General features: G+C 47.6%; 1 protein-coding gene and 1 pseudogene across 1 annotated transcript; one reads left to right on the top strand and one right to left on the bottom strand.

The window, feature by feature from the left end:
- Positions 1 to 35756: 35756 nt before the first annotated feature.
- Positions 35757 to 48670, bottom strand: LOC142245445 (uncharacterized; annotated as a pseudogene).
- A 12765-nt stretch (positions 48671 to 61435) lies between these two features.
- Positions 61436 to 107512, top strand: LOC142245454 (uncharacterized). Its single transcript, XM_075318170.1, has 3 exons — positions 61436 to 61523; positions 74148 to 74256; positions 105750 to 107512. The coding sequence occupies exons 2-3, from the start codon at positions 74196 to 74198 to the stop codon at positions 107510 to 107512; spliced, it is 1824 nt and encodes a 607-aa protein (XP_075174285.1). The 5' UTR covers positions 61436 to 61523; positions 74148 to 74195.
- The last annotated feature ends 36667 nt before the right edge of the window (positions 107513 to 144179 follow it).

Below are 144179 nucleotides of genomic sequence, written 5' to 3'. Positions count from 1 at the left end.
CACGGTCGCTGATGCGTACCCAATGCCACGCATCGATGACCTGCTCGATCAGTTGGCCGGGGCTCAGTACCTGACCATCATGGATCTGAGCCGGGGATATTGGCAGATCCCCCTGACTCGCAAGGCCAGGGAACGCTCTGCCTTTATTACCCCATTTGGACTGTACGAGTCCACGGTGATGCCATTCGGGATGAGGAATGCCCCTGCCACTTTCCAGCGGATGGTCAACACCCTGCTCACGGGACTTGAAGGGTACGCAGCCGCGTACCTGGATGACATTGCCATCTTCAGTCCCACCTGGGAGGACCACCTAGAGCATCTAGCACAGGTGCTCAGGCGGATCCACCAGGCAGGTTTGACCATCAAGCCGGGAAAGTGTCAGCTGGCCATGAGCGAGGTCCAGTACCTCGGTCACCGGGTAGGCGTGAGAACACTGAAGCCCGAGCCTGAGAAAGTGGAGGCCATCGCATCCTGGCCCACCCCCAGGACCAAGAAGCAGGTGATGTCCTTCTTGGGGACCGCCGGGTACTATAGGAGGTTTGTTCCACGCTATACTAGCCTGACAAAGCCCTTGACGGACCTCACCAAGAAGAAGCTGCCCTCTGCAGTCGATTGGACAATGGACTGCGAGACAGCCTTCCGGGCCCTAAAGGACGCCCTTTCCAGCCCGCCCGTGCTACAGGCAGCCGACTTCACGCGGCCGTTTGTAGTACAGACTGACGCCAGTGACTTCGGCCTCGGTGCGGTGCTCAGCCAGGTGGACTCTGTGAGCCAAGAGCACCCAGTCTTGTACCTGAGCAGGAAGCTGTTACCGAGGGAGGTGGCCTATTCCACGATGGAAAAGGAATGCCTGGCCATAGTGTAGGCCCTGCAGCGTCTGCAACCCTATCTATACGGGCGCCACTTCATCGTGGAGACGGACCACAATCCCCTCAGCTGGTTGCACACCGTCTCTGGGACGAATGGGCGGTTGTTGCGATGGAGCCTTGCGCTCCAGCAATACAACTTCACCATTCGCCACAAAAGGGGCCGGGACCACGGTAACGCAGACGGGCTGTCCCGACAAGGAGAGGTCGCGGACGGGCGCACGGGGGAACACCGGAGTGTGCTGCCCCCTAGCGCCCTCAAAAGGGGGGAGGTGTGAGGAAAATCCTGGGATATGAAGAGGAATTATGATTTCCAGTCATAATCGCTCTCATCACTCCATGGCAGTGCCCCCCTCCCTTCTTGTTCTCAGATGTCCAACATCTGGGAAGGTGTCACATCCCAGCAACACATCCCATGGCCATCTCCTGTGATATGGAGATTAGATGATCTGGGAACAGTGGACACAGGATGACTCCCTGCCGTCACCCTGTAGCAGGGGCTGCTATCTAATTAGCAAGCTTGGAAGTATCCAGACAGAACGACTCCAGTAAAATATGGTTCATATCTCGCAAGCCATATTTCCGATAAAAATGGCAGGCATAAAAATGGTGTCTCCGCATGCGGACGATGCTGGCGCACCCTTTTTATGGGAGTAAGACCTGGGGAAATACCCCAGGCGTGATATCAGCCAATGGGGAACTAGTAGACAAGTCATGAGTCCTCTCGTTCTGTAGCTAAATTCATAACTGTCACAATGAGAGCATTGGCGTCTGCCTACGATGTTCCCAGGCCAAGTTATGGCCCATATCCCCTGTTGTGGATATTATCCATAACTCCAGCCAGGGGTGGAGCAGTGCTCCCTCTGAGGTCACAAAGGTAGGAGGGGACCTGGATTTGCCCAGGTTGATTACCCCAATTTGGCCATTTTCCAGGGTTCTTTTGCTCGGGGGTCTGGTCAGGGAAGACCTGTGAGGGAGATCCTGGAAACCTGGTCCATGGCGCCCCCCTGTGGCCAGACGCCCAAGGTAACTGCTCGAACTGTGTATGCCTGTTTGTAAACCATGCTTTAATTGTAACTGTACTCTGACCTATGTAAATTCTGTAGATCCCCTATTGTATATATTGTAGTTTCTAGTGTGGCTTAGGCCGACTAAATTATATAATTAATCTTGGGCTGTTCTGTTATCTCGATCTTGAATCCCACGTCTGTGTATTCGGCTAATAGTTACCGTGAAGCGGTTGGTGGCAGCGAGTTGTGCCAAGGATTATTGTGGGGAGGCCAGTGAGATTCGGGGAGATTTTATATATTCCGCCCGCGGAGGTCGGGGGAATATATACCCTACTCTCACCGGGGACCCTTCAATAATCGGCATAAGTAGTATAGCGGCCTCCTTGCTTATTGTCGGGCAATTCCATAATTGGCCTGACTATAAGAGGGGCGCTAGAGAGCGCGTCACGTGCTCTGTCTGTCGGTCGGGAGGTATAAAGGAGGGGTGACCCCCACTTGTTACCCCCCGATCGTGACATTGGTGGCCAGCACGGGGGATTTCTGAGTGACCCCCCCGGTGGTTCGTGACACTGTCCATGTCACATGTCCCTGCATTATAAAAACGGGTATCTGCCCGTCTGGACGCCATTTTCGGCCTTCTGCGTCTGGGTGTCAGTCACCGCTGGCACAGCTCCTGTCGCTGATCCTGTTGTGTACGCTCTAGACACAGCGCTATACAGAATAGGGATAGAAGTTTCTTTCAGCCCTTGTAAGGGCTAATTACAGCAGGCTCAGAGCCATAGGTGACAGTCAGGTGCGTGGAAACAGTTTTTAACAGCTACAGATAACAGTGTCTGTGTAGCTAAGCTCAGGGACTTCCTTGCTGCATTTCACCATTAGGAGGGATAGAAAGTGAGGCTTCCTTTCCTCTACACTGACCCACAACCCGGCCACTGTACCCCCCTGCCCTTTTTAGCAAAGCCATTTTAATTGCAGAGTGCTGCCAGTTAGTGCCATCCTAAAAATGGCTGTTGGACTTCATTAGTGTCCCACTGGTGCCAAGCTATTTCCAGCACCTCTGCATTGCACCGTCAAACTCATTTTTACTAAGCCATTATAATAGCAAACACTGAGGAAACTTAGTGGCATCCAAAAAGTGGCTGTTGGACTTCATTAGTGTCCCACAGTTGCAAAGCAATTTGCAGCACCTCTGCATTGCACCCTCAAGCTCATTGTTACTAAGCCATTATAATAGCAAACACTGAGGAAACTTAGTGGCATCCAAAAAGTGGCTGTTGAACTTCATTAGTGTCCCACTGGTGCCAAGCTATTTGCAGCACCTCTGTATTGCACCGTCAAACTCATTTTCACTAAGCTATTAGAATAGCAAACTGTGCTGCCAGTTTAAGGGCCATAGTTGCATTGTCAGGGATAGTTATTGTTGTTTATTCTGCTGTCAATAAAGGTAGACCACCGCTGCAATCTACACCACCTCTCAATTTTTACTCCCACATTTTAAGTGTACAATCTTGTCACAAGCAAAATGAGTGGCAAAATGACAGATGCTGGTGGAAAGGGGAACAGGCGTGTTGGAAAAGGAAAAAAAGTGTTTGTCCATGGGGAAGGTGGCAAAGCTCCATTAACATCTGCTGAAGATAGGCCATCTTCCAGCAAAAGTAAGATGTCTACTACTTACCGTGGACAATCCGATGTGCTCCCTTTTTTACGGACACAAACAACTGGAACAAAGGTAGATAATGGCCAAAAAAAGAAAATGCTTGAATGGATCTCAAGTGGTCCAACAAGTACCCTTTCCGCCACCTCAACTACCGCATCCAAAAAACACCAGTCCTCTGAGTTGTCATCCAAATCTTGCTTTCTCCCAGCTCTCAAGTCTCCATCCGCCCTGCACAGTATGGTGGAACAGAGATGGCTGAGTCTGCAGAGCTGTTCAGTCACACTATAGCCTGGGAATCAGAGGTCTGCTCCCAAGCTACAGTGAGTACAGACCAGGAAATGGTCTGCAGTGATGCCCAGAACCTTTGTGACTCAGATTCAGGCCGTGATGACCAAGTTTCTGATCATAATGTTGACCCTTATTCACAAACTGTAACACCTGTTGTAATAGACAATGAGGAACATACTGATGACGATGAGACGCAGATACCAGATTGGGATGACAACTTAAATATTCGTTCAGGGTAGGAAGAGGCTCGGTCTGAGGGTGAGGGGAGTGCAAACACAACGCTTGATGAGGAAGTTCTAGATCCCACCTACTGTCAACCCACAATCAGGCACTCGAGGAGGTCAACAGAGGCGGTGGAGGAGGATGCAACTGACGACGAAGTTACCTTGCGCCTTCCTGGACATAGGAGGAGTACTGGTAGCACGTCTACAACTGCATCCTCAGCCACCACTCTGCCTCTGAGCACTAGTCGGGGGGGATCAGCAGGTAGCATGCCCTCTAAGCCTTGCCTAGCCTGGTCCTTTTTTGACCTTGCAAAGGATCGCCCAAATCATGTGATCTGTAAAATTTGTCGGGAATCTGTTAGTAGAGGCAAAAACCTCAGCAGTTTGACAACTTCTTCCATGAGTCGTCACATGAATAAATATCATATGTCCCAGTGGGAAGCTGACCGTCATGCAATGCGGCCTAGCGGAGCGGACCATCCACCGCCTGCCCCTTCCAGTGCATCCGCACGCTCTTCATCTTCTAGGACTGTGGGGACAGCTGTCACACCTGGTTTTCCACGCACAACTTCCACCACTGTAACCGCAACAGGCAGTTTGCTTGGTAGGTCGTCAGTTGGTTTGGAAGTGGAAACAAGTGCGTGTGTACAGCTCTCTCAGACATCGATAGCATCAACGTTGGATGAAGGCAACATCATGTCTATGCCTGCACTTTCCTCACAAACCTGCATTTTTTCAGGGACACCCTACTCACCACCATCTACACACAGCAGCCAGATCTCTGTCCCTCAGATATGGACAAATAAAAGGCCATTTCCTGCGACCCATGACAAAGCTAAGAGGTTGACTTTATCCCTCTGTAAGCTCTTGGCTACCGAAATGCTGCCTTTCTGCCTGGTGGACACACAGGATTTTAGAGACCTTATGTCTGTCGCTGTGCCCCAGTACCAGATGCCCAGTCGCCACTACTTCTCTAAGAAAGGTGTGCCTGCGCTACACCAGCATGTCGCACACAACATCACCGCTTCCTTGAGAAACTCTGTGTGTGAACGGGTGCATTTTACCACCGATACTTGGACCAGTAAGCATGGACAGGGACGTTACATGTCGCTGACTGGGCACTGGGTAACTATGGTGATAGATAGTGAAGGGTCTGCTGCACAAGTCTTGCCGTCCCCACGACTTGTGCGTCAATCCTCTGTCTGTCCAAGTTCCTCCACTGCTTCTGCCTCCGCAACCTCGTCTGGGTCCTCCACCTCCACACCAGCATTGTAACTGCGCAGAAGGAATCACGCACCCCTCATTACTATGCTGGCAGCAGAGCGCAACGGCATCAGGCGGTCTTTATCTTGAAATGTCTTGGAAATAAGAGTCACACAGCGGCTGAGTTGTGGGCAGCTCTGGAGACTGAGTTTGGTAAATGGTTGTCTCCACTCAACCTGCAGCCTGGTAAGGCCGTGTGCGAAAATGCTGCAAACCTGGGTGCGGCCCTTCGCCTGGGCAAGGTGACACACGTGCCTTGTATGGCTCACGTGTTGAACCTTGTTGTCCAGCAATTTTTAACACACTATCCTAGATGGCCGTCTGAACAGGGCACGAAAACTGTCTGCTCAATTCCGCCATTCAACCGCCGCAGCTGAGCGACTTGCATCGCTCCAGAAGTCTTTCGGCCTACCGGTTCATCGCCTGAAATGCGATGTGCCGACACGCTGGAATTCGACTCTCCACATGTTACAGCGACTGTGGCAGCACCGCCGAGCCCTGGTGCAATACGTCATGACGTATAGCCTGGGCCAACGAGATGCAGAGGTGGGGCAGATTACCCTGATGCAGTGGTCTCAGATAAAGGACCTATGCACCCTTCTGCACAGTTTCAACATGGCGACGAATATGTTTAGCGCTGACAATGCCATTATCAGCATGACAATTCCAGTCATTTACATGCTGGAGCACACGCTAAACATTATTCGTAGTCAGGTGGTGGGACAACAGGAAGGGGAGGAACTACAGGAGGATTCATATGCGCAAGGGACAACAACATCACCAAGGTCCAGACGTTCATCATCACCAAGGCGGCAGGCATGGGACCATGGGGGACAGGGATCAACAAGGGTGCATGGTAGCAGGCGAAATGTTGAGGAAGGTGCAGGAGAACATGAATAAATGGAGGACGAACTGTCCATGGACATGGAAGACTCAGCGGATGAGGGAGACCTTGGTCAAATTTCAGTTGAAAGAGGTTGGGGGGAGATGTCAGAGGAAGAAAGAACGGTTAGCACCTCTATGCCACAAACACAGCGTGGACTTGGTCCGCATGGCTGCGCAAGACACATGAGCGCCTTCTTGCTGCACTACCTCCAACATGACCCTCGTATTGTCAAAATTAGAAGTGATGATTAGTACTGGCTTGCCACACTATTAGATCCCCGGTACAAGTCCAAATTTTGTGACATAATTCCAGCCATAGAAAGGGACGCACGTATGCAGGAGTATCAGCAAAAGCTGTTACTCTATCTTAACTCGGCTTTTCCACCAAACACCCGTGGTGCACGGAGTGAATCTCCCAGTTGTAACTTGACAAACATGGGACGGTCTCGCACCATGTGTCCTCTCAGCACTCAGGGCAGGACTGACAGGGGTGGATGGGGGGATGCCGAGCAGTGCTGCAGCCGCCGTGCTCACAGGCTCTCCCCCCTTGCCATTTACCCAGGATGGGGACCCACAGAGGGGAAGGGGAGCAGAGGGGGGGTTGCTATTCCCCAACACCCCATGTTCACAGGCCCCCACACAAAGCCAGCAACAGGCCAGGGCGGATCCGGGGACCCCAGAAGCAACCCCACAAGATCACATTATACACAAGATGTGGACTGACCCCCCGCTCTTGCACTCCTCTGATTCACCTACTCGGTGGTCGACGGGATCGTCCTGGCCCTCGACACCCCCCAGAGACGGCGAAAGATCAGAAACCAAGATCTGTGCTCTCCCCCCCCGAGAAGGGACACAGACAACAATACACTCCCCTGTTTGCGAGGTGGTCCCCGCGGGAGGATCAGATGGGGGCCCCATCCCTCAGTAGATTCAAACAACGTCCGCAGGAGAATAGGGAGCTGCTGAAACATACATCCCCAGAGGAGAGCAGACCCGCTACCCTGGCAGACCTGCGTACATTACTGGAAGCCATGCCTACCAAGCAAGATATAGCTAACTTGACCTCCAAGATTGTTGCTGAATGTAAACAGGAGTTTGCCAAAGTCCGCTCGGAGATGACAAACCTGTCAGCACAAGTGGACTCCCTAACTCAATCTCGTGACTCCACGACGAAAACCATACAAGAACTGACAGATACTGTTAAACAGCACTCCTCCCAACTACAAAACCTCCAAGCTACCTTGGATGATTTAGACAATAGAAATAGGAGGAATAATTTACGAATCCGTGGCCTCCCAGAATCCATACTCACTGCGGACATCCCATCCACACTGACCTCCATTTTTAATGGGTTACTACAATGTCCGCCGGACACTTTTATTGAACTAGACAGGGCCCATAGAGCCCTACGACCCCCAGATCCCAATAATCCACATCCAAGGGATATAATTTGCCGGATTCACTTTTTCCACCTCAAAGAACTAATTCTACAGGCTGCTCGCCAGAAACAAACACTCTCATACCAGGGCAAGACTATCCGTATCATGCCAGATCTATCCAGATACAAACTGGCCCAAAGAGCAGCCCTTAAACCCCTGCTCACGCTTCTACAAAATAAGGGGATTCCCTTCAGATGGGGGTTCCCCTTCTCTCTATCAGTAAAGAAAGGCCCTCAGATATTCACGATTAGAGCGCCTGGAGACTTACGTGGATTCCTGATGAATCTGAACCTTCCTAACATTACTCTCCCTGAATGGGAGATGCTCACAGAGAATGGAATGTCTCAAGTTAGAAAGCCTACAAGACCCTCGGCACGTCCTCCTCCAGGACCCCCCCCCCAGAGACAGAACAAAGGGAGGAAATAAAAAATAAGGGTCCAACTGCAGACCGTTGTATTGCGATCTGAAGACAGGACTTTGAGAGGAATCCCCAACGTTATTTTAGTTCAATATAAAACCTTTGTTCACCACCTTTGCGTAGGTCAGGTTGACACATGAGTACATGGGGACTGGAGAGAATGTTATAAACCCCGCTGTACTTGGTATTAGCTGTAGAGGGAGTTCTGTTGCTGGGAGCTACCCCAGAACTCCTTCAAGGACCCAGTAGCAACAAAACTGTTATACATGACATAGTTGTGTTGAGGTTCCCCTCCCCGTTTCCCTCCCTCCCCCCCCCCTCCTTGTCCAGTTTCATGGTAGTAGTGGACACGCTTATAGATTTATCTCTTCTTAAGCGCCCAACTGTATTTTGCTTAATTACCTAGCCGGTGAAAATAATCAGTTATATCAAGTTGAATGTTAACCTTACTGTGGTATCATGCAGGCTCCTGTGCCACCTTGTTAGCTGCTGGACCGGTCTTCGCCCCACATAGGGAAGGAGCCTCTGTCCTGCCTTTCAGGGTCGTACAAGCTCCTGTAATACGTTAGTACCCCTCTAGTTGGATTCTCCCGTACAGAGGCTATACCTCTGTCTTTTGTTGTCTCCTGTAATCCTTTCTTTTGCCTTTTCTTTCGATCCTAACCTTACTGTTTCTTTTCCTCTCTTGGCATTGCACTAAGTTCTGTAACCAGCAGGATCGCCACACTGCATATTCGGAGCGATGGAATTGAAAATTGCTTCCTTCAACGCCAAGGGATTGAACACGCCGGAAAAACGGACACAAATCTTGTAACACTTTCACCGACAGAAGGTACAGATTATATGCTTTCAAGAAACACACTTCAAGGAAAATCATACACCTAAGGCTAGTTTCACACTTGCGTTGAACGGTATCCGTTGCATTGCGTTGTGTAACGGATGCAACGGATGTGTTGCATATAGTGGCACAACGGATGCAACGGATGCTGCAAAACAACGCAATTCGTTTTGATTTTTTTTTTTTTTTTTTAGACTATTGTGAACGATCAGCTGATCGCTCCCTGCAGCCGGCCGCTGGGTGATCAGCTGATCGCTCCCTGCAGCCGGCCGCTGGGTGATCAGCTGATCGCTCCCTGCAGCCGGCCGCCGGGTGATCAGCTGATCGCTCCCTGCAGCCGTCCGCCGGGTGATCAGCTGATCGCTCCCAGTAGCCGGCCGCCGGGTGATCCGCTGACCGCTCCCTGCAGCCGGCCGCCGGGTGATCAGCTGATCGCTCCCTGCAGCCGGCCGCCGGGTGATCAGCTGATCGCTCCCAGTAGCCGGCCGCCGGGTGATCAGCTGATCGCTCCCTGCAGCCGGCCGCCGGGTGATCAGCTGATCGCTGCCAGTAGCCGGCCGCCGGGTGATCAGCTGATCGCTCCCTGCAGCCGGCCGCCGGGTGATCAGCTGATCGCTCCCTGCAGCCGGCCGCCGGGTGATCAGATGAGCGCTGTCACTTGCCGGCGGCCGGGCATGCCAGCGGCCGGGCATGCCAGCGGGCGGGCGCTCAGCTGAGCGCTGTGACTTGCCGGCGGCCGGGCATGCTGGTGGCCGGTCGCTCAGCTGAGCGCTGTCTTTTGCCGATGGCCGGGTGCTCAGCTGAACGTTCGGCCACCGCGAGCCAAAATAAAGTTTGATTAAAAAAAAAAAAAAAAGAGCATGCGCAGTGAAATCCAGAGGATTCCGCTGCTCAAAATAACGTTACATGCTGCGTTCCTCCCGCTGGGCGGAAGCAACAGAGCGTCGCCCAGCGGAAGCAACGCAGGTCCTTTTGGTACAATCCGTCACCCATACAAGTGTATGGGAAACAGCGGAATCCGTTAGACTCCCCCTGATGAAATAATCTTATAGCTGAGATTGTGAAACGTATACGTCGGGGCTCTCTCCGGGGGGGTCTTCTCTGCTGCTTATCAGGCCGGCTTTGTGCACTTATGGGTATGTTTACTTAAACCGGCTGGGATTTTATTCATGCATTCATGTCTTTGTACTTAATCTGACTGTTCATTGGCATCCATTTAGCACCTCATGGTGGCTAAACCTGTTTATCTGCTTTTTGACTTCTAACTATTTGACTCTGTCACTGCAGAAGTTGCCTTTTCACCAGCATCTGTATTAAGCACTGTTGATTAGTGAGACTTGGATCCTATTTTATATATTTTATATATCTCTGTTATTTCACAGTATACACTGTTATCATTGTGCTTATCCAGAGCTGTTTTTTTTTTTTTGTTTTTTTTCCATCTGTCTATGTGTAACAATTGTCAAAATTTTACACCATGCTCTTTATGTGCAGGATGCCTTGTTCATGTTTTTGACCCAGTCTGTTATTTATTCATTTTACTTGTGCCCTATATGTAATTGTCATCTAGTACATCTATATTTTATTTGCCGGCCTGTTTTTGCCGCTGATTCTTTTGTGCCAGTTGCTATTTATTAAACCTATTTGCACTTTACTCCTTGTCCTCCAGTTTTTGTTTGATGTTCAGAGTGTGCTCAGACAGGTGCCATGCAGTGGCTTTCCTGCTTCTTTTTCCTTGTTTGTTCCTCTTGCATATAGACTGGATACATAGCTATTCGACAAAATTGTGGGTAAGAGTGGCGATGGATACGTGTCCAATCCCATTGGGGGCCCTGCCGTGGCTACGCGTCTCCCTACTATCCAAGAATATAGACATATCCTATACGACAGCCAACACATTGAAATCTTTGAACGTCCCTTCCCTGAAAAAAAAAGGGCTGTTGGACGGTGACGGCCCATTACTTCCCATTACAGGGAACCCTAAGTTTATACCGGGGTACACCGCCTCATCTTTTCTGGGATTCCCTAAAGCCCGTCCTCTACGTTTACACCAGGTGGCCCCTAGTGGAATTCTGCTGCCGCTGGAAACGATCTTGGGAGAATTGACCCCCACCCCATGCCATGTATTCGAATACACTCAACTCCAGCACTTTTACGCATCAATTCCTAAGAAAGATACACTGATACGTCCCCTGTATACCTTCGAAACGCTCTGCCTCGCTAAATCATCTATTCCACATGCAACCTCGGTTATTTATAAGTTGCTCTCAGAACAACATCTACTCTCCCTGCCGCCATTCTGTAAGGCGTGGGAGTTAGAACTTAACAAAACGTTCACAAAAACCCAATGGGATAAATGTTTCTCCCTCTCTCATAAATCAGTTATAGCCTCTAAAGCACAAGAAACAAGTTATAAAATAATATCGAGGTGGTACAGGGTTCCGACTATGTTACATAACTGGTTTCCAGAGGTACCGGATACTTGCTGGCGCTGTGGAATGGAGTTGGGTTCGATCTCACATATTTGGTGCTCCTGCCCGACCCTACATGCGTTCTGGAACGGAGTCCTCAGGGTAGTGTTGGAGGTTACAGGGATCTCAGTCCCACATTCGCCGGAAGCACTCTTACTTTATATGTTCCCTATGTCCAAATCGAGATATAAAAAATCACTAATCAGACATTTATTGCAGGCCGCAAAAATAGTAATCCCCAGACACTGGAGATCCATGGATCCCCCGTCTTTGGAGGATTGGTTTGCAGAAGTGAACCTGTCACACCGTATGGAATCTCTGATGTCCGGGCTCAGCCAGGAAAGGGACACAGTCGCCAAGACTTGGTTCCCCTGGGAGGCGTTCTTGTCATCCCCCCTATACCGACACATTTTGAAATAAAGTGCAATGATCAACTTCTTTCTTCTTCATTTCTTCTCGTACGCAACTGCGTGTTCTCTCTCTTTCCGTTTCCTTTATGTAGTTCTTCTCTTGGTTAGGATAAAGAGTCCCCCCAAGTTGTGGGACCTATGTTGGGAACGACCTAGAGTATTGCCAGGTTTCTGGAAAAATTGATATCGTGATTATCCACCGGGCCCTCAGGCCATAGATGTCAGTGTGATAGGTAATACGCCACATTGTGAAACATTAGTCAACGAACAGGATCGTTCCCTTCCTTCTTACTTTACAAAGTTCAAGTGATTTAGAGTATAATGTAAGTGACCCAGTGAGTGTTTTGTACGGGTCGTTTATGTTTGTTTATGTATAATGTGAAACTTAATAAAAATCTATTGTTTAAATAAACATGGGACGGTCTCGTCATCTTCAACAGTCTACCCGTACCAGCAGCACCGTATCTGGTGCTGGTAACAGCAATTTTATTGAATCTTTTCATAATTTTTTTAGACCATCCTTTGCAAGGCTGTGACGCCCTGGCACAGCCAGGTTGTCACAGAAAGAGTTAATCCTCCTTGGTAATATGATCTCACACCGGTGCAGCATGACAAAGCACAGCCCCCAGTGTAAGGGAAAAGCAGAGGAGAGGGGAGGGGCTGGAGCAGAGAGTGTGTGGAGGCAGACAGGACGGAAGTCTGAAGCTGTAGCTCCCGGCTGGGAGTGAAGTGTGCTCTGAGAGGGCCGGGACAGGCCGTAGTGAGGAAGGGGCCAGAACAGGTAGCCGGAGCAGGGCGGTGGCCCCTCGGTACCTGGGTACCCGGATCACTACAGGGGAGTGGATTCCCCGTTCCCGGCTGAGGAGCAGTGGAAGAGAGTGGAGAGAAAGACACTTGCTGCAGGGCAAGAACAACCAGGGCTGCTGCACCGTGTGTGGGACACTAACACCCCGTACCAAAGGCTGCGGACACCGGCAATTCTAGTTTACCAGTGACTCCGTGTGACTTTCTTGTGAGTACACCCGTGCCCTCGGGCACCGCACTGCAGCACTGCGCCCTGCTCCCTGCTTACCCCCATCACCGGGCCCCGGGACAACCAACCCCCTACCCACGGAGGGGAGAAATAACATCTAGCTGCCCCATACCATCGCTCCCGGGATCCCCGTCCAAGGCAGCGGTGGTGTTCCAACTTCACCACAACCGTGGGTGGCGTCCCGGACAATCTCCCTTACCCAAATCCCCTTTTACTGTGGAGCCTGGGATCACAGACCGGGTCACGCCATCGTGATACCCGCAGAAGTGACTCTGTGGCCCGGATCTGAGTACCCCTGGTCCCCGGGCGACACATTTGGCGTCACGAACAGGATCGAGCCCATCCAGTCACCTGGAGGAAGTGCGCCTTGCCCCGTCCGTCAGCGGCGTCCCGCTGAGGAAAAATCCAGAAGTCCGCCATTTTAGCCGCCATTTTAGGCGCCAAAAACAACAGCTTGGCGCCTTCTTCTCCGAGCGGCGGGCGCGAAAAAGAGGCTCCGCCCCCCCGAGAACGCGGGCGGAAGTGAAGCTCCGGAGGACCGGAAGCGAAAGGGAAACTTTAAAAGCTGCTAGAAGGACTGCTCCCAAGTACCAAGGGGGAGCAGAAAGAAGGAACTGCAGTTTATGTGACAAGGACTGTGGAAGCAGGGACGCCAGGACTCTGCCAGCATTTGGTTCCTGGAAGAGGCCGCCGCAGCGATGCACCGAGCCGTTACCCCTGTTACCGGTAGCGGAGCCCGCAGCGCCTGTTGGGGAGGACCCAGACCTGGGGTCCCCAGGCCTCACCTTTGTCACCACCCTGCCACCGGCCCCGGCAGTCCGCCCGGCCGCGACGGAGATGACGACGGCTCCGGCAGTCCGCCCGGCCGCAACGGCAGCGAAGTACCGGTCCCGTTGACCAACCTGGAACCGTTTCTGGACTGGGGTCAAGGGGTGCTGCCTGGGTTTTTGGGGCAGCACCAAGGCTAGGTTGTTTGGGTGGGTGACTAAAGGACCCGTTACGTTACCTGTTATTATTAAAAGTGTTATTTGTTGTTGCAACGTTAAAGTAATGTGCATCCCGTTGTGGGAGGATTGAACATGCTTGTGTTTGATGTTTTATCTTTTCCAGTTTAATAAAATGTCGGTGCCTAGACGGCCCGAGGACGGGCCGTGTTTTACCAAGGGGGTGTGTGACGCCCTGGCACAGCCAGGTTGTCACAGAAAGAGTTAATCCTCCTTGGTAATATGATCTCACACCGGTGCAGCATGACAAAGCACAGCCCCCAGTGTAAGGGAAAAGCAGAGGAGAGGGGAGGGGCTGGAGCAGAGAGTGTGTGGAGGCAGACAGGACGGAAGTCTGAAGCTGTAGCTCCCGGCTGGGAGTGAAGTGTGCTCTGAAAGGGCCGGGACAGGCCGTAGTGAGGAAGGGGCCAGAACAGGTAGCCGGAGCAGGGCGGTGGCCCCTCGGTACCTGGGTACCCGGATCACTACAGGGGAGTGGATTCCCCGTTCCCGGCTGAGGAGCAGTGGAAGAGAGTGGAGAGAAAGACACTTGCTGCAGGGAAAGAACAACCAGGGCTGCTGCACCGTGTGTGGGACACTAACACCCCGTACCAAAGGCTGCGGACACCGGCAATTCTAGTTTACCAGTGACTCCGTGTGACTTTCTTGTGAGTACACCCGTGCCCTCGGGCACCGCACTGCAGCACTGCGCCCTGCTCCCTGCTTACCCCCATCACCGGGCCCCGGGACAACCAACCCCCTACCCACGGAGGGGAGAAATAACATCTAGCTGCCCCATACCATCGCTCCCGGGATCCCCGTCCAAGGCAGCGGTGGTGTTCCAACTTCACCACAACCGTGGGTGGCGTCCCGGACAATCTCCCTTACCCAAATCCCCTTTTACTGTGGAGCCTGGGATCACAGACCGGGTCACGCCATCGTGATATCCGCAGAAGTGACTCTGTGGCCCGGATCTGAGTACCCCTGGTCCCCGGGCGACACAAGGCCACCAGAGACAACAAGTCTGACACATAGTCAACGGCTGGAGAGGATGATACAGGAGTATCTCCAAATGAACATCGATGCCATGACTTGGCAAATGGAGCCTTGCTCATTTTGGGCTTCAAATCTTGAAAAATGGCCAGAGCTCTCCACTTACGCCTTGGAGATCTTGTCATGTCCAGCTGCCAGCGTTGTCTCTGAACGTGTCTTCAGTGCTGCTGGGTGTGTGCTGAAAGATAAGCGCACGCGTCTGTCCAGTGACAATGTGGACAGACTAACGTTCATCAAAATGAACAAGTCATGGATCCACAAGGAATTTACTACCCCTGTGTCATCCTGGGGAGAGTAAATGCTTGTGGATTTGGAATGTGCTTCATGCAAATCTACCTGTGAAGTGTACAACTGTGGCACAAGTGCTGCTACTGAAGGGGTGTCTGTGTGGCCCAATTTTTGGAAAAAAAGGAGACTCCGCTTGGAGTCACCTTGCAGTGTTTTACATAATTTTAGAAGGGCATGCCATGCCTACATCTGTGTCTCGTCCTCTTTTTCCTCGTAACGCTGTTTTGTTTTCGCATGAGAATTTGTTCTTGTCACTTTCCCATGTGTTTGTGTTGTGTTGTGAGTTGTTTGTGACCTTTTGGACACCTTTGAGGGTGTTTTCTAGGTGTTTTTCTGTGTTTGTGATTGCCTCCCATTGTTTCCTATGGGTTCGAGCTGTTCGCCGAACCGAACTAGAACCAGACCTCGGTTCGGCGAACCAAGCTTGAGCCGAACCGCGACCGGTTCGCTCATCTCTACCCTATTCCTCTTTTGATAGAGTGAAATCTGTTAGAGCAGGGGGGGACCTTTTTTCTGCCGGGGGCCATTTGGACATTTCTGCCAACCTTCGAGGGCCGTACAAAATGATCAATGTGAAAATGAACCGGCTATACTTGGTCAAACAATTAATTAACTCACCCCTACTGTGGTGGTTGGAGCTGCTTCTTTTTGGTGTGGCTGTGATGTTCAGGAATACTTCTGTTGCTTCTCAAAACTGCTTTTCCAGGTTTGTCTCGGTCTGGAGCGCAGTCAACTCTTTTTGATAATAAGATTGGTAGACCATATATCTCACATAACAGACGCAGGGACTGCTGTATATAAATCCCAGGAGACACATACATGACTGAAGAGGCTGTTGGCATATAGATCACATAGGAGACGCTGGGACTGCTGTATATACATCACATAGGAGATGCTGGGACGGCTGTATATACATCACATAGGAGACACATACAGCACAGGAGACACTGGGGGCACATACATCACACGAGGGGCTGGGGACATGTATATCCCCCAGCCCCCAGCCCCTCCTGTGATGTATATGCTTCCAGCCTTTCCTGTGAAGTATATACTTCCAGCCCCTCCTGTGAGATACATGCTGCCAGCCCCTCCTGTGATATATATGCCCCCAGCCTCTCCTGTGATGTCTATCCCACAGCCTCTCCTGTGATATGTATGGCCCCAGCGCCTCCAATGTGATGTATATGCCCCAGCGTGTGATGTATATGCCCCCAGCATCTTCAATGTGATGTATATGCGCCATCGTCTCCTGTGATGTATATGCATTTTGTATCTCCATTGTGATGTATATATCACAGGAGGAGTTGGGGCATACACATAACAGGAGACGCTGGGGCATAACATCGCATGAGGGGCTGGGGGCATGTACATCACAGAAGGGTCTGGGGGCATATACACAACAGGAGGGGCTGGGGTATATACACGACAAGAGGGGCTTGGGTATATACATGAGAAGAGGGGCTGAGGAACAGACATCACTAGGTCACTGGGAGGCATAAGAATTGCTGTGGTGCACAGATGGCACTGGGCGGGCACAGACATCACTAGGGTGGCACAGAGCACTAGGGGCACATACATCACTAGATGGACACAGACATCACTAGGGGTGCACAGTCATCTCAGGGCAGCCACAGGCATCACTAGGAGGCACAGACATCTCTAGAGGGGCACAGACATCACTAGGGGGGCACAGACATCAGTGTGGGATGCACAGACATCACTAGGGAGGCACAGACAGCACTGGGCAGCCGCAGGCATAACTAGGGGGCACACAGACATCACTAAGGGGGCACACAGACATCACTAAGTGGGGGCACAGACATCACTAGGAGTAGGGTGGGACAGCACTTGCAGAGCACAGACATCAATAGGGGGTACACAGCACTTGGGGTGGTACAGGCATTGGAGGGAACACAACACGGGGTAATACACATCACTGGGGAGGCTGCATACAGCACTAAGAGCTGCACACAGCACTGGAGGGGGCACGCTGCACCGAAGAGGTGGAGAGCAGGTGGACACAGTGACGGTGAGCGGGCGGCACACAGCGCCGGAGACCTGCCACACAATGCTGGAAGCGGTGATGGTGAAGCTGCTGTGGGACGGAAGCGCAGAGCTCTAAACTCGTCCACAAAGTAAGTCCTGAGCACGCTGGCATTTGCTGGCGAGAGAGCCCATTGGTGCACGCAAGCAGCGCATGTGGGGATTTAAAGGGCCGGCAGCCGGAAAAGACTGCGGCCATGGCCGGACCACTACCACCCCCGGGAATCTGCCCGGGAGCCGCAGAAAAGGTCATCGGCCCTCGGGCCGGAGGTTCCCCACCCCTGTGTTAGGGTAAGTTCACACAGTGCGGTTTTCGCGGCATTTTTGTGCGTTTTTCGGGTGCGTTTTTGCTCAGAAAACTGCATGACTTTGCTTCCCCAGCAAAGTCTATGAGTTTTCATTTTTGCTGTCTGCACACAGCGTTTTTTTTTCAGCTGCATTTTTGTGGTGCCCACAAAAACGCAGCATGTCAATTATTTCCGCGTTTTTCACCGCGTTTTTCATCCATTGAGTGCAATGGGATGTTGAAAAACGCAATGACAAATGCAAATTGTTATTATAGCTGCGTTTTGGTGCGTTTCCATGACCAAAAACGCAGCTATAAACGCAAGGGGTGGGTAGTAAAGTGACATGTACAGGAAGAGGATTCCTTCTGTCAGTTAACAACAGAAGCGTGAATCCTCCCGGTACCAACACCGCTGCTTTAATCTTCCATCCAGCGCCATGTCCTGCTCCCATGCGTCGCCATGTATGGGCGGGAGATGGCAGCTCCTGCAAAACCAAAAGTGACAGTAGAAAAAAAAAGTCATACTCACGTGTCAGCAGACTCCCGGTGCCATGTCCGCTCCCAGCTCCTCTCCCGGTACCCCCGCTCCGACTGTTTGCAGTCTCCCCAGGCACGTCCGATGCCTGCAAGACCTGGTGGTGGATCACCTGATGCAGTCACCTGACGCATCAGCTGATCGTAAGTCTCGCGGAGATGCCGGCTTTTTACCGCGGCCGGCTATCAGCTGATGCCGTCAGGAGACTTCATCAGATGATTACCGGCAGCTCCTGCAGCGATCAGACAGGAGTCAGCACGTGTTATGGGAGGCTGTCTGATAATAAAACCCAAAGGAATATCAGACAGTCAGGGTCCACCGTGCAAAGACTCTGCTGCAGACTATGGCAGAGGATAAGGGGTATATAAGTGTGCCACTGTAAATAGTAATAGCACAAGTGCAGAGTGCAATACCTCTGTTAAACTCACAGAGGAATATAATTAGGAAATAAAGCAATTCCTCCCTTACTTGGAGGGTGTGTGGTATGGTCTCTGTTAATGGTCACAGAGACAAAAGCATTGAGTGTGAAATGGCACCTACCTAGGTCCGTTCCTCTAGCGGTGCCAGGAGACGGACAGCAGCGTAAGCCGCACAAAGCTCCTACCTGTGTTCGCTCCACTAGTGTGTGAGGACACGAACCACTAGATATGGCACCTGCCTGGGTCCGCTCCACTAGTGGTACAAAAGAGACGGACAGCAGCATAAGCCGCATAAAGCTCCTACCTATGTTCGCTCCCCTAGTGTGCGAGGATACGAACAATTGCCAGACGCAGTATAAGGAACGTTACCCTAGCAGCAACGTCCACCTATGAGTAGAATCTCAAGGCCCAGCCGGACCATGTGCCTCAGGCACCTGCCTATGTCCGCTCCACTAAGATGTAAGGACACGGACCGCAGCCGAAGCTGTAAGGTATAAGAACGCTACCCTGCCGGTAGCGCTCACCTAGCATAGACAGAGAGATGCCTAGAGGGACGTGCACAGAGCGTCTACTCTCAGGCATGAACCAAGAGGACTGAGCGCTGGGCGGCGTGCGTCAGGGTCTTATATAGACTTTGTGCCTCATCCAAGATGGAGGACACCAGAGCCAATCCGCTGCCAGAACGACAGGAATGACGTCACGCTGGCCTATCACCGAGCAAAGCGTCACAAGCACATGACCAGCGACCAATCGGCATAGAAGGTGTCAGAGACATGTGACCTCGTGTCAGCGATGATGTCACCCGCACATGTGCAATGGCTCCAAGATAGGACTTAGTCTCCAGCGCTTGCACATGTGCAGTAGCAAGAAATCCGAACATAGTCTCCAGCGCTTGCACATGTGCAGTAGCAAGAAATCCGAACATAGTCTCCAGTGCTCGCACATGTGCAGTAGCAAGAAATCCGAACATAGTCTCTAGTGCCACAGCAACCGTAACAGCACGGACATGTGTAGGGTTTTTTCTTTTGTTTTTTTTTGCACCGGTGCATCAGCTGATTGTATAAACGGCTTTTATACAATCAGCTGATGTGTGATATGCTTCAGCCCTTTGAACCTTACATCATCTGATCGCTTTGCCTTCCAGCAAAGCGATCAGATGATATTGGATCTGGATTGGACGGCGCGGGACCCTTGACCCAGGATTACTGCGGAGGAGGTTCTTTATTTCAATAAAGATGGAGTCACTAATTGTGTTGGGTTTTATTTCTAATAAAATATTTTTCTGTGTGTTGTGTTTTTTTTTATCTTTACTAGAAATTCATGGTGGCCATGCCTAATATTGGCGTGACACCATGAATTTCGGGCCTATTGCCAGCTGATAATATACAGCTATCCCTAACCCCATTATTACCCAGCGAGCCACCCGGCATCAGGGCCACTGGAAGAGTTGGATACAGCGCCAGAAGATGGCGCTTCTATGAATGCGCCATTTTCTGGGGTGGCTGTGGACTGTAATTCGCAGTGGGGGTGCCCAGAAAGCTTGGGCACCCTGCATTACGGATTCCAATCCCCAGCTGCCTAGTTGTACCTGGCTGGACTCAAAATTTGGGCGAAGGCCACGTCATTTTTTTTTAAATTATTTCATGAAATTCATGAATTCATGAAAAAAAAAAGGGTTTCCCTATATTGTTGGTTCGCAGCCGGGTACAAATAGGCAGCTGGGGGTTGGGGGCAGCCCGTAGCTGCCTGCTCTACCTGGCTAGCATACAAAAATTTGGCGAAGCCCACGTCATTTTTTTGGGGGCACAAAAGACTCCTGCATGCAGTCCTGGATGGAGGATGCTGAGCCTTGTAGTTCTGCAGCTGGTGTCTGCTCTCCTGCATATACTAGTGGATGGAGCATGATGAGCCTTGTAGTTCTGCTCCCCCTGCCTCTCCCTCCAGCATACAGTCCTGGATGGAGCATGCTGAGCTTTGTAGTTCTGCAGCTGTCTGCTCTCCTGCACTAGTGGAGAATAAGAACATATTGAAGAAGGAAATGACATCAGACCTTTTTTCTTTTTTTCACTGATAAAAAACACATAAAAACGCAGTGAGCAAAAACGCAGCAAAAAGCAGCAAAAAACGTACTAAAACGCGGTAAAAACGCATGCGTTTTTTTGCTGCGGTTTTTCGCCGCGGGTGTGTTTTTGTGCGTTTTTGCCGCAAAAAACGCACAAAAACGCAGCGTCAAAAAAACGCAGTGTGTGAACTTAGCCATAGAGTGAAATCTGTATGGGAAACCTTTTGTCATGTGAGTGTGAGATTATTTTCTCGCTTAGCATCCATCATGCGTTTTTTTTCTTGAGATCACTGAGCACCTGAGCTCTGATATTACAGGACACTTATCGGCTCATAGCAAATTGAAGCGCAGAGAAACCAAATGCACAAATCTGTGATATCTACCATATACAGTGGAACCTTGGTTAACGAGAACAATCTGTTCTGGGACTGTGCTTGTTAACCAAGTTACTCGTTAAGCAAAGCAAGATTTCCCATAGGAAATCATTGCAATGCAGACAATTCATTCCACAACTTGTTAAATGTCCCATCCACACACGTACAAACACGTACAAACACACAGAAACTCACACAAACACGTACAAACATGTACAAACACGTACAAACACATACAAACACACACAAACTCACACGCACATATTATGTGCTCACCTTACCTTCCGTTTCATCGCCGGCCTGCTGGGACTTGCTGTTCAGTAGCACGGGCTGTGTATCGGGTAACCATGACGGCGAGGGAGGAACTTCCGCATCCAGAGCGCTGACGTCAAAGGCAGGAGCCTATGATTGGTCAGCGCGCTGCTTTTGCGTAGCAGTGACAGGAAGTTCCTGCCTCGTCGCCGATGGTTACCGATACTTATCCTGGAGCGGCGAATTACAGGACCCAGGAGGCCGGCGATGGAACTGAAGGTACACATATTATGCTCACATTACCTTCCGTTCCATCGCCGTTCTCCTGGGACTTGCTGTTCTCTGGTGCGGGCTGTGTATCGGGTTACCATAACGATGAGGGAGGTACTTCCGCTGCCAGAGCGCTGACGTCAAAGGCAGGAGACGCTTGCCTCTGATTGGCCAGCGCGTTGCCTTTGAGTAGCGGTGACAGGAAGTTCCTGCTTTGTCGCTATGGTTGCCGATGCACAGCCTGGAGTGGAGCGGCGAACTACAGGACCCAGGAGACTGACGATGGAACTGAAGGTACACATATTATATGCTCACCTTACCTTTCGTTCCATCGCCGGCCTCCTGGGTCTTGTACTTCGCTGCGAGGATGTGGCAATGTACCCGGGAACTACAAGAACCATGAGGGCGGCGGTGGAACGGAAGGTAAGGTGAGCATAATACTGTATGTGAGTATGTGCGTGTGTGTGTGTGTTTGTGTGTGTTTGTGCGTGCTTGTGTGTGTTTGTGTGGACTGCAAGAGCGGGTCAGAGCGCAGTGGATGTACGGAACCGGAAGTGTGTGCGGTGAGGATTTTGCTCGTACAGCAAAGCTTTCTCGTAAATCGAGTTACAAATTTACAGAAAGCCTTGCTTGTTAAGCGAAATTCTCGTTAAGTGGGTTACTCGTTAAGCGAGGTTCCACTATACTTCAAAAGATTGTAAAACAACTTAAAAGGAACCAAACATCACGATTTTCATGTATAAGGTGCAGCCAGTGCAGTACTGGCACTATCATGCACATTGTTTACATACCATTAGGGTGCTGCTCGGCTGTTTAGTCAGTGAAATCCATCTTTATAAAGTTTGAAAATTCGTGCACATTTTGATTGACGTGTGCACCTCTCTCCTAATGTCCGGGCGTGTTATGGACGTTTATCCCTGCCCCCCCCCCCCGCCGCCTGTTCCTCCCTGTCACTGGCCGTACGTAAATTTCACTCTTTAGAAACATGGCGCCGGAGTTGGCACCTGCGCATAGCGCTTATCTCCGGCGCCATGTTTCTGAAGCCCGCTGTACTTAGTATTTTGCAGGAGAGGGCGGCGCATGCGCCCTCGCTGCTTCAGATCCCGTTGTGACCACGGGAGCGCGCGTGGTCACAACAGGACTGCAGAACAGCTGATGAGAGGATGCGGACATTAGGAGAGAGGTGCACACGTCAATCAAAATGTGCACGAATTTTCAAACTTTCTAAAGATGGATTTCACTGACTAAACAGCCGAGCAGCACCTTAATGGTATGTAAACATTGTGCATGATAGTGCCAGGCAGCACTGCACTGGCTGCACCTTATACATGAAAATCGTGATGTTTGGTTCCCTTTAAAATTTGTTGCGCTCTACTGCCACCTTGTGATGTTTCTTGTAACTACATTATTGACTCTAAACTCTCAGATTGAAATATTCACTTTTTTTTCCCACTGCAGAAGACTTCACCTACCTAAGTAATAACTGAAAAAAGCAACAAAAAGTCTAATTATTTTTTGAGGTGTTTAGTATATCAGAATGGCCATATGGCCATTCTCATACCTGCCCAGTAGCTACATTAAGGCAACCTCATTGTACTGGGTCTTACTCTATATTACTACTTCTTTCATGGTATAAAAACAATTTTCCTTTAATGGTGGTTCTCTTTTTTTCTTTTCTTTTCTTTCTTTTCTTTTTTTTCCCCCCAATTATATGTGGTTTTTATACCATGAAAATAATATTTAGAATTTCTTTTGCTTTTTTTTTTTTAGTTTTGGCATATATACAAGTCTTTTTTTTTTTGTCTAAAAACCGATCTGGACCTAGCGGTGGAGCTAATAAATAATACATGACGGCCACATAAAAGAGCTGTTCTAGACCTCACCGTCTCCAGAGAGAAAATAATCTGGCATCTGTATACAACACACCGGCCAAAATGAAGGGGGAGAGACGAGCTGAATCATTACGGAGGACGCATCCAGCATCCCTGGATCGGTGTCTGTAAAAGGAGCCCATTCTACTGGAGACATTGTGCCACCAGAGTCACAACGGCAATCAATTCACAAGGGAGGATCAGTAAAAAACCATGATGCCCGGTCAGACCCTCCTAGTGCTGCCGCCAGGAATTTCAGGGCCCCACACTGGCAAAATTTTTGGTCCTCCTTGAGACTCCACCCAAGCTGTGACTTCACCCCTCGAACTTCCCACAGTCCCACCGCCACTCTTGGAAAAACTCCCCTTCTGCAAACTGTCCTCACCAATCACACAACAATTGCTGTTTGGCTCCGCTGTGCAGCGCAGTCGTCATTTTGACGGCCCAAAAATACCTGCATGCACCATTTTTCTCGCGTTATCCAAATGACAATCCCCGGACGGATTCATAAGCCATATGCGAATATACAGTGGGTATGGAAAATATTAAGAGCCCTTTAAATTTTTCACTCTTTGTTTCATTGCAGCCATTTGGTAAATTCAAAAAAGTTCATTTTTTTCTCATTAATGTACTCTCTGTGCCCATCACCCTTCCTGACAGAAACAAAAACAAATGTAGAAATTTTTGCAAATTTATTAAACAAGAAAAACTGAAATATCACATGGTCATAAGTATTCAGCCCCTTTGCTCAGTATTGAGTAGAAGCCCTCTTAAGCTACTACAGCCATGAGTCTTCTTGGGAACGATGCAACAAGATTTTCACACTTGGATTTGGGGATCCTCGGCCATTCTTCCTTGCAGATCCGTTCCAGTTCCGTCAGGTTGGATGGTGAACGTTGGTGGACAGCCATTTTCAGGTCTCTCCAGAGATGCTCAATTGGGTTTAGTCAGAGCTATGGCTGGGCCGGTCAGGAATGGTCACAGAGTTGTTCTGAAGCCACACCTTTGTTATTTTAGCTGTGTGCTTAGGGTCATTGTCTTGTTGGAAGGTGAGCCTTTGGCCAAGTCTGAGGTCAAGAGCACTCTGAAAGAGGCTTTCTTCCAGGATATCTCTGTACTTGGCCGCTTTCATCTTTCTTTCAATTGCAACCAATCGTCCTGTCCCTGCAGCTGAAAAACACCCCCATGATGCAGCCACCACCATGTTTCACTGTTGGGATTGTATTGGGCAGGTGATGAGCAGTGCCTGGTTTTTGCCACACATACCAATTAGAGTTATCACCAAAAAGTTCTATCTTCATCTGGTGTTGGACGCAGTAGCATAACAACCACGGTCGCAGAAGTCACCACTGCGACCGGGCCCGGGAGTGCAGGGGTCCGCCGGCCCTAACCCCTGGTTCAGATGGATGTGTGTTGGAAGCTGTGCATCCAGCTGAAAATAGGCCATGAATATTGCTCCCCACGCACATGACCTGTGCATGGTGAGAAGGGAATATGCTGATAGCTGATGCTGCTGTAAGTGTCCACGCATGACACTAACATCATGGGCTGTGTTGCTTACACGCAAGTCACTTGCCGGCATGCCAGCATCGCAGGACACCGGTGGAGTGTAGGGTTGGTGAGTACCATGGCCACCAGTCACACAGGGCCCCTTCCGGCAGACAGCAGATGGGGCACCACAGGGAGCAGCAGTTTACTGTCACTTGCTGCTCCTGCAGTGCACAGGCTCCAGCACAGGGCACCCTCCCCTCCTGTATGTCCTGTCTGCTCCCGTCTTCACCACACAGAGAGAGGGGGGAGGGCGCCTTCACTGCTGCAGAAGAAGACCCGGTGGCATCCCCGAAGCTGGAGCGACACACCTTCTCCGTGCTTGTAGCATGATTTCTTCCTTGAGCTTATAATCAGTGACACAACAGATGATGTCTCTAGGTGTTTGAGACGCATTTTTTGGCCGGAGGGCTCTGTGTGCTCTGTCTAAGCTTATTTTATGAGATGGCGGAGCTTTCAGAATTTTGTTGAATATGGTTTGTAGGACCATAAATAAATTTTCCTCTCCATTATGCTCAGGGAGACCCCTGACTCTGATGTTATGACGTCGCCCCCTATTGTCCAGATCCTCCAGGTGACGTTGATATTCACAGAGTGTGTCATGTTGTGCTGCTACTGTAGATTGCAGGCTAGCTACATAATTTCTTGTGTCATCATGGTCATTCTCTAGAGTTTCTACTCTTTGGGCCACATGTTGAATATCCTGTCTGACAGCCGAAATTTCTGTTCTGCAAACCTCCTTGATTTCCTGTATCATGGACTGCAAGTCCTCTTTTGTAGATAATTGTGCCATGTACAACCTCCAGTCCCTCATAGATATACCTGGAGAGTCACCATCTGGCAAAAGAGGGGTATCTGGGGTGCTGGAGAAAAGAGTGACTGATTGTGCATATCTGGCATATCTGGACATGGGGAGGGGGGGGTAGCAGATAGGCAGAAATCTTCTGCAGGTCTCTGTGTCTGTGGGGGGTCACTGTGTTGTTCCTTGGTTTTTGTATCTTGGATTGTCAGGGAGTCAGCTTCCTGTCTTAGCTGTTGTAATGCCTGGCTCCCTGCTGGGACTTGTAGGCCTTCTCCCTCCATGTGTCCTGCCCCCTCCCTCTGTTCTGCTGTGTACTGCTGGGAGCTGCGTTTTCCTGTGCCCTCCTCCTCTCCCTCTCTGCCCGGTACCTTCCGCTCGTTCTATGGTGTTATACAGCCGTTATGGCCCAGGCTCCCCTCCTGCTGTGGAGGTCTGGCGTCGCTCTCCAGAGTTTCCCGGCGTGCTGCCGCCATGTTACCTGCGTGTGTTTTCCCAGCGCCAGGATAGAGGAACACGTCCAGGGGTCCTGATGCTGAAGCAGGCTGTGAGGAGGGCACCGATCCATTCAGCGGCTTCTGCTGGGGCTTCCTCACCATCTCTGGAGCATCGGCGGTGGGTTTGTAATTAATTATGGCCGCAAATGTAGCTGTGACCACGGGGAGAGCTCAGCCAGGCGTCTCACTCCATGAACTTCCGGTCCCGCCCCAGATTTGGTAATCTTCACCTCTGTATTGCAGTAGAGAAACCAGAAGCAGATTATTCAGCTACAAAGATGGATGGATGACTGCAGGGATGGAGGGACGGACGGAGGGATGGATAGATACATGGGTAGTTAGATAGATAGAAGGATAGATAATAGATAGATACATGATAGATAATAGATACATAATAGATAGATGGATAGATAGATGAAGAGATACATGATAGAGGGATAGATACATGATAGACAGAGGGATTGATATATAATAGATACATGATAGATAGATGGATAGCTATATAGAGGGATAGATACATGATAGATACATGATAGATTGAGGAGTAGATTGAGGGTTAGATACATGATAGATAATAGATAGATAAATAAAAGATAGATACATGATAGAGGGAAAGATATATAGATAAATAGATACATGATAGATTCAGACATGATAGATAGATAGATACATGATTGATATATAGATAGATATATGGATAGATAGATACATGATAGATTGAGGGATAGATACATGATAGATAGATAGATACATGATAGATAGATACATGATAGAGGGAAAGATAGATACATATATAGATACATGATAAATAGATAGATGCAGACATGATAGATAGATAGATAGCTGAGACATGATAGATATATGGATGGATAGATGATACATGATAGATAGATAGATAATAGATAGATAATAGATAGAGGGATAGATATATAATAGATAGATAAATACTGCATTTCTTTGTAGGTGAAGAGATTAATTTATTCCATAAAACTACTATAAAGAAATGAGAAAAAATACAAATATATATATAAAAATTTCTTTATTTTCACCACCTTAGATTAAACCAGCAACTTTCAAACATGTGTCCAGCAGCCCATCTAGCTTTTTTTGCTGTTCTAGCTGTTGAGCCACTAGGATTGATGATGGCAGAAGGAGGATTTTAGATATATGAACCTAGAATGCAGCTTCTGATTGCACAGCAGATTACACAGGACGTAGAGCTCCATTGCAGAGCAGCATCTCTATGTCATGTATTCTAGAGAGGAAAATTGTTTTTTTTACTTCTAATAAAATTACTAAAAATAATAAAAAAAATAGAATGTCATTTTATTACACTTTTTTTGTAAAATAATAAACATCACAAATCAGCAAATAACATGGACAAATTTTGTGTCCCTGTAATTGTAACACGAGCAACAGAGCGATCAGATTATTTTTGAGGATCGGTAAATGGCGTAAAAAATAGCGGAATTTATTATTTTTCTTTATTAAAACTCATAAAAAATGTAATAAAAATGTATTGTTGAGGCAGTGTTCACACATAGTGTAAATGCTGCATGTTTTCTGCAGGTGTCCGCACCACGAGCGCAATAGCAGTCTTCCCTGATTATTGTGTTTTTGCGATATTTTTTATGCACTGTTCCCCTTATTTGATACATGTTTGTTGCAGATGTGAATCCTGAAGCTTATAAAGAAAAAAAACACCAAAACCGCACAGTTCAGCAACGTCTTTAGACGCAAAAGACGTCTCATCCACTTTGCTTGGACAATTAGTCCATGTTCACATGTTGTGTAAATGCTGCATTTTTTTCTGCTGTTTTACTGCACATTTATTCTGCTGTGTTTATCTATCCAAGCAAAGTGGATGTGATTCCATGAAAAGACACCACTGAACTCTGCGGTTTTAGTTCTTTTTTTTCTATGTGGAGCTTAAAAAAATGCAACAAGAAGCTTCTCTGTACTATAAAAACACTTAAAAACGCAGATTCACATCTGAACCAAACATGCATTAAATAATGGAGAAAAGGCATAAAAAATACAGCAAAAATGGAATAACCAGAGAAGATAGTTATTGTGTTGTTTGGTGCAGACAGCGGCAGAAACAAAAAAGAAACAGAATTTATCCAACGTGTGAACACGGCTTTATTTTATAGGCACAAATAAGCAACATGTCATATAGTGACACATACAGTCATATGAAATAGTTTGGGCACCCCTATTAATGTTAACCTTTTTTCTTTATAACAATTTGGGTTTTTGCAGCAGCTATTTCAGTTTCATATATCTAATAAATGATGGACTCAGTAATATTTCTGAATTGAAATGAGGTTTATTGTACTAACAGAAAAAGGACATTTTTGTGTACTCACCGTAAAATGTCTTTCTTGGAGCCTTTCATTGGGGGACACAGACAGTGGGTTATATGTTGTCTCCAGGGGAGGCTTGACACTAGGTTTAAAAAAGAGTTAGCTCCTCCTCCCACAGCATATACCCCAGCTAGGTGGGAACTAGCTCAGTTTGGTGTAAAAGCAGTAGGAGAAGGACAACCAAAACCACAAGGGCGGGAGCTGTGTCCCCCAATGAAAGGCTCCAAGAAAGACATTTTACGGTGAGTACACAAAAATGTCCTTTCCTTTCTCGCCTTTTCATTGGGGGACACAGACAGTGGGACGTCCCAAAGCAGTCCCTGGGTGGGAACTGAACTATTAACAGTGTATAACATCAGACTAAGCGCCGACTAACAACTGCAACTGCAGTGAACACATATCAATACACTGTCAAGAACCGAGCAGTGGCCACTTATAAATGGGCCACTGCCGCCTGAAGGACTTGTCTTCCAAGAGCAGCATCTGCGGATGCATGCGGATGCACTCTGTAGAAATTTGTGAATGTGTGCACACTGGACCAGGTAGCGGCCTTGCAAAGTTGGGCCGCCGAAGCCTGATGGCGGATAGCCCAGGAAGCACCCACTGCTCGCGTAGAGTGGGCCCGCACAGATTGAGGGGGAACGGCACCTCGTGCTTTGTATGCCTCACAGATGGCAGTCCTGATCCATCGACAAATCGTGGATTTAGATGCCGGGTTGCCCTTTTTGTGTCCTACTGGGAGGACGAAGAGGGCATCGGACTTGCGCAACGGTGCTGTTCTGGAGGTGTAGATCCGCAAAGCCCTGACAAGATCTAGAGTGTGAAGGGCTTTTTCAAAGGAGTGGACCGGGATCGGGCAGAATGACGGCAACATAATGTCCTCGTTCAAGTGGAAGGAGGATACGACCTTCGGAAGAAAGGCGGGGGCAGGCCGAAGGACTACCTTATCCTGATGGAATATCAGATAAGGTGAGCGACAGGAAAGAGCTGCCAGTTCGGACACTCGCCTGATAGAGGTAATAGCGACTAAAAAGGCAACTTTCCAAGACAGTCGTTGAAAAGAGATTTCTCTCAGAGGTTCGAAAGGAGGAAGTTGAAGGACTCCAAGAACCAGATTCAGATCACAGGGATCTAAGGGGTGGCGATAAGGAGGGACCAAATGTGCTACCCCTTGAAGAAAGGTACGGACCAGAGGGCGAGAAGCCAGCTGCTTCTGGAAAGATAGGTCTTCCAGGTCCTGTGGTAAATACTGGCGGAGGAAGGCTTCCAAGCATTAAGCATGGTATGAACTACCCTGGAAGAAAGACCCGATTTGGCTAGAATCAGGGATTCAAGCGCCACGCCGTCAAATGCAGCTGTGTTGTATTCTGGTGGAATATTGGACCTTGCGACAGAAGATCCGGGCGGTCGGGAAGACGCCAGGGAGTGTCGCTGAGAAGTTGGAGGAGCTCTGGATACCAGGCTCTCCTGGGCCAGTCCGGGGCCACGAGGATCGCCGGGATTCCCTCTACTTTGATTTTCTTGATTACTCTCGGAATGAGAGGAAACGGAGGGAAGATGTAGGGCAGGCGAAACTGCGACCATGGAAAGACTAGAGCGTCGGAGCCAAGCGCTAGCGGGTCTCTCGACCGAGATATGAAGGGACGTATTTTGGCATTCATTCGAGACGCCATGAGGTCCACATCCGGGAGTCCCCAACGAAGAGTGATCTGATGGAACACTTCGTCGTGGAGGGACCATTTCCATGCTACTAAACCTTGCCTGCTGAGAAAGTCTGCAGCCCAGTTGTCTACCCCTGGGATATGGACAGCTGAAATTATGGGGATGTGCTTCTCTGCCCAAAGAAGAATCCTGGATACTTCCTTCATCGCTGCCTTGCTGCGAGTTCCTCCCTGACGGTTGATGTAAGCCACAGCCGTGGCATTGTCTGACTGGATCCGAACAGGGAGACCCAATAGTAAGGGTTGAAAATTCTGAAGGGCCAAAAATATGACTCTGATCTCCAGAACATTGATGTGCAGGGATCACTCAGAAGGAGACCAGCGCCCCTGAACAGTGTGGTGGAAAAACACCGCCCCCAGCCTATCAGGCTGGCATCCGTCGTGACTACCTGCCAGTGGACCGGGTGGAAGGACTTCCCTTGAGATAGGGATGAGGCTTGAGTCCACCAGACGAGGGAGCTGAGCGCAGACCGAGATAGGCGGACTGACCGATCCAGGGAAGCTGGATTCTTGTCCCAGGAGGATAGAAGATCCAGTTGTAGAGGGCGCAGATGGAATTGGGAAAAGGACACGGCTTCTATGACCGCGACCATCTTGCCTAACACTCTCATTCCATTCCGAAGGAATGTGTGACGGCGAGAGCGGAGGGATTGGGTGGCCTGGATCAGGGAAGACCTCTTGTCCTCTGGAAGAAAAACCCGGGACTTAGCCGTGTCTATCAGCATACCTAAAAAGATGATGCGCTGATGAGGAATGAGGGATGACTTGTTGAAGTTGATAAGCCACCCTAGCTTTGACAGCGTGTCTAGGCAAATCTTCACGCTTTCTGAGCAAACGTGAAGAGAGCTCCCTTTGACAAGAAGGTCGTCCAAATAGGGAACGACCAGGATGCCTCTGGGGTGTAAAATGGACATGACGGCTGCAATGACCTTTGTGAAGACCCGAGGCACAGTGTCCAGCTCAAAGGGGAGGGCCCTGAATTGGAAATGACAATGTCCTACGGCAAAGCGAAGGAACCGTTGATGAGAGACACATATGGGAATGTGTAAATAAGCATCTTGAACGTCTATGGAAGCTAGGAATTCTCCAGGTTCCATGGCGGCTAGCACTGCTCTCAATGATTCCATTCGGAAAGTTCGAATCCGTACGAATTTATTCAGCCGTTTGAGGTCCAAGATAGGGCGGACAGAGCCATCTTTTTTGGGAACGACAAAAAGGTTTGAATAGAAACCTTTGCCGCGCTGTTCCAGGGGCACTGGAATGATAACATTTGCTTTCTGTAAAAAAGGCTATGGCCTGAAATAAGGCCTGGCTTTGCGTTTTGGACTTTGGAAGACGAGAACGCAGAAACCTGTTGGCCGGCAGGGAATGGAAATCGATCGTGTAACCTGAGGTGACGATTTCTCAAACCCAAGCATCGTGAGTGTGGTCTAGCCAGATATCCTGAAAAAGCAGAAGCCGCCCTCCCACAGGAGTGGGATCTGAGGGATACCTGGCGTCATGCTGAGGGGGCCTGTACAGAGCGAGGTCCTTTGGGTTTAGGTTGCTTGGAGTGGGAACGCCAAGAAGAGCCCCTTGAGGGACCGGATCCTCGATCTGAGTGTTCAGAAACAGGAATGGTCAAAAATATCTTCATCCAGGAACTCATTAAAACCTACAGAAAGCGACTAGAGGCTGTGATTTTTGTAAAAGGAGGCTCTACAAAATATTCATGTCACTTTTATGTTGAGGTGCCCATACTTATGCACCTGTCAAATTTAGTTTAAATACAGATCGCACATTTTCTGTTAGTACAATAAACCTCATTTCAATTCAGAAATATTACTGAGTCCATCATTTATTAGATATATGAAACTGAAATAGCTGTTGCAAAAACCCAAATTGTTATCAAGAAAAAAGGTTAACATTAATAGGGGTGTCCAAACTTTTTCATATGACTGTATATATATAAGAAAATTCTGGCTACTATGACTATGACTGAACAGTCCAGGGCACCTGCTGAATAACCCTTACTGCCAAAGAGACTACAGATTTTGACACAAAGAAAGTCCCATCATGCCAGATGTACCCAAAGCCCTGTAGAAGCAAGGTGCAGTAAAAGTACAGAAATGCTGGCAGGTTAAGGGGTGTATAAAAGTTGTGAGCTCTCCTATGGACTGTTAAAGTACAGCCACTCCAGAGTCTGACCAGTAAAATTTGGAAGAAGACTAATTTGGGAGACGCAGATATCGGCAACGGCAAAACAGAAGATTCAGAAAGACAGACTGTATTCTGTGGATGGAGACTGTAGATTCCGGTGAACGACAGGAAAGAGATGAGATGGGTGATATCTTTATACCTAAGTGCAATATTTTACTTCATTCCATCATCAACAATAAAGTTGAGTAGACAAATATGTTCCGACACTTCTCTCATGTGATACTTTATCGGGTCAACAATACTGACAACAGGGGGATTGTAGAGGGAAGTGTCCCCCAATAATATCAATATATATACAGTATGTGTGTGTGTATATATATATGTGTCCACCCATATCCTGTCCACCGCCATTAACTTGAGAACGGTGGCAGCTATAGGAGTTAGCATTTTTATCTCAAAACCGGAATGAGATAGAGAAAAAAAAGTGAATTACAAAGTTGTAGGCATCATCAATTCAATACGAATCGACACCTTGCATACAGAAATGCTATGATTAGAACGTGTAAAACTCACAAGGCTGCGGATGTGAAGCGATACCTCATGAAGACAATTTTTAACTTCACTTTTATTCTCTCTCATTTCGTTTTCGAGATAAATATGGTAACTCCGTTGTTTTCCACCAGGTGGCGCTATAGGTGGTTTCATTGCATAGCGCATGGCTACTTTACTATACCTAGACACCACTTCTATGCCTATAGCTGCCGCCGTTCTCAAGTTAATGGCGGTGGACAGGATATGGGTAGACACACACATCTCTATATCTATCTCTATCTATATCTCTATATCTACACATACACATACATACACACACAGTACCCGGGTTGTTCCCTGCGTTTTTTGACCATTATCTACGGCAAAAACCACAGGGATCTGCAGAAAAAGAAGTGACATGCACATTCTTTTTGCTGCAGAAATCCTGCAGCAAAAGCTGTAGGTGAAAAAAAACGCACTCTGCGCACAGCATTTTTTTTACATAGGTTTTGCTGGGGAAGGACTGCAGCAAGCTTATGAACATTTTCTGCAGCAAAACTGCAGTAAAAAATGCAGTGTGTGCACAGGGCCTTATACATGCTTTGTGCTTTTTGATGACATTTTTGTCATCTGGGGGGGAGCCGCCTCGGAGCTTGAGGGCTTTGTACGTCACTTGAACTCCAACTCCTATAACATCTATCTCACATTCCAGGCTGATCTGGCTAAGGTCTACTTTTTGGATATTAGCATATCTATTGGTGATCAGGGTTTCCTGACCACTGATATCTACCGGAAGACCTCTGTGAATGCTCTGCTGCACGCTTCCTCCAGCCATCCGAGATCCACTATTAATGCCATCCCTACAGGACAATTTATCCGTTTGAAACGGATTTGTTCTGACAAGAGTGTATTTGAGGATCGAGCCGGTGAGATGCGTGACAGCTTTAGAGAGAGGCTACAGTGCTAGATCCATTAAGAAGGCATATAGACGTGCCAAATCGGCCTTGCGAGACCAACTTCTGTTGAGATTTAACCCCGACAAGACACGACGTGCTGAGCCGAGGGTTCGTTTTGTCTCTTCCTTCAATCGTCAGTGGGACCACATTTGAGGTATCCTCACAAAACATTAGTCTGTGTTAAAAACAGAACCTGTTTTGATGGATATACTACCCGAGCGACCTCTTATGACGGCTCGTCGGCGCCGGAGCCTGTGCGATATGTTGGTCCACAGTCACTATGTGACACGAAATAAATTACCATTCTCGACTGGACGTTCCAGATGTGGATCCTTTCCATGTGGCTCATGCCTCGTGTGCCGTCATGGCAACATTATCAGGGCGACATCCTTTGCTTCCTCCAATGGATCGAAAACGTTCGAGATCCGACACTATATTTCTTGCAGCAGCACGGGCGTAATTTATTACGCCATGTGTGAATGCAATTTAATATATGTCGGACTCACAAGTCGTGAACTTAGGGTCCGGACGAGGGAGCATATCAGGGATATTATTGCCGCAGGCAAAACCAGAGGATGTTGATACCCTAAAGACTATTCCCCGCCACTTCAGGTTGCATCACGGTTCAGACCCCTCAGGCTTTAAGGTGAGGGGGATCGACCGGGTGTACCTTGGACTTAGAGGTGGGGATATTCATAAGGTGTTGGTATGGGCGGAATTTCGGTGGATTTTTCTTCTCGACACAGTGGTACCCAGTGGATTGAATGAGAGACAGACTTTTGCGTGTTTCTTATGATCCAGGATGTCTCTTCTGCGATTTATTGGCTTTAATGCGCTCTATGTTGGCTGTGTGATCTATGTGTCGGTCGCTTTATTCGAGTCTTTTTAATCATTTTTATTTTTTTCCTTTTCTAAATTAAAAATTTTCCCCTGTATTTGGTTTTTCACAGTTTACCTCGTCTTTCCTATTTTGTGTCCTTGCCTGATGACCCCTATGTCATACCTAAAACCATTGTCCTACTGCTCAGTAAAAAAAGAGAGAAAAATAGAAAGGAAAAAAACTTCTATATATGATCATCACTGAGTATGAACTTATTCTATCACTCTACAGTTGTATTATTAACTTATATTATGATATGGTGATCTACTTCATATGTGTAATCTCAGCTATTGCTGCGATACTATAACTACAATGAAGTGTTAATTATTCCTATTTTTTATGATGCTCTTAGCCTGTTTTGTATAAACTGTACGACTTGCCTTTACTCTTGCCAGTATATGACATGGCATCTGTAGTCACGCTCCCTGGTTGCGGGATTGCACATGCGCAGTGGGTGCGGCTCTCCTCTCAGCGTCCCCTGGGTAACATTGACGTCACTAAGGGAGTTTCCCTAGCCCAGGCGACGCTGGAGTAGCCGCCCACACCGGTGCCGTGCATCCCTGCCCCATGGAACCGCGACAGGTGCTGCAGATATAATACTCACATGTCCCCTTGTTGTCCACGGTCCCCCGAGGAAGTCATTACACGAAATACGTGTTGGGACTGTTCCCCATGTGTGCCCACATGTGTTCTCATCCACTCTGGTAAGCCCCTTCTTGGTTCTTGTGCTGTGGTGATTATGTATGCACCCTCTGTTTTACTGATATTTAAACTCTGTGTTTCTGTCCAGTGTATCACCCCTTTGGGGGTAAGCTGGCTGTATATTGAATCTTACCTTATTGCCCAGCACGTACCATTGTGGGGAGCTAGTATATCTCCTATACCTCTATACCTTTTGCATGCAGCCCCACATGGGGAATCTATTCGCCTCTCCTTGTCTAAAAACCTTTTCTTAATGTTTTATAATTGTCTATACCCCTGTTATTTCTTGTGTCTGACCAATTAAAATAATTTTCAGGTGCACTAGCGCTTATGATTGGTGATTTTGTGATCATGGGGTATAGGGCTATTCAGGCAAATTAAAAGACTTCTGTTTCTCTTTTATGCATATGTTTATTGAAGTTGTTGCATATCATCTTCGATGAAATCCATATACACTGCTCTGTTTGTTCTATTTGTGCATGGTCTGAAGAGCAGGAGGCTTCAGATCACGCGCAGTGCGCTTGTGAATCCGACAAGCGTACACCCGGATAAGAAAGCTGCGCAAATAAGAAGTGCGCACGATTTTCAGGAGCTCATGGTGATGTCACTCATGTAAATCCATGGTACCAGCTCTGTCCTCACCTATTGTACCATCACCCATTCCCTGTAGACTGTAAGCCCTCGCGGGCAGGGTCCTCTCTCCTCCTGTACCAGTCTGTTATGTACTGTTAATGATTGTTGTACGTATACCCTTTCACTTGTAAAGCGCCATGGAATAAATGGCGCTATAATAATAAATAATAATAATAATTCTGCCTACAGGGGCGTGTTACCACAGAAAGAGGGCAAAAAAGACGGGGTGAAGCAATGCCCACGGGACTAGTCATTCTGCTCATTTACATATGGAACATGCAACTTATAAAACTTTTTTTTTACAAATTAATTTTACACAAAATTACAATACAGGGATGGGTAGGAAGGGATTTCTAGGCCACACATCACCCTGCTTGTAGGCTACAAGGCATATGGGACCTGATAGGTTCCCTTTAATTAATTGCTTGATCAAATTTAGGAGGGTAATTTTCACATTTCTAATTTTGTGCTGCTGTCGAAGGTTAGTAGAAATTTACAAATAATCCCCGCCCCTGGTTTAAACATAAAAGTCAAACATAGTAACTTAAATGTATGACTAACATAAAATAGAACATGGCAGGTAATAAAAACCATTATCAGAAAAAAAAAAATGGTTTAGTCACCAAGAGCTTAAAATAGCTTCTTCCCAGTGTGAGTTCTTTGATGTCTAACAAGGTGTAATTTCCTAATAAAACATTTCCCACATTCTGAACATGAAAATTACTTTTCTGTGTGAATTTTCTCATGTGTACGAAGGTTACATTTGATATTAAAACATTTCCCACATTCTGAGCATGAAAATGGCTTCTCCCCTGTGTGAATTCTCTCATGTGTAACAAGAGAAGATCTATCTGTAAAACATTTCCCACATTCTGAGCATGAAAATGGCTTCTCCCCTGTGTGAATTCTCTCATGTCTAAGAAGAGAAGATCTTTCTGTAAAACATTTCCCACATTCTGAGCATGAAAATGGCTTCTCCCCTCTGTGAATTCTACCATGTTTAAGAAGACTAGATTTGATATTAAAACATTTCCCACATTCTGAGCATGAAAATGGCTTCTCCCCTGTGTGAAATCTCTCATGTGTAAGAAGATAAGATTTGATATTAAAACATTTCCCACATTCTGAGCATGAAAATGGCTTCTCCCCTGTGTAAAATCTCTCATGTGTAAGAAGATAAGATTTACTATTAAAACATTTCCCACATTCTGAACATGAAAATGGCTTCTCCCCTGTGTGAATTCTCTCATGTGAAAGAAGATTAGATTTGCTATTAAAACATTTCCCACATTCTGAGCATGAAAATGGCTTCACGCCTGTGTGAATTCTCTCATGTGTAAGATGAGATTTGTTATTAAAACATTTCCCACATTCTGAACATGAAAATGGCTTCTCCCCTGTGTGAATTTGCTCATGTTTAGGAAGATGATATTTTTTATTAAAACATTTCCCACATTCTGAACATGAAAATGGCTTCTCCCCTGTGTGAATTCTCTCATGTGAAAGATTAGATTTGCTATTAAAACATTTCCCACATTCTGAGCATGAAAATGGCTTCTCCCCTGTGTGAATTCTCTCATGTGAAAGATTAGATTTGCTATTAAAACATTTCCCACATTCTGAGCATGAAAATGGCTTCTCCCCTGTGTGAATTTGCTCATGTTTAAGAAGATGAGATTTGTTATTAAAACATTTCCCACATTCTGAACATGAAAATGGCTTCTCCCCTGTGTGAATTCTCTCATGTGAAAGAAGATGAGATTTGATATTAAAACATTTCCCACATTCTGAGCATGAAAATGGCTTCTCCCCTGTGTGAATTCTCTCATGTCTAAGAGAAGGCCTACCTGTAAAACATTTCCCACATTCTGAACATGAAAATGGCTTCACCCCTGTGTGAATTCTCTCATGTCTAAGAAGAGAAGGCCTACCTGTAAAACATTTCCCACATTCTGAACATGAAAATGGCTTCACTCCTGTGTGAATTCTCTCATGTCTAAGAAGAGAAGATCTTTCTGTGAAACATTTCCCACATTCTGAACATGAAAATGGCTTCTTCCCTGTGTGAAATCTCTCATGTGTAAGAAGATAAGATTTGCTATTAAAACATTTCCCACATTCTGAACATGAAAATGGCTTCTCCCCTGTGTGAATTCTCTCATGTTTAAGAAGATTAGATTTGATATTAAAACATTTCCCACATTCTGAACATGAAAATGGCTTCTCCCCTGTGTGAATTCTCTCATGTCTATGAAGATGAGATTTGATATTAAAACTTTTCCCACATTCTGAACATGCAAATGGCTTCTCCCCTGTGTGACTTATCTCATGTCTATGAAGATGAGATTTGCTAATAAAACATTTCCCACATTCTGAGCATGAAAATGCCTTCACTCCTATGTGATTTCTCCAATGATAAGCAAATTTCTTTTTATCTGTAAAACATTTCTCACATTCGGAGCATGAAATTGTTTTCAACCTTGTGTGCGCTCTTTGATCTTTCACATTTCTGACACTATTGGTTTGCTTAACAGTCTGTGGTGGATTAGGAGATAGTTCTTTAACAGGATCAGGTGATAGTTCTTTCCTTTGATGGACAGAGTATATTTGAGATGTTTCCATGCTCTTCATATGTATCTTGTGTGTTGCTACAATCATCTGCTTTACAATGTGAAGATATCAGATGTCCTTCGGAGCTGCTGGTACAGTCATCTGCCAAGAAGAAAACGGATTTCATTTTTAAACAAAATAAACTTAAAAATTTAAGTAATCTAAATATGAAAATTACAAATATAAGAAAGTAGAAAATGTCATAGAAATTGTATGTAACAATATTATTAATAACTCATCAAAATGATCGAATATTTTATACGTGCGTAAAAATAATCATTGTTGGCAACGTATCCCTTTGTGTAAATAGAGAATGTTCTGCAATAGGAAACCGCATAAGAGAACAGAAAAACCATCAGTATACATCAAAATGAAAGTTAATGAGCCTCAATAAACTTGTTATATTCTCCCTGCAGCCGGTCGCTTTCAGTCTTCAGGGACAGTAGAGGGTTGTACGAGGGGCTGCTGATAAGTCTTTGGCTTTACCCAGAAAGAAACGAGATAGGATGATGAAACTTTACATTTATTTCAAATACTCTTCACTAATGTCAACACACTTCTTACATCGGTATTCCTGGTTCTGTAAGCCTAGCAAAAAGAAGGATTTTGGTTGTGCCTCAAACCAGGCATCCGTAGCAGTGGCATCAGAAATGGTGTGAAATTTGGTACCTTAAGGTGTTTCTTCAGGTTTGGAAACAGATGATAGTCGGAGGGAGCTAAATCTGGTGAATAAGGTGGGTGGTTAACCAGCTGGAAGCCCAGCTCTGTCAGTTTTGCCGTGGTCGCTTGTGCAGTGTGAGCGGAGGCGTTCTCTTGCAGGAACAAGATTCCTTTGGACAGCTTGCCACGCCTTTTGGCCTTCAGAGCTGCTTTCAGTTGGTCCAAAAGTTCAATGTAATTCCTTGCATTGATGGTGGACACCTTTTGAAGGTTGTCCACTAGCAGCACACCCTCCTTATCCCAGAACACAGATGCCATCACCTTAGTGGCTGATTTTTGCAGCCTAAACTTCTTTGGACAAGGAGAACCACTGTGCCTCCACTCTTTTGACTTCTCCTTGTTTTCAGGGTCATACAAATAAATCCAGGTCTCATCCATAGTGACCAGTCGATCCAGGAAGTTTTTAATAGCTTCATGTCCAAATGGTCATGGATAATGAGTGACACAAACATGTTCACGGGAAATCTCCATGATGTCTGCTGTAACTTTACCTGAAATTTGTGGATTCTCCAGTATGAGGTTGAGTACAGCATCGACGATCTCCAAAAACAACAACAAAATCAACAACCACTCTCAGTTGTGCAGGACGTTTCTCATCATTGGTGCTGAAGTGGCCCATTTTAAATTTGGCAACCCAATTCTTAACTGTGGAATATGAAGGGCATTGATCCCCCAATGTCTGCGACATATCACCATGAATATCCTTCGCGGACTTCCTTTGCAGAAACAAGAATTTTACCACTCCTCTGCTCTCAGTTGCTGTGAATAACGCATTAAACTCCGCGTGCGTAGAACACTGTTGGCATAAGCAACAAACACAAAAGTTTGAAAACATATTACACACATAAGCCTTTCATGTGATGTAACATTCGTTGCCATGGAAACAAAAAAAGATCACAAAGCCAAAGACTTATCAGCAGCCCCTTGTATCAGACATCTCTCTCTCTCTAAGCAGTGCCTGTTACAGCTCCTTGCACCGCCTCGGTGACTACCTCAAGTTGCACAGTGCAGGGTGGAGGAGCCACATGTTCATGTATTAGGAAGCGATGGCATTGCAGCACACATGAGGATGGATAAACGCAGGGAATTTTCTGCTTTCTGTTATAATCTACTCCTGGCTGTGACTATGTCATGAGTGTGCCACAACCTGATGTGACCTCAGAGGGGATCTGGGATCAGAAGGTCACAGTGTGTTGTTGATCGCAGATCCGCTTCTGTCTGCTTGTCGTTTGCAGAGTTGGAGTGTATTTAATTTCCTTCAGGCAGTGAAAAGGTTAAGGTTCACTTGTATGCTACAGTGATCTAACAGGTATTTGTAATCTCAACTGCAACCACTCCCTTCTGCTATAAAAATCTTCTTCCTCACGCCTTCCTATGTCGGCTATAGCTCATACCTATACTGTCCACTTGGAAGGAGCCAGTTCCTGAAGAAAGCTGAGGTGTCACTTCAGTTGCAGCTGAAGTTCCCGGCTGCAGTGTTATTTGTTGTGTCTTTCCTCCTGTTTGTCTTTCCTACAGGCCGCTTTACACGCAGTGACATCGCTAAAGCGATGTCGTTGGGGTAACGGAATTCGTGACGCACATCCAGCCTTGTTAGCGATGTCAATGCGTGTGACACCTACGTGCGATCGGAAAAGGTCGCAACATCGTTCAAAATCGCTAATCGTTGACATGCTCCCCTATTCCCAATTATCGTTGCTACTGCAGGTACGATGTTGTTCGTCGTTCCTGCGGCAGCACACATCGCTATTGTGACACCGCAGGAATGAGGAACCTCACCTTACCTGCGTCCCGCCAGCAATGAGGAAGGAGGTGAGCGGGATGTTCGTCCCGCTTATCTCCGCCCCCCGCTTTGATTGGGCGGTCGCTTAGTGAAGGAGGTCCTTAGAAAGGAGGTGGTTTGCCGGTCACAGCGACGTTGCTAGGCAGGTAAGTATGTGTGACGGGTCCAAGCGATGTTGCGCGCCACGGGCAGCGATTTGCCCGTGACGCACAACCGATGGGGGCAGGTACGCACGCTAGCCATCTCGCTAGCGAGATCGCAGCGTGTAAAGCAGCCTTACCTCATGTTGTCTAATTGCAGTGACAAGACTAGCGTCTTATTGGCCTTCACTTGTCAGGATGATTTCAGAGTCAGCGAGAGCTTAAGCACGTGATCATCATGTGGAGGGAAAGACTTGTCTAGAGACGTTAGGGAGTGCAGGTATCAGCCTCACGTAAATGCTGGGAGGTGACCCCATTCCCCTCTCCCTAGCGCCAGGGCCCTGCATTGTAGCGTTAATTTGATGTTCTCCCTGTGCTAAGCAGCTCGCAAGGTGAATTCTTGGACCAGGCGCAACAGGTGAAGTCATGCCATGACAAACTATGAGGCAATTACCGTATTTTTCGGACTATAAGACGCACCGAACTATAAGACACACCCTCGTTTTAGAGGAGGAAAATAGGAAAATAAAATTTTAAGCAAAAAATGTGGTCATGACACAGTGTTATGGGACGAAGATCTGCTGCTGACACTGTTATGTAGGTAATGTCCCCAAATTCTCTAAGGTACCCCATCCTGGTAATGATCCTCCTGCCTTGTATATGATACTGCTCCTATACCCGCATCCTGCTCCTATACCCGCATCCTGCTCCTATACCCGCATCGATCCTGCTCATATACCCCCCTCCTGCTATATGCCCCCATTGTGCTCATATACCAGCATCCTGCTCATAATATACCCCCATCCTGGTATATGGCCTGTATCCTATGGCACAGAGAAAAAAAAATAAACGTTTATAATCACCTTTCCTCAATCCCTGCAACATCGATCATCTTCCTTTCTGTCACAGCAGCAGTGTCTCTGACTTGTGTGGTGCCATTCCCCTGCAGCATCGCGATGTCTTCCTGTCTGTGCCGGTCAGCGGATCTGTGTGGACACTAGCGGCGTGCACAGCGATGATGTCATCGCTGTGCTCACCGCTCTCTACAAAGATCAGGTGATCGGCACAGACAGGAAGACATCACGAAGCTGTAGGGGAACGGTGACGGGTGAGTTTACTGATTCACTGCACCCCGCGCTGATAATGACGCGCGGGGAGCAGTGAATACAGCCACACATGATCACTCCAGGCTGTAGTTGCCAGGGTTGATCATGCGGACCGGCTCTTTACTATGCGCGCGTCCCCGCCCACCTGTCAGCGTCGGCTTCAGCGCTGAGATGGGCGGGGGGATGGGCATGCATATGTAATGAGCGGGCCCACATGGTCATGGCAGGCTGCTACAGCCTGCTCGTGCCCCCGATGACCCCCTCCACCCTCATTCCCCGCAGCCCTACATTCAGACTATAAAATGCACCCCCCACTTTCCCCAAACATTTGGGGGGAAAAAAAGTGCGTCTTATAGGCCGAAAAATACGGTACCTTAAAACTGTTTTAGGTTTTTTGTTTTTTTTTTTAAGTGAACTAACCAGCAGGATTTTGCTATATCAGGTATAACGGCACTGAGATACAGTGGGAACCTCCAGCTGTGACCGCAAATAATTTGAGTGATGTCACTGTTCATTGTTGCAACTCAGTCTTTGCCTAAAGCCCACAGTGTGTGGTCATGTTCCTTGTGGGATAGTTTGTGGATTACTTCAGAACAGGGTGTTTTGGGGGTTAATAAATTGTGAAAGAGAGTGTATTTTTTGTATTTTATTTCAAATAAAGGATTTTTTGGTGTTTTGTGTTTATTCCTTTTCACTTACACATTAGTAATGGGAGGAGAGTCACATAGATGCCTCTAGGGCTTAGCAGCAGCTGAGCTGTCATTAAACCCTTATTACCCCAATTGCCACCACACCAGGGCAATTGGGATGAGTTGGGTAAGGTGCTGGGATTGCTCCTCGAAAGGATGCGACAATCCTGGATGGCTGCAAACTGTTATTTTTAGGCTGGAGGTCCAGCCTGAGAATACCAGCTCCCAGCTGTCGGCTATATCATGGCTGGATATCAAAATTGAGGGGGACCGCATGCCGATTTTTAGAAAATATTTATTTAATTATAAAAAGCCGCATGCGGTCCTTCTTATTTTGTTACAAAGCCAAGATAAGCACACAGCTGGGTGCTGCAGCCGTATGCTTTATCTGTGCTACGTATACTAATATGGGGGGACCCTAAGCCAATTTTATTTATTTATTTTTACACTAATCTAGGCACTCACACAGCATCTGTGATTGAAAGCAGTCAGACATGCGGTCACACAGGGTGGGGGGCGCAGTATGACTGCAACCAATCACAAACACCGGGACAACAAGTGGACGAGGTAAGCAGTGCATATGTATGAAGGATAATGAGCGGCCCTGGAAGTAGCGTTACAGCCATGTGGGAGACTGGTAAGTATAGTGTGTTTGCTCTAATCCCCCTTTCTCTTCTATCACCATTTTAAAGCGCCTGATTCAGGTCCCTATAGACCTGGTTGCATCTGCCGATCCCGGGTATCTGCGGGTCCGGCCATCACTAGTCATTACTCCTTGCCGGAGCGATTACCTGTAGGATCCTCCTCTTTGCGCCGTTCATCTCCCCACACACACCTTTCTCTTTTCTCCATTAAGGCTTCAAGATGAATCTTCCTCGGATATTTGCCTCGATTTCAAAACTGTGAAAATAATAAATGTAAAAAAGTCACAAACAGAAGGAAAACTGTTCTGGAATGTTCTAGATGGATGCTTTTATTAGACTCTCGTGTGGCAACTGAGCCGCCAATTGCAAAAAACATCACCACCTCCTATATCACCAGTGCTGCCCTGAGAGTCAGTACAGCGGCACCTAGTGGTAGAAGCAGGCGTCTCTGGAGCAGGGTCCGATAAATGTACCACATTATGACAAAGTGATGTCTTTCATTATTTTGTCTTGACGTTTCAGATACCCTAACATTTTTTTTTATCAAATGTGAATGGTTTTGTTTGGAAATGTTGTAGTTTTTGGGTATATAGTATTATCTTGTTTAATGGTGTCCGAAACATTTTTTTAAGTGCTATTAATTTGCTGTTAGACAGATCTGTTCCTTTTTTATTTATATTTGCAGCTCAGTATGGTCTAAGCCAGGGGTGGGGACCTTTTCTGTAGCCCCCAGGCAGATTGCTGGGGACCGAAGCGCTCAGGCAGGCAGCCGCAACATGCTGGATGCCATCCCTTTAAATCCCCATGTACACTGCGAGGATGCGCACGCAGCATTCATTAATGAACGCTGCGTGGGCAAACATTTAGGTCCTCACGCTGAGAACTTACTTTGTGGGCAGGGTTAGCACATGTTGGGCTCCCGTCCCAACATCCTGAACATGCCTTCCCCCACAGTGCTGTGTGCCACCCCCAGTGCGGTGTGCTCTTGTGATGTCTATGATCTCCCAGTGCTGTCTGTGCCCCAGCCCCTACTGTGATAATGTGAACTAGGGCCAGTAGGCGGTAGTCACAGGCAAAGGCTTCCTTCCCATAGGCGACCTGGCCCCACTTCAGAGGAAAACTGTTGTGGTCCTGGCTGGGTGTGTGGAGAGGTGCGGTGCTGTTCATTCCTCTCAGGAGGGACGCTTCTTGCCACTGTCTTGGGCAGGCCAGGACCGAATCGTGGAGGAAACTGAGACTGAGTTCTTATTAGGCTGGGGCCACACGGGGCACTACTGCGATGCTCGCATGAGACTCGGCTTGTGCTGGCAGCACAGCAGGAGCCGAGTGTCATACGAGTGTGCCTACATCTGAGGTCCGACCCTGCGAGCAGACCTCAGCTGCGGGGGGCGGGCTGGCTCTCAGGAGGGGAGGGAGGGATTTCTATCCCTCTCTCCTCCGTAGTCGGCTATTGCCATTCTCGCACTGCACTGGCAATACACCGGTGTACCGCGAGTGAAGTGCGATTTTTCTCTAGCCCCATTCACTTGAATAGGTGCGAGAGAAAGAGTCTCTGCTTACAATCGCAGCATGCTGCGATTGTTTTCTCGGTCCGATTATGGCTGAGAAAATAATCGCTCATGTGTGCTGACACACAGGTTAGAATTGGTTCGAGGGGAATGCGATGTTTTATCGCACTCCACTCGCACCGATTTTCTCGCCGTGTGGCTTAGGCCTTAGGCTGAGGCCACACAGTGATTACTGAGAGTCCTTGCATGACACTCTGCTCACGCTCGCAGCACAGTGGGAGCTGAGTGTCATGTGACTGTAGTCCGATCGTGTGATCAGACCACAGCTGCAGAGGGGAGAGCCAGTGCTGCAGAGGGGAGGGATTTATCTCCCCATCTCCTCCATTGCCAACTGATGTAAGAATTGCACTGGCCCCATAGAGTAATATTGGTCCGAGTGGAATGCGATTTTTATCACATTCCACTCTCTCCGTATTATTCGCCGTGTGTGCTGAGCCTTAAGGGGGCTTTACACACTACGACATCGCTAATGCTAAGTCGTTGGGGTCACGGAATTCGTGACGCACATCCGGCCGCATTAGCGATGCCGTTGCGTGTGACACCTATGAGCGATTTTGCATCGTCGCAAAAAAGTGCAAAATCGCACATCGGTGACATGGGGGTCCATTCTCGATTATCGTTACTGCAGCAGTAACGAAGTTGTTCTTCGTTGCTGCGGAAGCACACAACGCTGCGTGTGACGCCGCAGTAACGAGGAAGCTCCCCTACCTGCCTCCCGGCCACAATGCGGAAGGAAGGAGGTGGGCGGGATGTTACGTCCCGCTCATCTCCGCCCCTCCGCTGCTATTGGGCGGCGGTTCAGTGACGCCGCACGGACCGCCCCCCTTAGAAAGGAGGCGGTTCGCCGGTCACAGCGACGTCGCAGGGAAGGCAAGTATGTGTGACTGCTCTGGGCGATGTTGTGCGCCACGGGCAGCGATTTGCCCGTTTCGCACAACAGATGGGGGCGGGTACCCACACTAGCGATATCGGTACCGATATCGCATTGTGTAAAGTGGCCTTTACACAACAGTTCTTTACTACACAGTTTCTGGAAGGCAACTTTACACGAGAAGTAGCGGGCACATCTCATAGTACGCTTCATTAGTATCAAACACCAACACCCGCATTTCCTCTAAGTTCACCTCAGCTGTTATTATTGTGGATGCTCCCTGTCCTCCTGCCACTGCCCAGCCTAGCACAACGGAGCCGTCTGTGAGAGTCAATCCAGTCCCTATGCAGTTCCACGTCCTCCCAGGAACAGGCAGTAGCGACGCTCTCATATCTGCCACACTAGACTGCATAGTCGTCTCGCATCCAACTCCAGTCCCTACCCACAAGGGGCGCTACGGCCGACAACCAGTATTAGATTTTTCTACTGGTTTTCATTTTGGGTTACAACCACCCTCCGTGTGTCCATATGTTTTCTCACACTATCCTTGTGAGTAGGGGTATGGGGGAGGGAGGCAGTAATAAGTCTTCCATTTGTTTGTAAAGACCTGTCCCATCCTTTGTTGCTCATCCCCCATCCAGTAAAGTCGCCTCCAGGGGAGGGATCAGGATAACTGCATTTTATGGCTTTTCCTGTTGATGTTCTCTCTGCACCTCTGGATTGTGATGTGGAACTTCAAGGAAATCTAATTCCCAGACACAATAAGAAAATAACAGTCACAGGAATCCTATTACAATGCAATGTCACTTCCCATGACTCCTGTCCCTTTTTATTGTATAAATTGAACATGATGCACATGACATATTAAAATATTTGCAGACCAATATGAGATGTGAGAGCCGATATCCAGTACCGTTTATACCACTTAGGGCTCTTGTCCACTTGCACACCGCTTCCGATGCGACAGCATCGGAAACAATATGCTAATGACCCTCTGCTGCGGGTTTCAGCCGAGGGTCATGCGACTGTAATGCGATCGCATCACAGGAGCGGAGAAGATGGAGGGAGCACTTTCTCCCATCTCCTCCGTTATCTGTCTCTCCGTGCACTGCACTCGCATAACATGCGAGTGCAGTGCGATTTTACACACGCGTGAGCCGAGACTCTGTGCAAAACGCAGCATGCTGCGATTGCACCGAAAGCACGATTCGTGCCGGAGAAAATTAAGCACGAGGACACTGTCTCATAGTTTAACACTGGTGCGAGTGCGATCCGACTTTTTATCGGATCGCACTCGTACATGGAAATCGCAAGTGGACAAGAGCCAATACATTTACCATAGGGGCTGTCAGGGGCGTTGGTAAGGTAAGAAAAGATCAGGGAAGAAGTCATGAGATATATTTTGCCACCGATCCTCCCACCCAAACAAAAATGTAATACAACAGTCTGCACCCCAGAATATAGCCCACACCCCATATACAGCCCACACCCCATATACCCCCCTATACAGCCCACACCCCATAGACCCCCCTATACAGCCCACACCCCATAGACCCCCCTATATAGCCCACACCCCATAGACCCCCCTATACAGCCCACACCCCATAGACCCCCCTATACAGCCCACACCCCATAGACCCCCCTATACAGCCCACACCCCATAGACCCCCCTATACAGACCACACCCCATATACCACCATATAAAGTCCTCACACCATATAAAACCCACTCCCCATATACCCCCCTATAAAGCCCGCACCCCATATACCCCCTATACAGCCCGCACCCCATATACCCCCCTATACAGCCCACACACCACCATATAAAGCCCTCACACCATATACAACCCACACCCCATACACCACCATATAAAGCCCTCACACCATATACAACCCACACCCCATATGCCCCCATATAAAGGCCGCACCCCATATACAACCCACACCCCATATACCCCCCATAAACAGCCCGCACCCCGTGTATCCCCCATATACAGCCCGCACCCCGAGTATCCCCCATATACCTCCAGCACGCCCATATACAGCCGCACCCCATGTATCCCCCATATACAGTCCGCACCCCATGTATCCCCCATATACAGCCCGCACCCCATGTATGCCCCATATACAGCCCGCACCCCATGTATTCCCATATACAGCCGCACCCCATGTATCCCCCATATACAGCCGCACCCCATGTATCCCCCATATACAGCCCGCACCCCATGTATGCCCTGTACCCTGATCTCTCTCCGGTGTCCCGTCTTCGTCACGTGTTGCTGCTGCTTTCCGCTCTGGAATAGTCTCGTAGAGAAGCTGCCGCCGGGAGGGGTGACGTCACAGGAAGTAGGCGGAGTCCAAAGAAGCACAGTGATGTGGACATGGACACTGGAGACTGAGATCACAGTGAAGAGGAGCGGGTTGAGGGGAAGGGCTGTGTGAGGCTGAGGAGAAGGGCTGTGTGAGGCTCAGGAGAAGGGCTCTGTGAGGCTGAGGAGAAGGGCTCTGTGAGGCTGAGGAGAAGGGCTCTGTGAGGCTGAGGAGAAGGGCTGTGTGAGGCTGAGGAGAAGGGCTGTGTGAGGCTGAGGAGAAGGGTTGTGTGAGGCTGAGGAGAAGGGCTCTGTGAGGCTGAGGAGAAGGGCTGTGTGAGGCTGAAGAGAAGGGCTGTGTGAGGCTGAGGAGAAGGGCTCTGTGAGGCTGAGGAGAAGGGCTCTGTGAGGCTGAGGAGAAGGGCTCTGTGAGGCTGAGGAGAAGGGCTCTGTGAGGCTGAGGAGAAGGGCTCTGTGAGGCTGAGGAGAAGGGCTCTGTGAGGCTGAGGAGAAGGGCTATGTGAGGAAGGGGAGAGGGGATGTGAGGAGGGGATGTGAGGGGCTGTGAGGATGGGATGTGAGGGGCTGTGAGGATGGGGTGAGGGGCTGTGAGGATGGGGAGAGGGGATGTGAGGATGGAATGTGAGGGGCTGTGAGGATGGGATGTGAGAGTTTGTGAGGATGGGATGTGAGGGGCTGTGAGGATGGATGGGATGTGAGGGGCTGTGAGGATGGATGGGATGTGAGGGGCTGTGAGGATGGATGGGATGTGAGGGGCTGTGAGGATGGATGGGATGTGAGGGGCTGTGAGGATGGATGGGATGTGAGGGGCTGTGAGGATGGATGGGATGTGAGGGGCTGTGAGGATGGGATGCGAGGGGCTGTGAGGATGGGATGCGAGGGGCTGTGAGGATGGGATGCGAGGGGCTGTGAGGATGGGATGCGAGGGGCTGTGAGGATGGGATGCGAGGGGCTGTGAGGATGGGATGCGAGGGGCTGTGAGGATGGGATGCGAGGGGCTGTGAGGATGGGATGCGAGGGGCTGTGAGGATGGGATGCGAGGGGCTGTGAGGATGGGATGCGAGGGGCTGTGAGGATGGAATGCGAGGGGCTGTGAGGATGGGATGCGAGGGGCTGTGAGGATGGGATGCGAGGGGCTGTGAGGATGGGATGCGAGGGGCTGTGAGGATGGGATGCGAGGGGCTGTGAGGATGGGATGCGAGGGGCTGTGAGGATGGGATGCGAGGGGCTGTGAGGATGGGATGCGAGGGGCTGTGCAGATGGGGTGAGGGGCTGTGAGGAGGGGATGTGAGGGGCTGTGAGGCGGGGATGCGAGGGGCTGTGAGGATGGGATGCGAGGGGCTGTGAGGATGGGATGCGAGGGGCTGTGAGGATGGGATGCGAGGGGCTGTGAGGATGGGATGCGAGGGGCTGTGAGGATGGGATGCGAGGGGCTGTGAGGATGGGATGCGAGGGGCTGTGAGGATGGGATGCGAGGGGCTGTGAGGATGGGATGCGAGGGGCTGTGAGGATGGGATGCGAGGGGCTGTGAGGATGGGATGCGAGGGGCTGTGAGGATGGGATGCGAGGGGCTGTGAGGATGGGATGCGAGGGGCTGTGAGGATGGGATGCGAGGGGCTGTGAGGATGGGATGCGAGGGGCTGTGAGGATGGGATGCGAGGGGCTGTGAGGATGGGATGCGAGGGGCTGTGAGGATGGGATGCGAGGGGCTGTGAGGATGGGATGCGAGGGGCTGTGTGGATGGGATGCGAGGGGCTGTGTGGATGGGATGCGAGGGGCTGTGAGGATGGGATGCGAGGGGCTGTGTGGATGGGATGGGATGCGAGGAGCTGTGAGGATGGGATGCGAGGGGCTGTGAGGATGGGATGCGAGGGGCTGTGAGGATGGGATGCGAGGGGCTGTGAGGATGGGATGCGAGGGGCTGTGAGGATGGGATGCGAGGGGCTGTGAAGATGGGATGTGAGGGGCTGTGAGGATGGGATGTGAGGGGCTGTGCGGATGGGGAGAGGGGCTGTGGTGAGGGGCTGTGGTGAGGGGCTGTGGTGAGGGGCTGTGGTGAGGGGCTGTGGTGAGGGGCTGTGAGGATGGGGAGAGAGGGGATGTGAGGATGGAATGTGAGGATGGGATGTGAGGGTTTGTGAGGATGGGATGTGAGGGGCTGTGAGGATGGGATGTGAGGGGCTGTGAGGATGGGATGTGAGGGGCTGTAAGGATGGGATGTGAGGGGCTGTGAGGATGGGATGTGAGGGGCTGTGAGGATGGGATGTGAGGGGCTGTGAGGATGGGATGTGAGGATGGGATGTGAGGGGCTGTGAGGATGGGATGTGAGGGGCTGTGCGGATTGGGAGAGGGGCTGTGGTGAGGGGCTGTGAGGAGGGGCTGTGGTGAGGGGATGTGAGGGGCTGTGAGGAGGGGATGTGAGGGGCTGTGAGGAGGGGATGTGAGGGGCTGTGAGGATGGGATGTGAGGGGCTGTGAGGATGGGATGTGAGGGGCTGTGAGGATGGGATGTGAGAGGCTGTGAGGATGGGATGTGAGGGGCTGTGAGGATGGGATGTGAGGGGCTGTGAGGATGGGATGTGAGGGGCTGTGAGGATGGGATGTGAGGGGCTGTGAGGATGGGATGTGAGGGGCTGTGAGGATGGGATGTGAGGATGGGATGTGAGGGGCTGGTAGGATGGGATGTGAGGGGCTGTGAGGATGGGATGTGAGGGGCTGGGAGGATGGGATGTGAGGGGCTGGGAGGATGGGATGTGAGGGGCTGTGCGGATGGGGAGAGGGGCTGTGGTGAGGGGATGTGAGGGGCTGTGGTGAGGGGATGTGAGGGGCTGTGGTGAGGGGATGTGAGGGGCTGTGAGGAGGTGATGTGAAAGGCTGTGAGGATGGGATGTGAGGGGCTGTGAGGATGGGATGTGAGGGGCTGGGAGGATGGGATGTGAGGGGCTGGGAGGATGGGATGTGAGGGGCTGTGCGGATGGGGAGAGGGGCTGTGGTGAGGGGATGTGAGGGGCTGTGGTGAGGGGATGTGAGGGGCTGTGGTGAGGGGATGTGAGGGGCTGTGAGGAGGTGATGTGAAAGGCTGTGAGGATGGGATGTGAGGGGCTGTGAGGATGGGATGAGGGGCTGTAAGCAGTGGCATAACTAGAGTTTGATGCAAAGTGCAAAGTTCAGACCTGGGCCCTCCCTCCACATACACTGACACTCGGGGTACAGGATAATGATGCTGACACTTGGCTCTTACCCACAGCACCCAGATTTCCCATGATCTGAAATCCCTTTATCAGCACCCAGCTTTCCTATGTTCTGATATCCATCTTCTCCTCGGCACCCAGCTTCCCCTTGCTCTGCTATACATCTTTCCCTCAGCACCCAGCTTTCCCATATCAGAGCATGGGAAAGCTGGGTGCTGAGGGAAAGAGCCTTTTTCCCTCAGCACAAAACGTTCCCATCCCGATTGTATCTTTGTCCCCCCTTGTATATATTTCTCCAAATACAATAATGGCCCCAACATAGCCTTCCAAATAGTATAAAGGGTCCCACATAACCCTTCATATATTAGAATACACTTCCATAGTCCTCCATGTGTTATAATGCATTTCCCATAGTTCTCCATGCATTATAATGCACCCCATAGTACTCAATATATAATACTGTGCCACATAGTCCTCCATATATTATAATGCACCCCCATAGTCCTCCATGTATAAAGTAGCCCTCCAATTATTATAATGAATTTCTCATAGTTCTCCATATATTATAATTCACCCCATAGTACTCCATATATTATACTGCACAACCTAGTCTCCAATGTTATATAATGCACCCCCATAGTCCATGTATAAGGAAGGCTCCATAGTCCTCCATATATTATAATGTAGCCCCTATAGTCCTCTATATATATTATAATGCAACCCCATAAAACTTCATATTGTATTATGCAGCCCCATACTCCTCCATGTATAATGCACCCCTATATTCCATGTACAAGGTGTCCTTCATTTTGTATTATGCAGCCCCCCCAGACCTCCATATATAATAATGCAGCCAGCCTCTCCAGGCCTCCATGTATAATGTAGCAGCCAGCCTCTCCAGGCCTCCATTTATAACAATGCACCCAGCTTCGCCAGGCCTCCATGTATAATATAGCAGCCATCCTCTCCAGACCTCCATCTATAATAATGCAGCCAGCCTCCCCAGTTCCCCATGTATAATAATGTATCCAGCCTCCCCAGTCCTCCATGTATAATACAGCCAGCCTCCCCAGGCGTCGATGTATAAAATGGCAGCCAGCCTCCCCAGGCCTCCATGTATAATAATGCAGCTAGCTTCCTCAGGCCTCCATGCATAATAATGCAGCCAGCCCTCCATGTATAATAATGCAGCCAGCCTCCCCAGACCTCCATCTATAATAATGCAGCCAGCCTCGCCAGTCCTCTATGTATAATAATGAATCCAGCTTCTCCAGGTTTCCATGTATAGTAATACAGCCAGCCTCCCCAGGCCTCCATGTATAATATAGCAGCCAGCCTCTCCAGGCCCCCATGTATAATGTAGCAGCCAGCCTCTCCAGGTATAATAATGCAGCCTCCCCAGACCTCCATGTATAATGCAGCCTCTCCAGGCCTCCATGTATAATGCAGCCTCTCCAGGCCTCCATGTATAATGCAGCCTCTCCAGGCCTCCATGTATAATGCAGCCTCTCCAGGCCTCCATGTATAATAATGCAGCCTCCCCAGACCTCCATGTATAATAATGCAGCCTCCCCAGACCTCCATGTATAATAATGCAGCCTCTCCAGGCCACCATGTATAATAATGCAGCCTCCCAAGACCTCCATGTATAATAATGCAGCCTCCCCAGACCTCCATGTATAATGCAGCCTCTCCAGGCCTCGATGTATAATAATGCAGCCTCCCCAGGCCTCCATGTATAATAATGCAGCCTCCCCCAGGCCTCCATGTATAATAGTGCAGCCTCCCCAGACCTCCATGTATAATGCAGCCTCTCCAGGCCTCCATGTATAATGCAGCCTCTTCAGGCCTCCATGTATAATAATTGAGCCTGCCCAGACCTCCATGTATAATAATGCAGCCTCCCCAGACCTCCATGTATAATGCAGCCTCTCCAAGCCTTTATGTATAATGCAGCTTCTCCAGGCCTCCATGTATAATGCAGCCTCTCCAGGCCTCCATGTATAATGCAGCCTCTCCAGGCCTCCATGTATAATGCAGCCTCTCCAGGCCTCCATGTATAATAATGCAGCCTCGCCAGGCCTCCATGTATAATAATGCAGCCTCTCCAGGCCTCCATGTATAATAATGCAGCCTCTCCAGGCCTCCATGTATAATAATGCAGCCTCTCCAGGCCTCCATGTATAATAATGCAGCCTCCCCAGGCCTCCATGTATAGTAATGCAGCCTCCCCAGGCCTCCATGTATAGTAATGCAGCCTCCCCAGGCCTCCATGTATAGTAATGCAGCCTCCCCAGGCCTCCATGTATAGTAATGCAGCCTCCCCAGGCCTCCATGTATAATGCAGCCTCTCCAGGCCTCCATGTATAATGCAGCCTTCCCAAGCCTCTGGCCACCGTGTACTCACTAATTTATATTAAAAACAAAAAAACAATTATCGCTCTCTCTTCCTTCCACTGCTGCTCGTCCTCCCCTTTCCTCGTTCTCCCGGTGCTGCGGTCGGCGTCCTCCCGTCCAGCGCTATGTGGACTCAACACAGCAGTCGCACGGGAGTGATGTCACCGCGCAGGCACAGGGGGAGAATGATGATGTAGAGCGCGACACCAGCCACGCTATGCTTCATCATTACTGTGTGCGGTGACGGGGGAGTCGCCGCAGCCGCTGACACCAGGCAGGGGGCCCTGGTGCCGCCGCCGACACCAGGCAGGGGGGCCTGGTGTCGGCGACAGCACCGGGTCATATTGCGGCCACGTGGTCTGTGACAGATCAGTGCGGCTCCTCTCTCAATGACAGGAGCTGGATGCTGATCTGCCTGGCGGACGCCAGGCCCCTAACCTCCCAGGCCCGGTTGCAATGGCGACTGCTGCGACCGCGGTAGTTACGCCTCTGGCTGTGAGGCTGGGTTGAGGGGCTGTGAGGCTGGGTTGAGGGGCTGTGAGGCTGGGTTGAGGGGCTGTGAGGCTGGGTTGAGGGGCTGTGAGGCTGGGGTGAGGGGCTGTGAGGCTGGGGTGAGGGGCTGTGAGGCTGGGGTGAGGGGCTGTGAGGCTGGGGTGAGGGGCTGTGAGGCTGGTTTGAGGGGGCTGTGAGGCTGGGGTGAAGGGCTTTGGTGAGGGGATGTGAGGCTGGGGTGAGGGGCTTTGGTGAGAGGCTGTGAGGCCGGGGTGAGGGGCTGTGAGGCTGTAAATATGTAATACACTATGTAATATAGATTACATTAGATTACAAATATATATATATATATTACAGGCATACACACTATGTAATAAACTATGTAAGTGACAAAAAACAGTTTTCAACAAAAACATACTAAATAACATTTGTGCAGTCTATGAATTTGTTCTAAGAAATAGAATTGCCTCCTTCATAGATGGCCTCAAATTTGACCTATTGATTTTAAGGCTAGAGAACAACCTCTCTTCACTAACTTCGGTTGAAGGCAAAGCCGTAACCACATGGGCAACATCTCTAACAATTTCCGGGTTTTAAAGGGAACCTGTCTCCAGTTTGTTGGTGTATAAGCTGCGGCCACCACCACCGGGCTCCTATATACAGCATTCTAACATGCTGTATATAAGAGCCCAGGCCGCTGTGACAACATAAAAAACACTTACCTAACGGTTGCGCGGTTGGCCATATGGGCGTCTCTGTTGTCCGGTGCGGGTGCCTCCTCTTTCGGCCATCTTCGTCCTCTTTCTAAAGCCTGCGTGCATGACGCGTCTACGTCGTACACACTCACGAGTCCTGCGAAGGCGCACTATAATACTTTGATCTGCCCTGCTCAGGGCAGATCAAAGTGCGCCTACTCAGAACCCGAATGCCGGCGAGTGTCTATGACGTCGGATGCGTCATGCACCGCGGCTTCAGAAGATGAAAGACGAAGATGCCCGAAAGAGGCGGCGCTGGCATCAGACAATGGAGACGCCCATATGGCCAACCGCGTCACCGTTAGGTAAGTATTTATAAACTGTTTTTTATGTTCTCACAGCGGCCTGGGCTCTTCTATACAGCATGTTAGAATGTTGTATATAAGAGCCCGGCGGTGGTGGCGCAGCTTATAGGGCAAAAAAGTGGTGACAGGTTCCCTTTAAGGAATTGTCTCATACAGTCAGTTTTGATGAATGGTTGAATTTTTCTATTTCTTTGAGAGCAAGTGAAAAAGTTTGCTAAAATATGGTCAATCTGCTGCTATAGGAGACGGAGTGAAATCTTTTTCCTTGCGGCAATGCTTTGCCTGCTCCATGTCATCCAAATACTTGTCAAAGTTAAACTCATCTGATGAGGATGAAGATATGGTAGCAGTAGCACTGTCAGGACCCCAGTCCTCTTGCACCTGGCAGTCCTGTAGCCACTCATCCTAACTGCTACCTCTCAAAGCTTCTTTTCCTTTAGTAAGCTGTTGATCATCAAGCAGTATACGATGACTGGGGTCCACATAAACAGCTGCTATTTTCCAATAGGTGTGTCTTTCTCCGTTTCATTGAAGCAGAAATACCATCTGCGATTAAACCACCTGTTTGGGACAGGCAAAATAGCAAGGTCTTCCACTCCCTTATGAAAATGTCAGGAGTTAAATTCTCAGCTTGTAATTTTTTAGTCACGGTAAATGGGTGATAAAGCAATTGCTTCAATTCAGCCACCTGTGTCCTTTGTCCTTCATTTAGGGTTACCTGAGGGTTCACCATAGCTATAAGAAACTGTTTTAGTTCAAGCTATCGCTCAATCATTAAATAAGTGCTGCCCCACCGACTGGCTTTGACAATTGCTCCTTTCCCAGCACATCTCTTCAAGATGGAATCAATTTTAGGGGTTCTGGCAGGAATAACCAATTTCCTCACTTTTCCAATCAGATTTCCAGCATGCCCCTCTTGCAAACTATCTCTTATTGCCAGCTGCAGCGTGTGCACAACACAGCGCATGTGATGAATATGAAAGTGTTTTGAAGCAGCTTCAACAAGATCATCTAATCCTAAAGTATCATTTTGTTGTTCTTCTGTTGTAATATCTGTTTGTTCCTCAGTTACATGAACAGCGCTGTGGCTCTATCTCACACATACTGAATCCTAAATGTTCTTCTAGCTGTTGTTCATTACTCTCATTCATCAGTGTAATTGTACTTATCATGTTTGAAGCATTGTCCGTTACAATAGCAAGAACCTGTTCTTTTTTGAGTTCGTAATCTTGCAGAACGTTTTCCACTAAGGCCTGGAGAAACTGGCCGGTGGGATGAGCTTTAGTATCTTTTATTGCCAGTGTCTTGGTAACAATTTCTTTGTTGTCACAAACATATCGAACATTGATGACAAAATAATTCACTCTGTGACGTGTGCAGGCATCCATTTTAAGAAACATGAGGTGTCTTTTTAAGATCTTCCTTTTGTTTAAGGGCTTCTTCAATCACTAATTTTCTAATACTTTCTCTTTCCAGAGAAACGCCAAGTTTGCGGGCCATTTCTCCATTAAGAGCTGTAAAAGCTGGTTGTGCAAATAATGATAATGGTACACTGTCCTTCACAAGAAGCTGTATGAGCTGTCTTTTAAACATCTGCTGTCATTGTTACAGTAACTTTGTAACTTCCAAAATATCTTGTTAATGATGTTTGAGATGTTCTTTCCTCCACCTTTGGCAGGAAGTGCTGGGCACTGGTTTCTTGGTGCTGCTGTTATCTTTCTCAATCACGGCTTTGAAAATGTCTGGGTGGAAGCGTTGTAAATGTCTTTTTAGATTGGAAGCTCTTGTAGGAGCATTCTTATCACTGTCTGAGTATGCACTGATTTTGGCATCATAGCATTTGTTTTCATCTGGGTCACTTGTCACTGGGTCACATTGACACAAAATATTTTTCATCTTGAGTCACTGTGAAATGCTCAAATACAGCTGACTTCATAGGGAGCTTCTTAGACATTTTGTAATCATATAAATTAACTCTCAAAATAATTTTGTCCTATAAAAAAATAATTTATATTATAATTCCAGCAACAACAGGGAACCATGTACAGTGGGGAAAATAAGTATTTGATACATTAACAATTTTGAAAGTTTTCCCACCTACAAAGAATGGAGAGGTCTATCATTGTACACTTCACCTGTGAGAGACAGAATCTAAAAAAATCCTATAAATATTTGCATTTTATTGCATGAAAAAATACGTCTTTGATACAATAGAAAAACAGAACTTAATATTTGGGACAGAAACCTTTGTTTGCAATTTCAGAGGTCAGACGTTTCCTGTGGATTCTGTTTCTCTCAGTTGAAGTGTACATAAGAAAAATCAGACCTCTCCATTCTTTGTAGGTGGGAATCGACAGTGTATCAAATACTTGTTTTCCCCACTGTATAATTTTAGATAGAAATAAAACAAACTTTGCATAAATCAATAGTACAGATGACAAATATAGTTTGTAAAATATGTCATTATATACTTTACTTTGAATTTCCAATCTCAGGCTTTTCTTAGGTACAGCTCACTAAATGTTTCACATCAGATTGCTTCAGTCTATAAAGAGGGGAGGAGGGAGGGAGCAAGTTTGTTGTGTATCATACTCCAGGAGCAAAGAAACTGATAACAGACCTAATAACTTGATGTTTTGGCTTCTATACCTATATAAGCCCTCATCAATCCTGTTGCTGTATTTTCCCTGTATATTGTATGTATATTGTATAGAAGCTATCCTCCCAAATGTACATGAACTCATAGAAAAAACAATCATCCAGCATATAGAGAGAACATACAGTATACTGGACTATTGATTTATGCACAGTTTATTGAAAATTTAAATATGCTTTAAGAAGTAATGACCTTAATCTTGTTATCCTGTTCAGTCTAGCAATTCTGAGATGAGTGCAGCCTTCCTTCCTTCTGAGTGTGTTTACCTTTAACCCTTGCCTGTAGAGGAGGAGCTTCACTCGTGCTCAAGTGCAGCACAGACTTATCTCAGCTAAGACAAAGCCTAGATCTTCAGGCTACATACATTCACACACAGCGTTTTTGCAGATCCGTTTTTTTTTAAGTAACTCTGGGCATCCCAACAAAGTCAATGGGTATCATGATATGACATTCAGACACAGCGTTTTGTGGGGATCCGTTTTTTGGCTCAAAAATGGATCCTCACAAACAGTAAGCATGTCAGTTTGTGGTGTTTTTCTAATCTGCTTTTGCTATTGAAAACATTATCTATGAACTCAAATACCTTTCAGGTGATGCGTTTTTTTAAAAAGCTGATCTGCTTTTTCAGCTGAAAAACGGATCCTTAAAAAACACAGCAAAAACGCTGTGTGTGAATGTAGCCTTAGATCAGGAATAGAACAGCCACACTCCACAGCCCTGCAGGACACGAGAGAGACATGAGGTAATAGAGGGACAAGAGACGAGAGAGAGACAGGAGGTAATAGAGGGATAGGAGACGAGAGAGAGACAGGAGGTAATAGAGGGATAGGAGATGAGAGAGAGACAGGAGGTAATAGAGCAGGGGTGGGGAACCTCTGGCCCGCCATGACCTTTTATGCGGCCCGCCATGACCTTTTATGCGGCCCCCGGGCAGATTCCCGGGGCTGGCAGTGCTCTGGCCACCGCTGTGGTCTTGCCGGCCCTTTAAGTCTTCACATGCGCTGCTTGCATGCACCAATGAGCTCTTTCGCTGGCAGGTGCCAGCGTGCTCAGGACTGACTTTGTGGGCGGGTTTAGCGTCCCACAGCAGCTTCACCATTTCCAGCATTGTGCCGCCCGCTCTCCACCCCTTCTCCCGTGCACTGTGCTCCAATCAGTGCTGTGTGCCACCTGCTCTCTTCCCCTTCTTCGCTGCAGCGTGCAGCTCCAAGGGCTGTGTGCTGCCGCTCCCTGGCACTGTGTGCCACCCGCTCTCTGCCCCTTCTCCGGTGCAGCGTGCCCCCTGCAGTGCTGTGTGCAGACTCCCCAGCAATGTGGATCACCCCCACTGTTGAGTTCTCTCCAGTGTTCCGTACCACCCCAAGTGCAGTGTACCCCCTAGTGACGTCTGTGCTCTGCAAGTGCTGTCTGTGCCCCCCAGTCTCCTCTTAGTGATGTCTGTGTGCCCCCCCCTTAGTGATGTCTGTGTAACCCCCCTTAGGGATGTCTGTGTGCCCCCCCCTTAGTGATATCTGTGTGCCCCCCCTTAGTGATATCTGTGTGCCCCCCCCTTAGTGATGTCTGTGTGCCCCCCCCTTAGTGATGTCTGTGTGCCCTCCCTTAGTGATGTCTGTGTGCCGCCACCAAGTGATGTCCGTGCCCCCCCTAGTGCTCTTTGTGCCCCCCTAGTGATGTGTGTGTTCCCCCAGTGCCATCTGTGCCCCACAGCAATGCTTATGCCTCCCTGTGACCTAGTAATGTGTGTTCCCCAGCATCTCCTGTTATTTATATGCTCCCAGCCCTTCCTGTCATAGATATGCCCCAGCGTCTCCTGTGATGTGTATGCCCCAACCCCTCCTGTGATATATACATCACACACTGGGGTATATACATCACATTGGAAATGCTGGGGCTGTATATATCACAGGAGGGGCTGGGGGCATATACCTCACAGGAGGGGCTGGGGGCATATATACCTCATAGGAGAGGCTGAAAGCATATACATCACAGGAGGGGGCTGGGGGCATATACATCACAGGAGGGGGCTGGGAGCATATACATGTCCCAGCTCCTCGTGTGATGTATGTGCCCCCAGTGTCTTCTGTCATGTATATACAGCAGTCCCAGCGTTTCCTATGTGATCTATATGCCAACAGCCACTTCAGTGATGTATGTGTCTCCTGTGATTTATATACACCAGTCCCTGTGTCTGTTGTGTGATGTATATAGTCTACCAATTTTATTATCACAAAGAGTTGCCTGCGCTCCAGACCGTGACAAACCTGGAAAAGAGAGAAGCAACATAAGTATCATCGAACATCAGAGCCACACAAAAGAGAAGCAGCTCCGGCCACCACAATAAGGGTGAGTTAACTAACTGTTTGACCAAATATATTTGGTTCATTTTCACATTGATAATTTTGTGAGGCCCCCCCGAAGGTTGGCAGAAATTTCCAAATGGTCCCCGGCAGTAAAAAGGTTCCCCACCCCTGTAATAGAGGGACAGGAGACGAGAGAGAGACAGGTGGTAATAGAGGGACAGGAGACGAGAGAGAGACAGGAGGTAATAGAGGGACAGGAAACGAGACAAAATTAAAGAGCGAGAGACAGGAGGTAAAAGGTAAATTTCTGAATGTAGGTGGGAATATGGTGAATAATATTACATCAAAACAATGCACAATTGCCCCTTCACGACATGGAGGTAATAGGAGACTACAGACTCTCCCTACAGGTCTCAACAGAGAGTTCAATTGTCCTGGGTGACATCTTTTCCAATTGATACGGTATACGATACTATTTACTTGATTTGCATCCATTTCCCCCCACCCCGATCCCTATCTTTCCCTTTTCCCAGGTCTAATCTGGTTATTGGAACCATTTGGTTTCTTTATAGATTTTGCTGCAATTTATCTTTTTGTATAATTTCTTTTCTTTCTAATCTTCTCTTTTCTAATTTTTGTTATCTCCACTCTCTTTTCAGTACATTTCTGCTCTTATATATAATATATATTTGTTCTTTATATTGTCCCTCTTATTCCTTACTTCAGCTATCTTTATTGTACAGATATTGCCCCACTTCCGTCCTGTTGCTCCTCCTTTCTTGGCCGCACTTCCTGTGCTATTCCTTATACACATTCCATGCCCCACTTCCTGCTGCTCCAGCTTTGTCACTTCCAGTTAGCGCCCTTTTACACCCCTCCCCTCTCAGGCTGACACACACGGCTGAGCAGCACACACACACACTGCCGAGCAGCACACACACACTGCCATTCCTCTGAGGTAAGTGCATGATATTTGTGCTATTTGGGACATGTGGATTTTCTCCGTACCCGTTACTTATTGCAGTCTTTATATACTGATGGTCTCTTTCCATCTTTACTTTTTGTTTGTTCTATTTCCCATGCTAGCCACTATATATATATATATATATATATATATATATATATATATAAAAATAAGTATATATGTTTATAAGCCTGTCTGTGTATGTGTGGAATCCTGCCTATATATGTGCATCTGTATATAAGCCTTGACAAGCTTCAAAAGGAACCTGAAGACCCACCTCTTCCGACAAGCCTCCAACCTGCCGTAACCCTCAGTCTGATGCAGCGCCGCACACTCAGCTCTACCCTCACCTACTGTATCCTCACCTATCCCTTGTAGACTGTCAGCCCTCGCAGGCAGGGACCTCTATCCTCCTGTACCTGTCTGTGTCTTGTATTGTTTATGATTATTGTACTTGCCCTGTTATGTATACCCCTTTCACATGTAAAGCGCCATAGAATTGATGGCGCTATAATAATAAATAATAATAATAATAATAAGCCAGGATGTATGCCTACAGTTAATGTCTCCCATGGCATGTATAAACACCAGTCTTTGTGTATCATGTGTGAGGTATACAACATAATATAGTATGGTGCTGGGTATATATAGTATATAATGTAGAGTTGTGTGTATATAGTGTAGAGATGTTTATATAGTTTGGTCCTGTGTATATATTGCGGAATCCACACTACAGTATATACACTGGCACATCTCTACACTATGTAGTATATACACAGCTCCACAGTATATAGTGTTGAGCTGTGTATATAATGGCTTGCAGCTTATATTTTGGAGCTGAGTATATGTGTCTTGTCTTATATACATGGTGCAACTCTGAGTATCTGCATAGCTCTATATATATGTTATAAAATTTCTAGCTGTACTACCCGGCATTGCCCAGGATAGTAACTGTCTCTCTGGCGCTCTCCCTCTCTCCAAGTCTCTGTCTCTCTATCTCTGTCTGTCTATCTCTGTCTCTCTGTCTGTCTCTCTCTGTCTGTCCTATCTCTCTGTCCTGTCTCTATTTCTGTCTGTTTGTCTCTGTCTCGCTCTCTGTCTGTCTATCTCTGTCTCTCTCTGTCTCTCTCTGTCTGTTTGTCTCTGTCTAACTCTATGTCTCTCTGTATTGCTCTGTGTGTCTCTGTGTGTCTCTGTCTGCCTTGCTCTGTCTGCCTTGCTCTGTCTGCCTTGCTCTGTCTGCCTCGCTCTGTCTGCCTCGCTCTGTCTGCCTCGCTCTGTCTGCCTCGCTCTGTCTGCCTCGCTCTGTCTGCCTCGCTCTGTCTGGGTCTCTCTCTGCGTCTCTCTGCCTCTCTGCCTCTGTCTATCTTTCTCTTTCTGTCTCTGTCTCTCTTTCTGTCTCTTTCTCTGTCTCTCTCTCGGTGTCTCTCTTTCTCTGTCTCTCTTTCTCTGTCTTTCTCTGTCTCTCTCTTTCTCTGTCTCTCTCTTTCTCTGTCTCTCTCTTTCTCTCTGTCTCTCTCTTTCTCTCTGTCTCTCTCTTTCTCTCTGTCTCTCTCTTTCTCTCTGTCTCTTTCTCTCTGTCTCTTTCTCTCTGTCTCTCTCTCTGTCTCTCTCTCTGTCTCTCTCTGCCTCTATCTTTCTCTTTCTGTCTGTCTCTCTTTCTGTCTCCCTCTCTGTCTCTCTGTGTGTCTCTCTCTCTGTCTGTCTCTCTCTCTCTCTGCCTCTGTCTTTCTCTCTCTGTCTCTCTGTCTCTCTCTGCCTCTGTCTTTCTCTCTCTGTCTCTCTGTCTGTGTCTGTCTGTGTCTGTCTGTGTCTGTCTGCGTCTGTCTGTGTCTGTCTCTGTCTGTCTCTGTCTGTCTCTGTCTGTCTCTGTCTGTCTCTGTCTGTCTCTGCCTGTCTCTGCCTGTCTCTGCCTATCTCTGCCTATCTCTGTCTCTCTTTCTGTCTGTCTCTTTCCCTGTCTACAGAAAAGCAAAATCCACAGGGAAAATAGTTGCATATTGATTATTTGCGTATAAATCTAGGAGTCTAATGCACCATTGATAGCAACTTATTGACTCTATCTATATCTATATATATATATATAGATATATATATATATATATATATATATATATATATATATATATATATATATACACACACACTGGACAGGTCACAATTGGAACAACCAAAATGAAAGCAAAAAGAAAAACGACCAGATGTCCTGATTGCAGGTGAAAAAAAGATATATTTGATCAAATAAGCTTGATACACCATGTGATTAAAACCAACAAGAAAAACGGGTTCCTGGCATAGTCACGGTCCTCAAAATATTGATGGCTATATAGGGTAGTCTGACATAGGTACCATTGAAATTAATAATACATCCAGATAACGTATATAAATAATAGGTTTAAATAATGCAGGAACACTATCATCAAGTCAAGTCATCATATATATATAATATATAGTATTCTGTATATTTTCTCTGAGATAAATTGGTATTTCGATTGTCCAATCTTGATGATAGTGTTCCTGCACTATTTAAATCTATTATTCATATACGTTATCTGGATTTATTATTAATTTCAGTGGTACCTATATCAGACTGCCTATATGGCCACCAATGTTTTGAGGACCGTGACTGTGCCAGGAACCCCTGTTTTTCTTGTTCTTTTTAATCACATGGTGTATCAACCTTATTTGATCAATAAATATATATTTTTTTCACCTGCAATCAGGACGTCTGGTCGTTTTTCTTTTTGCTTTCCTTTTGCATCTTTCCCTGTCTGTCTTTTTCCCTGTCTGTCTCTTTCCCTGTCTGTCTGTCTCTTTCCCTGTCTGTCTGTCTCTTTCCCTGTCTGTCTGTCTCTTTCCCTGTCTGTCTCTTTCCCTGTCTGTCTCTTTCCCTGTATGTCTCTTTCCCTGTCTGTCTGCCTCTTTCCCTGTCTGTCTGCCTCTTTCCCTGTCTGTCTGCCTCTTTCCCTGGCTGGCTGCCTCTTTCCCTGGCTGGCTGCCTGCCTCTTTCCCTGGCTGGCTGCCTGCCTCTTTCCCTGGCTGGCTGCCTGCCTCTTTCCCTGGCTGGCTGCCTGCCTCTTTCCCTGGCTGGCTGCCTGCCTCTTTTCCTGGCTGGCTGCCTGCCTCTTTTCCTGGCTGGCTGCCTGCCTCTTTTCCTGGCTGGCTGCCTGCCTCTTTTCCTGGCTGGCTGCCTGCCTCTTTTCCTGGCTGGCTGCCTGCCTCTTTTCCTGGCTGGCTGCCTGCCTCTTTTCCTGGCTTGCTGGCTGCCTGCCTCTTTTCCTGGCTGCCTGCCTGCCTCTTTTCCTGGCTGGTTTCCTGGCTGGCTGCCTGCCTCTTTTCCTGGCTGGCTGCCTGCCTCTTTTCCTGGCTGGCTTCCTGCCTCTTTTCCTGGCTGGCTTCCTGCCTCTTTTCCTGGCTGGCTGCCTGCCTCTTTTCCTGGCTGGCTGCCTGCCTCTTTTCCTGGCTGGCTGCCTGCCTCTTTTCCTGGCTGGCTGCCTGCCTCTTTTCCTGTCTGGCTGCCTGCCTCTTTTCCTGGCTGGCTGGCTGCCTCTTTTCCTGGCTGGCTGCCTGCCTCTTTTCCTGGTTGGCTGCCTGCCTCTTTTCCTGGTTGGCTGCCTGCCTGTTTCCCTGGTTGGCTGCCTGCCTGTTTCCCTGGCTGGCTGCCTGCCTGTTTCCCTGGCTGGCTGCCTGCCTGTTTCCCTGGCTGGCTGGCTGCCTCTTTTCCTGGCTGGCTGCCTCTTTTCCTGGCTGGCTGCCTCTTTTCCTGGCTGGCTGGCTGCCTCTTTTCCTGGCTGGCTGGCTGCCTCTTTTCCTGGCTGGCTGCCTGCCTCTTTTCCTGGCTGGCTGCCTGCCTCTTTTCCTGGCTGGCTGGCTGCCTCTTTTCCTGGCTGGCTGCCTGCCTCTTTTCCTGGCTGGCTGCCTGCCTCTTTTCCTGGCTGGCTGCCTGCCTCTTTTCCTGGCTGGCTGCCTGCCTCTTTTCCTGGCTGGCTGCCTGTCTCTTTTCCTGGCTGGCTGCCTGCCTCTTTTCCTGGCTGGCTGTCTGCCTCTTTCCCTGGCTGTCTGTCTCTGTCAGTCTCTCTACCAATATCATATTACCTCACACATAGAGCTTCTTATAGTAAGAATGTCCTCCGTTGCCTATAGCAACCAATCACCACTTATATACAGCATTCTAACAGGCTGCTGTGTAGAGCATAAAAAAACATTTAATAATACTCACCTAGAAAGTCGCTCCAGTGCAGACTAGTTGGATGGGTGGTGCTGTTCTCCGGTACCGGCGCCTCCTGTTTTGGCCATCTTTGTTCTCCTTCTTTTGAAGCTGGCGTGCATGACGCGTTCTACGTCATACACACTCGCTGGCACTGAGGTCCTGCGCAGGACTTCAATACCGGCCTGTGTGCATGACGTATGGCACGTTATCCACGCCTGCTTCAGAAGAAGGACTAAGATGGCTGAAAGAGGAGGCACCGATACTGGAGAACAACGCCACCCATCCAACTAGTCTGCACTGGAGCGACTTTCTAGGTGAGTGTTATTAAAAAAATTTTATGTTCTACACAGTGGCCTGGGCTCTTATATACAGCATTCTAACATGCTGTATATAAGAGCCCACTGGTGGTGGCCGCAGCTTATAGGCCCCAAAACTGGTGACAGGTTCCCTTTAAATACCTGTAGCTTCCAGCTCAATTGACTTTAATGTACGTTTTTTGGCAAATAACTGTAAAGCGCAGGGTTAAAATTTCCCCTCAAAATATAGTATGACGTTCCCTGAGTCAAATGAGGTATCTGTGTAAGATTTTGTGATTGTAATATATACTGTATATCATGCCAATACAAGTCTTATGGGTGCATGTGTAACATCGGACTGGTCTCGGTTGACATCCAAGGGCAGTGTAATGTATGCAGAGATGGAGAAAATGGAGAAATTAATCTCTCCATCTTCTCCATCTTCTCCGCTCCTCTGATCTGATTCCAGCATGTGAGAGAATCACATCACAGTGAATGATACTCTGCTCACGCTCGCAGCAAAGACTAAACCTAGTGTCATTAATATATTGCATCCAATACCCCCATCATCCTGCTCATATACCCCCATCATCCTGCTCATATACCCCCCATCATCCTGCTCATATACCCCCCATCATCCTGCTCATATACCCCCCATCATCCTGCTCATATACCCCCCATCATCCGTCTCATATACCCCCCATCATCCGTCTCATATACCCCCCATTATCCTGCTCATATACCCCATTATCCTGCTCATATACCCTAGCATCCTGCTTATGTAGCCCCATCATCCTGCTCATATACCCCCATCATCCTGCTCATATACCCCATTATCCTGCTCATATACCCCCATCATCCTGCTCATATACCCCCATCATCCTGCTCATATACCCCCATCATCCTGCTCATATACCCCCATCATCCTGCTCATATACCCCCATCATCTGCTCATATACCCCCATCATCCTGCTCTTATACCCCCATCATCCTGCTCATATACCCCCATCATCCTGCTCATATACCCCATTATCCTGCTCATATACCCCCATCATCCTGCTCATATACCCCCATCATCTGCTCATATACCCCCATCCTGCTATATGTCCTGCATCCTGTGGCACACAAAAAAAAAAACGTTTACACTCGCCTTTCCTCGCTCCACGCAGCATCGCTCCTCCTCTTGTCTGTGCCGGCAGCACTGTGTGGAGCCGGCCACGATCCCGGTAGCACCGCGATGTCCTTCTGTCTGTGCCGGCGCGGCTGTGTGGACACGTGCGCACAGCGATGACGTCATCGCTGTGAACACCGCTAGTCTCCACACAGCGTGGCCGGCAGACAGGAAGAGATCGCGGTGCTGCAGGGGAACAGTGAGTACATTGATTCACTGCACCCCGCGCTGATGATGATGCGCGGGGAGCAGTGAATACAGCCGCACATGATCACTCCAGGCTGTAGTTGCCAGGGGTGATCATGCGGCTGGCTGTTGTTTACTATGCTCGTGTCCCCACCCATCATCCCACCCACCTGTCAGCACCGGCTTCAGCGCTGAGAGATGGGCGGGAAGATGGGCGTGCATATGTAATGAGCGGGCCCACGTGGTCAAGGCAGGCGCTGCTGCAGCCTGCTCGTGCCCCCGATGACCCGCTCCACCGCACACCCTCATTCCCCGCAGCCCTACATTCAGACCATAAGACGCACCCCCCACTTTCCCCCAACATTTGGGGAGAAAAGAGTGCGTCTTATAGTCTGAAAAATACGGTGTGTGTATGTACATATATATATATATATATATATATATTATAGATGCACAGTACAGACCAAAAGTTTGTACATACCTCATTCAAAGAGTTTTATTTATTTTCATGACTCTGAAAATTGTAGATTCACATTGAAGGCATCAAAACTATGAATTAACATGTGTAGAATGGAATACTTAACAAAAAAGTGTGAAACAACTGAAGATATGTCTTATATTCTAAGTTCTTCACAGTAGCCACCTTTTGCTTTGATTACTGCTTTGCACACTCTTGGCATTATCTTGATGAGCTTCAAGAGGTAGTCACCGAACATGGCTTTCACTTCACAGGTGTGCCCTCTCAGGTTTAATAAGTGGAATTTCTTGCCTTGTAAATGATGTTGGGACCATCAGTTGTGTTGTGCAGACATCTGGTGGAAACACAGCTAATAGTCCTACTGAATAGACTGTTAGCTGCTTTTTTTCTTGCCATAATACAAATTCTAAGTAAAGAAAAACGAGTGGCCATCATTACTTTAAGAAATGAAGGTCAGTCAGTCCGAAAAATTGGGAAAACTTTGAAAGTGTCCCCAAGTGCAGTGGCAAAAACCATCAAACGCTACAAAGAAACTGGCTCACATGAGAACTACCAAGGAAAGGAACACCAAGAGTCACCTCTGCTGTGGAGGATAAGTTTATCCGAGTCACTAGCCTCAGAAATCGCAGGTTATCAGCAGCTCAGATTAGAGACCAGGTCAATGCCACACAGAGTTCTAGCAGCAGACACATCTCTAGAACAACTGTTAATAGGAGACTTTGTGCAGCAGGCCTTCATGGTAAAATAGCTGCTAGGAAACCACTGCTAAGGACAGGCAACAAGCAGAAGAGACTTGTTTGGGCTAAAGAACACAAGGAATGGACATTAAACCAGTGGAAATCTGTGCTTTGGTCTGAGGAGTCCAAATTTGAGATCTTTGGATCCAACCACCGTGTCTCTGTACGACGCAGAAAAGGTGAATGGATGGACTCTACATGCCTGGTTCCCACTGTGAAGCATGGAGGAGGAGGTGCGATGGTGTGGGGGGCTTTGCTGGTGACACTGTTTGGGATTTATTCAAAATTGAAGGCATACAGAACCAGCATGGCTACCACATCATCTTGCAGCGGCATGCTATTCCATCTGGTTTGCGTTTAGTTGGACCATCATTTATTTTTCAATAGGATAATGACCCCAAACACATCTCCAGGCTGTGTAAGGGCTATTTGACTAAGGAGAGTGATGGGGTGCTACGCCAGATGACCTGGCATCCACAGTCACTAGACCTGAACCCAATCGAGATGGTATGGAGTGAGCTGGACCGCAGAGTGAAGGCAAAAGGGCCAACAAGTGCTAAGCATCTCTGGGAACTCCTTCAAGACTGTTGGAAAACCATTTCCGGTGACTACCTCTTGAAGCTCATCAAGAGAATGCCAAGAGTGTGCAAAGCAGTAATCAAAGCAAAAGGTGGCTACTTTGAATAACCTAGAATATAAGACATTTTCATTTTTCACACTTTTTTGTTAAGTATTTCATTCCACATGTGTTAATTCATAGTTTTGATGCCTTGAATGTGAATCTACAATTATCAGTCATGAAAATAAAGAAAACTCATTTAAAGTGCGTGCTGTATATGGGGGTATATGGAGTGGAGGTTGTATATGGGGGTATATCGGGTGCAGGCTGTATATGGGGTGCGGGCTGTATATGGGGTGCGGGCTGTATATGGGGTGCGGGCTGTATATAGGGTGCGGGCTGTATATGGGGCTATATGGGTTTCTGGCAGTATATGGGGGTGCAGACTGTTGTATTACATTTATGTTTGGGTGGGAGGATCGGTGGCAAAATATACCTCGTGGCTTCTTCCCTGATCTTTCCTGACCCTACAACTGGATCTTGGCTCTGACATCTCATATTGGTCTGCAAATATTTAATATGTCATGTGTGCATCATGTTCAATTTATAAAATAAAAAAGAGGACAGGAGTCATGAGAAATGTCATTGCATTGTAATAGGATTCCTGTGACTGTTTGTTATTTTCTTATTGTGTCTGGGAATTGCATTTCCTCGCAGTCCCACATCACAATCCAGAGGTGCAGGGAGAACATCAACAGAAAACGCCATAAAATGCAATTATCCGAATCCTCACCTGGAGGCGACTTTAGATGGGGGGATGAGCAACAAAGGACAGGTCTTAAGAATGTGTGTATGACTTTCCAATCAAATGGAAGACTTGTTTCTGCTTCCCCCCCCCCATACCCCCACTCACAAGAGTAGTGTGAGAAAACCTATGGACACACGGACGGTGGTTGTAACCCAAAATGAAAACCAGTAGAAAAATCTAGGACTGGTTGTAGGCCGTAGGGACTGGAGTTGGACGCGAGACGAGTATGCAGTCCAATGTGGCAGATCCGATAGCGTCGCTACTCCCTGTTGCTGGGAGGACGTGGAACTGCACGGGGACTGGACTGACTCTCACAGACGGCTCCGTTGTGCTAGGCCGGGCAGTGGCAGGAGGACAGGGAGCATCCACAATAATAACAGCTGAGGTGAACTTAGAGGAAATGCGGGTGTTGGTGTTTGATACTAATGAAGCGTACTATGAAATGTGCCCACTACTTCTCGTGTAAAGTTGCCTTCCAGAAACTGTGTAGTAAAGAACTGTTGTGTAACGATTAGCACACATGGCGAGTAATACTGAGCGAATGTGATAAAAATCGCATTCCACTGGGACCAATATTACTGTATGGGCCCGCTTCCATGAGCAATTGTTTTCTCAGCCCTAATCGGACCAAGAAAACAGTTGCAGCATTCTGCGGGTGCAATGCAATCCTGTTTCACTTGCACCCCTACAAGTCTATGGGGTGAGAGAAACATCGCACTGCACTCACGTTACACCGGTGCAGTGCAATTCTCGCATCAGCCAGCAACGGACGAGAGAGGGCGATAAATCCCTCCCTCTCCTCCGCAAGGCCTTCCCTCCCCTCCGTAGCTGTGGTCTGATCGGACTACAGTCACATGACACTCGGCTCCTGCCATGCTGCTAGCGTGAGCCGAGTGTCATGCAAGGACTCGTAGTAATCCCTGTGTGGACTCAGCCTAATAAGAACTATCAGTCTCCGTTTCCTCCACGAGATGGTCCTGGCCTGCCCAAGACAGTGTCAAGAAGCGACCTCCTGAGAGGAATGGACAGCACCGCACCTCTCCACACCCCCAGCCAGGTCGCTTATCGGAGGAAAGCCCTCGCCTACGACTACCACCTCCTGGTCCAATTTTACATCACCACGGGAGGGGCTGGGGCACAGACAACTCTAAATCGAATCAAATCTTTATTTTTATATAGCGCTAACATATTCCAAAGCGCTTTACATACATCAGGAACACTGTCCCCATTGGGGCTCACAATCTAAGGTCCCTATCTGTATGTCTTTGGAGTGTGGGAGGAAACCGGAGTACCCAGAGGAAACCCACGCAAACACGGGGAAAACATACAAACTCCTTGCAGATGGTGTCCTTGGTGGGATTTGAACCCAGGACTCCAGCGCTGCAAGACTGCAGTGCTAACCACTGAGCCACCGTGCTGCCCGTACTCTGCCCACAAAGTAAGTTCTCAGTGTGAGTATCTAATTGTTTGGCCACGCAGCGTTCTTTAATGAACGCTGTGTGCGCATCCTCGCAGTGCACATGGGAATTTAAAGGGACGGTATCCAGCAAGTTTCCGCCAGCGGCCTGAGCGCGTCTGTCCCCGGTAATCTGCTCGGGGGCCACAGAAAAGGTCCCCACCCCTGGTTTAGACCATACTGAGCTCCATATAAAAATAAAAAAGAACAGATGATACATCTAATATCAGATTAATAGCACAAGTGAACGCCAATAAAAAAAAAGCTTCGAACACCATTAAACTAAATACTATGTACCCCAAAACTACAACATTTCCAAACAAAACAATTCACATTTGATTAAAAAAAAATGTTAGGGCATCCGAAATGTCAAGACTAGTGCTAGTCGAACTCGCAAAAAACTGGGACCGGCATGTCCCTGCTAAATTAAAAAAAAAAAAAAAAAAAAATGGATCCGCTCCGGAATCTGATACCTATATAAGTTTATGGGGACCAGAATCTGGAGATTAAAAACGTTAGTGGAAGGGATAAGGGGGTAGGAGCGTGCGGTGTACTCACTGAGGCTGTGTTATGGCGGCAAGCTGCTTCCGGGTCACGCTTTCCCTTCCAGAGCCCACAATTAACTCTCATTGAATATTCACTGCTTTGCCCGCCCACGTGTAATTGGTTGCAGTTAGACACGCCCCCACCTTAAGTGGCAACATGTGAGCTGACTGCACCCAATCACAAGCGCCAGGACGGCCGGTGGGCTGGGAAAGCAATGCAAGTGTCTGCAGGTCATTATGGTGGTATCAAATTAAATGAATAAATAAAATAATCGGCGCAGGGTCCTCCATATTCTGATGCCAGCACAGATAAAGCCCAAGGCTGCGGCCCCCAGCTGTCGGGCTTTATCTGTGCTGTGTATCAAAATAAGTCCAGAGTCACATGTGCAAGGGACTCTCATCACATCACCCGACATGGCCTGCCTCTCTCCGAACATGAGCGTGCAGCTCCATAGAAACACAACAGCCGACCCGCCCTATCAGGAGAGTGTGCAGCTGTGCCGGGTGATGCGAGACGACACGAGACTCGCGCGAGTCCCTTGCAAGTGTGACTCCGGCCTAAGAGAAACCGCATGTAGCTTTTTTTTTATTTTATTTAAATAATTAGTTTAAAAAAAAAAACAAAACAATGTGCGGTCCCCTCCAATTTTGATACTCAGCCAAGATAAAGCCAGCTGTGGAGTGGTATTCTCAGCCCGCAGCTGCCCGGTATTGCATCCATTACATGTGACAATTCTGGTGCTTTACAGGCTCTTTCATTGCCCTGGTGCGGTGGCAATCGTGGTAATAGCAGGGGTTAATACCAGCGCACAGCTGCTACTAAACCCTAGGTTAGTGATGGCACTGGTGTCTGAGAGACCTGCATCACTAACCTGTAAATGAAAGTAAATAAGTACAAACACAAAGAAAAATCCTTTATTTGGAATAAAATACAAAAACACACCCTCCTTCACCACTTTATTAACCCCAAACACCCTTCCAGGCCCGGCGTAATCCACACGATTCGTGATGAGCAATGACTGCAGGCAGACGCTGTCACAGGCTGGGGGCGCATCTGACTGTAACCAATCACAGAGGGCAGGTGGGCGGGGAAAGCTGTGTGTGTGCGCGATGAGCCTATTGCGCAATACAGGAAGTGAATGCGTGACCCGGAAGGAGTTTGGTGCCATGACACAGAGTCGCCATAAGTATGAAATGCTCACTTAATTCTTGTTTTCTTTATTTTTCCTTTAATTTCCCCAGTGCCGAATCCGGATAGTACAACCGGAATCCTGTGCCTGGGTTTGGCACCCGGGCGTCTTTGAAACCGCGCGGAACCAGACTTTTAGGCGGGCTTTGCACGTTGTGACATCGGTAACAATGTGTTACCGACGCTGCAGCGATAGTCCCTGCCCCCGTCGCAGGTGCGATATCTTGTGATTGCTGGCGTAGCGAATATTATCGCTACGCCAGCTTCACATGCACTCACCTGCCCTGCGACGTGGCTCTGGCCGGCGACCTGCCTCCTTCCTAAGGGGGCGGGTCGTGCGGCGTCACAGCGATGTCACACGGCAGGCGGCCAATAGGAGCGGAGGGGCGGAGATGAACGGGACGTAAACATCCCCCCCACCTCCTTCCTTCCGCATTGCAGCCGGGACACAGGTAGGAGATGTTCATCGCTCCATACACAGCGATGTGTGCTGCCGCAGGAATGAGGAACAAAATCGTACCTGTCGCTGCAGCGAATTTATGAAAATGACCGACGCTACATCGATCACCCGATTGTGATGTTTTTGAGATTGGTGTATCTAGGCTTTACACGCTGTGACATTGAAAGTGAAATCCGGCACTGGTAACAATTTGACCCCAACGAGATCGCAGGTGCGATGTCGCAGCATGCAAAGTGCCCCTTATAGTCCGGATCCGCTCAGCCTTAGTCCAGACAAAACAATGAAAGAAATCACTTTGTTTTAATGTGGTAAACTTACCGGACCCTGCTCCAGTGACGCCTGCTTCTACCACTAGGTGCCGCTGTACTGACGCTGAGGGCAGCACTGGTGATATAGGAGGTGGGGATGTTGACAGCGATTGGTGGCTCAGTGCCCACACGAGATTCTAGTAAAAGCGTCCATCTAAAACATTCCACAAGACTTTTCCTTCTGTCTGTAACTTTTACATTTATTATTTTCACAGTTTTGAAATCCGGGCAAATATCCGAGGAAGATTCATCTTGAAGCCATAATGGAGAAAGGAGAAAGCGATGTGTGGGGAGATGAGCGGCGCAAAGAGGAGGATCCTACAGGTAATCGCCCCGGCGAGGAGTAATGACTAGTGATGGGCGGACCCGCAGATACCCGGGATCGGCGGATGCAACCAGGTCTATAGGGACCTGAATCAGGCGTTTTTAAAATAGTGTAGAACTTAAAAGAATAGGTGACCCCTAAAGTATAACGCCAAAATTGTTAATTCTGGAAAACTCAAAAAATTACCACAGGACCACATTATAAATGCAAAAGGGAAAAATATTTTATTGAAATAATTTACAAAAGAAGGTGAAGCCATAAAACAAGGAAGAGTGTCGAAGATGGAAAATGCCACACAAGGGGAACAGAGTAAAATACACTCCAACCAACCTCCCTAGTGACACCCAGTAATAATAAAGGGTTAATTACATATAGTAGTGCAAATTACAGCAGCATATAAGTAACCAGAAAAATTGAAAATTGGTCAGCGACTCACAGGTTAAAGTGTTTGATTGCACACACTATAGACATTCCACAGAGCTATCCACTCATCAAGTCTGTACAGCAGCAATTAAGCTGGTTAGTAACTGCTGTGATACTGCGTGCGCCTCATAAGCAGACACTAACACAAACAGACCCCCATAAAACAACACTTTCAGTGCCAGGCAGCATGCAAAAATAAGGCGATTGTGTACATATATAATGTATATACAGTATATGCAGACCACTGAAACCCACATTACCTTAAGTCATGCTGTAGCACACAACGACCTGGGCACAGGGAGGCCGGGCGCACCTCGACGTACGTTTCACCTGATCGGCTTCATCAGGAGGCGTGGCTATACGGGGAGGAAAGGGTTTAAATGCTCCTTTTCACAAAGTCCCAAATAGAACAAATAAGCACGCTTAGCGCCATGTTGTCCTGCTCCCCCATATAAGGGCGCTTTCACACTTGTGTTGAACGGCAGCCGTTGCTATCTGCCGTCTTGAGGAATTACTGTAACCGTTGCAGGAAACCGTTTTATTCCTCATAGACTTTTATTAGCTACGGATAGCAACGGATGGTCCTGCGTTGCATTCGCCCCGCGGCGCATCAGTTGTTTTGTCGCTGACCGTCAGTGACCGTCGGGCGAAGGGAACGCTGAATGTAGCGGTTTTTGTTGCTGTAACAGAACACACTCCGAAGGATATCGTTGGAATCCGTTACAAGGCAAAATGAATGTCTATGATGCAGGATTCCGTCACGTTCTACTGAGCATTTCCAGCAGAACATTCTAAATCGTTTAAAAGCACTCCTGGTCTCTCTCTCTGTCTGTCGGTGTCTCTCTCTGTCGGTCGGTCGGTCTCTCTCGGTCTCTATCTCTCTGTCGGTCTATCTCTCTCTCTCTGTCAATGTCGGTCTATCTCTCTCTCTGTCAATGTCGCTCTCTCTCTCTCTCTCTGTCAGTCTGTCTCTCCCTCTCTCCCCCTCTCTCATACTCCCCGATCACGGGCGCGACACTGCACAGCTGTCACACTTCTCTGGTGGGTTCTCCTCTTTTGAAAATGCCGGCCGCTCATTATTCCATCTCATATTCCCTGCTTCCCCCGCCCACCGGCGCCTATGATTGGTTGCAGTCAGACGCGCCCCCATGCTGAGTGACAGCTGTCTCACTGCAACCAATCACAGCCGCCGGTGGACGGGTTTATATCGTGCAGTACAATAATTAAGTAAATAATTAAAAAAAAACGACATGCGGTCCCCCCCAATTTTGATACCAGCCAAGATAAAGCCACACGGCTGAAGGCTGGTATTCTCAGGCTGGGGAGCCCCACGTTATGGGGAGCCCCGCAGCCTAAAAATATCAGCCAGCAGCCGCCTGGAATTGCCGCATCCTTTCGATGCGACAGTACCGGAACTCTACCCGGCTCATCACGAATTGCCCTGGTGCGGTGGCAATTGGGGTAATAAGGAGTTAATGGCAGCACTTAGCTGCCACTAAGTCCTAGGTTAATCATGTCAGGCATCTATGAGACACCCCCAATGATTAACCTGTAAGTGAAAGTAAATAAACACATACACCCCAAAAAATACTTTATTTGGAAAAAAAGACAAAAAACACCCTCTTTCCCCACTTTATTAATCCCCAAATAGCCCTCCAGGTCCGACGTAATCCAAAAGAGGTCCCACGACGCTTTCAGCTCTGCTACATCGGAAGCTGACAGGAGCGGCAGTAGAACACCGCCGCTCCTGTGAGCTCCATGCAGAAACTGAAGGGAGTCGCGCTGTCAGCGGGGATGTCACTGAGGTAATGCCGGTGTGTGTGTGCGGTGATGGGTGCAGTAGTGCCGGTGTGTGCATGGGGATGACAAAGTCATCCCCAACCCCCCGATCTCCATGGTGACGCCACAACAACCACAGCACGCGGAAGGCCAGGACATCGCACGCGCACAGTACATCTGTGTCCAGGAGTAAGGGTTACTTTGCATGCTGCGACATCGCTAGCCGATGCCGAGCGCGATAGCTCCTGCCCCCGTCGCACATGCGATATGTAGTGCGAGCTGCCGTAGCGAACATTATCGCTACGGCAGCTTCACATGCACTTACCTGCCCTGCGACGTCGCTCTGGCCGGGGACCCGCCTCCTTCCTAAGGGGGTGGGTCGTGCGGCGTCACAGCGACGTCACACGGCAGGCAGCCAATAGAAGCGGAGGGGCGGAAATGAGCGGGACGTAAACATCCCGCCCACCTCCTTCCACATAGCCGGTGGATGCTGGGCGCAAGTAAGGAGATGTTTGTCGCTCCTGCAGCTTCACACACAGCGATGTGTGGAGCTGCAGGAACGACAAACAACATCGTACCTGCGGACACATCGACATTATGAAAATGAACGACGTGACACCGATCACCGATTTTGGACTGTTTCACGTTCGTTCATCTTCTCTCCTAGGCTTTACACGTTGTGACATCGTTACGGGCGCCGGATGTGCGTCACTTTCGATGTGACCCCGACGATATCGCAGGTGCGATGTCGCAATATGCAAAGTGCCCCTAAGTTGCAAAGTGCCTCAGCTGATTGCGCTACTCACCTCATTTGCTGCGTGGAGCTGACAGGAGCGGCAGTGCATTCTGCTGCTCCTGTCTCCTTCATGCAGCAGAGCTGGAAGCGACGCTGGACCATCCTGGATTACGCCGGACATGGAGGGCTTTTTGGGGCTTATTAAATTGGTGAACCAGGGAATTTGTTAGTGTTATTTATTTCTAATAAACGATTTTTTCAGGTGTGTGTGTTTATTTACTGTAACTTACAGATTAATCATGGAAGGTATCTCGTGGAGACGCCTGACATGATTAATCTAGGATTTAGTGGCAGCTATGGGCTGCCATTAACTCCTTATTACCCCGATTTGCCAACGCACCAGGGCAAATCAGGAAGAGCCGGGTACAGTTCCAGAACTGTCGCATCTAATGTATGCGGCAATTCTGGGCGGCTGCTGACTGATATTGTTAGGCTGGGGGGCTCCCCATAACGTGGAGCTCCCCATCCTGAGAATTCCAGCCTTCAGCCTTATAACTTTATCTGGCTGGTATTAAAATTGGGTGGACCGCACGCCTTTTTTTTTAATTATTTAATTATTTATTTCTTTGTCGCTCCATTGGGAGACCCAGACAACTGGGTGTATAGCTTCTGCATCCGGAGGCCACACAAAGTACTACACTTTAAAAAGTGTAACCCCTCCCCTCTGCCTATACACCCTCCCGTGCATCACGGGCTCCTCAGTTTTATGCTTTGTGTGGAAGGAGGCACACATCCACTCATGCATTCTCATTTTAGTTATATCGGTTGGAAGAAAAGTGGGCCCCCACGGGGCCCCCGGCATGTTCCCTTCTCACCCCACTACGTCGGCGGTGCTGTTAAGGTTGAGGTACCCATTGTGGGTACAAAGGCCGGAGCCTCATGCCGTCTCCTTCACCATCCCTTAGCGCAGGGGTGGGGAACCTCCGGCCCGCGGGCCGTATGCGGCCCACAATGACCTTTTCTGTGGCCCCCGGGGCACTGGAGCAGATTCCCGGTGGCTGTGGTGCTCGGGCAGCTGCTCATCTTGTCTATTGCCGGCAGACAGTACTGGGGGTGGGACTTCCTCCCTCTTGCTCCTACATGCTCCCTGTGAGATTGCAGCTAGAATCAGAGTGATGGGGGAGGGGCCTGCACGGGATATAGAAGGCTGTATAGTGCCATGCGTTCTACCTCTCACACTCCCATTCTGTGCTCGGCTGTTCATGGCTAGCAGGTCTTTTGATGGAGAGAAAAGACGAGAATGAAGCCAGCCCTTGAGCTGAGCTGCTGCATCCACACTTGTGCTGCACCTAATCTTACAGGGCAACTAAGCAGCAGGTACTTATATCTGCGCTAAGTGTGTTTATATCTAATATATACCACCATATATCAAATGTATTTGTCACTTAAGTATCCAGCGTCTGTTGTGTATACGACATGTGCGTGTGCTGTGTATACGGCGTGTGTGCTGTGTGTGTGCTGTGTATACGGCGTGTGTGCTGTGTATGTGCTGTGTATACAGCGTGTGTGCTGTGTATGTGCTGTGTATACAGCGTGTATGCTGTGTATGTGCTGTGTATACAGCGTGTGTGCTGTGTATACAGCGTGTGTGCTGTGTGTGTGCTGTGTATACAGCGTGTGTGCTGTGTGTGTGCTGTGTATACAGCGTGTGTGCTGTGTATACAGCGTGTGTGCTGTGTGTGTGCTGTGTATACAGCGTGTGTGCTGTGTGTGTGCTGTGTATACGGCGTGTGTGCTGTGTGTGCTGTGTATACAGCGTGTGTGCTGTGTGTGTGCTGTGTATACAGCGTGTGTGCTGTGTGTGTGCTGTGTATACAGCGTGTATGCTGTGTATGTGCTGTGTATACAGCGTGTGTGCTGTGTATACAGCGTGTATGCTGTGTATGTGCTGTGTATACAGCGTGTGTGCTGTGTGTGTGCTGTGTATACAGCGTGTGTGCTGTGTATACAGCGTGTGTGCTGTGTGTGCTGTGTATACAGCGTGTGTGCTGTGTATACAGCGTGTGTGCTGTGTGTGTGCTGTGTATATTGTATAGCAAGGATTTAAAATTTAACTTTTAATAAATATAATAATAAAATAGATCAAAGTGCAAAGTGAAGTACAATAAAAGAAAGGATCTCACCCAGTTCTTCTCCTGAGGGATCCACACCACTGTATAGACCAAGGCGGGCGGGCATCAGACCAATGACGTAAAGCCGGGGATAAACAGTATAGTTACATTACCCCTGTCGTGCCCCTGCAATAGCTTCCGCCCTTACAAGGGCAGCACCCAAGTCAGGATAACTACCCCAGTAAATACACAATAACCCTCCCAACGCGTTTCCCTCTCCGTGTAACAGGAGAGTTCCTCAGGGGAGAAAAAGAAAGTAAAGCCTGCAGTGGCAGGTCAATACATTACATTACACTACTTGCTTTCAGTAAGTGTGTTCACACACCGCTTTCAGTGTATGTGCTAATGGCCAGTGGGACGCTGTATACTGCCAGAGCCCGACCCTATATACCTCTCAGTACTCCTGTATCACCTGCAATCAGTGGGAGCACATATTTCAGCAGCCTTACTAATCGATCACCAAAAACAAACATAGAAAGATCTGCCCAGATTCTTATCAAGCTGAGCAGGTATACACATCCTCATATTCATGCAGGGCGGATCGGAATAATTTCACCCATCCTGCCCAACAAACTTACAGTTCAGGTGGACTCAAATGACTGTGCCCGTGCGATCCGCACTCAATCCATCAGGTCTAGGTTGTCCCAGAGGCCACTAGTGCGCACGCGCGGCTGAGTGATAGTTCTTACGCGCTCCAGAGTGGAACGCACACACCGCGCATGCGCGAGATCACGCTCTCCATCTATCGCGTGTATGCTGCCCGGGCGGTCACCAGAGCACACGCGCGGCTGGTTCAAAGTTCGTCCGCGTTCCACAGTGGAACGCACACACAGCGCATGCGTGGGTCACATTCTAATATTATTATGTGTATACCTGCTCAGCTTGATAAGAATCTGGGCAGATCTTTCTATGTTTGTTTTTGGTGATCGATTAGTAAGGCTGCTGAAATATGTGCTCCCACTGATTGCAGGTGATACAGGAGTACTGAGAGGTATATAGGGTCGGGCTCTGGCAGTATACAGCGTCCCACTGGCCATTAGCACATACACTGAAAGCGGTGTGTGAACACACTGACTGAAAGCAAGTAGTGTAATGTAATGTATTGACCTGCCACTGCAGGCTTTACTTTCTTTTTCTCCCCTGAGGAACTCTCCTGTTACACGGAGAGGGAAACGCGTTGGGAGGGTTATTGTGTATTTACTGGGGTAGTTATCCTGACTTGGGTGCTGCCCTTGTAAGGGCGGAAGCTATTGCAGGGGCACGACAGGGGTAATGTAACTATACTGTTTATCCCCGGCTTTACGTCATTGGTCTGATGCCCGCCCGCCTTGGTCTATACAGTGGTGTGGATCCCTCAGGAGAAGAACTGGGTGAGATCCTTTCTTTTATTGTACTTCACTTTGCACTTTGATCTATTTTATTATTATATTTATTAAAAGTTAAATTTTAAATCCTTGCTATACAATATATCATATTTAGGATTTTGGCTGCATCTCCCTGCCTGTTGGCAGGTCTGCTTATCTTATTGTATTTGAATATCTGGCATGGCTGGTTTCTTGGCGTCAGCGCCGGATACTACCTCATGGTTAACCGAGGCAAGAGATATTTTTTCTGAGAAAGAATTTGCTCAGAAAAAATTTCTGCCATCATATACAACGGCATTTAAAGAGATCACTAAGACCTATAAGGAACAAACAACGAGCTGGTGGGAGGTACAGAGCCTGGACAATTATATAAAAAACGGAATAGTACCAAGGGGCTTGCGTATTTCGCTACTACCTGCACCGAGGTGCCGTACCCCTCAGTTAGTGAGTGCATGGGAAAAAGAAGCAACTGCTAGTTCCTTGAGGCTGATGAAAATTCTGCTGACAGAGGAGAGGGTTTGTCTTGAGGCTTTGGATAATAAACTGAAAGAACAGATTGAATTCATTAAGACCTTTCAGGGAGAGGTTGATTTTGTAGCCAAAGAGAACCTTCTACAGAGTACAGTAGAGAAATACCAGTATCGAATTAAGGAGAGGAAGCACAAGCAATTTGTGCGGGATCTCCAAGATTTTAAAGAAAATAAGGTTTATCAGTTTGTTCCAACGGAGGGGACGTCCGCCAGGGAGCGGGAATCGGACCTCTCGTCTACGGAGACAGAGGCCTCTGACTCAGAGAGTAGACATCCCAATTCGTTTAACCAACAGAGAGGGAGAAAATTCCATAAGGGTAACTTTAGAGGGAATCGCCAATACCCCATTGGCTCAAATAACGGCTCTTTTTTAGAGAGACAACATTTTTTGAGGAGCCACAAAACAAAAAGCAAAGAGTAGATTCCCAAATTATTAATTTGTCCAGGCGACCTCTCACCAGTGCCGAAATGTCGGTCCTAAGCAAGGGACTTTCTTTTGTGCCCACTAGCGACATGTCCATTTTTGACTTTATTGTTGACCTAAACTTGTTTATCAGGAAACTCCGTTGGAGAAAGTTCTTTAAATTAAAGGATAATCGATTGTGTGAGGAGTTAAATATACCCTCTGATATGTTGGGTGATGTTAGATTGCTGGCTAATCTGGATATGCCCACTACTACTAACACTGGAAGGGGTCCCTTCACCAACCTTAAAAATCCGAGCACCAAAATGCCTCCAAGTACCACTGATATTTCAGCTATAGACATCTTTTTGAATTTAGTGACCCGTGATGTGTGTGAATCATTTGGAAGCCCTCATGACCAACGGGCGTGTTTATCAAAATCGGTAGCCAGTAATCTTGTAACGCAGAGTAATAATCTTACTAAATTTGAGATGAAGGCTCTCTGTATGTTGGAGAAGGACAAGACAATTACCATTAAGCCCTCCGATAAGGGGGGCAATGTGGTTGTTTTGGATTCTCAAGATTATCGTAAAATTTGTTTGGATGGTCTAAAGGATATGGCTACATACAAGAGAGTCTCTAGTAGTCCGCTGGAACTCTCCAAAAAAACATTGAGAGACCTGCTTGGTAAAGCAAAGGCAGATGGGCTGATTGGTGCTGATGAATTTTCCTTCTTATTCTCTGACTACCCGGTGATGCCCACGTTCTATGTCCTGCCTAAAATTCATAAGGGGACCACACCCCTAAGAGGTCGACCCATAGTTTCTGGCGTCGGCAGCATAGGACAGAACGTGGGCATCTATTTGGATGAAATCCTTAGTCCATTTGTGACATCATTACCCTCCTATATCCGTGATAGTATGGATTTCATGAAGAGGATAGAGGGGGTCACGGTGGACTCTGAGACTTTCCTGGCAAGTATTGATGTAGAGAGTTTGTACTCTTCAATACCCCATGAACAAGGTATAAGGGCCGTGGAGTATTTTTTGTCAACAAGGGGTCAGCAGTTTGAGGTTCATAACCAGTTTGTTCTATCCCTGTTACACTTTGTCTTGTATAACAACTTTTTCACGTTTGACGGTTCGATTTACCACCAGCTCAGGGGCACTGCAATGGGGAGCCCCTGTGCTCCCTGTTATGCAAATCTGTTCCTGGGCTGGTGGGAGGACACATGTGTGTTCTCCGAAAGAATGTCCAGGTATACGTCTATGATTGAAATTTGGACTAGGTTTATAGACGATATTTTTGTACTATGGAAGGGGCCTCGGGATGAGTTTACAAATTTTGTGAAAGATCTGAACTGTAACTCGATAGGCCTTAATTTTACGTTCGTCATCCATCCCAGCGAATTATCCTTTCTGGACTTATTGGTCTCGATAGACTCTCAGGGGGGCTTACAGACGACCATCTTCAGGAAACCCACTGCAACCAATTCTCTCCTAAATTGGAGAAGTCATCATCCTTTCCCTCTGCGACGCGGTATTCCGAAAGGTCAATACCTACGTCTCAGACGGAATTGCTCCACGAGGGATGAATTTGTTGAAAAGGCTAAAGACCTGAGGGAGCGCTTCCTTGATAAGGGTTACCCGAACCATATTCTCAAGGAGGCCTACCACCATTCTCTGAGCCAGGATCGGAACCGACTCCTTGTTCCAAAACCTAAAAAGGAGGAGAATGGTGGCTTGGTGAGATTTATCACGACCTTTACAAAGGGGGCAAACCAAGTGAGAGGTATTCTGGAGCGGCACTGGGGGGTCCTGAAGATGGACACTGATATTGCAGACACTATTGGTACACAACCGTCTATAACATTCCGAAAAAATCGTTCCTTACGTGACCGTCTGACGCACAGTCACTTTGTGGCCCCGGACAAACCAACAACGTGGCTCCCAAGTAAACCTACTGGGTGCTTTAGATGTGGGTCCTGTGTGGCCTGTAGTCACGTCCAGACAGGCAAGACTTACACTAGCACGGTCACGGGAGAGTGTCTAAAAATGAAGGACTTTATAAATTGCAAGACGAGGGGGGTAGTGTATTTAGCTACGTGTCATTGCGGGAAGCAATATGTTGGAAAGACCACCAGGGAGCTACGCCGACGGGTGGGTGAGCACCTTGGCGATATAAAGAATGAACGCGAAACTCCTATTTCCAGGCACATGAATGCACAGCACCCTGGCAACAGGGAGGCAATTACCTTCATGGGGATTTTGAGAGTGAATCCATCCCCAAGAGGAGGTAATTTGGATAGATTTCTCCTTCAAAAGGAAGCAAGGATGATTTTCAGACTGCGGACTTGTCGTCCTGAGGGTCTTAATGACCAGATTAATTATGGCAGCTTTATCTAAAATCTTGGGCTGAGGTGTACGTTGTGGTGGTTGATGGTGGTTTCGTCTTTTTAACCGCGCCAATGATCAGTTATATAAAGCCTTTCTGTTAGCCTACACCGGACCGTGGTTTTTGAGATAGTAGGCTTGTGGGAGCTATTATGGTGGTTGTGGGGTGCAGTGAATTTGCCCCTACAGTTCTTCCAGTATTTGATACCTTGTTGGGTTATCCCATGATTTATGTTCTCCCATTATTGTGCAGTGTTAGTTTGGTCCATGTCGACCCTATATATATTTCGATCCCTTATTCCCTCATTAACGTGTACATTGTTCAAGTGGCTCCAGAGAATCTAACAATATTACTGATTCATGACTAAGAGACTGATGAATGTGCTATGCTCTATAGAAGCCATTACTTATGTACCCCTACATTTTAGGAGGTACCAGTGATGGCAGTGATGGCTAACCGATTTAATGTATTACACTAATTTTTTGTGCTGTAAGAATCTCTTGGTTGTCCATTATGTTTTGCGCTGTGTGGCTGGTGCGTTCCAGAGTGGTACGCGGAAGTACCGCCTGTCAATTAATAATATTAGAATGTGACCCACGCATGCGCTGTGTGTGCGTTCCACTGTGGAACGCGGACGAACTTTGAACCAGCCGCGCGTGTGCTCTGGTGACCGCCCGGGCAGCATACACGCGATAGATGGAGAGCGTGATCTCGCGCATGCGCGGTGTGTGCGTTCCACTCTGGAGCGCGTAAGAACTATCACTCAGCCGCGCGTGCGCACTAGTGGCCTCTGGGACAACCTAGACCTGATGGATTGAGTGCGGATCGCACGGGCACAGTCATTTGAGTCCACCTGAACTGTAAGTTTGTTGGGCAGGATGGGTGAAATTATTCCGATCCGCCCTGCATGAATATGAGGATGTGTATACCTGCTCAGCTTGATAAGAATCTGGGCAGATCTTTCTATGTTTGTTTTTGGTGATCGATTAGTAAGGCTGCTGAAATATGTGCTCCCACTGATTGCAGGTGATACAGGAGTACTGAGAGGTATATAGGGTCGGGCTCTGGCAGTATACAGCGTCCCACTGGCCATTAGCACATACACTGAAAGCGGTGTGTGAACACACTTACTGAAAGCAAGTAGTGTAATGTAATGTATTGACCTGCCACTGCAGGCTCTACTTTCTTTTTCTCCCCTGAGGAACTCTCCTGTTACACGGAGAGGGAAACGCGTTGGGAGGGTTATTGTGTATTTACTGGGGTAGTTATCCTGACTTGGGTGCTGCCCTTGTAAGGGCGGAAGCTATTGCAGGGGCACGACAGGGGTAATGTAACTATACTGTTTATCCCCGGCTTTACGTCATTGGTCTGATGCCCGCCCGCCTTGGTCTATACAGTGGTGTGGATCCCTCAGGAGAAGAACTGGGTGAGATCCTTTCTTTTATTGTACTTCACTTTGCACTTTGATCTATTTTATTATTATATTTATTAAAAGTTAAATTTTAAATCCTTGCTATACAATATATCATATTTAGGATTTTGGCTGCATCTCCCTGCCTGTTGGCAGGTCTGCTTATCTTTTTGTGTGTGCTGTGTATACAGCGTGCGTGCTGTGTGTGTGCTGTGTATACAGCGTGTGTGCTGTGTGTGTGCTGTGTATACAGCGTGCGTGCTGTGTGTGTGCTGTGTATACAGCGTGCGTGCTGTGTGTGTGCTGTGTATACAGCGTGTGTGCTGTGTGTGTGCTGTGTATACAGCGTGTGTGCTGTGTGTGTGCTGTGTATACGGCGTGTGTGCTGTGTATACGGCGTGTGTGCTGTGTGTGTGCTGTGTATATGGTGTGTGTGCTGTGTATACGGCGTGTATACGGTGTGTGTGCTGTGTATACGGCGTGTGTGCTGTGTATGTGCTGTGTATACGGCGTGTGTGCTGTGTGTGTGCTGTGTATACGGCGTGTGTGTGCTGTGTATACGGCGTGTGTGTGCTGTGTATACGGCGTGTGTGTGCTGTGTGTGTGCTGTGTATACGGCGTGTGTCTGCTGTGTATATGGTGTGTGTGCTATGTGTGTGCTGTGTATACGGCGTGTGTGTGCTGTGTATACGGCGTGTGTGTGTGCTGTGTTTGGCACGTAATAAAGTTTCATATTGTAAGGTTTATTGGTATATCTAATTCCTGGTGTGCACATGTTTACATGCAGAACCTTTTGGCGTGTTGAGTGCTGTGCATGGCTTGTGTGTGTGCTGTATACGGCATGTGAGTGCTGTGTATGGCTTGTGTGTGTGCTGTATACGGCATGTGAGTGCTGTGTATGGCTTGTGTGTGTGCTGTATACGGCATGTGAGTGCTGTGTATGGCTTGTGTGTGTGCTGTATACGGCATGTGAGTGCTGTGTATGGCTTGTGTGTGTGCTGTATACGGCATGTGTGTGCTGTATACGGCGTGTGAGTGCTGTGTATGGCTTGTGTGTGTGCTGTATACGGCGTGTGAGTGCTGTGTATGGCTTGTGTGTGTGCTGTATACGGCATGTGAGTGCTGTGTATGGCTTGTGTGTGTGCTGTATACGGCATGTGAGTGCTGTGTATGGCTTGTGTGTGTGCTGTATACGGCATGTGAGTGCTGTGTATGGCTTGTGTGTGTGCTGTATACGGCGTGTGAGTGCTGTGCATGACTTGTGTGTGTGCTGTATACGGCATGTGTGTGCTGTATACGGCATGTGTGTGCTGTATACGGCATGTGAGTGCTGTGTATGGCTTGTGTGTGTGCTGTATACGGCGTGTGAGTGCTGTGCATGACTTGTGTGTGTGCTGTATACGGCATGTGTGTGCTGTATACGGCATGTGTGTGCTGTATACGGCATGTGAGTGCTGTGTATGGCTTGTGTGTGTGCTGTATACGGCGTGTGAGTGCTGTGCATGGCTTGTGTGTGTGCTGTATACGGCATGTGTGTGCTGTATACGGCATGTGAGTGCTGTGCATGGCTTGTGTGTGTGTGCTGTATACGGCGTGTGAGTGCTGTGCATGGCTTGTGTGTGTGCTGTATACGGCATGTGTGTGCTGTATACGGCGTGTGAGTGCTGTGTATGGCTTGTGTGTGTGCTGTATACGGCGTGTGAGTGCTGTGCATGGCTTGTGTGTGTGCTGTATACGGCATGTGAGTGCTGTGTATGGCTTGTGTGTGTGCTGTATACGGCGTGTGAGTGCTGTGCATGGCTTGTGTGTGTGCTGTATACGGCATGTGAGTGCTGTGTATGGCTTGTGTGTGTGCTGTATACGGCGTGTGAGTGCTGTGCATGGCTTGTGTGTGTGCTGTATACGGCATGTGAGTGCTGTGTATGGCTTGTGTGTGTGCTGTATACGGCGTGTGAGTGCTCTGCATGGCTTGTGTGTGTGCTGTATACGGCATGTGAGTGCTGTGTGCAGTATACAGTATCTCCTGTGCATGTGTACTATATATGGCCAGTGTGTGTCATGGGTAGTGTACAATATGACAACTGTGTCAAGGCTGTGTGCAGTATACGGGCAGTGTGTCAGAGCGGTGTGTGTATGTACAGTGCCTCCTGTGTAATATATATGATTTACCAATCTGCGCTTCAAACAAAGACAAACCTGGAAAAGCAGTTGTGAGACGCAAACATCACAGCGCACCAAAGAGAATCAGCTCTGGCCGCCACAGTAGGGGTATAGGGGTGAGTTAATTAATTGTTTGACCAATTATAGCCGGGTCATTTTCAAGTTGATGATTTTGTGCGGCCCCCGAAGGTTGGTAGAATTTTCCAAATGGCCCCCGGCAGTAAAAAGGTTCCCCACCCCTGCCTTAGCGGCTCTGGGAGAAGTGGGATCCTGAGCGGTCATCCATTCACTGGGACCGTGCTCCCTCCGCAGCCCCTGTGGGAATCTGTCGGACAGGAGCTTATTATCTTCAGGGACCGGGCCCTGCATCACTAAGGTACTCTGTACCCCCATGGGGGATGTGCATGGAGCGCCTTCATCCCGGATGCTGCAGCAGCTGCTTATTTGTGACGGCCGGCGGACTTCCGCGCCGACCGCGCCTGTTTGTCGGCCGCGGTCTTAAATTTAGTCCCCGGCTTCAATTGCGACCTAGTAGCAAAACTCCCGCCCCCGGGCCTGTCTATCAGGGGTAAGGGCGGGACTGCCGACCTGACGTCGGTTGTGAGGGCCGGAGCATCCTGTATGCCTCCTCCCCCCTCACTGATCACTGTGGGGACTCCAGATTCCCGCACTTTTCTAGCGCCGCCCACGGCCCCACTCCTCCCCAGAGAGCTCCGGCAGCCATTTTTTTGCCATTCTGCCTGTGGAGGATTTCCAGGAAAGAGCTCTGCAACGCTGGGAGACCTAAGGCAGGGAATCTGGAGGACACACACTCCGCTTTTTAGCGGTCGGTAAGCCACACCGGTCACCCGGTGCTGGCCCCCTTAGGGTGCCGGAATAGATACTATATATATATATATATATATTATATATTTCTGTTTGGTCGGGCTGTATACCCTTTCCCATATACCCTCAGTGATCACTCTCCTAGGAGACAACAGCATGTCGTCCACAAGGAGCAAGGGTGCCAAGGCACAGGGTTATTTTGCGTCCTGTACCTCTTGTGCGGCTAAGTTGCCTGCGGGTTCCACCTACCCACACTGTGAGCAATGCTCGACCCCTGTTTCGCTTGCTCAGCCGGAGCCTCGGTCACTAGTGGGCCCCTCGGCTCAGGTAGAACCCCTTGCTCCCCCTGTCCAGGCGGCAGGGACAGAGTTTGCAGTTTTTGCTGAAAAACTATCTGAATCACTCTCACAATCCATGGCTCAGTCTATGGACAAATGGTCTGCCAAGCTGCTTGAAGCTTTGCAGTCCAGACCGGTCCTTCCACAGGACTCGGGCCCTGTTGGATCTTCGCCTCCAGGCCCCTCTCTGTCCGCGCCGCAGCACGTTCCCAGGGGGGGCCCTAGGTCTCATGTGGAGGACTCCGGCCCGGACCACAGTCCCAGACCGGCTAAGCAGGCCCGCTGGGAATCTTCCCCGACTTCTTCACGCTGCTTGGGTTCCCAGCTTGAGGACTCTCTGGAGGACGAGGCGGACGTCGCAGCTCAGGGCTCTGAACCTGACGTTGCTCTCAATCTTGATACACCTGAAGGGGACGCCATAGTAAATGACCTTATCTCGTCCATCAACCAGGTGTTAGATATATCTCCCCCGCCGCCACCTGTAGAGGAATCAACTTCTCAGCAGGAGAAACACCAGTTTCGGTTCCCTAAACGTACACGGAGTGCGTTTTTCGATCACTCTAACTTCAGAGATGCTGTCCAGAAGCCCAGAGCAGTTCCGGACAAGCGCTTTACTAAGCGCCTTACTGACACACGTTACCCCTTCCCTTCTGACGTAGTTAAGGGTTGGGCTCAATGTCCCAAGGTGGATCCCCCAGTCTCCAGATTGGCGGCTAGATCTGTGGTATCGGTTGCAGATGGCTCATCTCTAAAGGTTGCCACTGACAGGCAGATAGAACTCCTGGTGAAGTCCATCTATGAGGCCAGGGGCGCGTCTTTTGCCCCGGCCTTTGCAGCCGTGTGGGCACTCCAAGCTATCTCAGCTTGTCTGGCTGAGATTAATGCTGTCACACGCAATTCTGCTCCGCAAGTTGCGTCTTTGACTTCTCAAGCGTCAGCTTTTTCTTCCTACGCCATGAACGCAGTCCTAGACTCTGCTAGCCGTACAGCTGTGGCATCCGCTAACTCTGTGGCAGTCCGCAGGGCCATGTGGCTGCGTGAATGGAAGGCAGACTCGGCTTCCAAGAGGTTCTTAACCTTTTTGCCGTTTTCTGGCGACCGTTTGTTTGGCGAACGATTGGATGAGATTATTAAGGAATCCAAGGGAAAGGACTCCTCCTTACCCCAGTCCAAACCGAAGAGACCTCAGCAACGGAAAATACAATCGAGGTTTCGGTCCTTTCGTCCCTCCGCCAAGCCCCAAACCTCTTCGTCCAACAGGCCGGAGAAAGGCCAGAGGAACTCCTATGCGTGGCGGTCCAAGTCACACCCCCAAAAGGCCGCAGGAGGCACTGCTTCCAAGGCGGCCTCCTCATGACTCTCGGCATCCCCGAACCGCATCCTCGGTCGGTGGCAGGCTCTCCCGCTTTTGCGACGCCTGGTGGCCACATGTTCAAGACCGATGGGTGAGAGACATTCTGTCTCACGGTTACAGGATAGAGTTCAGCTCTCGTCCCCCGACTCGTTTCTTCAGAACCTCGCCGCCCCCCGAGCGAGCCGATGCACTTTTTCAGGCGGTGAACGCTCTGAAGACAGAAGGAGTTGTGATCCCTGTTCCCCCCAGGAACATGGTCGCGGCTTTTACTCCAACTTGTTTGTGGTGCCAAAGAAGGACGGCTCGTTCCGTCCCGTTCTGGACCTCAAACTGCTCAACAGACATGTGAGCACCAGACGGTTTCGGATGGAATCTCTCCGCTCGGTCATCGCTTCAATGTCACAAGGAGACTTCCTAGCATCAATCGACATCAAGGATGCTTATCTCCATGTGCCGATCGCACCCGAACATCAACGCTTTCTGCGTTTCGCCATCGGGGACGAACACCTTCAGTTCGTGGCTTTGCCTTTCGGCCTGGCGACAGCCCCAAGGGTGTTCACCAAGGTCATGGCATCTGTTGTGGCGGTCCTGCATTCTCAGGGCCACTCGGTGATTCCCTACTTAGACGATCTTCTGGTCAGGGCACCCTCTCAGATGGCGTGTCAAAACAGCCTTTCCGTCGCTCTGGCGACTCTCCAGCAGTTCGGGTGGATCATCAACTTCCCAAAATCCAAGTTGACACCGACCCAATCACTGACGTACCTTGGGATGGAGTTTCATACTCTCTCAGCAGTAGTCATGCTACCGCTGGACAAACAGCTTTCGCTGCAGGCAGGGGTGCAATCTCTTCTTTGGGGTCAGTCACACCCCTTGAGGCGCCTCATGCACTTCCTGGGGAAGATGGTGGCAGCGATGGAGGCAGTGCCCTTCGCGCAATTCCATCTGCGGCCACTCCAGTGGGACATTCTCCGCAAATGGGACAGGAGGTCGACTTCCCTCGACAGGAACGTCTCTCTTTACCTTGCAACCAAGACGTCACTTCAGTGGTGGCTCCTTCCCAACTCTCTGTCGCAGGGAAAATCCTTCCTACCCCCCACCTGGGCTGTGGTCACCACGGACGCGAGCCTGTCAGGGTGGGGGGTGGTTTTTCTTCACCACAGGGCTCAGGGAACCTGGACTCCGATAGAGTCATCCCTTCAGATCAATATTCTGGAGATAAGGGCAGTGTATCTAGCCCTATTGGCCTTTCATCGGTGGCTGGAGGGCAGGCAGATCCGGATCCAGTCGGACAACGCCACTGCCGTCGCATACATCAACCACCAAGGCGGCACTCGCAGTTGTCAAGCCTTCCAGGAAGTCCGACGGATTCTGCAGTGGGTGGAAGCCACAGCTTCCACCATCTCCGCAGTTCACATCCCGGGCGTAGAAAACTGGGAAGCAGATTTTCTCAGTCGTCAGGGCATGGACGCGGGGGAATGGTCTCTTCACCCAGACGTGTTTCGAGAGATCTGTTGCCGCTGGGGAACGCCGGACGTCGATCTCATGGCGTCACGGCACAACAACAAAGTCCCGGCATTCATGGCCCGGTCTCAAGATCACAGAGCTCTGGCAGCGGACGCATTAGTTCAGGATTGGTCGCAGTTTCGACTGCCCTATGTATTTCCTCCTCTGGCGATGCTGCCCAGAGTGCTGCGCAAAATCAGGTCCGACTGTCGTCGCGCCATTCTTGTCGCCCCAGATTGGCCGAGGCGGTCGTGGTACCCGGATCTGTGGCATCTCACGGTGGGTCAACCGTGGGCGCTCCCAGACCGCCCAGACTTGCTGTCACGAGGGCCGTTTTTCCATCTGAATTCTGCGGCCCTCAACCTGACTGTGTGGCCATTGAGTCCTGGCTCCTAGCGTCCTCAGGGTTATCTCAAGATGTCATTGCCACTATGAGACAGGCCAGGAAACCAACGTCCGCCAAGATCTATCACAGGTCTTGGAGGATCTTCTTATCCTGGTGCTCTAATAAGGGTTTTACTCCCTGGCCTTTTGCCTTACCCACTTTTCTTTCATTCCTTCAATCCGGAATGGACAAGGGTTTGTCTCTCGGCTCTCTCAAGGGACAAGTATCGGCGCTATCCGTATTTTTTCAAAAGCGTCTAGCCCGGCTTCCGCAGGTCCGCACGTTCCTGCAGGGAGTTTGCCACATAGTCCCACTTTACAAGCGTCCGCTGGAACCCTGGGACCTTAACAGGGTGCTAACGGCTCTTCAGAAACCACCTTTCGAGCCGCTGCGGGATGTCTCTTTATCACGTCTTTCGCAGAAGGTGGCATTTCTAGTGGCAGTTACATCGCTCCGTAGAGTGTCGGAGCTGGCAGCGCTGTCATGCAAAGCCCCCTTCCTGGTTTTTCACCAGGATAAGGTGGTTCTGCGTCCGGTCCCGGAATTTCTCCCTAAGGTGGTATCCCCTTTTCATCTTAATCAGGATATCTCCTTACCTTCATTTTGACCTCATCCAATTCACCAATGTGAAAAGGATTTGCACTCATTAGATCTGGTGAGAGCACTCCGGCTCTACGTGTCTCGCACGGCGCCCTTGCGCCGTTCAGATGCCCTCTTTGTCCTTGTCGCTGGCCAGCGTAAGGGATCGCAGGCTTCCAAGTCAACTTTGGCTCGGTGGATCAAAGAACCGATTCTTGAAGCCTATCGTTCTTCTGGGCTTCCGCTTCCTTTGGGGCTGAAAGCCCATTCTACCAGAGCCGTGGGTGCGTCCTGGGCATTGCGGCACCGGGCTACGGCTCAGCAGGTGTGTCAGGCAGCTACCTGGTCTAGCCTGCACACTTTCACGAAACACTATCAGGTGCATACCTATGCTTCGGCAGACGCCAGTCTAGGTAGGCTAGTCCTTCAGGCGGCGGTTGCCCACCTGTAAGAGGGGGTCGTTTTCGACTCTTTTTTTATCGAGGTATTCTTTTACCCACCCAGGGACTGCTTTTGGACGTCCCAATTGTCTGGGTCTCCCAATGGAGCGACAAAGAAGAAGGGAATTTTGTTTACTTACCGTAAATTCCTTTTCTTCTAGCTCCTATTGGGAGACCCAGCACCCGCCCCTGTTCCCTTCGGGCTGTTTGTTCTTTTGTGTACACATGTTGTTCATGTTCAATTGTTCTTTTGGTTCATGGTTTCAGTTTTCCGAACATCCTTCGGATTGAATTTACCTTAGACCAATTTATAAGTTTCCTCCTTCTTGCTTTTGCACCAAAACTGAGGAGCCCGTGATGCACGGGAGGGTGTATAGGCAGAGGGGAGGGGTTACACTTTTTAAAGTGTACTACTTTGTGTGGCCTCCGGAGGCAGAAGCTATACACCCAATTGTCTGGGTCTCCCAATAGGAGCTAGAAGAAAACGAATTTACGGTAAGTAAACAAAATTCCCTTCTTCTCTGCTCCATAGTGACATGCCCACCGGCGGCTGTGATTGGTTGCAGTTAGACAGCTGTCACTCAGCGTGTGGGCGTGTCTCACTGCAACCAATCATATTTGCCGGTGGGCGGGGAAAGCAGGGAATACGAGATTGTTTAATGAGCGGCCGGCTTTTTCAAAAGAGAAAAGGCCGCTAGAGTTTAGAGAACAACCGGGCAGCGCCGCGCCGGTGATCGGGGAACGGTAAGTATTCGAGAGGGGTACTCCATTCAGTCACTCTGGTGATTAGCGGTCACCGGTGAGTCCTTCACGGGTGACCGCTAATCAGGACGCGACACAGACAGACCCACGGTATGAGGATGAAGTCGGGTGAAGTTCACCTGAGTTCATTCTCAGCGCGCGACTCTGCTGTCAGCCGGCATGTATCAACGACATTTAACATCACACACGGACATTTCACACGGACAACACACACACACACGTCAGTTAAGTTTCACACACACACACGGCCATTCCACATGCACACACGGCTAGCATACGCAGTTCACACAGATGCCACACGGACCATAAAAACGGACACAAAAACGGAAAACGGACCCGAAAAACGGACGTAACACACATGCGTGTTTTTTCACGGACGTGTGAAGGGGGCCTTAAAATGGTGGTAGAAGGGATAGGGGAATTACAGCAAGCGCGTCATACTTACCAGTCTCACACACGGCTATAACGCTACTTCCGGGGCCACTCATTATCATTCATACATATGCACTACTACCCTCGCCCATCGGCAGTGCCGGTGTCTGTGATTGGTTACAGTCATACTGCGCCCCCACCCTGTGTGTCTGACTGCCTTCAATCACAGACGCTGTATGAGTTCCTAGATTGGTGTAAAAATAAATAAAATTGGCTTAGGTTCCCCCCCATATTCAGATACTTAGCACAGGTAAAGCAGATGGCTACAGGCTGCAGCACCCAGCCGTGTGCTTATCTTGGCTGTGTAACAAAATAAGAGGGACCGCAAGCGGCTTTTTCTAAAAATTATTTAAATAAATAATTTTTAAAAACCTGCATGCGGTCCTCCTCAATTTTGATACCCAGCCATGATATAGCCGACAGCTGGAAGCTGCTATTCTCAGGCTGGACCCCCTCAGCCTTAAAATAGCAGCCTGCAGCCATCCAGGATTGTTTGCTTTATCATAGCTGGGTTCCAAAATTGGGATATGTATGTCTTATGTTGATACACAGCCTTTATCTGCGCTGGGTATCATAATATGGGGGACCCTACCTCTGATTTTTTTTATTTATCTTTACACCAATCTAGACACACAGCGTATGTGATTGAAAGCAGTCAGACACGCTGTCACACCGGGGGGGCACGGTCTAACTGCAACTAATCAGAGACGCTGCAACTGCCGGTGGACAGGGAAAGCAGTGCATATGTATGAAGGCTATTGAGTTGCCCCGGAGGTAGTATGAGCAGCCCCAGAAGCAGTGTTACAGCCGCACGTTAGACTGGTCAGTATAAGGCTCCTGCTTTTCCCTTTGTTTTATGTGTTTTCTCAGTTTTTGTTTCCATAAATTCCCTCATTCAGCTAAAATACGGATTATATATGGCTGACAGTGTGATAGCGGTATGTGTGATAACCCTGGCTGTGCATCTACAATATAAATTTAAGAATAAACAGATGATAGATCATCAATGACACATAAGAAACCTCATTTGGTGTTTTTTATGATATCCATCATGGCTCCAGGATTAATATGTAACGTATGTAGCAGCAGTAATTTTTTTTTTTTTTTTTAACTTCGTTTTAACAAAATAGTCAAGTCAGACATGGTACACCACAGATTGTAAATAGCAAAAAACAAATTATAAAGTACAAATCAAGCATAAAAGCTAATCTCAACTGTGAGGCAAATCCCGGGATATGAAGATGAATTATGACTTCCAGTCATAATCGCTCATCACTCCCTGGCAGTGCCCCCCTCCCTTCTTGTTCTCAATGTCCAGCATCTGTGAAGGTGTTACACCTCCATGGCCATCTCCTGTGATATGGAGATGAGATGATGTGGGAACAATGGACACAGGAGGACTCCCTGCCGTGACCCTGTGGTAGGAGCTGCTATCTAATTAGCAAGCTTGGAAGTATCCAGACAGAACGACTCCAGTAAAAAATGGTTCATATCTCGCAAGCCATATTTCCGATAAATATGGCAACCATAAAAATGGTGTCTCCGCATGCGGACGATGCTGGCACACCCTTTTTATGGGAGCGGGAGCTTGGGAAATACCCCAGGCGTGATATCAGCCAATGTGGAACTAGTAGACGAGTCATGAGTCCTCTCATTCTGTAGCTAAATTCATAACTGTCACAATGAGAGCATTGGCGTCCGCCTACGACGCTCCCAGGCAAAGTTATGGCCCATATTCCATGTTGTGGATTGTCCATAACTCCAGCCAGGGGTGGAGCAGTGCTCCCTCTGAGGTCACTAAGGTAGGAGGGGACCTGGATTTGCCCAGGTTGATAACCCTACTTCGGCCATTTTCCAGGGTTCTTTCGCTGGGGGTCACGTGTAGGAAACATCTGTGGGAGTTCCTGGAAACCTGGCCTACAGCGCCCCCCTGTGGCCAGACGCACAAGGTAACTGCGGGAACTGTGTATGCCTGTTTGTAACCCATGCTTTATCTGTAACTGTACTCTGACATATGTATATTCTGTAGATTCCCTATTGTATATATTGTAGTTTCTAGTGTGCTTTAGGCTGATTAAATTATATAATTAATCTTGGGCTGTTCTGTTATCTCGATCTTGAATCCCACGTCTGTGTGTTCGGCTAATAGTTACCGTGAAGCGGTTGGTGGCAGCGAGTTGTGCCAAGGATTATTGTGGGGAGGCCAGTGAGATTCGGGGAGGTTTTATATATTCCGCCCGCGGAGGTCGGGGGAATATATACCCTACTCTCACCGGGGACCCTTCAATAATCGGCATAAGTAGTATAGCGGCCTCCTTGCTTATTGTTGGGCAATTCCATAATTGGCCTGACTATAAGAGGGGCGCTAGAGAGCGCGTCACGTGCTCTGTCTGTCGGTCGGGAGGTATAAAGGAGGGGTGACCCCCACTTGTTACCCCCCGATTGTGACGTACTGGTAGCCAGCGCGGGGGATTTCTGAGTGACCCCCCCGGTGGTTTGTGACATCAACCATCTCTGGTGCAACGTTATCGTCTATCTACTTTAACATTGGAACAATCAACGTATCTCTGTGATAGACATGCAGGCAGCTTATTCCGAATTAGTCTGAGATAGCCATAACTAAAGATCACAGAAATAACACAACAGACAAAAATAAAGTATAACCATACTATCACTATTTGCCACTGGAGGATGTCACACCTTCAAATTGCAAAAAAAGAATCATTAGCTACATTAACCTCTCTCTCAAGTTTCTGTGAGTGTGCTGGGAGAGGAATTCCATAGATCCCAGATTTTACCCCACAGGGGTGTACTAACATTTAATGCGTCACCAGCGTTCCCGGCCAACGCTCTTATGAATGCCAGGCACTTCCAGTCATGCGCATTAGACCTCTCTGAAGCTGGGACACATACACCCGGCTTCATACTTCGCTTGACCGGAAGTGCCCGGCATTCAGAAATGCGGTCGCACCAAACACAGGTACGCGCGTCACCACTGGTGATGCTGAATTGAATAGCAAGTTAATACGCCCCTGTGGGCCCTGGTGGGCATACTAACATGCTAAGAAGGTGGACTACTCGGGGGGATATAACGCCCATGGGACTAGTCCCCCGTGGTCATTAGCATGAGATAAAGATCTTTAGAAATACTTTTTCTAAATATCCCTTTATCTATGCTAGTGTATACAAGGACAGGAATTAGCAATATGCACCTAGAACTGCTCGTGGTTCTGGATGCATATTGCACCTGACAGGTCCCCTTTAACAACTAACTCAATATATGCCCAATTGGAATCCCATCCAAGGGACAATGAATGCGATTGCACTATAGATGTTTAATCAAATGCGATTTTATTGTGAAAACATATATAAAACATCCAAAAAAGTGGAAAACACGCAGCCACCAGGAGGGACATAAACCTAAGTGCTGAAGCTGATGGTTCCACCTGCGTTCCAGCGCGCGCAATGCAGAAGTGATTTGAATGGAGGTGAGCAGTCGGAGCTCCATGCGCCATAATCACCTGAGAAACGCACAGGTTCTTTTTTTTTTTTTAAATTCTTTATTTAACTATAAACATGGAAACATTCCAAAATTAATCAATTTCAGTGCATTTCACATCCATTGTATGACATCTAATAACAGACTAACTGTGTCACATGAAAATTTCTACACTTTGACCCCTCCATGTTTACCCGAAAATTTTTATAATACGGGAAAACCAGGGTAAATTAAGAATAAGAGAAGAAAGAAACGAGTAAGGGTGGCTTTACATGCTGCGATATCCGGTCCGATATCGCTAGCATGAGACCCGCCCCCATCGTTTGTGCGCGACGGGCATATTGCTGTCCGTCGCGTTCAAAATCGCGCACCCCCGTCACACGTACTTACATGGCCTTCGACGTCGCTGTGACCGGCGAACCGCCTCCTTTCTAAGGGGGCGGTCCGTTTGGCGTCACAGCAACGTCACTAAGCGGCCGCCCAATGATAGCGGAGGGGCAGAGATGAGCGGGACGTAACATCCCGTCCACCGCCTTCCTTCCGCATTGTGGCCGGAGGCAGGTAAGGAGATGATCCTCGTTCCTGCGGCGTCACACGTAGCGATGTGTGCTGCTGCAGGGACGAGGATCAACTTCGCCTCAGCGACAGCAGCGATAATTGGGAGTAGACCCCCATGTCAACGAGGAGTGATTTTGAACGTTTTTGCAACGATCCAAAATCGCTCCTAGGAGTTACACGCTACGACATCGCTACAGCGGCCGGATGTGCGTCACAAAATCCGTGACCCCAACGAGATCACTGTAGCGAAATCGTAGCGTGTAAAGCCCGCTTAAGACAAGAAAGATTTGACAAGTGACGAGTAAGAGGGGGAAGACACAAAAGGAAAAAGGGGAAGGGAAGAGGGAAACACTGGGGCTCGAACGGACACAAAGCAGGGATCAACCTTCTCAGAACACCTCCGTCCCTAGGCATCATAGGCCCTCCCTCAGTCAGGGGGTGTCCAAGTGCCGTAGTCATTAGAGTATTTAAACTCGATCCAGGAGAACCATGTCCCGTGAAAGGCCTCATATCTGTCATGGAGAGACGCCGTCAGGTCCTCCATGTACAACAGTTCGTTCACCCTGTTTGCCCACATTGATAACGTCGGCGGGGAGGAGGATCTCCACTTCAGAGGGATGCACATCCTGGCGGCCATCACCAGAAAGCTTATTAGAGACCCTTTGTATGCACGGACAGAGGACCCGGATAATTGGAGCAGGAAGAGTTCCGGGCCCAGGGTCTGCGTATATCCAGTCACATGCCTGATCACTCTCCCTACCCCCTCCCAAAACTGCTGTAACACTGGCCAGTCCCAAAATATATGTAACGCACAGGTTCTTAATTAAACTGCATCGTTTTAATTGGTTATGGGTAGTTTATATAGACGGCTTGACCCCACCCTGACATGCCTCTTTGAGAAAGCATTAGTGAAACGTACGTGAGAGGTGTAGGGACACGCCAATGCTGTTGAATGTATTAGGGCTGCTTCTCACTTGCGAGTTTCTCGCAGTAGAGCAATGCGAGAAAATCTCGGCATTGGAATCGGACACATGTTAGTGAATGATTCAGCTCTCATCAGCGATTTTTTTCTCACTCCAAATCGGACTGAGAAAAAAATCGCAGCATGCTGCTTTTTTGCGAGTTTCTACTGCGAGTCTCTCCAATGCAAGTCTATGGGAGCGTGTAAAAAGTCGGATGTCACGGGACGGCACTCACACCATCCTAGTGACATCCGATTTTCTAAATACATTTCTCGCATGTTTCCTAAAACACTGGAAACTAGTGATGTCTCACAATGTCTGTCAATCACTATTCTCTGTCAGTCGGTCTCTCCCTCTCGGTCTCTATTCTCTCTCTGTCGGTCCGTCACTATCTCTGTCCCTCTCTCACAGTCTGTCGGTCATTTTCCCCTCCTCTCTCATACTCACCGATCCCCGGCGCGGCGCTGCACGGCGGTCACACTGCTGCGGCGGCTTTTACTATTTTGAAAAAGCCGGCCGCTCATTAATCAATTTCGTATTCCCTACTTTCCCCGCCCACAGGCGCCTATGATTGGTTGCAGTGAGACACGCCCCCACGCTGAGTGACAGGTGTCTCACTGCACCCAATCACAGCAGCTGGTGGGCGGGTCTATACTGTGCAGTGAAATAAATAATTAAATAATTTAAAAAAACGCCGTGCGGTCCCCCCCAATTTTAAAACCAGCCAGATAAAGCCATACGGCTGAAGGCTGGTATTCTCAGGATGGGGAGCTCCACGTTATGGGAAGCCCCCCAGCCTAACAATATCAGTCAGCAGCCGCCCAGAATTGCTACATACATTATATGCGACAGTTCTGGGACAGTACCCGGCTCTTCCCGATTTGCCCTGGTGCGTTGGCAAATCGGGGTAATAAGGAGTTATTGGCAGCCCATAGCTGCCAATAAGTCCTAGATTAATCATGTCAGGCGTCTCCCCGAGAAACCTTCCATGATTAATCTGTAAATTACAGTAAATAAACACACACACCCGAAAAAATCATTTATTAGAAATAAAAAACACAAATTCCCTCATCACCAATTTAATCAGCCCCAAAAAGCCCTCCATGCCCGGCGTAATCCACGGTCCTCCAGCGTCACAACCAGTTCAGCTGCATGCAGGTGACAGGAGCAGCAGAAGACACCGCCGCTCCTGTCACCTCCACGCAGCTAATGAAGACAGCCGCGCGATCGGCTGAGCTGTCACTGAGGTTACCCGCTGTCACTGGATCCAGCGGTGGCCGCGGGTAACCTCAGTGACAGCTCAGCTGATCGCGCTACTCACCGCCGCTCCGGTCAGCTCCACGCAGCAACTGAGGTGAGTAGCGCGTAAATAGTAAAAGCTGCTGTCATCTGCCATTCAGCTCTGCTACATGGCTGTCTGTGTCTGCTGTCAGCGGCCATGTAGCAGAGCTGAATGGCAGATGACATAGTAAAAAATACGCATTACACACGCTTTACACACGCATTACACACGCTAGTAAAATCATTAATTTATTCAGAAAAAGCATCGCACTTGCGTTGCACTCGGACCTAACGTGAACTAAAATCAGCCGAGTTTTTTTCAGCCCAGTCGGACCGATTTTACTCGCATAGATGTGTTTCCAGCCTTAAGGTAAATGCTGTTTTTCAATGCCATTGATTCTATTAACACAGTTTTTTACAGGATTGGTAATATCGCCAATATGAGCTTTTGCATGTGGTATATGTGATGCTATGTCTGTGGTATACCTTCATGTGATGTGAACAATGTGTCAAATTTTGAGTTACCACATAGACTATATATGAGTGTACCGCCCCCGTGCCAGAGGCCGAGCCGCTCGGATTCGGAGCCGCGGCGGCTTGAGGGGTCTCCGGATCTGGGGGGTCCGTGCAGACACTCGAATTAAAAGAGGCGAGGGGGGGAATGTACAAAAGGAGGTTAGAAAGTTTGTGACGCCATCCACGGTCCGTGGTAATGTGAGGGACCACCGCTGCTGTTGGGGAGCCCAGTGAAGATGGCGTAGCAGCAGGGTGTTTAACCCCTCCGTGGGTAGGGGGTTTGTTTCCCGGGGCCCGTTGGGTTGTTGGTGTTGGGGTGCCGTTGGGGATAGGAAAAGGGTTTTTCAGTGTACTCACTCAGTCCAGGAATAACAATAAAGACAGCTTGTAAACCAGAGTTCTGAGCACCACTGCAGCTTGTAGGGAGTACGCTTGGGTCCGTGCCCTTGGTGTTGCTGTTAGCCTGTGGCCCTTTCCTTGGCACCTTTGTCTCTATTTGGACCCTAAAGTATGGAACTCTTCTGGTCCCGCTCACCCGTATGGCTAACGGAGTGAGCTTGCTCTCAGGGTTCACGCGTAGGATTTCTTTGGACTGTATTGGAAAAGTCCTATCCCATTGGTGCGCTAGTACCCCGATTTTGGAGCGGGTTGGGGATGAATCTTGAAGTCTTCACCCCCGTCGGGTAAATTACCGGAATGCGTGAAGCTACTTTCCGGCCTAGGGTCCACGTACCCCGTCGTGCCCTGGCCCCTTCCCAGTGATAGCTTAAGGCCGCCGGCTGCCCTCCTCGGCAGTCCGTGCCCCTTGACACAATCTCCTGCGACCGGGGTTCCAGCTCCTACCGGGTCCAGACAAACGTCTGCCACCTAGTAACTACAGGAGCCCTGCTACAGGCCAGTGACCGCTCCCTCTCAGAGAGTCACCTCAGCCTCCTTACTCTTGCTCCACTCTCCTTTGCTCAGCTGTCACTTTTTCACTTTCCCCTTACCAACCCCTCAAGTGGGTGGTCCTATTCCCTTCAGGCCCCCCAATGGTGTGTCTGGTGGGTACAGTGTAAGGTGTTCCTAGGATTTTGATTGGCTAAGCTGTTAGCAACACCAAAGAACCAGGACCCGTAACCAAGGAGAGTGGATACTGTGCAGGAGGGCAGATTGCACAATACCCTGTGACGACCTGATAGGCCAGTGCGTCACATGAGCACAGCCAGCTGGCTTATTATTTATATGCTAATGATGATAATGTACATATAGCCGCGGCTCAGTGCTATTTCCCTCACATGCAGTTATATTGTTTGATGGGTCGCATATACCTATGCGCATTATATACTGAATGTAATAAGGTAAATGCTATTTTTCAATGCTATTGATTCTATTAATAGACCGTTTTTCACAGGATCGTTAATATCGCTAATATGATCTTTTGCTTGTGTTATATGTGATGCCATGTCTGTGGTATACCTGCATGTGATGAGGACAATGTGTCAAATTTTGGGTTACTATGGAGCCTTTATATGAGCACAGCCAATGGCCTTTCACTTATATGCTAACGATATCGGACATATAGCCACAGCTTAGTGCCATCTCCCTCACATGCGGGTATATTGTTTGACGGGTCGCATATACCTATGCGCATTCTATTTCCTTTGTACGCTGCAGCTTAATTGGCTCTGTGGGTGGTGTATACACTTGGTTATCCACGATACACAGACCCAGCTTTTAGGGGATGCGGCTATAAGGTTTAATTTTTTTGTAGTTTCACGAGCGCAATCTTCAATTGTTATATACTTATTAAATTCTGTCTATAAATGGATACTGATAATTGACCTTATTAATAGTATATGTAATAGCTTATATATTATACAAATATTAATTGTATAATTACAGCGTATTATAACAATTGGCGGATTATTTATTATAATTATACATATTATCATCTTCAGCACTTTGGTTTATGTCCCCCCTGGTGGCTCCCTGTTTTCCACCTTTTTATATGTTTTATAGATTTTTTTCACAATAAAATCGCATTTGATTAAACATCTATAGTGCAATCGCATTCATTGTCCCTTGCATGGGATTCCAATCGGGCATTTAGTGAGATAGGTTATGCACACACGATAATATAAACTAATTGTAAAGGACAAATTTGTTGATTAACTATCCCTTTAACCCTGTTATCTATTGATTTATTTATCTATTATTTATTGTTATCTATTGACCCTGTTGAGGTCACTGGTGCGTCACAAAAACCGTGACTCAGCAGCGATCTCGCTATGTGAGAAGTATCCCAGAGTCACAGCCAAGAGTAGATTATAAGGGAAAGCAGAAAATTCCCTGGGTTTATCCAGCCTTATGTGTGCTGCAATACCATCGCTTCCTAATACACGAACATATGGCTCCTCCACCCTGCACTGTGCAACTTGAGGTAGTCACCGAGGCGGTGCAAGGAGCTGTAAGGCTATGTGCGCACGTTGCGTAAAAACATGCAGTTACGCTGCGCTTTGTAGCGCAGCGTAACTGCATGCGTCCTGCGGCCCCTGCACAGTCTATGGAGATTGTGCAGGGGCCGTGCGCACGTGGCGTCTAAGAGCGCAGCGCTTCGGCTACTGCCGAAGCGCTGCGCAAAAAGAAGTGACATGTCACTTCTTTCCTGCGCTTTACCGGCAGCTCCTGCTCTGTCTATGGCAGGAGCTGCAGGCAGAGCGCATGGAATCGGCGCTCACTACGGACATTTCTGCAGCGATCTAAAGCGCACATGTGCTCTTCAGATCGCTGCAGAAATTTCTGCAGGGCTTGTACGCAACGTGCGCACATAGCCTAACAGTCACTGCTCAGAGAGAGACGTCTGATACAACCCTCTACTGTCCCTGAAGGCTGAAAGAGACCGGCTGCAGGGAGAATATAACTGATGATATAACAAGTTTGAGGCTCATTAACTTTCATTTTGATGTATAATGATGGTTTTTCTGTTCTCTTATGCATTTTATGTTGTAGAACATTCTCTATTTACACAAAGGGATACGTTGCCAACAACGATAATCTTTACGCCGGTATAAAATATCCGATCAATGACAAATGTTTTATTGTTTGACATGTGATGTTTGCACTGAGCAGTGATCAGTAATCCACATTATTACAATTGATTTCCTAGGCAATCATCACATTTTTTTAATGACACTTTAGAGCAGGGGTCTCAAACTCTGAGGGTGTATGGGCCGCACATAGAAAAAAAAAATAATTTGAGGGGCGGCATTCTGTTCAGGACAAAGTGACATTGGTAGCGGTACCATTTTTTTCTTTCTATACACCCCTGGATCACTGTTTTTGAACATTTTTCATTTGTCTATTATAACAAATGTGTACTTTTTTTTGTAAAATGTACACACATATACATACTTTTTTTTCCCCCCTTTTTGTAAGTAATAGAGATTTACAATAAGCACCACATAGTAATTTTGGCGAACATCTTGTAGTAGCAGTTATCAGTGCTGCTACTACAAGATGCCTCATGGTGCCCCATCCTGTTCCCCATTCTGTAAAAATGTGCGCATCCTTGTCCCCTTGTAGCAATGTTCCCCATGCAGCTCCCCTTCTTGTAGTAATGTGCCCCAGGCAGGACTCCTTCTTGTAGCAATGTGCCCATCCTGGTCCCACCTTGTAGCAATGTGCCTAATGCATGACCCCTTCTTGTAGTAATGTGCCCCATATGCAGGTCCCCTTCTTGTGGTAATGTGCTTCATGCAGGTCCCCTTCTTGTGGTAATGTGCTTCATGCAGGTCCCCTTCTTGTGGTAATGTGCCCCATGCATGTCGTCTTCTTGTAGTGAACACACACACACACACACACACACACACACACACACACTATTGAGCCTCAGCTAGCAACACACACACACCCTGTGCAGCCTCAGGTAGCAACACACACACCCTGTGCAGCCTCAGCTAACACACACCCCCTGTGCAGCCTCAGCTAACACACACACACACCCTGTGCAGCCTCAGCTCACATGCACACACACACCCCCTGTGCATCCTCAGCTAATACATTACACACACACCCCCTGTGCAGCCTCAGCTAACACACACACACACACACACCCTATGCAGCCTCAGCTAACACATACACACACCCTGTGCAACCATAGCCAGCAACAGAAACACACACAAACACACACACACACAAAAACATTCTGCTCACCTATCCTCCATCGCAGGCACGTGCACCCGGTAATGATCACAGCTGCTGTCACCGCTGAACTTTCTGCCGGCGTGTGCAGAGCAGTTCTCACTGCACAACAGCCACTAGCCAATCACAGGCAAGCATCTGAGATCATATGCAGCAGGTGCTTTCCTCTGATTGGCAGGCAGCTGTTATTGCATTCTGCAGCGAGAACTTCACTGTGCGCGGCAAAGGCAAAACTGTAAGCTGAAATAAATAGCTGGTGGCTGCGGCCCCTGCACCGGTCGCCATCTTTAACGGGTCCATAGGCCTGCAGGCTGCAAGAAGCCGCCTGAAGGGCCGCATGCGGCCCGCGGGCCCCGTGTTTGAGACCCCTGCTTTAGACAGTTATTAATAGAATGCAATACAATTTCTATGACATTTTTTGCTTTTAATTTGTAATTTTCATATTTAGATTACTATAATTTAAGTTTATTTTGTTTAAAAATCAAATCCGTTTTCTTCTTGGCAGATGACTGTGCCAGTATCTCCGAAGGACATTTGATACCTTCATATTTTAAAGCAGATGATTGTAGCATCACACAAGATACATATGAAGAGCAAGGACACATCTCAAATATACTCTCAGCCAATCATCGGAAAGAACTATCATCTGATCCTGTTAAAGAACTATCTCCTAATCCATCAAAGACAGTTAAGCAAAACAATAGTGTCAGAAGTGTGAAAGATCAAACAGCGCACACCAGGTTGAAGACTATTTCATGCACAGAATGTGAGAAATGTTTTACAGATAAAACGAAATTTGCTATTCATTGGAGAATTCACATTGGAGTGAAGCCATTTTCATGCTCAGAATGTGGGAAATGTTTTATTAGCAAATCTCAATTTCTTAGACATGAGAGAAGTCACACAGGGGAGAAACCATTTTCATGCTCAGAATGTGGGAAATGTTTTCGTCAGAAATCGCAAATTGTTGCACATGAGAGAATTCACACAGGGGAGAATCCATTTTCATGCTCAGAATGTGGGAAATGTTTTATGAAGAAATTTAGTCTTCTTAGACATGAGAGAAGTCACACAGGGGAGAAGCCATTTTCATGCTCAGAATGTGGGAAATGTTTTAGTCAGAAATCGCAAATTGTTGCACATGAGAGAATTCACACAGGGGAGAAGCCATTTTCATGTTCAGAATGTGGGAAATGTTTTCATCATAAACCTCATCTTGTCACACATGAGAAAATTCACACAGGGGAGAAGCCATTTTCATGTTCAGAATGTGGGAAATGTTTTAGTCGCAAATCTGATCTTCTTACACATGAGAGAATTCACACAGGGGAGAAGCCATTTTCATGTTCAGAATGTGGGAAATGTTTTACAGATAAATCTTCTCTTCGTGGACATGAGAGGCTTCACACAGGGGAGAAGCCATTTTCTTGCTCAGAGTGTGGGAAATCTTTTACAGATAGATCTTCCCTTCGTATACATGAGAGGCTTCACACTGGGGAGAAGCCATTTTCTTGCTCAGAATGTGGGAAATATTTTACAGATAGATCTTCTCTTCGTGCACATGAAAGACTTCACACAGGGGAGAAGCCATTTTCTTGCTCAGAATGTGGGAAATCTTTTACAGATAGATCTTGTCTTCGTACACATAAGAAGCTTCACACAGGAGAGAAGCCATTTTCTTGCTCAGAATGTGGGAAATCTTTTACAGATAGATCTTCTCTTTTTACACATGAGAGAATTCACACTGGGGAGAAGCCATTTTCTTGCTCAGAATGTGGGAAATGTTTTACAGCTAGATCAGCTCTTCGTAAACATGAGCGCATTCACACAGGGGAGAAGCCATTTTCATGTTCAGAATGTGGGAAATGTTTTAGTCGCAAATTGTCTCTTGTTATACATGAGAGAATTCACACAGGGGAGAAGCCATTTTCTTGCTCAGAATGTGGGAAATCTTTTACAGATATATCTTCTCTTCGTACACATGAGAGGCTTCACACAGGGGAGAAGCCATTTTCTTGCTCAGAATGTGGGAAATCTTTTACAGATAGATCTTCTCTTCGTACACATGAGAGGCTTCACACAGGGGAGAAGCCATTTTCTTGCTCAGAATGTGGGAAATCTTTTACAGATAGATCTTCTCTTTTTACACATGAGAAAATTCACACAGGGGAGAAGCCATTTTCATGTTCAGAATGTGGAAAATGTTTTCTTAGGAAATTACAACTTGTTAGACATCAAAGAACTCACACTGGGAAGAAGCCATGTTAACCTATTGGTGACAACCTAATTTTTTGGTTATATGTTTATACCAATAAAACAAAGGATTATATTGCATAAAAAGAAGTTGATACGTAACATTTACCTTCTGTCTACTATGTCAGCCTAAGGGTGCTTTTACACTGAGTTCCTCTCCCTGTTCAGTGATCCTGTCGAGGCCTTCATCCGAACCCCTCCCCTCAAAAAAAAAAAACGGGATTTGGACATATGCGCTGATGGGGCCACTGACTATAATGGTGCAGATGAAGTCTGTTGTGCACCATTTTCGGGGCTATATGCTTACTGGAGGTTGACACCCAGACGCAGACTTCTACACCTGGGTGTGCGCCTCCAGTAGGCGTATACGCCAAAAATGGGGCGCGACCGAGCACACTTGGATTCTGTCAGTGCATACGTCAGAATCCTGTTTTGTGGGGGGTTCGGACGGAAGCTCCAATAGGACCAATGAATGGGGAGAGGAACGTAGTGTGAAAGCACCCTTATCCGTCAGATGTCCTTTTATTTTGCCAAAAGGGTTAAACATTTAGCAGCAAGTTTTAGCTTTGATTATTTTAGAGCAATTTACACAACTTATTTTTTAGGGGCATACTTGTTTTCAAGTGACATTCAGGGGCCTATGTATTGGACAGTTCTTTGAAGGAATATCACTTTTAAAATGGCACCCCACGGAGTTTTGGATCCAGTCCTGGCTGAGGTGGAAGTATAGAGGGGAATCTCCCACCCCCCCCAGAGAAACCGACTGATACAAGCTCCCCCGATCAAGTGGCCGAGCCGAGAACAACACAGTGGGCAACCGGAAGGTGGCAGCTATGGAACGGTACCTGTTAAGGAGTGCCGGCGGCGGAGAGGGATCTGGGAGAAGCGGCGACACTGACGGGCCGCGAGGAGAGGAAGGAACCAGCATGGCGCTGGTGAGTCTGACAGGGGAGGAGCCAGAGTTTCAGGCGCAAGACGCGGTAAAACAGCCGGAGAGATGAGGGAGACGTGAGTGGGGTGACAGAGGAAGGAGCTGGAGAGAGATGGATGCAGGGGAACAAAGAGGGAGGATCGCAATGGGAAGATAAGGGTGATATGGAGGGAGAAGAGAGAGGAGGAGGAAGATGGCGGCAAGGCAGGGGTGCATGGAGGAACAGAAGTGCTGGATGAAAACACAGACAAGCAGAACATGGCGAACAGCTCTGACCAGATCCACCAAAAGCTGAATGCAAGCTATAATACCCCTAACAAAGGGAATAAAAAGCATCCTGGTACACTGCTATCACAAACCTGCAAGCTACTGGGAGAGGGAGGCAAAGGATCAGTGCAGACAAGGAGATGCAAGAAAGCAGCACCACCTGTAGGACAAAAGAAGTACACACGAGTTTAATGTGGACTATAAAAAACTAGCTGAAGAAGTGGCATCTCATCTGTCTAAAGAGATTAAGGTAGCATCACTATCTGCTATGCAAAAGCAGCTAAATGATCATGTAACTAGACTGTCAGAAACATAACAGAGAATATCTGAATCTGAGTGGAAAGAGCCCACAGAGTGGGACCACTGAGACAACAGGAGGCGAATATAGGAGAGGGTCAAAACCCACATAAGAAAACCTTACCAAGAGTCAGGCAGGTGATAATCAAGTACCTCGAGTACAAACACAAAGAGGAAATACCGAAGGCCTTTAGAGACCGAAAACGCCCACTGCAATATCAAGGCAACAAACTTAATCTTTGGAGATTATTCGGTTGAAGTCTCCAAAAGGAAAAAGGAATTCAGTAAAATATGCTCATTCCTGTACAACAAAAAAGTAAAATGCCAGCTGCTATACCCTGCTACATTGAAAGGTAGAAACCCCGAGTCCAAAATGGCCGCCGATGCAGGAGGATGTATCTGACAGAGCTCTGAGACATCCAGAGACATCTGAGCCCCTGCCCGACTTAGATCCATCTGAAGCCTCCATATACCGTCCCTGAGAGCCAGCGGACCCCAGGAGACGAGTATTGTGGGACAGGACCCTACCTGAATCCCAGCAGACATCATTCTCCAGGGAGGCCTGGGACCACGCTGCAGACGCTGAGACCAGGAGTGCGGTGAAAACCGCCCAGAGGAAGGAGAGCCGACGGGTGAAGAGGGAGCAGAGGCTTGAAAATCCGGGAAGAACACAAGGGAGGAAGGGATACCCAGAAGTCCCAAAGCAGAGGAGAAGCAGACACTTACCCGGCCTGGAGGAGGGAGAGACACTGAAGCAGAGTGGAGCACGAGCCAGACACAGTGAGGGGGAGCCGCCTGGTGACTGTCGGGCCTGAGAGAGAGCCGGCTGGAAGCAGGCAGTGAAGTGACAGGCGACCGGCAAGAGAGAGGAGGCTGGTGAGTGGAAATCCCCCGTGCATAGGGGCGACAACCAGCCGGGTAACTGGCTGGTCCTAGGACACATACACCCCCTGGCTCTAAAGCCAGTGCCATGCACGAGAGCACCATTATTCACTAGGGCTGTAAATTAACCCTCACCCCCGCAGCACGAGTCGCATTGCTCTGATAAGAAACACAGGGGCTGCATACGGGTGTGGAGGAGGCTGAGGCTGGTTTACCTGGAGGGGGGGAGAAGAGGGAAAGCTAAGACCTCCAGAGAAGAAAGTAAGCCCTGAGATCTGATAACATCCGGTGCCCTTATAACATCTGAAGAGTTAACCCCTGACTCAAGTCTGATCCTGTGGTAGTACAAGGAGAGGGGTGCTACGGTTTCCTCTTCCATGATATAAGTTAAGAAGGGAGAAGGAAGAAAATTCGGGGTAGTGCTGTATAACTGTCTTTTCAGAGCCTGCCTTTTCTCTATATAGAAAAATCCCTCACTTTCTGCACTGTACTCTGCTGCCATCTTGTGGACATTGGAATAATAACTTGCTGCAAAAGAGATTTTCACAGAACGGAGCCATGAAAGAGATGTGCACCCCTGTATACTGTCTGAGTAGAGGGGGGCTTGTCTTACCGCCCAGATAGAGGACATAAGTGAACAACTATAACTTTAACGGTCTTACATCTATAAACAATATTGAAAGGTGACATAATATATTGTGCAGACCAGGTGACGATCTGGCTGGGGTGAGGAGGAGAAGAGGTCCAAGCTGGTCATATAGACTGAAAGGGGGGCAGTCGTTTGTGACCCCTCTAGACAAGTTTCTTACTAAAAGAGACCGTGCAGTGAGTGACCCCATGCCACCAAAGTCACGACAACAATCAACCCATAAAAGCAATCAAGCGAAAAATAAAACTACGCAGTCGGGTTCTGTGAATATGGAGCTAGACTCTACGCCTTCGCTGTCTGCTTTGATGTCTCAACAGGAAGACGGAGGAGGGTCACGCGACTCCCCATCAGAATCTGAGCCGGGAGATATGGAACACCATTTTGACCACAGAAAATTAAAAAAGTATCTGGATCTCCTTCCTACCAAGGAAGACTTCAGATCCCTGATCTCGGAAGTAAAAGAAACCTGTATGTCAGAGATTAACTCAATCCGCCAAGATGTTGGGCTTCTAGCAGATAGAGTGGACTCAGTGGAAAAGGATCACGATACCACTAGACAGTACATCATCAAATTACAAAAGAACGTGAGCTCTTATGCTCGGGCTCTGAGTGAAACTAACAAACATCTGGAGGACCTAGACAATAGGGGGCGCCGTAATAATATCCGAGTGAGAGGCGTCCCTGAGGCTACAGGTAGTGAAGACGTCCACGCCATACTTGAAACCATATTCAACACTGTACTGGAGCGCCCTATAACTCAAAGGATAAAATTGGACAGAACACATAGAGCATTACGCCCCAGGGGGCCTCAAAATTACTCTCGTGACATTATTTGTTGTGTCCATGACTTCCAACTAAAAGAGTCTATCATGGCCAAAGCCCGCACTTCGGAGGGAATTGAATATAAAGGGACTCGGATCCAATTATTCCCTGATCTATCTTGGATCACCTTACAGAAAAGGAGACATCTGCAGCCACTACTTGCATCCCTAAAAGATAAGGGCATCCGATACCGCTGGGGGTTCCCGTTTGCCCTCATAGCCTCAAAAGATGGTCGTACGGCTGTGCTACGCTCTACTCAGGACCTCCCAGCCTTCTGCACTGATCTGGGAATCCCTTCGCCTTCCCTGGTGGACTGGGAATTGGAGATGCCATCCAATCCACCCCGTCCGATCTGGCAACAAGTGGACTCTAAGGGGGGTTCTCCCTCATCACGGCCTAAGGCACGACCGGCTCCGACCTGAGACGACAATTTTATTTTTTCTTTCTTCTAGGAACAGGAGCCCTGAGTTTGAGTCTCTGGTTCCAGGCTGTAGTCCCCCCCTTGGGGGGGTGGCTTCATGCCTTCCCCGATTTATTATAAGGACTTTGGTTGGTCTTTTCTTTCATAACTAGTTGTTCACTTTCTTTTTTCTTTTCTGATATTGATATATCTGGTTACGATTCCTCATATCATTTGCATTGGTTTGCTACTAGGGTGGTGAGATCCGAGTGCTCCCCTCTCTTAGATGTTTAGAATCTAGCTTTAGACACTGACTGTGATAGCAGTGTGTCCATAGCCACAAACTCCCTGTAAGGGTTAGAATTACCCTGGTTCCTCCTACGGAAGAGTGGGTATAGGAGGTTAGGGTTTAGATATTGGTAAAGTTTTAAATTATGCCAATTTTTTCTTCTTTGACCCTGACCGGGGAGGACGGAGGCGGAGGTGAAGGCTTTTGCCTGCGGCTTCACTCCTCACCGGTAACATTTATGACATGTAAATGTTATGCTTTATATGTTATGTGTTTTGTCATTGTCTTTTACCATTCCTTATGTGTTTACCCTGATTGTGGTGAGGGAATCTTTAGTACCCCATTGAGAGACATCCATCATGGGCCGTCAGGCAAGTTTGAGATGGGCAATACCCGGTTAGCCTTTGTATGTAATGCTAATTTTGCTTTATACTACTATAACTTAAAATATGGTTAAAATTTTAACACTAAATGTTAAGGGTTTAAACTCAAACATTAAGAGGCGAATGGCACTAGGTGAGATGCGGACCCAGCGAGCTGATGTGGTTTTCTTGCAGGAAACGCACTTGAATCTCAACGGGAACTGCAATTTCGCCAAACACCTTTACCCTACGATTTTTTTAGCCTCTCAGGAAAGGAAAAAAGCTGGTGTGGCGATCTTGATATCAAGGACCTGTCCCATTCAAGTTACTACTTCCCTGGCAGACCCACAGGGTAGATACCTTATCCTACAAGGGACATATTAGGAAGTTCCAATCCTTTTGTGTAACATTTATGCCCCTAACACCTCCCAGATCCTTTTTTTGAACCGGGTATTCCTCAAATTAACACGCCTTCCCCCCTCAGTGTGGATAGTGGGTGGAGATTTTAACACTATTTTCTCTGACTCTTTAGACAGGTTGACCATTAACAATCAATTGTCGAGCCCGTCTCAACGTAAATTGACAGCTGCCTTTCGAAGACTGATCCGCAGGTTTGCCTTATTTGATTTGTGGCGAGTTAAACATCCCTCAGAAAAAACCTTTACCTTCTACTCTCCCCCTCATGGTACACACACCGGGATCGATTTCTTCTTTGGCAACATTCAGGCCCTTAGATGGACGAGCAAAGTGGATATTGGTGCAATAACGTGGTCAGACCACGCGCCAATGACTCTCACCCTAGATCAGACAACCCAACGTACAAGAGTCTGCCACTGGAGGCTCAATGAGTCCCTCCTCAAGAGAACTTCCTACAGAGACAAACTGGAAGCAGGATTGATGGAATACTTTGAGAACAATGAGGGGTCAGTGCCCAATTTTTCTACTATCTGGGAAGCCCATAAGGCCGTCTTTAGAGGGCAATGCATAGCTTTAAGCTCCCGCATCAAAAAAGATAGACTATATCAGAGAGATCAGCTCCTTAAAAGTCTCAGAGACTTAGAAAATAGGATGACCCTTAACCCATCAATACGTACCCTTAGAGGTATAGTAAAGACTCGTGCCCAACTGAAGGACCTAGAGGTCAATATAACAGAAAAATTACTACTCTATAGCAGGCATAAATACTATGACAAAGGAAATAAATCGCACTCTCTTTTAGCCCGCCAACTTAGGGAGGAGAGGGGGAACTCATCCGTTTATGCCTTGAGAGATTCGGGAGGGAATACGTTATATGACCCCACTAAAGTTGCAAAGATTTTTCAGGATTATTTGTCAAGATTGTATTCTTTGCCCAGCACTCTTCCTACAGACCCAGGAAAACAGAGGGAGCTAATCCACTCCTTTCTTGAGCAGTGTAAGCTGCCTACCCTTACTAAGACTGCCGTAAACACACTAAATAAAGAAATCACGTGTGAAGAGGTAGGGGAGGTGCTTAAACTACTTCCTAATGGAAAATCACCGGGTCCAGACGGCCTGACATACTTCTACTACAAGGCATTTGCGGATCGACTTACCCCCTATTTAGTTAAATTATTTAATAGCTTCCTCACGGGCTCCCCTATACCCACAAGTATGTTACATTCATATATTACGCTTATACCCAAACCTGGGAAGGATGCTATGGAATGTGCCAACTATAGGCCCATAGCACTCCTTAATGCTGATTTGAAAATCTTCACTAAACTACTAGCTCTACGCCTTTCAGTTCTACTTCCTCACCTAATACATAAAGACCAGGTGGGTTTTGTCCCTTGTAGACAGGGAGGGGACAATACTAGGAAGATCATTGACTTAAGGTCCAGTCACACATAACGAGATCGTGAACGAGATCGCTACTACGTCACACTTTCTGGATCGTTTATGAGTCGTTGTTGAAATCGCATGTTGGGTGTCACACATAACGAGTTTATGAACGAGCATGCGTCCCGTATAACGATCTTTCAAATCGCTGGGACCCTGTCACACAGCTACTATGTTAACGATTCTTCCAATCCCATTAGGGGCGTAGTAAAATGCAGTGAGTCACGTAGGCGTGCATTTGTGTCGCCTTTTCCGCTTTCATTGGCGGCCAATACTGCGTTCTGATTGGGCGGCCGGGCGGGCGTCGCTTTTTCCACCCCCTCCGCTCTGATTGATAAAGGACCCTGTCACACAGCTACTATGTTAACGATTCCAATCCCATTATGCAGTGAGTCACGTAGGCGTGCATTTGCGTCGCCTTTTCCATACCCCCCTCCGCTTTCTTTGGCGGCCAATACTGCGTTCTGATTGGGCGGCCGGGCGGGCGTCGCCTTTTCCACCCCCTCCGCTCTGATTGATAAGGACCCTGTCACACAGCTACTATGTTAACGATTCCAATCCCATTATGCAGTGAGTCACGTAGGCGTGCATTTGCGTCGCCTTCGTGCATCTCATCTAGGTCGTCAACGAAATCGTAAATAGGGTGTCAAACATACAGATTCATGCAGCCCAGCAGGACTCCAACGAGCCAAAAATGGCCCAAGCTGTTCGGCATCGATCAGCGATTTCGCAGCAGGGGGTGAATCGTTGGTACGTGTCAAACATGACGAGATCGCAATTGAAGTCGTTCTTGCGTCACAGAAACTGTGACGTAGTAACGATCTCGTTGTACGATCTCGTTATGTGTGAAGTGGCCTTTAGTAGAGGTTGTTAATAAGACAGAGAGTGAAGCACTCCTTCTTAGTTTGGATGCGGAGAAGGCGTTTGACCGTCTGGGGTGGCCATTCATGTTCGAAACATTGCATCAATTTGGAATTTCAGGTCCATTTATTACTGCCCTGAAAAGTCTATATTCATGCCCCTCAGCTTCAGTCAAGCTTCCTTATGCCACATCCCAACCCTTTCAAATACACAATGGCACTCGTCAGGGATGCCCTTTGTCCCCCCTTCTCTTTGTCATGTGTATTGAACCATTGGCTGCTGCTATTCGCAATGACCCTAATATACATGGAGTAATGGTACGAGATAAGGAGTTTAAGCTATCTCTATATGCGGATGATGTCCTATTGATCTTGTCCCAACCACATATCACCCTCCCGAATTTGCATTCCTTGTTACTACAATTTGGAAGGTTGTCAGGGTATAAGGTCAATCAGAACAAAACAGAAGCTCTGCCTCTTAATATTCCACAGATGCGGGTCTCCTCCTTAGGCTATGTGCCCACGCTACAGGATTTATCGCGGATTTGACGCGGATTTTGACGCGGATTTAGCGCGGATTTGCCGAAAATCTGCAGCACAGCTACTCCCCAGCCATTTCAATGGCATTTTGGAAATGCTGTGCCCATGCTGCGGATTTTTCCGCTGCGGATTTTGCCGCGGATTTTGATGCGGAACAAACTGCAGCATGTCAATTGTTTGGTGCAGTTTTGGTGCGGATTTTCTGTTTTGAATGGGGGAAAAAAAAAAAATGAAATCCGCATCTAAATCCGCGGCAAATCCGCGGGTGCGGATTTGCCGCGAAAGTTGCGGATTTTCAGGCAAAAAAATCCGCATGGACATTCTAGCGTGGGCACATAGCCTTACAGGGAAACTACAATTATAAATGGAGAAATATATCCTTGACATACCTTGGGATACAATTAACATCTAAGTATAAGCTCTTGTATCAGCAGAACTATCCTAGTTTATTTACTGAGATAAAAAGGCTCCTGCTCAATTGGAACAAGCTCCCATTGTCTCTGTTTGGAAGAATCTCTGCAGTCAAAATGTCTGTTCTGCCAAAGCTCCTTTACCTGTTTGAGACCCTTCCGGTGTGTGTACCATACAAAGAATTGCGCAACATTCAGTCTAGTATACTTCAATTTGTTTGGGCCCATAAGAGACATAGAATCAAGAAAACAACATTATTTGACAGTAAACTGAGAGGAGGCCTGGGGGTCCCTGATATTACTAGGTACTATTGGGCAGCACACTTACGTCACATCCCTGCATGGTCTAATCGCAGTGCCTTCTCTAGATGGATGGAACTAGAGAAGTTATGGCTAGCCCCAATACACCCTAACTCCTACCTTTGGGGCACCTCATCTAATAAGCCTGACCCACATACCCTGGGCCCTATAGCCTTTACGAAGAGGATATGGGACTGTTGTGTCAAGAAGTTTCCACTTAAATCTGAACACTCTCCATTGACTTCTTTTCTTTTTAATCCCAGATTGCTAGACGGTATGCATGGTATAACGACAAAAACATGGTTTGACAGGAAACTCTTTTGCTTTGCTGACATAGTAGACGCACACTCCAGAGTCCTTCTCCCATACGCCACCATAGCTGCTAAATTTAATCTCCCAGGCAATTCCCAATATCGGTATTTACAAGTTAGACACCTGATGCACTCCCTTTTTACCTCCTTAGAGGTCTCTATCCCTACACTTTTTGAGAGATTGTGCAGAGCTGGGGCCTCTACTAAAGGCCTCATCTCCGATATATATCGTATTTTAATGGCTCCGTGCCCGGAAGACAAGCCAAATCATACATATATGAGGAAATGGGAAGATTTCCTTGGTGAGTCCATTCCCTTGTGTATGTGGAGGCGGATCTGGGATACGGCCTCTAAGACATCTTCATGCTATGTCTATAAGGAAAATCAGTATAAATTACTCATGTATTGGTATCACACCCCATCACTACTACATAAACTAAACCCAGCTATACCTGACAACTGTTGGAGGTGTGGAGCCACAGGAGGAGACATACCGCACATATTCTGGGTATGCCCCAATATCCAGTGTTTCTGGAGGTTGGTGCAATCTCTTATTTATAAAGTAACTAATCTTCGGATTCCCCTGGACCCTAAATTCTATTTATTAAATATACCACTTGCTCAGCTGGGGAAAAGAGTGAAGCGGTTACTATTACACATGACCACAGCAGCTAGATGTCTGATTGCCCGCAACTGGAAGTTAGCTCATCCACCCTCACGTACCGATCTCCAATCTCGGATCCAAGATGTGAGAAGGATGGAGTATTTATCTGCCCTGTCAAATAACACAGTAGATCTTTTTGAGAGTGTTTGGTCACTTTGGGATACTTATTGGGCCAACAAAGAATAACAGTGAAGTACGGCCTTAATGGAAGCCTGATATGCTCACCCTCCCCAATCCATCCCCCCTCCCTTATGTTTCCCTGTCTAGTATTGTATTGTTCGTCTTGTCATATTCCCTGTTTTCAGTGTATTAGTGGATAATATGGATACTGATTTCTGGTTTACAGTCATTAACAAGTTTGTGAGACATATCCATGCATCCATGTATTTTTTTTTGTATCTGTTTTGAAAATCTTAATAAAACATTCAGTTATAAAAAAAAGAAAGGTAGAAACCCCAATGGTTCGTTTGCATATTACAAAGATTATAAGGAAGCAGAAAACATTTTCATGTCAGAGCACGACAAGAACCGGACGGATGGATAAGAGAGAGGACCTAAGGGAGAAGGGAATAGCAGAAGAGGTTCTCCTACGGGCATGGGAAGAAACACAGGACAATCCAGGGGGCAAACACAAGCAGAAGTAAGAGATGAAAGGAGACTAAAGGGTGCTTTACACGCTGCAACATCGCTAGCGATCTCGTTAGCGATGTGACACGCCAGATCGCACATAGGTCGTTTTTATAGCGCCGGTCACATGTGCGATCTCGGCAGATCGCATCTGCGATCTGGCGTGTCACATCGCCAACAAGATCGCTAGCGATGTCGCAGCGTGTAAAGTACCCTTAAGTCCAGGACAGCAGCACAGCCCTCGTATGGGACACAGGGACCAGCTCAAGAGTCAAGATATCTGAACTGGATTTTACTTGTTTTTCGTTCAAGGAAAGGCGTTAATGACAACTTGTTAAGAGGAGAGAGACATTGCAAAGAAGGAGGTGGGAGGGTCCTCCAAATTCCAAGCCCCCCCCCTTTTTTTTTTTCTTCAAACTTTACTTCTAGGCTCAGGGACGCCTTTCAGATCCAAACGAAGTAGAACTGATCTGAACGGTCTGATGGCTCCCCAGAACCAGAGTTAAATCAGATTTGAAATTATTAATGAGGTTTCAGCATATTGTACTAATTTCTGCATAAGGTTCAAGGCCTTTGTATGTTGATATGGGGATAGAATATGTATGTTATGGGGGGTGACTAGGGAGCATAATATTTTGGCCAGGAAAAGGGTAAGTCACTAACATGTCGAAAAGTGCCGAAAATTTCTCAAAAGGGAAAGCTTGTTTCATAGTTATTTGTTTTCTGTTATATTTACAAGGTCGGAAAAGGGAATGTCAATTTTGTGGTGCAGATTGTGAACTTAAGCGGGCTTTACACGCTACGATATCGTTAATGAATTATCGTCGGGGTCACGTTGTTTGTGACGCACATCTGGCGTCATTAACGATATCGCAGTGTGACATTTATGTGCGTCCTAAAACGATCGCAAAAGTGGCAAAAATCGTTTGCCGTGGAGAGGTCGTCCTAAAACAAAAAATAATTTTCTTCTAATTAGCGATGTTCCTCATTCCTGCGGCAGCACACATCGCTGTGTGTGATACCGCAGGAGCGAGGAACATCTCCTTACCTGCCTTCACCGGCTATGCGGATGGAAGGAGGTGGGCGGGATGTTACGTCCCGCTCATCTCAGCCCCTCCGCTTCTATTGGACCGCTGCCGTGTCGTGTGACGCCGCACGACCCGCCCCCTTACAAAGGAGGCGGATCGCCGGCCAGAGCGACGTCGCAGGACAGGTAAGTGCGTGTGACGGGGGTAAGCAAGGTTGTGCGCGACGGGAAGCGATTTGCCCGTGTCGCACAACCGACGGGGGCAGGTACGATTGCAGCGTGTAAAGCCCGCTATAGTGTCTGTCGTCTCGTCTCCCTCAATGTTGGGGTCCAAAGGGGGGGAAACAGTAAGGACAGAATATACATAGGTAACCATGGTACAAATAACGTAGAATGTTAAAGGTCTGAGGTCACTCAACAAACGAGCAATGATATTAAGACACTTGAAAAGACTAAAAACAGATATTCAAATTGTCTCTCCAGCAAAGGAGACAAACTCTAGCGCAGCGCCACCTATTGGAAGTAGCGATCCTAAAAGTCAAATGTGGATTTTTAACAATCCTTTGCATATGACCTAGGATATATAAGCCAGATCAGAATCCCAATTTGCAGACACAGTGTTTCGGGGTGCTTGGCCCTCGTCAGTGCAAAGTATGGGGTGTCTGATCTGGCTCATGAGAAGCTTTGTGGGGACTACGGGGGAACACTATTCTCCTTAAGGAGATTTTTGCAAGCCAGTCTGGCTGCCAGTAAAGTGAGGGGGCTTATAGCTGCCACGCCCCTCTGGGGAATATTGAAATTGTCTCTCTAGCAAAGGAGACAAACTCTAGCGCAGCGCTACCTATTGGAAGTAGCGATCCTAAAAGTCAAATGTGGATTTTTAACAATCCTTTGTAAAAACAGATAGTGCTTTATTACAGTAAACCTACTTGGGGAGGGAGGATTTTTTTTGCATGAAGAAATACTGGGTGGGCATCGTCTTTGGGGCAGAGGCACAAGGTAGGAAGGCGGGTACCATGATTTTAATAAATTAAACAGCTCAGCCATGAAGTAGTGGCACATGAAGAAGACAATCAGGGAAGGTGGCAGCACTTATCAATCACTTTGAGTTTACGGCTCAAACTCACAACAGACCACATTCCATGACGGCATAAAGGCCACCATATTAACAGATGGGGAGTCCAACATCATAGTAGGAGGAGATTTCAACACAGTCCCAGACTCAGCTGAAGACAGAAGAAGAAGGGGGGAAGGGACAGGTGGCGTGGACAGGAGTCCAGACAATAGGGATGTAACACTGGAAGACGTAGGACAGAAAGACATTTGGAGACTAACTGATCCGCACGATAGAGAGTATACACACTTCTCCCACCCACATGATAGTTGATCGCACATTGACCAGATTTGGATATCTCTAGACCTTGTGAATGGAGTACAAAATTGAATGATAGAGAATATGATTATTTCTGATCATAGTCTGGTGAGGTTGGGCATTAGAGAGAAATTCAAGAGAGGAACAGATATTATATGGCGATTTCCATCGTTCCTCCTTAGACAAGATAATTTCCATAAGAGTGGTGGGGAGAATTCACAGAGGATAACAAGGAACACACAGAGACCCCAGTGTTGTACTGGGAAATGGCAAAAGCGGTAGGTCCACCATGGCAAAAGATAGATGGTTGGAGGCAAAAAGGGGTTTTGATGAATGGGCCAAGAAGACGGAACAATTATTTTGGTCGCACAAGGAAGCTGACCTACATAGATTCGGTAACAGGGCGAGGAGGATGTTGACAAATCTGGCAAGGGGTAGCAGAAAAATGACGGTGATCTCTAAACTGAAAACAAAGGGGGAGATGTCACCACAGATCCCAAGGACATTAATAAATTGTTGGGAGACTATTATAAAAAGTTATACGGGCCAGGGAATAATGACACAACTGATGAGACAGAATGGTTAAGACAAGCCCAAATACCCAGCTTAACGGAGGAAGATCAGCATACCTCCCAACCGTCCCGGATACAGCGGGACTGTACCGGATTTCAGCGGGTGTCCCGGTGTCACGATCGTGAGGCTTTTGTCCCGTGGCTCCGCCCACCCACTCTCTCCTTGTCTGACTTTCTCCCCCTCCTAATGCACATGAGCAGAGCCGAGCGCTGCTTCACTGCTCTGGCTCTGTGCTGCCGCTGTTATGGGTGGGCGGCGCTGAATCGGCACCTGCAGCTCAGCGTGCACTGCTCTCAGCTGGGCTGCTTGTGTACGGAAGGAAGTGCATCTGTGGGCGGAGCTACCGAGCAACATGCTGGTCTCCGCCCACAGATGAACAGACTGGAGGAAGAGGAGCTGCAACACCTAGAAACGCTGTATGTGACCTACCCAGAGCTGTATGCCCCAGCCCCCTCCTCACCAGAGCTATATGCCTCCAGTCACCCCCCTCACCACATCTGTATGGCCCTCTCACCAAATTTGTATGCCCCCCAGCTCCCCCAACCAGATTTGTATACCCCCCCAGCCCCCACACCAGATTTGTATACCCCCCAGCCCCCACACCAGATTTGTATGCCCCCCAGCACCCCCACAAGATCTATATGCCCCCCAGCACCCCACAGCTCTGTATGCCTCCAGTCCCCTCCCACCAGATATGTATCCCAGCCCCCCTCACCAGATCTGTATGCCCCAGCAGCCCTCTCCTCACCAGAGCTATATGCCTCCAGCCACCCCCCCCCTCACCAGATCTGTGTGCCCCCAGCCCCCACACCAGATTTGTATGCCCCTATCCCCCCCATCGGAGCTGTATGTGCGCCCAGAGCTGTATAAGCCCCAACACCAGAGCTATATGCCCCTTAGTAATATCTATGCTACCAGTAATTTTTATGCCCCACAATAAAGTGTATTTCCCCCAGTAATGTGTGTACCCCTTAGTAACGTGTATGTCCCTTGGTGAAAAACACAAACGATCTTCACTGACGTGTTAAACACGCATATGTCCCTTCATACTCCGTGATTCACGGCACACAGTGGTTGTCCATGTGCAATCCGTGATACGTGATCCATACTCTGTGATTGCACATGGACATATAATCACCTGCCCCCGCTCCTGCTCTCCGTGGTGCTGAAGAGTCCCTCGATTCAGCATCCAGCCACCGCTCTCTCACCTCTGCAGCTACTTCTGGGTCGGCTCTGGCTGCATAAATGTATATGCATGCCATAATGAGCCGGCCAGGAAGAAGCAGAGAGCAGCAGCCGAACTCAGCTTTTTCAACTCACCTTCTCCAGCGATGCTTTTTATTTTAAATGTCCGTGTTTTTCTGGTACGTGTTTCACGGATCACACCATAGTGTGGTCCGTGGGACATCAGTGATGCCAGAAAAAAACGGACATGTTTCTGTGCGGCAATCACGGATACGCATGTACGCCGCACTGAGACACGGTCAGTGAAAAATCACTGATGTGTGTGCAGATTCATTGATTATAATGAGTCTGCATAGGTCAGTGATTCTGGTACGTATAAAAACTAGCACATACATACCAGAATCACTGACATCTGAAACAGGCCTAATATGTATGCCCCCTCAAGTACTATCTATGCCCCAAGACCCTCCTGTGCTGTATATACTATAACCCCAGCCCCTCCTGTGCTGTATATACTGTAGCCCCCAGCCCCTCCTGTGCTGTATATACTGTAGCCCCCAGCCCCTCCTGTGATGTATATACTGTAGCCCCCAGCCCCTCCTGTGCTGTATATACTGTAGCCCCCAGCCCCTCCTGTGCTGTATATACTGTAGCCACCAGCCCCTCCTGTGATGTGTATATACTGTAGCCCCCAGCCCCTCCTGTGATGTGTATATACTGTAGCCCCCAGCCCCTCCTGTGATGTATATACTGTAGCCCCCAGACCCTCCTGTGCTGTATATACTGTAGCCCCCAGCCCCTCCTGTGATGTGTATATACTGTAGCCCCCAGCCCCTCCTGTGATGTGTATATACTGTAGCCCCCAGCCCCTCCTGTGATGTATATACTGTAGCCCCCAGCTCCTCCTGTGATGTGTATATACTGTAGCCCCCAGCCCCTCCTGTGCTGTATATACTGTAGCCCCCAGCCCCTCCTGTGATATATACTGTATATATACAGTAGAAAGAGGTTTTTTGCCCAGCTCACCTGTGTGATGGAAGCCAGTAATCCTGGGCTGTGCACGGAGAAGAGGTTTGGAGAGCCAGTCCATGTGCATTGAAATTGGTTGAAGGATTTCACCAGCACAAAACTCCAGGCATTTTGTTCTTTAAAATAAAAATTCCTTTATTTTCTTATCATTAAAAAGTCCATGCTATGGTGGTCAAGCCCATGTCAGAGAGGACGCGTTTCGAACATCCAGTGGTTATTCAGTCTCTAAACCATCTAGTCACAGAACTGTTTAAAAAGGGCTGAACCCAAACATGTGATCAAATGCAAGGAGAGAGCAAGACAATTACAAAAACATTAACCCCTTGAGTTATATCACTCCATATAATGCTTATAACACTTATATATATACAAAGTTTTTTTAGCCAGATTAATATGCAAACATCAATTCATTTCTTTTATTTAAACCTTTCGGAAATCTTGTGCCCATTAAAAACATCCATCCACAACATTTTTTTCTCTCCTATGTCATTTAAAGAACAAATGGCTTTACAAGATTTGCATGATTTGTCAAGTGATAGTGGTGCCGGACCCAATCCACATTGTGCGGTTTCCCACTTTAATGTTCCTTTATGTCTAGAAATCCCTCCACTGTGCTTGTTCTGTACAATGCAGCATTTTAGACACGGCAAAAACACGCTACATCCAAAATGCTGCAAATACTGATCGTGGGCACGCAGCCTTAAACAGTGTGATCAGCAGTGCTGAAAAGGATTGGATGTGGGCGTGACAAATTTCAAAATGGGTGTGGTTAGGGGGCGTGGCTTAAAATTGCCGCGGTGCACTACGCGCGACGCATACTTTCTCCCTCTTTCTCATCTTTAAATGTTGGGAGGTATTAGATCAGGGAGCCTTAAACGCAGACATTACAGTGGAGGAGGTGGGAAGAGCAATCAGGGAGCTTAGCACTAATAAGGCATCGGGACCCGACGCTTCAACAGTGAATTTTATAAGGCACTGAAGGATCTGACCTCACCGGATCTAACCTCAGTCTTCAATGCAATCCTGGGAGGAGCAGAAATCCCCAAACATGCCAACATAGCGTACATCAAATTACTTCCTAAGGGGACCAAAGACCTCGACGATCCATCTAGTTACAGACCTATATCGCTCATTAATCAAGATTTTAAAATAATGTCCAAAATCATGGCTAATAAACTGGCCATGAGTTTACCCAAGATAATTACAGATCAACAGGTAGGGTTTACTAAAGGGAGAAATGCTGTTACCAACATCCGGAAGACAATTATAGTAGTAGAGGCGGCCAGATTGGGGCGCACTGAGGGAGGGGAAAGACCTGCACTAGTTACACTCGACGCCGAAAAGGCGTTCGATAACGTAAATTGGAGTTGGCTGGACAAGGTGATGGAGGCCACAGGGATTGTGGGTAAAAAGAGACTTTATATCAGAAGTCTATACGCCAACTCGGGAGCTAGGATACATACCCTGCGCTTTCTCTCGGACGTGTTTCCTTTGATGAAGGGGACAAGACAGGGTTGTCCGTTAGCTCCCTTGCTATTGAATCTGGCAATCGAACCACTATCAAGAATACTACAGGGACATATTAGTTTTAAAGGGATTAAGATAGGGGGATCAGAAATAAAAGCGCTTTTTGCCGATGACATTATACTGTATATGGGGGACCCTTACGTGGATTTGCCACAGACTCTTGCCTTAATTGAAAAATTTGGATCATTTTCAGGCTTCAAGTTAAACAAAAAGAAATGTGAGATCCAGTTCTTAAAGGGGTATCATAGGGCAACAGGGAGAAACTCAAGTGATGGTTGTCTATGTGGGATACCTATAGCACAAACATCAATCAAATACTTGGGAGTACATATAGGAAGAACGGTGGAAATAAACAATTGGAATTGGAAGTGGAATATACAAATTGAACTATGGTTCGCTAATCAGGAAAATTATAGCTCAATTAAAGGGATGGAAAGGTCTACCTTTACCATTATTGGCAAGGTGCCATCTGATAAACATGATGAGTTTTCCTAGGCTGCTGTACCCCTTTCAGACAATCCCGTTGCTGCTAAAACTAAATGATGTTAATACACTCAACTCAGCCTATGCGGATTTTGTGTGGAGGGGAAGGAAACCCAGAATAAAACTGCGTGCGCTGAAGTCAGTGGAGGAGGTAGGACTTAGTTTCCCAGACGTTCAGGGGTACAACCTTGTGTGTATCATGAGACACGTGATTGATTGGCTGAGATGAACGAGTAGACACTCAGACCATGGTATGGAAAACAAGTATTCATCACCATGGGATCTGACGTCCATTCTTCATTCCCCAATGTCTAGGGTTGAAGGGCACATAAGAAACGCAATTATATTCCGGGATACCATGCTAACCTGGAAATTGGGAAGAAGGAAACTGGGGCTTTCATGGAAAGTGTCTAAGTATCTAAATCCCTGGGCATTCCCAAACGTCCCTCTGGGACGAGACAATAAGTTATTAGATGGAAAGAAAAAGGCATCAAGAGAATGAAAGATGTTATGAATGTGGAAGATAGACGGTGGATAAAAGGACGGGAAGTTCTCGATAGATTTGACCCCAACAGCTCACATATTATCCAGTATGAACAATTGAAGTATGTAGTAATGAGAGAGATTGAAAGAGAACTAAACAAGAGTCCGATCGATGAGTTTCTGGAATGTGATGTAGCGAATGTAAATGTCTCTCAAATTTACCGAACATTTAGGGGTGTGCTTATATCTCGGGAGGATAGTCGTACCCTAACAGCGTGGGAGAAACAATTGAAAGGACGAGAAGTGGTAGACGATATACTGAAAGGATGGGTACAAGTGCGGAAACACGTTACCAATGAGGGATGGAGAGACACTCAATTAGGATCATAGACAGGGCCATTGTAGGTTTTAATATACCGGGAAGGGATTCACTGTGTCCTAAATGTCAAAAAGAGAAAACTGATATGATAAATGGGTTATGGGAATGCAAGGAAATTCAGAGGTTTTGTAATCAAGTCAGAATATTTGCCCAGTCAACATGGGGAATATCTTGCAAACTAGAGTTAATGGTGAGGATTTTCCACTTCTTTGATGGAGGAGTTGGAGGGGGACCAAACATGCAGGACAAGAAGAATTTTGCAATAATACATGACATAGCCATGATAGCTAAACGGTGCATCTTAAGACACTGGATTCAAAGGGAGGGCCCATCTACAAAGGAGGTTATCGGCGAACTTCACAACCTCCTGAGGTTGGAGAAAATAGAAGCGGAAAGGGACAAAGGAAAGATGACAGCTAGGTTCTTTGGGAGGTGGAGAAATTTTATTGAAAGCCAACTCACACAGGGAGAAATAAACCTGATGACACCTTTTATACACTCGGAATGGTATCTTATGAACGAAATCCAAGATAGTTTGAGCAAACTGAGGACTACCTAAGATGGAGCTCTGGGAGGAGGGGGAGACGAGATGACGAGGAAGTATCAAGACACGCTATTACAAATTAAAGCATTTAAGGACGGCACAGGGGTTTAATGTTTTGTATTACATGTATTATATTTCAACGCTCTTGTTTTGGTTCAGTATGTATCATCCGAAATTGAAGAACAGTTTGGAATTTCAAGCTGGGGTATCACCCCTTTATACATCACATTGTGGAAGATGAATGTCCTTCTTATATAAGCATACCTTTTTTCTTATGTGTTTACAAAATTGAAAAACCAATAAAAAATGTTTGGAAAAAATACCACCCCACAAAATATTCAATACGGCTTTCAGGAAGTTTAACTCTTCGGGTGCTTCATAAAAAATAATGCAAAATGGAATTATTGGAATGAAAAACTGTGGCACTATCATAATGTGTGGGAAGGCTGTGGGTGCCCTATAGTGGTGTGGTGGCCATCATATAGTGTGTGGGGGTCTGCAATCACTCTATGGGGAGGACTGTGGGGACCACCATCAACAGAGCCACTACATTGTGTGTTAGGCCCCTGTGGTGGCATATTGCATCTTATATAACTAGTAAAAGCGTACATTGAAAAAACATGTCTATAAATCAGGTTCTTCCTCTGTATAAAAAAAAGGATTCTTAGATCAGTTATATAAATTGAGCCTACAAACAACATGGCTCCACAGATAAACAAAAGTTAAATTATGCAATAATACCTCCGTCTAATAGAAAAGTCTCCTCCATCAGCCACGTCGCTCCACATCATATTTCCATACCCGCTTGACTCTCTCTCCCAGTTTAGTCATCAATCACACCCTTCAGGCCCCTCCCACAGCGCCGCTCAAAGTCCACTCCGCCACGTAAAACACTAGTTTTAACTTTTACTCCAAACGTTCCATTCACTGCAAGCACAACAGTAACTGGTCCAACATTGCATCCTGCACTAGTGCCCCAGAGGGGAGACTCGGCGGCTCCATCCATGGCTGCCAGATTTTGTAAAACTTTCTCAGTGTTTTTATTTTTAAATAAACTCCCCTTTCCAATCTAATGACATTATTTAATTTATTTTTAAGCTCTGATAACGTTGGTGGTAGAGGATCTAACCAATGGTATGCCAGTATCTTCCTTGCTTGATACAGGATACGGGCTATTCCCAGGGCTGTTGGAGAGTCCGGGTCTACTCCTCCCTCCCACAGACTCAACAAACATAAACGAGGTGACGGCTGTATTGTGATATGATATATTTGGTCTATGAGTCCCAGGGTTTGTTTCCAGAAATCACCAATGTGTCCACACTCCCACATAACATGCATCAAATGGGCATCATCCTGTCCACACCTAACACATTGTGCATTTGGTCTAAGTCCCATTCTGAATAATAGGCTGGGAGTTTTATATTAATCAACACATAAGTCCCAACTTCAAAAATAAGAAGCATCACTCACTTTAGACACTTACAACATTGTCACCAGATGTCAGATCCGGAGACATAAAGAGTGTGTATATGCATATTAATAAGTTCAATAACTTCTTTTAGGATAAAACCCAAACTTTATTGAATAATTAAGCATACAAATATTAAAATTCAACAGGGAGACACACCTTGTTGAAGGACGGTTATAAGCCCCTATTGACTATGCACATCAGTATTAATCGTCAGATATAAAGTCAAAGACACTGATTTTTTATCTCTTATTTGTACATTCAATCATTTATAATTAATCTAGGATCGCTATTGTAACCTAGGTGTTAGTACTATATGACTGCTGTATAGTGCTGCTCCAATTTCGATTTTATATAGCACTCAAACAGGACTTCTATTCATCTGACATCATAAATAGTCATAACTAGCACATGGGTAGAGGCACGGACGGCAGTGCGTTAATTGATGATTTATTTGGTATTGTTATAACCATACAGACACTGCGTTATCCATGCGTTTAGGTCAAGTGCCTACAAATCGCAGATTAAATTTACACGCATGGATAATTCAATTGTAAAGTAATGTGTCATCAATACTCAAATCGATGCGCTGTCATTAGTGTACTCACACCATGTGCATCCACTAGCCCAAAAAGAATTTTTCTGCATCATTAAACGCTAGTACATATATATACTTGCAGATATATTTTTTATATTCAAAGTATTAATTTAAATTTTAACACCTAATATCTTCAAAGTCATGCATGATTTTAATGAATTAAACAGCATATATGTTAGTTATAATCATAATCTTGTAGCATCAGTTATACATAGTTCATATTCCCAATACACCTCCACGTTGCTAGATTACCAGCACTTATAATTAGTCTAGGATCGATTTTATTGCCCAGACATTGAAGTTGTATAGCTGCAGTATGCTGCAACTTTTGTTTTAATTATCTATAGCACTCAGCCAGGGTCATAGCAATTCTATTCACCTGACATCATAGATAGTCATAGCTTGCACATAGACAGAGGCACAGACGGCAGCGCAGCAGATGATATTTTTTGTTTTTTTATTTATTTTTTGTTGTAGTCATATATATACTGCGTTATCCATGCGTCTAAGTCAAATACCCCTTGATATGGGGTTTTTTTCCCTGTGGCCTATGTAAGGCCTGTGGTAATTGTGTGAAAACAAAGAAATTCCACAACCATAACGGATCCAGGACTTTTGAAATTCGTAGGACTCTCACTTGCTCATCAGTGGGCATAATATATATAGCGGAATGCCCATGTTCTAAAATATACGTGGGTTTGACGACGAGAGAAATGAAAGTGCGAGTTTTGGAGCATTTGAAGGATATTAGAAATGCCAAGACTGTGGAAGATGTGACTACTTTAAAAAGCTTGCCTAAACATTTCAAAATGTACCACGAGTGTAAAACCAATGGTTTGCAGTTTAGGGCAATTGATCAGGTAAGTTTGGGCCCGAGGGGAGGTAATCTAGGCGTTGCTTTAGCCAAAATTGAATGCAAATGGATTTACCGCCTTGGATCCATGACCCCCCAGGGCTTGAATGAAAGCAATGGGTTTGGGTCATTTTTGAATGACTAGTTCTCAAGATGGTGCTTCGCTTTTAGTTTTTTTAGCTCCATTGATATATCGGTTAGGTAACAAGAAGGTAGGACCCTATAGTTCTTTTGACACTACTTTCCTGCCTCTTCTTTTGGTTCTCTTTCTGCTTGGGTACAGGTATAGGGTCTTAAGGACAGTATAGGTTTATTATGGTCCTGGTCGCCTGTGAGTTTTTTATGGGTGGGTGTTTTTAGCTGTCTACAATTATGTTTATTTAATTTCTAATGTTATTGTGTCTATTTGAATTTTAGATAACTAATGCAACTACATCATTTGACTTTTTGATATGTTGAAATATGACCAAGAATACGTCCGTGATTATATGGGAATTTCCTCTCTTCGGTGGAATCAAAGAAAATCATTATCTACAGCATCAATATACAATGAGAGATTTGCCAAAGTTTGCTTCAGCGGCGGTCGCGCTGTTTTTAATATATAGAGAAGCCTAATGGACTGTCCGATGTTGATATATGATCACTAAAATTGGCATTATGTTCTAAAGAAGATGTTATTTATAGTAATATAGATTAATTTGGCTGCTGATATATTTATAATAATTAGGCAAATAATCCACTATAATAGGGTATTAATTGTATTTTTGGTATTATTGACACTGTGTCCGCAGGACGTTGATATCCTGATTTGCTCAGCGCATGTATGGGTTAATGCCACTTGTACTTGCTAGATATGTGCTTTTGGATCCATGTGCTTATATGCACTGAACAGGGTGTGCGTACCTGGCAAGTGTGTTTAATGAATGTGGCTGAGACTATTCCATGCGCTAATACAAAGCCTATCAGGATTCTGGCATATACATTGGTTGACAGCCGTAATGGCTGAATGTGATTGGTTGCACTATAGTATATCTCTGGCAGTGTTTCCCCACTTTGACACACGCCTCTTTCTGAAGAAGCATTAGTGAAAAGTGCGTCAAAGGTGGAAGGACGGGTGCCCCACACTCAGGTAAATGAATTCACGTCAGTTTGGCTCATATGCTTTAGAAACAATTGTATATCTTTACCAGTTAATATATGGCTTCCTTTATAGGCACATTTTTATAAATCAAGTTGTACTACCCGATATCTATGTACGCTAGGTGACTGTATATATTTGTGCTTGCTACACTTTGTATTTTGCATACTCCAATTAATACAATGGCGACTAGCCCTATATAATGTAGCATGTGGTTATACTTGCGATTTTCTGTGTGTTGCAAAGCTATTGTTAATCAAGCAACGTTGAGGTACAATGAGAACCACATGTAGTTTGGCTGCAGGGTTGTGATTATAACCGGGTATGTCTCCAGATGGGCAGGTATTAATCTTTTGTATAGTTCAGAAATAAGGCCTTTAGAGGACTCAGATGTAAGCAGCATATGTAATGTTTGATTATGTGTCACTGTCACCGGATTTGTCCTCCCCTATCTTTCCAGTGCGTGCCTCAGCTGTAAATACTGATAAAAGAAGACATGCGGAAGGTGAAACTCCGTTCTCAATTGCTCAAAACTCTTAAGAATATTATTTTGTAGTACTTGTGACACTAAATGGATCCCTTTATCTTCCTATTCTCTGAACCCCACTAATTTTTTAATTTCTGGCAATTCCGGGTTCCGCCACAGTGGCCAGAACTCTGTAGGCCCATTTATCTTCAAAAGAAACTTACTTCTGTCCCATACCCGAAATATCATAGCCAACGTGGGATATCGTGCCCCATTTATCTGTCTTTGTCTCACATCCAACTGGCAACCCGGATATTTCCATACCGATCCCTCTCTCACTATATCACCACTATTATCATACGCTTCTTCTTTGCCCCAACCCCTAAGATGTTGCATCTGGGAGGCTATATAGTGTGTATATATATATATATATGGGTTTGGTACCGCCAGTCCTCCCTCCTCCTTTCCCCGCTGTAGCACTTCCAGTCGAATCCTAGCCTGTTTGTTCTTCCAGATAAGTTCCCGGAATAATGTCTTAATTTTTGCAAAAAATTCCCTAAGTATCCACACTGGAGAATTATGTATAAGATATAGTAATTGTGGCATCATTACCATTTTGATTAAGTTGGATCTACCGATATTTGATAGCGGCAAGCGACACCAGGTGTGTACCTTTGCTCTGAACCGCTGCAACAGGGGTTCCAGATTTAGGGCCTAGAAATCCTTCGGATTTGGGCTAACAGTTACTCCCAGATACCTAAACTCTCAGACCACAGGAACCGGTATCTGCAAGCCCGAGAAATCCACCAGGATAGGGTCTATCAGCATTAAAGCCGATTTGGACCAATTAATCTGAAGGCCAGACCTCCGCCCAAATTATTGAATGGTATCCATTGCCGGCAAAATCGAGGAATGTACCCTGTCTAAATATAAAAGTAGGTCATCCGCATATAATGATATTTTCTGCTCCACTGCTCCACACCTAAATCCCGTTATCTCCCTGGTCTTCCGTATTGCAACTGCCAATGGCTCTACTGCGGTAGCAAATAGCAAGGGCAAGAGCGGACACCCCTGTCTAGTACCTCTTCCAAGAGGAAAAGACTCAGAGACCCTGCCATTAGCCCTAACCTTCGCCACCGGTGAGTCATATAGCAGCTTCACCCAATTTATAAATCTGTGTCCAAAACCCATTTTCCAAAGTACCGCCCACAAATACCCCCATTCTAAGCTATCGAACGCCTTAGCGGCGTCTAAGGACAAACTTGCCCTTTCCCCTGGCTTCTCAGAACTATGCTGAATCCCTAAGTATAATTTTCTAAGATTCATAGATGTGGCTCTACATGGCATAAATCCTGTTTGATCATTCTGTATAATAGATGAGATGACTCGGGACATCCTATTGGTGAGCACCTTGGCCAGTAATTTAACATCTGTTGGTAGTAGAGAGATTGGGCGGTACGAATCCGGGATCTCTGGATCTTTTCCAGGTTTTAATATTAAGACTATTAAAGCTTCCCTCATAGAAGGCGGGAGGACCCTCTGCCTTTCAGCCTCTTCAAATACTTTAAGTAGTTTAGGTAGTAGTAAGAGTGCATAAGTTTTATAAAACTCGCCAGGCAGGCCATCCGTTCCCGGAGCTTTTTCATTTTGCGTCTGGCCAAGCGCTTCCTCCAATTCTTCCAACATGATGTCTCGATCCAACAAATCCCTTTCTTCGTCGGCCAGTGTGGGGAGAGAGAGAGCATCCAAATATTGCTCAATCTCAGTCTCCGTAAAGTCACAGTCTGATGTGTATAGCCGCATATAATACCCCTTTATCTCCCTCACTATATCCTCACTTTCCGTTACAAAGTCACCCGACTCAGTCTTCAGCCTATTTATATATGAAGATCCTTCCTGCGCCCTAATGACCGTGGCTAGTAGGTGCCCTACTCCCTCCCCCTCTATGAAATATTTCTGCTTGAGGAAGTAACGTTTATTTGCTGCCGCCGACATGAGATTTTCCCTGAGTGACGTTTGTGCCTTCTCTAGAGTGTTTTTCGTTTCCTCTGTCGGGTTGAGCACCACCGCAGCCTCCGCAACAGATACTTCCTGAATCAGACTTTGGGTGTAGCATCTGTTTTGTTTTTTACGTATGCATATTTCTCTGATATAGATGCCCCTCACCACGGCTTTCATAGAGTCCTAGACTATATGTGATGGTGCGGAGCACTCATTAAGTTGGAAATATTCTAAAATATTATCAGGTAAAGATCCCCCTATAAGCTGGATCCAGAAGGGATTAAGTTTCCAGATAGGCCTAGACAGGGTGAGGGGGTTTCCCCATGAAAGTGTAACATGGAGTGGTGAGTGATCAGATACGCTTCTAGGTAGATAGGCCACCGTTTGTACATATGAGGTCATAAGTGTGTTCCCAATAGCCAGGTCTATCTGTGACATAGTGTGGTGGGAGCTAGAGTAGCAGGAAAACTGTTTGGATGTGGGGTTTTGGATGCGCCAAAGGTCTACCAAACCCAGTTCTGTCAGCATTCTAGCAAATGAAGTTGAGGCTGCGTCCTCTGATATGTTCCTCGAATGTAGCTTATCTAGATAAGGATGTAAATATGTGTTAAAATCTCCTATCAAAAAGAGTCGGCGCAGGGGGGAAGGAGTCTAAAACAGACAAGATTCTTTTTACTGGTTCGACTGAGTATGGTGGAGGGATGTATACTGCAACCAGAATAAATTGTATACCATACAGCGTGCAAAGTAAACAAACAAATCTGCCCCTAGGGTCAACCACTGATTTGGTACATGAGAACGGGATGGATTTGTGCACCAACACACTGACACCCCATGCATGGGTCGAGTATGTGGAATGATATTCATGTGTGATCCATCCCTTCCTCAGCCAATGAACATTATCTCTTACCATGTGGGTCTCAGATAAACATAGAATAGCCGGGAGAAACTTTTGCAAATGAGTAAATATAGCACACCTCTTATTCGCATCCCTGAGCCCCCTAACATTCCACGCTACAATATTAAGTGATGTCGCCATAAGAGCAGGTTAATAAATAATAAACCAGAGCATACTCCATTACTGGGGGAGAGAGGCAATCTCCACCAATTCCTGTTAGCATTAGGTTGAGCGACATGACTGAGGTACACCACACCCCACATATTAATTGCAAAATACAACAGTAAAACGAAAAAACAAGGAGGGAAATAGAGCCCTGCACACCAGTGCACAGCGCCCCCGCCCTCAAAAACAAGTGTAACTTGCACATTTCTCCAAGATAGAGAGAATCAGGGCTAGAAAACTCGCCCAGAGTCCATGCAGGGAGAAGGGTCCACAGCTTTTTCCCGTAACGAGTGGCCACAGTGAACCGGTCATCTCCCGCCCTGGATCCAAAATGAAATGATCAGTAGTAATTATACCAGCATAGCGTCTCAGACAAAAAGAAACAGCAGCACCTGGCGGTAGAAAGGGTGATCTTCAAGTATCCTTCCTCCTCATGGACCTCTCATTAATATCCAGCCAAGACAGCGCCGCTCCCGCCGTATCAAAAAAGTGAGTTTCTCCATTCACCGCAATTCGCAGTCTAGCAGGATACATCATGGAGTATGGCACTTGTAATCCGCGCAGTCGTTGTTTAATCTCAATAAATTGCGCCCTTTTACGTTGTACCTCCATGGAAAAATCAGGTAAAAAAGAGAGCTTCCTCCCATTAATAGCAAGTTCCTTAATATCTTTGGATCTGCGCAGAATAGCATCCCTGTCTTTAAAATGCAGAAGTTTGAGCAAGATAGGATGTGGGGATGCTCCTGGCAGGGGGGCACGTGTAGGGACCCTGTGCGCTCTCTCAATAGTAAAGAATGGAGATAAAACATCTTTGCCAAAGGTGTCCATTAGCCATTTTTCAAAAAAGCCCAGGGAGTCATTCCCTTCTGCCCTCTCTGGGACCCCCACCAGGCGCAGATTACTTCTACGGGAGCGGTTCTCCAAATCGTCCACCTTGTTCAGCAGTGTTGTGATATTTTGCGTGGCTTTTCCCAGCTCCCGTGTCATTGGTGGCAATTTATCCTCCACTGCACTCACACGTTCTTCCAACTCCCCCACTCTGGTAGTTACCCCCTGCAGCTCATGTTTGATACAGGCTATATCCCGAGTGACAGTTCCCATTTGGTTACTTAAAGTGGCCAGTGTGGTGTTGCAAGCGTTAGGCTATGTGCGCACGTTGCTACAGTCACTGCAGAAATTTCTGCAGCGATCTGAAGAGCACACGTGCGCTTCAAATCGCTGAAGAAAATGTCCGTAGAGAAAAAAAAAAGCCGATTCCATGCGCTCTGCCTGCAGCTCCTCCCATAGACAGAGCAGGAGCTGCCGGCAAAGCGCACGGAAGAAGTGACATGTCACTTCTTAGAACGCGCGCTTCGGGCAGCAGCCGAAGCGCTGCGCTCTAAAACGCCATGTGCGCACGGCTCCTGCATAATCTTCATAGATTATGCAGGGGACGCAGGACGCATGCAGTTACGCTGCGCTACAAAGCGCAGCGTAACTGCATGTAATTATGCAACGTGCGCACATAGCCTAAACTGCTGCCAGGATTTCTCCCAGCGTGGGTTCAGCGTCAGCATGCTGCTCCATATCTCTCACTCCCCCACCTTCAATCACAGGCCCCAACCTCTGTATTTGCTGAGCTACTGAACAAACAGGGCTCAAATTACTCACTGGATCCTCCACATTATGTTCAGTGTCTCTCACAGATTTCTCACCAGAAGACAGATCAGGAACTGGAACCACTCTGACATATCTCTCCAGTCTGCTGGCAGCCCCCACTGCTGCACTACAGGAGGGCCTGGTTTTTGCTGGAGCCATCTTGGCCACTGCAGGGACACATTCCTGTGGGTCTTTATCCTTATCTTTCTTGTTGATACGGATTGGCATGCTAGTATCCTCCCCTCTCCAGATGCCTGGGTGAATATTGCAAGGGAGAGATAAGCTCTGCGTCACTGAAATGTGCAGGTGCTCGGCGGTAAATACAGCAAAAAACAAGGAATAACCCCGGCACACTACTACTCCCAAAATAAGAGTCAATGGGTTTAAATATGCAAATTTTTTCTTTATTGATCAAAAAGTAAACTGGTGGATGCGTAATATGATTCGTCCGAAAGTCGACGTTTCGGCCTTAAGCCTTCGTCAGACCGGACATTATCATAATAATATGGTAGCATGGAGTCATATAAAGTACATTCTCAGCAATATGCGTGTGCACTCTGCATCAGTAATATGCTGAAATTAGATTCTGTGGCAATATCAATATGTGGACCGCGGGTCTGTCAGTCGTACGTTGTATATAATGAACTATGACCTTAGAAGGGGCTCAGTAGGCTCAACGACCATAGCCGATACGGTGGCACCAGGTAAATTAGGTTGTGGTCTGGTAAGACAATAAGGGTACGCTACGTTTTCAGTGGTATGCGCAGGTATACTGGGATCCCGATTGGATCAGTAATATGGTTACCGTCGGTATGCCGTTGGTATATACTGCTTAAATGAATGGAGCCGTGGTAGGAGAACAATAGATTCAAACGCTAATGGGGTAGCCAGGTGTACGATATCACCGGTAGGACCGGAAGGGACTGTGGCCAAATCAATACGGTGCTGGAGCCGGGCGTGCGGTCCGTGTGTGAATCTCCTGTCCTGTGTTATAAATGTAAAAAACTGACTTGATTTTGCAGTTCAGTATATGTAAATTTTAGATTAATATAGTTTGTATTAATGTATTTAATAAATAGTGGGACCCTCTCCAATTCTCCCACCCAAATTATTAGTATGTCATCCAAATATCTTAAATATAGATCTGTCGTTTATAAATGGGTTTTTTTCAGAGAAGATCAAATTCTCTTCCCACCAAACATAAAAAGAATAGCCAATGAAGGCGAACAACACGAGCCCTATCGGGCTGCCCTCAATTTGCATATAATATTCCTCATTAAACATGAAAAAATTATATTTCAACAAATATTCTCTGCTGCGTACAAGAATTTCCTTTGTTTCATCAGTATACCCACTATATTTCTGTAAGTGATGATAAATAGACGAAACTGCTAATTCATGAGCGATTGAAGAAAATAGGTTTATAACATCACAAGAGAAAAATCTGAATTTTTCAGACCATTTAGTTTGTTTCATATAATCTATTACCGTTGAGGTGTCTTTCAAATATCCCGGGTTCTGGAAATCAGAGGCTGTAAATGAAAATCTACCCATTTACTTAGATTTTCATGCAGCGACGAAATACTAGATACAGTCAGGGCCAGAAATATTTGGACAGTGACACAAGTTTTGTTATTTTAGCTGTTTACAAAAACATGTTCAGAAATACAATTATATATATAATATGGGCTGAAAGTGCACACTCCCAGCTGCAATATGAGAGTTTTCACATCCAAATCGGAGAAAGGGTTTAGGAATCATAGCTCTGTAATGCATAGCCTCCTCTTTTTCAAGGGACCAAAAGTAATTGGACAAGGGACTCTAAGGGCTACAATTAACTCTGAAGGCGTCTCCCTCGTTAACCTGTAATCAATGAAGTAGTTAAAAGGTCTGGGATTGATTACAAGTGTGTGGTTTTGCATTTGGAAGCTGTTGCTGTGACCAGACAACATGCGGTCTAAGGAACTCTCAATTGAGGTGAAGCAGAACATCCTGAGGCTGAAAAAAAAGAAAAAATCCATCAGAGAGATAGCAGACATGCTTGGAGTAGCAAAATCAACAGTCGGGTACATTCTGAGAAAAAAGTAATTGACTGGTGAGCTTGGGAACTCAAAAAGACCTGGGCGTCCACGGATGACAACAGTGGTGGATGATTGCCGCATACTTTCTTTGGTGAAGAAGAACCCGTTCACAACATCAACTGAAGTCCAGAACACTCTCAGTGAAGTAGGTGTATCTGTCTCTAAGTCAACAGTAAAGAGAAGACTCCATGAAAGTAAATACAAAGGGTTCACATCTAGATGCAAACCATTCATCAATTCCAAAAATAGACAGGCCAGAGTTAAAGGGGTTGTCCGACATAACAAAAATGTTTGAGTTTAAGCTAATCTGTGCTGTATTGTCATCTTAATCACCCCTACATTGTTATTTTTTGTTTTCTAACTTTTGTTCCTCATGAATTATACCTTTATTCTGTGCAGCTTTTTGTTTACATTCAGCTCCAGCAAACTGACCACTTCCTGTGCAAAACCTCAGTCAGAGCTGGCACCGCCCGGCCTCAGTGTTCAGCCCCACCCCAGTGTCCAGCCTCGCCCTCTGCCCGCCCCCTGCACACACATTCCCTGTCAGTATATTCTGCCCCAGCACTGACCTCTCATCACTAAACGGCAGATCACTGCAGGGCAGGACATTACAGGGCAGCACCCTACAGGACAGGACACTACAGGGCAGCACATTACAGGACAGGACACTACAGGGCAGCACATTACAGGACAGGACACTACAGGGCAGCACATTACAGGACAGGACACTACAGGGAAGCACATTACAGGACAGGACACTACAGGGCAGCACATTACAGGACAGGGCAGCACACTACAGGACACTACAAAGCAGCACATTACAGGACAGGACACTACAGGGCAGCACACTACAGGACAGGACACTACAAAGCAGCACATTACAGGACAGGACACTGCAGGGCAGCACATTACAGGCCAGGACACTACAGGGCAGCACATTACAGGACAGGACACTGCAGGGCAGCACATTACAGGCCAGGACACTACAGGGCAGCACATTACAGGACAGGACACTACAGGGCAGCACACTACAGGACAGGACACTACAGGGCAGCACATTACAGGACAGGACACTACAGGGCAGCACATTACAGGACAGGACACTACAGGGCAGCACACTACAGGACAGGACACTACAGGGCAGCACATTACAGGACAGGACACTACAGGGCAGCACATTACAGGACAGGACACTACAAAGCAGCACATTACAGGACAGGACACTACAGGGCAGCACATTACAGGACAGGACACTACAGGGCAGCACATTACAGGACAAGACACTACAAAGCAGCACATTACAGGACAGGACACTACAGGGCAGCACATTACAGGACAGGACACTACAGGGCAGCACATTACAGGACAGGACACTACAGAGCAGCACATTACAGGACAGGACACTACAAAGCAGCACATTACAGGACAGGACACTACAAAGCAGCACATTACAGGACAGAACACTACAAAGCAGCACATTACAGGACAGGACACTACAGGGCAGCACATTACAGGACAGGACACTACAGGGCAGCACATTACAGGACAGGACACTACAAAGCAGCACATTACAGGACACTACAGGGCAGCACATTACAGGACAGGACACTACAGGGCAGCACATTACAGGACAGGACACTACAGGGCAGCACATTACAGGACAGGACACTACAGGGCAGCACATTACAGGACAGTACACTACAGGGCAGCACATTACAGGACAGGACACTACAGGGCAGCACATTACAGGACAGGACACTACAAAGCAGCACATTACAGGGCAGGACACTACAGGGCAGCACACTACAGGACAGGACACTACAAAGCAGCACATTACAGGACAGGACACTACAGGGCAGCACATTACAGGACAGGACACTACAAAGCAGCACATTACAGGACAGGACACTACAGGGCAGCACATTACAGGACAGGACACTACAGGGCAGCACATTACAGGACAGGACACTACAGAGCAGCACATTACAGGACAGGACACTACAGGGCAGCACATTACAGGACAGGACACTACAGGGCAGCACATTACAGGACAGGACACTACAAAGCAGCACATTACAGGACAGGACACTACAGGGCAGCACATTACAGGACAGGACACTACAGGGCAGCACATTACAGGACAGGACACTACAGGGCAGCACATTACAGGGCAGCACACTGCAGGGCAGCACATTACAGGACACTACAGGGCAGCACACTACAGGACAGGGCAGCACACTACATGACACTACAGGGCAGCGCACTACAGGGCAGCACACTACACGGCAGCGCACTGCAGGGCAGGACACTACAGGGCAGGACACTACAGGGCAGCGCACTACAGGGCAGCACATTACACGGCAGCGCACTACAGCATTGCAAATAACAGCCCCACATCGGGCTCTGCACCCCACACCACATCAGGCTCTGCACCGCATACACATCGGGCTGTGCACTGCATACACAAACACACACACACACACACACATCGGGCTGTGACACACACACACACACACACCACCCCATAGGGAGTACATACTCACCCGTCATCGGTCCCCGCCGCTCCTGCACGTTCGCGCTCTGTCTGTGCTCTGGACATATCAGCACAGTGGTGATGTCACCGCTGTGCTGAAGAGAGCACAGACAGCGGGAGGGACGGTGATGAGAAGCAGCGCTGCGCTGCTTCTCATCAGCACTTTCAAATGTACCGGCTTCGGTGATCTGCGATGCCGGTACATTTGAATGTGTGATCCTGAGCAGGGGGCCCGCTGCTGGCGCTGACACCACGGCAGCCGCCGCCAGGCCACGCCCCCAGGTCACGGACCCCCACAGCAGTGCAGGGGGAGGTGCGGGGGAATGTGTGGGAGGGTGCAGGGAAGGGGGCGGGGCTCATCGCACTGTACCCGCCCAGCAGGGAGGCAACATGCTGTTTCCACATTTGCATGTCAACATGGTCCTGCCCATGTTGACATGAAATGACCGGAAACAGCAAAATCGCGGCAGGAGCGGTCACATGACCACTCTGAGCCAGGGGAGAGGGGCTGACAGCAGGGCAGGTAAGTGGTCTCTATCTACTTACCTGCCCCAATGTAGCCCAATAGGGAAATAATAAAAAAAAAGCAAATTAAGCCGGATAACCCCTTTAAATTTGCTGAAAAACACCTCATGAAGCCAGCTCAGTTCTGGAAAAGTATTCTATGGACAAATGAGACAAAGATCAACCTTTACCAGAATGATGGGAAGAAATAAGTTTGGAGAAGAAAGGGAACGGCACATGATCCAAGGCACACCACATCCTCTGTAAAACATGGTGGAGGCAACGTGATGGCATGGCCATGCATGGCTTTCAATGGCACTGGGTCACTTGTGTTTATTGATGACATAACAGCAGACAAGAGTAGCCGGATGAATTCTGAAGTGTACCGGGATATACTTTCAGCCCAGATTCAGCCAAATGCCGCAAAGTTGATCGGACGGCGCTTCATAGTACAGATGGATAATGACCCCAAGCATGCAGCCAAAGCTACCCAGGAGTTCATGAGTACAAAAAAGTGGAACATTCTGCAATGGCAAAGTCAATCACCAGATCTTAACCCAATTGAGCATGCATTTCACTTGCTCAAATCCAGACTTAAGACGGAAAGACCCACAAACAAGCAAGACCTGAAGGCTGCGGCTGCAAAGGCCTGGCAAAGCATTAAGAAGGAGGAAACCCAGCGTTTGGTGATGTCCATGGGTTCCAGACTTAAGGCAGTGATTGCCTCCAAAGGATTCGCAACAAAATATTGAAAATAAAAATATTTTATTTGCGTTTGGTTTATTTGTCCAATTACTTTTGACCTCCTAAAATGTGGAGTGTTTGTAAAGAAATGTGTACAATTCCTACAATTTCTATCAGATATTTTTGTTCAAACCTTCAAATTAAACGTTACAATCTGCACTTGAATTCTGTTGTAGAGGTTTCATTTCAAATCCAATGTGGTGGCATGCAGAGCCCAACTCGCGAAAATTGTGTCACTGTCCAAATATTTCTGGACCTAACTGTATAATGGGTCGCAGTGGAATGGGGAACTCATTTTTATGGGTTTTCGGTAAACCGTGAAAAATTGGAGTAATGGGATTTTTTTTATTATTATAAAAAACTCCTATTCTTTCCCCGTCTTCCAGCATTTGATTCGGGATTCTAGTACAGGATTCTGTGGGATTTGATTGGATTTTTTTGTATGTTTTATTCTTGTTCAAAATTTCATAAACCCATTTTTCAGAATATTTTTTATCCATAACTACAATACATCCTGCCTCATCTGATCATCCCTTTTTATAGTGCTAAAAAACAGAAGCGCTGATAGGGTTTTACCAGATAAGTACAGGTTAGTATATAGATAAATACACTCACCAAAAATGGTTGTGAAGGGTCACAACCACCGTAGATAGCATAGGATAATAGCGGCTGCCGCGGCCCCACGTGCAGAAGTCTTCAGTGTAGGAGGAGAAAAAGGGGTTAAACCCGCGCAATCCGCCAAATAAGATGTAGAGATGTTGATAGTTTAATCACTCTATTATTCCATAGGTCTACGCGTTTCAAGGTGCAGGGACCTCTTCCTCAGGACTGGTTGATTTTCTGGTCCTGAGGAAGAGGTCCCTGCACCTTGAAACGCGTAGACCTATGGAATAAAAGAGTGATTAAACTATCAACATCTCTACATCTTATTTGGCGGATTGCGCGGGTTTAACCTCTTTTTCTCCTCCTACACTGAAGATCATCCCTTTTTGAAAGACTAGCAATTGCTTTTCTCTCCTCAAGGGTTAAATTTTCATTACCCCTCCATCCATTATCCTTGGTGATTTTAAATTATTCCTTCAAATCTCTCTCTCCCTGGGTCAGGCCTGCAGTGCTGAGTGCGGTCTCTCCCTGTGTCAGGCCTGCAGTGCTGAGTGCGATCTCCCCCTGTGTCAGGCCTGCAGTGCTGAGTGCGATCTCTCCCTGTGTCAGGCCTGCGGTGCTGAGTGCGGTCTCTCCCTGTGTCAGGGCTGCGGCGCTGAGTACGATCTCTGCATATGTCAGGCCTGCAGTGCTGAGTACGATCTCTCCCTGTGTCAGGCTTGCGGTGCTGAGTGCGGTCTCTCCCTGTGTCAGGCCTGCGGTGCTGAGTACAATCTCTCCCTGTGTCAGGCCTGCGGCGCTGAGTGCGGTCTCTCCCTGTGTCAGGCCTGCGGCGCTGAGTGCGGTCTCTCCCTGTGTCAGGCCTGCGGTGCTGAGTGCAGTCTCTCCCTGTGTCAGGCCTGCGGTGCTGAGTGCGGTCTCTCCCTGTGTCAGGCCTGCGGCACTGAGTACGATCTCTGCATATGTCAGGCCTGCAGTGCTGAGTGCGATCTCTCCCTGTGTCAGGCCTGTGGTGCTGAGTGCGGTCTCTCCCTGTGTCAGGCCTGCGGTGCGAGTACGATCTCTCCCTGTGTCAGGCTTGCGGTGCTGAGTGCGGTCTCTCCCTGTGTCAGGCCTGCGGTGCTGAGTACAATCTCTCCCTGTGTCAGGCCTGCGGTGCGAGTGCGATCTCCCCCTGTGTCAGGCCTGCGGTGCTGAGTGCGGTCTCTCCCTGTGTCAGGCCTGCGGTGCTGAGTGCAGTCTCTCCCTGTGTCAGGCCTGCGGTGCTGAGTGCGGTCTCTCCCTGTGTCAGGCCTGCGGCGCTGAGTACGATCTCTGCATATGTCAGGCCTGCAGTGCTGAGTGCGATCTCTCCCTGTGTCAGGCTGGATTTTTGAGACCATTTAGTTTGTTTCATATAATCTATTACCGTTGAGGTTTCTTTCAAATATCCCGGGTTCTGGAAATCAGAGGCTGTAAATGAAAATCTACCCATTTACTTAGATTTTCATGCAGCGACGAAATACTGGATATAATGGGTTGCAATGGAGTGGGGAACTCATTTTTATGGGTTTTCGGTAAACCGTGAAAAATTGGAGTAATGGGATTTTTTTTATTATTTTAAAAAACTCCTATTCTTTCCCCGTCTTCCAGCATTTGATTCAGGATTCTAGTACAGGATTCTGTGGGATTTGATTGGATTTTTTTGTATGTTTTATTGTTGTCCAAAATTTCATAAACACATTTTTCAGAATATTTCTTTATCCATAACTACAATACATCCTGCCTCATCTGATCATCCCTTTTTGAAAGATTAGCAATTGCTTTTCTCTCCTCAAGGGTTACATTTTCACCACCCCTCCATCCATTATCCTTGGTGACTTTAAATTATTCCTTCAAATCTCTCTCTCCCTGTGTCAGGCCTGCGGTGCTGAGTGCGA

Source organism: Anomaloglossus baeobatrachus, chromosome 7 (genome assembly GCF_048569485.1).
Source record: "Anomaloglossus baeobatrachus isolate aAnoBae1 chromosome 7, aAnoBae1.hap1, whole genome shotgun sequence".
Taxonomy (NCBI): domain Eukaryota; kingdom Metazoa; phylum Chordata; class Amphibia; order Anura; family Aromobatidae; genus Anomaloglossus; species Anomaloglossus baeobatrachus.
Note: the sequence above shows the minus strand (reverse complement) of the source record. Positions and strands in the feature narration are given on the sequence as shown.

Bases quoted from the DNA above. Each gene is read 5' to 3' on its own strand.
- LOC142245454 (XM_075318170.1), top strand. From the start codon at position 74,196: ATGGAGAAAGGAGAAAGCGATGTGTGGGGAGATGAGCGGCGCAAAGAG. The intron at 74,257-105,749 runs GTAATCGCCCCG...TCTTCTTGGCAG, and splicing joins CAAAGAGGAGGATCCTACAG to ATGACTGTGCCAGTATCTCC.